The sequence below is a fragment of the Diadema setosum genome, chromosome 19, assembly GCF_964275005.1.
Source record: "Diadema setosum chromosome 19, eeDiaSeto1, whole genome shotgun sequence".
Taxonomy (NCBI): Eukaryota; Metazoa; Echinodermata; class Echinoidea; order Diadematoida; family Diadematidae; genus Diadema; species Diadema setosum.
The window spans coordinates 5,690,258-5,834,436 of NC_092703.1; the positions used below are offsets into that span (position 1 = coordinate 5,690,258).

A 144,179-nucleotide genomic window follows, 5' to 3' on the forward strand; every position below is an offset into this window, starting at 1 on the left:
TAAAAAGCTCCTTAACACTAGATGGATCAATCTATTTGTTATTGATTTATCGTATATAATTAGGGTACATTGTCAGCTACCAGTGGTCGCTGATTGTATGTAGCTTGCAGGCTGGTAGGCCGGCCACTCCAATGTGCTGTCAGTACAGGTATGGGCCCAAAAAGGAAACTTACATCCTGGGAGTGTAGTCGTAACCCCAAAACGCTTTACTTACAAACTAATGTTCTTGTTGTTCAGACGGTTATTTGGCACATTTATTATGCCATTTATTAGTTTGTTGAGCAAAAGAAACTTATGATAGTGGACCTTTTTGCCATGTATATATAAAACAATACACAGTCTGCAAGCAGCAAATGAGTGAGGGTGAAAATACCTGGAAAATGTGTCATTTTTGCGCGGCGTCAGATCGATGCTTCGGAAATTCTCCATTAAAAAAAAGAAACTTACCGAATCACACACAGTCGTATTGCACCTCAAGATACTTGTACGTGCGCCAGCACGGGTCACCAAACACGCCGTTTGTGGCAGGCACTGAGCAGGAGTTTCGCCCTTCGCACCTGTTCCTCACTTCAGACAACGATGAAGATGCTCTGCAGTTTTGCGATCTGATGTATCGATGAGGACAGACACTTCTACCAGCCTGCCGCCCGTAGAGGGCGTCCCCAATGATGAGCGCCTGCCCAGAGGGGCAGGACAGGCTGAGAGTAGAATGCTCGCAAACACGCCTCTGCGTCCATGAGGCGCAGGCGTACAAGACTTCCAAATACTTAAAGGTATAAAGGCAAGGGTCGCTAAAGTAAGAGTTGGATGCTCGAACGTTGCAAGAAGACCGTCCATCACAGGCATTTGAGACGACAGACATAGACCTCGTGCTGTGGCAGTTGGTGTTGGACATTCGTTCAGTCGTGCAAAGGCGATCGCTCCGACGACCGTAGCTTGCACTCTGTATGTATATCTCTCGTCCTGTGCCGCAGCTGAGATACATTGTCGTATGTTCGCAAACTAGTGCATCTGAAAGTCAGATGAAAATGAGAGAGCTTTGTCTATCGGTTGTGTAATGTAAACGTTCAAACACCACAGATCAACAAGATCAGGGCACATTACAATCAATGCAAATATATGGGGGGCTTGTTGGGTAAGTTTGGATGCCAGGTTTTCATCGGGGTTATCCTACGAGATCGACACCAATGAGGCATACAGCCCACGAGATCAACACTCGGCAAAAAGTCGGTCTTTTTTTCCGCCGAGTGTCGAGCTGGTGGACCGTATAGCCCGTGCTCCTATTTTCCTTGATGTCGAGCTCATGGACCGTAATAGTAGTAGGCAGTATGACTCGTGAACTGTATAACACGTAGGGTGTATGACCCGTGGCTGTCGAGCTCGTGACGTGCACCTATTTCATCTCATGTCGCGTCTTATCCAATGCATGGGTTTGTCAAATACCATATTCATTTTTTGGTTTTAAACAAATTTCCATACGCCTGCAAACCCCTTTTTTTCGCCAGAATGGACACATACGCATTAGAAAGTGTGTGATATCACGATTTCAGTTGGGTAATGACGAAAATGCCAAATACAAGTATTGGCCAAAATGGTACGCCGTCAGGATTGTATCTGCGAATATATCCGCTGATGGTTGCTACATAATATTCTATAATCGATTATCGATAATCCACAGATAAGGGGTGGGGCGAGGGCTTAAGATAGAGATGCAGCCCCCCCCCCCTCACACCTTTTTGGCTCGTCAAAAAAATAAAGTCGGAATAAAAATGGAAAACAAAATCACAGCACCCATGAACTTCCAAAGTTTCTGTCCTTTATACATTCTTCCGGTCTAAAGCGGAGGAGGGGGGGGGGGAGGTACCATTGACCGCCGTCCTGCAGCCCCCCCCCCCCCGAAAAATGTTCTGCGGCCCCTGCATTGTATACTGTCAAAAAGAACACTTTCCATTGCATGAAAGTATAAATCAATGTCAAAGAATGCGCCTAACAAAAAAAAAAAAAAAAAAAAAAACGCAACTGAGGTGACAGTCAAACATGAAAGACTATTGAATGATTGCAATAAGAAACTTCAAGAACAAACAACACCAAAATGGCAGCAGGTTTCGTTGTACTTGTCCAGCTTTGATCGAATTTCTGCTTTCACTACCTACTCCTGTTTGACTCGTTTCTATTGTAGCAATGCTAAAATAGTTAAGTGAATTCTCTGTGGACTTTGTCACAATATGGTATAACGATGATTATATTGCAGTGAACGTTCAACTTTTACCCTTAATAAAAACGAAATATGACCCCAACCGACTAACTTCACATCTGTAAAGTCATGACAGATTATCATTAAAATAATATACATAAAACATATAGAAAAAGGCAACCTTCTCAGGAGAATGTTGGAAAAATACATGTACTTACGTCATATTTTGTCGTTTTATTTGATGTGACCTAACTTTCGTGCTGATTTGTAACTTTTCGAATTCTTCCTAAGCTTTATACTACTGTATTCTTAAAAACAAGTCTGCAATCACTGGATTCGCGTATGTTTGGATTAGTAATTTCCCGCCGTAGCAGATGCATTGTGTAGGCCTAACAAATGCATTTCATGATTATAATCAAAGTTTTGACCTATACAGGGTATAACACTCAAAATTTCTCCTTTTTCTCTCTTCTAACCAAAACTTTGGCAGCATCTTACAATTCCCCCCCGAGTATTTTCGTCTTGCAGAAGATACACCAAAACAGTTTGTTATAATATTTTCCTTCTTTCTTGCCCTGCAGAGGGTTATCCATACCTCCTTCCCAACAACTGTCCGTAACGGTACCTTGTATATGATAGCCACTGTCCTGCCATTTACGTTCTAATGATAAACAAGAAATAAACCCATGTATACACATAGTGGGTGAGAATAGAGTAGCAATCCGCAAAACTCTATAATTCTGAAATGAAACAAGATTCGTCATTCGGCAGGTTCGTTAATCCCTTAACACACTGTAAATTAGTTCCTTCATACCTAGATGTTGGTACAAGCCAACCTTACTTCGTTTTCGAATTAACGAAGCTTGTTTCCCTTTAGACATTCGAATCAACGAAACTTTATTTCACGTAATTCGGAATATCAAACCTTCAAAAACACGAACTGTATACCGCACATGGCACCTGTGTATACATTTCTACATACCAGGTTACCCGTTGTAACTCAGTATTTTCGAACTCCATGAACTAGACGCGCGTGCATACGCACACACACACACACACACACACACACACACACACACACACATACACACACACACACATACAAAGTCAGAAATTGAAAGGAGCAGACTGACAGACAGACATGCAGACAAAGAAAATGGCAGTGTGGTTTCAGCATGGAACCGTTCACTCACGTCGTCGTAATGCAGACACACACACAGTCGCCAGAAAGAAGAACAAGGTAATTCCAGTCAGACCGTTCATTTTTAGACGATATCTGTAGCTAGACTGAGAAAGAGGGAGAAAAAAAAGAAAGTATGTAAATAAATGATAAAGGCATAATGTAAGAAACGTTGATAATATACGTTTATCTCGTCTTTTAGTTATAAATTGAACAATATAATTTATACTGAGCATTCATTCATTCATTTCATTTACATGTATTTCATTTGCTGCACTGAAAACTGAAATAAATACAATTGTACAGTATGCCCCATCCCCCTAAAAAAAAAAAAAAAAAAAAAAAAAAAAAAAAAAACAATCGGATTGCCCCGTTGAAAAATTTCCGCAGACTTCGGCAAGTGTGGCACTTGGATGCTCCTGGAACAACCTGGAACAGCATTACCCCCAAATACAATATGATCTTTGAGAACACTTTAATGAGAGATAACTTTGTCCCCAAAATGCTTCAAACAAGCAATTTTCGGAATTTATACCAAAATGACTGTGTGTGTGTGTGTGTGTGTGTGTGTGTGTGAACGTACGTTACTTAGACTGACATCTATGTAGTAACATGTGCAGGTCAAATAATTAATGTTCATTGAACATTTTGTTGTTTTACAACTGGATTACTTTATATTGAATAGAAAAGATAGTAACTGATCAGTGGGAATGCTAATGGGGGATGATTTTTCCAATCTTTGTGGGATTCATTTAAGAGTACATAATGTATCTGTTGTTGTGTGAATATTATTTACTTCAGAATGATCTCATATTCAAGTAATGTGCAGTTTAATATTTCCAGGTAAGCATGCCTGTACAGTGACGGGGCGATTCCCAGTGATTCTCACTGATTAGTTAATAGCCATCCCCTTTATTTTAGGCGAAGTCCAGTCCAAATATAAGTTAGTCTGATAAGAAAGAGTAGAATATTTTGAGTTCTGCGGTATAATTTTGAACAAAATCAGATGAAAAATAAGGAAGTTATGACATTTTCATAAAGAAAAGTGAGCACGACACTCCCTCACAGCTTGCCATATGTATAGTTTGTACATAAAATCTTGAAATTCCCAGTTTTTCATTCAAACGCAATTATGCCCGAGGCTCAGATCCTCGTATATCTAGCTGATCAGTATTCTGAAGTTATTCAACCAGAACTAACATCATGTTACAGACTTTAATGACAGAAACACTGAATTTTCGTCATATTTTTGTACACGAACACTAGAAAATGTGAGGTTATGACATGGTTAGCCCACTCATTTGCATGTTCATATCCACTGTACAAGTACTGTTTTGCAGAAATTAATAATACTTCAAAGTGTCATAACTTCCTTGTATTTCATCATTTCATTTTTTTTTTACCGTTGGTCTTGTAAAATTTTACTCTTTTTTTTTATCTGACTAACTGACTGAATTTTAACAAGTGAACGCAATGGACAAAACTTGGAGGGAAGGGATTCCTGGTTTGCTCTATAAAATCCTCTCATATGTCTTTGACCACTGAAGGAAAACAGATGGGGTTTTTTCTATCAAAGATGTGGGTATAACAAGTTATAGTTTCATACCCTGAAATTGTATTTGAATTGATTCACTATTTTAAGATTATCATTACAAAGGGTCCCGTTGTTGTTGTTGTTGTTGTTGCTGTTGTTGTTTTTGTTGTTGTTGTTTTTTTTTGGGGGGGGGGGAGGGGCATGCGGTAGTGTTTTATAACTTGGAGATTTAAAGCTCATTATCTATGAAATTCTGTGGTGTGATTGAAATGGTTTATTGGCGTGGCTCTGTGAATCTTTAAAGAAACTGCATATGTGTGTAGCGCGGGGACACCATGGGATGGGAAGGCTGGCCCGGCTCGGATATATTCGAGAGTCTCCGTAACAAATCTGTACAACTATATATATCACTGATCTCTATGTACGCACAAACAGCCGAAGAATCTCGACAGGAGTCGAACGTTACCGATGAGTGTACTCCACGCTTCGTTGAAGTGAAGATTTGACTTGATTAGATTTGATTTGATATGATATGATTTGATTTGATTTGATATTTGCATTTTTCACAAATACAATGCACATTATTTATTAATCATTTTCCAACGCCAGTCATATTACATCCAGCACAAAATGAATATAAATGTAGTTGTATATATTGTACAATGTACCAACAATGAAATATTATAAGTGAGTTATAATCATACAAAACAGTTGGTAAATCGTTGATTACTCAATCGAATTAATACCCCTCCCCCCCCCAAAAAAAACAAAAAAAAAAAAAACAAAAACAAAAACAAAAACAAAAACGTAATCTTAAGCTGAAGCTTGGATTTGACGACGGCCTCGGAAAAAGCATAATGATATAATGGCTTATACTTCGTAACAAAATTTTTAATACATGATAAATTGTATAACGGAGGAGGGTACGTACAAAATGCAAGAGTGCAAAGAAGAGTTAGGGGGCAAGCGCATTGTGCAATATGTTGTTTTATGAAATGTTAATGCTATTTAGAAAAAAAACATGTCTTTGTAGATTAATTTTCATTGGAAAAAATGATATACATAATGTATAGTATATGCATAATGTATGCACACGAGTCATTACATTATTGTAGTGTAACATTGCAGTGAACAGTGGTGAAAAAAAAATAAAGTGTATCTTGGAAAATATGAATTGTGTTCGCACTCTGCGTGTTTTACAAGACATAGGACCCTTCAGAACGTTTAAGATTTCAGTTCAAAACTAATTTATGAATAAATTTCAAATAAAAATGATATGACACATCAGAAAATAAAGACAATCCACAGAAAAAGAAACAGAAAACTGTAAGACTAGTTAACTGTCATGGAATAACAACGAGAATTGACACTCGACAGTACATTACAATAACGATAATAGATGTCGATTCATATTATATGTCTTGAGTGAGAATTGACTAGAATCTATCTTAATAAAATTAGGAAGACTATTCCACAAATCAGCCCATAATGCCGCATAGATTTGTGTGCTACTAACAATTTTCGGATTTGTAAGATGAAAATTACTGTCATCATGAGTCGGATATACATGATTTAATTTTGCTATTAAAGGCAATATATATATATATATATTTAAACATAAAAACTGCAACTGTAGAGAGCATCAATTTCAGCCACTTTTAACGTTTTCAATTTATGAAACAATGGATCCGCATTAGCAAAATAAGATTATCCTATATAAATGTGGACTGCTGTTCTGTGTAATAATAAAATAGGATTAACTTAAGTTTTACCACAATTAGCCCAAACAATATTACAATGAAATATATATGGTAATACTGAAGTATTAGGCCTAATTCTATAACACAAACATAGTGCTTAAACAATGTTAAAGGTGAAGTAAACTTCAATTTAAAGATAATTCCGACACCTCAAGATGTTGAACTTAAAATATAACATATATGAGCATATCAATCATATTTAATCAATAACTACTCCATCGATTCAATTGGACCACTCGGATTGAGTCGGGCCACCCATAAATCCCCACACTACCTTATCTTTAAGTGACGAATTCCATTCGCGTAATTTTTACTCTATCATTTGCGCTCGTGTGTTTCGTCTCATAGATCCTTTGATCTCCAATAAATCGGCAATGCGAGAGATTATGGAAAATCACGAACAATTTCGTCCTCTCTGGTATTGGTTTTTCTTTGCAGTTACACGCTATGTATATTTCTCAGCGAAAAAGAAAAAAAAAATGTTTTCATTTTCCATCCTCATTAATCACGCAGGAGTATACCCCTCCCCATTTTTAGAAGTTTAAACGTTTAAATGTAATTTTCAAGAATAAACTTTAACATTTGTGGGACTTTGTTGGGTCAGAATCATGATAGGTCTGCGCGTGTCTTGCCCGACAACCATGACAACCAGAAATCATGAAGTGTTATTTTACGCTCATGTGCAAACAATAAATGATGTCCAAGCAGTTTATGCGATGTCGTGAGTAAGATCTGTGTTTTAAAGGCATTGTTTCGTTAATATCTGTCATACAATACATTAACAATCAATTGCATTACATGCAATTCCAAGTTGCATTTAACAAAAAGAGTAAACTGGACGAAGAGAAAGATACAGAGATACTATGAAATTAGGTGTCATTTTATAAGGAAGTTATGGAATAGATGTATTATAAATATGACCCATGTTGCCAGGTTAGCAAAGGTGATGACGTAACCACTCATAATCAAGTCTCGCATTGAACTGTTGTATCGACTTTTGATGTCCTCACTAGTATCCTGTTCATCTATGGACACGAAATTGATAAGAATAAAGTATGTCCTTCCCATCAAATACATGTAACTGGCAGCCTTCAAACTCATATACAGTAACAATGACTTTCAGGGGAGAAAGAATGCAGATACAAAATGATTGACTGAAAATCATTCACTAAAATCATGTATTTTATTTTGTTTTGAACAGAACAATTTATAGTGATATGGTTACAGGACATAATTTACTCCTGCGACAATTGCTCCGGTCTTATTTCTCCAAGGTTAGGTTAAGATTGTGATAGGGTTTTAGGTTTAGGTTAATTTGGGGGTTAGGATTAGGGTCAGGGTTATTTTGTGGGTAGAATTCATATGTTAGACCTAGCGTACAATTAGGAACAATAATTCCCGCAGGTGAAAATGTCATCGAACCCAGTGATGTGCATGAATTTGGCGAAGACAAGGGTGACCTTAAATTTCCTTCCATATTCTATGTTCGATTCTGATGAAACTTTTGAATCATTCTTTTCGTTTGATTTAACTCTCAACTCTAACTTTCAGTAAATGTTAATCTTAACATGGAAACGCACACTCACAGTATATGTGTTTATGATCATATAAGGGCCTTATATAATCACACTTTCATGACTTGATGTGATATTGTAATTGATTGAAATGCACACGAAGTGCACAGAAAGTAGGAATTGCTTACCACTCCTGATTTGAATCACGATCAAAAGACAAGATACTGAGAAAATTAGATCTTCTGATAAGAAGAATGAAGTAGCATCATAATAGAGTATCGGAAATTAATGAATAAGGACAACACGGGAAATATTACGTGGATGAGCGCGGTAAGAAAATGTGTATTAGGGGAGTGAAACATCAGTGCTCGTGGTTGAGCTACCTACCGTTTTAAACCAAACTCTTCAGAGACAGAGAAAGAAGGAAGAGTAAGAGATTGGGCGAAAAGAGGGTTTAAAATAGTCGAATATAGACCTAAATTATGTCACCGCCAAGCTCAAACACACACACATAAAGGCGCAGATTTTCGGATCATCTGTAAAGGACCAGAATAGTCATTCATGTTAAAAACTCAAATCTATAAAGTCTGTCTTACCTGGGAGAGTAATCTCTCCATCTAAAACTGTCAAAATTTGGCGGCTTAAAGCAAAACTGAAAATGATGTATTAGCAGTTTCCTAGACTATATCTTTCTTTCTTTCTTTTTTTTTTTTTTTGATTGGCGCTGCTTTTACTTCGATTTTCATCTATACTATTTGTTTTTATTCGTCTTCTCATGCACTGCACGCCTGAGTAACGCTAATATTTAAATCATCTTTCTTTTTTTTCGGAGTGTATAAAACTGCACCTAAATCTCTCTTCTTTCAATTACCTTTGAATAGGCAAGGATGCCCAATTCTAACAAGTTATACATCATTTTAATGCTTATACAAAGTGTAGGCCTAGAGCTTACTCTTTTAAGCGATGTAGAAATGTAGAAATTCGTTTTGGCCTTCTTTTTGTGGGTTTGGAGCCGGGCGGTCGCATATTGAAGTTTGTAATGATTAAAGAACAGCTTCTTGAACTTACCAACCTATTTCGCCGTAAGCAAATATGGTGAGGGCTGGATCGACGGTCTGACAGTCGGGACCGTTCCAAAGCAGTACTGGGGAGCACTATGGGTAGATGTGTAGATAATGGTCTGATTTTATCAGCATGATCTATGATCTATCAAACCCTTGTAAGACGGATCTCTTTCTTTCTTTCTTTTCAATTTCGATAATCTTTTTGAGAGCATCAAGTTTCCATCATCATTTTCACCACCCATCTTCACCTCATTTTCAAGTAGCCCTTTTCAATTCTATGCAGGCAGTTTGTTAATTCTCGAAATAATGTGCATTATAAAGAAACATGATATACTGATGCGTCGAAGTATTTTGTTTGTCTACGAGTTTTGTAGATTGTTTGTTTTTATCATTGAAGTCTCCATTAAGGGAAGAACATGGTCTTGAAGCACATGAGGGAGCTCTGAGTTAAAAAGAGTTAAAGAAAGGCAGACATTGACCCTAAGAATAATGCTGGTGCATGTATCCCGAACTTCTACCCCCTCAAAAAAAAGAAGAAGAAAGATAACAAAAAAAAAAAAACAACACCGACTTATGCAAACTATAGACACGGCCGCATTGACTTGCATGCTGTATTCATGTGCTTCATAAATGATGATGAAGGTAAATCAAATTGATCACATTTTGACAACTTAAAGAAAGGCAACAAAACAAGTAAGATTAATTTTGACACACATTTTTTCCTACCGCTTTCTCGACATTTAGGGAGCTTCAGATTTTCGCGACGGGCTCCCTGTTAGTGAGCGAACGCTATAAGACGACGCATCTTCCCGTATTGAACAATGAAAACAGCTGCCTCTCGCCAGTTGCTCGCGCATATAATGCAGAACACCTTTTTTTCTTTCTTTTTTTTAGCCTAATAGCGTCGTCTTTACCGTTTGCGTCGCAGATCTAAAGCTCGCTGTTACCAAAGCCAAAGTCGCATACATGCACCAAAAATAACTTAATTTGAGCAAATATTAATGAAAGTGAAGAGCTTTCTCACTTAAAAAAAAAGAATGATTAGAAGCCTGACTATTCTGTGTGTCTCAGGGCATCCGTTTTGATATTTACTCGGAACTTCTATCCAAAGACTGAAAATCTGAAGCTTTTTTAATTCTAATGAAAAATATTACCTGCCTCCCTCTGATGGCGGAACGAATTTATTGCATAATTGAAACAGATTTTTTCAAGTTTATTCTAATTATTTTTTTTTCAAATGACGTTTATGGAAATTATGATATTACCAGGCATTGTCAGGAGTATGGAATATTGAGGGAAAATGTGTGTACTGAGGTGACTTGATGTAAGACATTGAAACATTATGTGTTAGTCATATGACAATGTGTCAATGTCATTCATATTTATGCAGGAGGGCAATATTTGGGCAAAAATGCTGGAAGGGCTCTTAGAGGATCAGCATTAACCCGACACTGTTTCTCCTATATAGCTATCGAAGAGGTATAATTGACTATGCAAGCCTGTATTGTGATTGTTAATATATGAAGAGTTTGTTTGCAAAAACCGATAAGTCCATTTTTGAAGATTTTGAAGTACGGTCTCTGTCATAAAGTACAATATAATACCTTTTAAATGACATATTGGTCACTACATAATAACACTGTATAAAGGTACATTTTTGAAGTTATGGTCAAAAGAAGCAAAAAATTTCTTATTATTCTCTTTATTTTTCTTGACCTTTAATCGCAAATATCTCCATTTGACAAATATGGACTTATCGGTTTTTGCAATCAAACTCTTCATATTATTGATATAATTACTATTATCATTATATACGTTATTACATTATTATCATCATCATTTGAAATAATTACATTAGGTCAAAGTAAAGAACGTATGGTACAGGTTGCTTTCACACACGCACACACACACACACACACACACACATATATATATATATATATATATATATATATATATATATATTGCGAATTCACGTATTGGCTCCAATGTAATGGCGAAACATTGCATTTCCGGTTTATTCCTCGTTACATATATAATATATATATATATATATATATATATATATATATATATATATATATATATATATATATAATTATATATCTATATATATATATATATATATATATATATATATATATATATATATGTACATATAAATATTGATTGATGGATTGATTTAGGATAGACATGGTTCGGGTAAACAGGATGTTTGTACCCGTTAACGTACACCGTAGACCACTTCTATTAGCGATCCTGCACTGCCGCCTCCACTTGATAGCTACTTGACACAGTAATTTGCGTGTCATAAGGTACTGTGACGCCAATTTAACTCCATCAACCCCTCAAATATGGTTGGGGCGACCAGAAACAGGGGCGGATGGAAATTAACTGGTCTGTAAGCTACTCCCTATCACCCTGGTCGAGTGGTAGTTAACACTTTACAACATACACCTTCCCACCAAGCTTACCGCTTGAGCAGGACAAATAAGACAATAGCAAACTGAATTGGAAACATTGGATCTTTAAATTCGAGCACTATAGAGCTACTAGGTGCAACCAAAAAAAATCCCACTTTTCAGTTCAATTCAGTTCAAATTTTATTTTCATATTTCCATTTTCTCAATAATGAGATTACAAAATTATTGACAACAAAACAAGAATACAAAATATATACAATCATGTCTTTTGATTGTAGAAGAAAAAGAAAAAGAAAATATACTTGACACAAATGTATATGGTCATATCGTGTGAAGATGTCACTAGTAAGTATAAGAAATATGATGGGCACTACATAAAAGCCTTAAAGCTTGTATAACTGTAGGTTCCCGAGTTCATAGGCATATAATTTTACACGGAGAACGGATATGTTTGTCTTGACCGACTAAAATTACACCAGTACAAAAAATCGATGAGTAATAAACTAATGAACCACATAGATATCGCACAAACCAGACTGCATAAATCTCGCAGTTTGAATAACAAAAATGCTATATTATTAAAAGATGTATCGGTACCATGAAATAACTTGAATAACTTGGTGCTGCGGACAAGGACAAAAGACTGGGAGCATAAAAAGGTTGCTTAAAGCTTGGTAGTGTGTATCCACTAAGTAATAACTGTTTTAATTTGCGTTTGAAGGTGAATAAAGATAAGGAAGAAGTGATTTCTAGAGGGAGATCATTCCAATATCTGGGTCCAGTAAATATAATTGTTTTCTTTGCAAAAATAGTGCGAGTACGGGGAAGGTGATAGGCGTCACTCTGGCGAGTGGGATAACAGTGGATAGAGCGATTCCTTTTGAACATGAGTGTGGATAAAAACAGATGGTAATTCATTAGTTGTTAGTTTATACATGAAAATTCCGAGATTGTAATAAAATAGGTCTGAAATTTTCAGAATTCTGTTTTGATGGAAAAAACAATTGGTATGAGCAAAATATCCGGCGTGGTTTATGATTCTTATTGCACGCTTTTGAATAAGGAGAAGGGAATCTAGTAATGAGTGAATTGCATTTCCCCACGCCAAAATTCCATAATTAAAGTGTGGAGATATTAAACAAGAATATATACTCTGCAAAATATGAACAGGAAAGAAATGTTTGAGCTTATTCAAAATTCCAATATTTCTAGACAAAATTTTACTTACAAAATTAACATGAGTTTTCCAGGATAATTCTTGGTCAATCCAAAGCCCTAAAAACTTTGTGTTATTAACCTGCTTTAAACATAAATCATTTATTTTGATATCATATGGAACAACATTCAAAGAATTACTGAATACCATATAATGAGTTTTTTCTATGTTCAAGGATAATTTGTTCGCATAAATCCAGGATTGCACGGACCTGAGCTCAGTATTCATCACATTTATTAATGCATCAAGGTCTCGATGTGAAAAAACAAGCTTGTATCATCGGCAAAACAAATGAATGACAAAATTTGCGATGATTTCGGAAGATCGTTTATGTATAAGATAAATAAAAAAGGGCCCAAGAGGGAGCCCTGCGGGACTCCACATGAAATAGGCTTTAATTGCGAATCATGGCTATTGATATTAACGAATTGCTTTCTTTCTGTTAAATAACTCTTAAACCATTCTAAGGGGGTCCCGCGGATTCCATAGTGACACAATTTATAAAACAAAATTTCGTGATCTATCGTGTCGAAAGCTTTAGAAAAACCAAGAAAAACTCCAATTGTATGTTCAAAACTATCTATAGCATGAGCTACCTTGTCTATAAAAGTAATTAAAGCATGGGTTGTGTTGTAATGTTTTCTAAAACCAAACTGAGAACTCGACAGAATGTTATGATTTGTGAGAAATTTTAATGATCGTGTGTAAACCACCCTTTCAAGAAGTTCAGAGATTGAAGTCAACAAAGAAATTGGTCGGTAATTATTCACCAAATCATTCTGTCCCTTCTTAAAGATAGGGACAACTTTTGCGACCTTCATCTTATTGGGGACTTTGCCATTAAATAAGGATTGATTGAAAATGTATGTAAGAGGAGTAATGATTTGGCGCAAAACATTTTTAAAAGAAAATTTGTAATTCCATGATATCCTGAACTTTTTTTATCGTTCAAATTCTTGATTATATCTATAATTTCTTCTTCAGCAATAGGTTCAAAAAATATTGATTGAGAATTCCTATTATTATGATCCTTAATAGTTCAAAAACTATATATCCGATGACAGTGACATTGATATGTCGAGCAATAGCTGAAGGGTGTACAATTTTGTTGGAAGTAATTTAAAAATGATAGCATAAATCAGTTTCATCAAATTCAAGATTTATTTTTACAAATTTTTTGTTAAGTTAGGTTTCAGATTTTGCTCTATTTTCAACCCTCGGTACATTTTTTTTTTTTTTTTTTTTTTTTTTTTTTTGCACAGGCGGTAATTGGTGTGTATGGGAGTGTGTGGTTAACACCCAGGGAATGGTCCTGAACAATGGCCAGGGTTTGAATGCTCTATTACATATTCATGATAGATCCCACTTTTACAGCTAGTCTTTATCCATCCTAAAATGTAGTGTATGCAAGCACATGAAAACAATGTGCTTTTTTTTTTCATGGGCATGCGTTTTACCCTTTACCATGAATTCAGACTAGCAGTGCCCTGGGAAATCCATCATGAATCATTAATGAGGCAGTCGTGTGCCTTGGAGCAGAAGTCTAGAAGCCTATAGTCAGCAGAGCTATGAAAAGGTATGTTTCGTTGTATTCGTGTCTATTGTTCAGGGTTATTGTAAGCACACATTCACATACACATCATTGGTATTTGTGCAAAATTCAATAATTTTGTACAGAGGGTTCAAATTTGACCAAAGATTTTAATCATGGATTTAACGAAACTCATTCGTACCCTCATATTGAAATCATCTCCAGCTAAATTGTTAACTATTCAGCTATACATTGTATGATAATTGTTTAGCTGAAATGTATTGATAATTGTTTGTAGGGGATCATTTCCAGCAAGCCTCGTGTGTGTTTTCTATGATCCCTCCATTCACAATGTATAAATGTACCAAGGCAATTGTGTTTTGATATTTGTAAATGTTATGTTTTGATATGGAAATGAATGAATGAATGAATGAATGAATGAATACATTGTTATCCGATGTATCTTTTTTGAACTATTCAGGATCAAAAGTGGGAAATGTTTTTTATAACACCTGCGGAGGTATTATATAGTGCAGTTGTGATAGGGCACGTTTATTCATCGGTTTGCCTTTCCGTAGCCTGAAAATTGGTTGACTTCCTCATAGGGTCATCTTTAATTTGACTCGACATAACACTGGTAAGAGATTACAAATTATTTTCATACATCGTTATACAGTCAATTACTCTTTCTTTTTTCAGTTCAACTTTAAACTCAGTATTCCTGCCCATGTAGTATATGTCATTTTCTCGTATGAACGTTACTAAAACGACTTTAGAGAGAGACCACATCATGCTTAACGCACTCCAGCATCTTGATTACCAGGAAGGGAGGGAAATTAATAGGTGAGGAGGAAGATGGAGTTAGTAGGGGTGGCCACCGAGCTATCTTTCGCGCGTCGTCATCGCGGATCTCGGCGAGTTGAGTGCACGTCTGGATTGCTCGACCACCGGACGACGAAAAGGTGCTCACTGCCACTTGGAAAAGGGCACTGCACAGGAAGAAGGACAGAGATTTTCCCCAGTGGGGAGGACAAAAATCTCTTTGAAGAAGGATTCTACGCCACACCAGAGGAAGGACCTACGCGTGCTTTGAAAGCAGGATTCGCTCCGCACTGAAAGACGGACTCACACTCGCTCTGAAAGAAGGGTTTACGCCGTACTGGAAGAAGGACCCACGCCCGCTCTGAAAGAAGAATTGACGCCGTACTGGAAGAAGGACTCACTCCAGCTCTGGAAGCAGGATTCACGCCGCACTGGAAGAAGAAGTTGAACGTCTCGAAGATTCAACGACCGAACGCGCACCATGGACTCCAATGATTTAAAGTTCCTATTTACCTTTGGGAGCTGCAGTGATTTAAAAATTGTCCAAGATATCACTTTTGATGCATATGCGTAGGTCATCTGTATCACAAAACTTCCTGCCATATAACATTTTTGCAAGAAAGATTAAGATATATTAAGAAGATCTCACTATTTTCTCATTAAACCATATCTGTAGACGGTTTAGTCTGGAAACATTTTTATCATAATTATTGTCCACATTTTGAGTATTTAACAATAGTTAAAAGCTATTATTCTGTTTCAATTTCTTACATTGGTTGTTTCTATCCCTATCTCGCATTTTAGAACTATTTCGAAGCACTAATGCTGGGTTTTTGCAAAGGCCTTTAAGGCCTTTAAGATATCGTTAACCTGAGGTCTGGTGCCCCTTACCTGATGACCTTAAACGGTGCAAATCTATTTATACATGTATGTTTAAAAAGTAGTTTAGGGATATAATGTTAAATCAATATCATGGTTAATGATTAGAGTATGTTGTTATCATTTGATTGCTTTTTTAATTCTTTCTCATAATTCAACAAAAGGTTTCGAGTGTTGCGTATATAGAACAATAAAAAAAAACTTACATTCTCTTGACACACACACACACGCACATACACACACACACACATATATATATATATATATTTATATATATATATATATATATATATATATATATGTGTGTGTGTGTGTGTGTGCGTGTGCACATACAGACCAATAATATACATAACTAGAAAAGCACTCTGAGAGCGCAGACCTCCGCCGAGCATGCAGCTTATTTCCACCACTGATCTTGTTCTTCCATAGAGATACATAATATCAGTGATTTCCACCCATACTTACTTTTAGCATTGTGTGCTGAAAGTCGCCCGATTTCCCAATATAGAAGCCTCAGCTGCACAGCGCGCCTCGCCCTAGCAGAAATTATATACCTCATTATATAGAATCCTCTCATCTGATTGGTTAAAAGCGGAGTCATGAAAATAGCTGTGCCCCATTTTTGATTTACTGTGCCCGGCAGCGAGTATTTTTTTCGTACATGGAAACGCTACAATGAATGGACTCGACTAGTGAGACGTAGACTCGCGCAGCCCTACTCTCTAGCTCTGTGTACACATGCAGCGAGCTACAGTACCTATAGTAGTAGTAGTAGTAGTAGTAGTAGTAGTAGTAGCAGTAGTAGTAGTAGTAGTAGTAGTAGTAGTACCTCTGAGTGTGTGTGTGTGTGTGTGTTGTGCATGTACATACGTTCTAGCGTAAACATGTCACTGCACTCACGACGAGGTTCGTCCGATCTCAACGAACAACATGCAGGAAAATAACTGTCGCTTGCGATAGCACTACAACACACATCACATTGCACACACATATCACCTTGTACGTCTGATACAATCACGCTGACATATCACGTACTTTTACTGATCAGTTTGAAAACACAGAACTAGACTCTAGTGAAGTTTGGTCTATTATACAACGTCCAAGTAGATCCTTGTAATTTGATTGGAGGATTGTTGGTGACGTGATATTAAATAAGTACTCCATTCAACGCGCCGTGCAATTTTGGTTCTATTTTTGCGTGCAACTTGGTTCGATTTTTTCGTTCTATTCCACGGTTCGAGAAATTGTACGGTACTGCGTGTACTGTGTGTTGCATATTGAGGATCGCATGCAGCTAGGGCAGGTACGTGTGCGGTACATGCATGCGCGTACGTAGGCCTACGTAGTGCTAGTGTACGTGTATGAGCGCTAGTATAGCTGTGACCTGTATCTATACACTGATTGCACAAGCCAGAGAGAGAATCGCAGTGGATCCACATGCAAGTATGGCTATATTTTTCATACATATATAGACTTCTAGGCCTACTTAGACCAAAAAGATCTACTTGGACGTTGTATAAATCAAATAGTGTATGGTCTTTACTCGTGCAATGGAACGAGATTTCGCACTCGGTGAAAGATGAGGCGCACTATTCAACTCGGCTTCGCCTCGTTGAATAGAGCGCCTCTATCATTCACCTCGTGCGAAATCTCGTACCATTGCACTCGTGACCATTCACTATTTGTATACTATTATCAGTTTACATGTGGATTTGTAATGATCTAATCAGAAGCGGATCTAGAGGGGGGGGGGGTTGGGGGGTTGCAACCCCCCCCCCAAAAAAAAAAAAAAAAAAAAAAAAATTGGGGACCATTTTTTTTTATCTTATCTTTTTCTTTTTTAAACTTGTAATCTTATTTTTTCTATTTATGGCAATGACCTCTATACCCAAAATAGTGGTGTTTTAGATGCAAGAAAAGGGGGGAAACCCCACTCCCACACCCTCCGCTCGCTCGGGCTCGGTCGCTACGCTCCCTCGCATATCGCCCCCAACCCCCTCCTTCATAAAAAGCTAGATCCGCCCCTGCTAATTATCGTTGTAATTCGAAAGTGCACTCGAGATGCTCGATCTCGAGTCACCATGTTCACTGGCAGCACTGAGAAGTCGATTGTGAATACACGTCCGCTTCATAAATCATAGCCAAGTACAGTAGTGCGTGGTACGGAGTAGGCCAACTGTGGTAGCGGTGTATTTACGAATACTAGTACCCGATCCACAAAAAAGGTCGTGCAAAAGATTTCGAAAGAGCTCTTATTTGGTCATTTATGCATGTACGAATAGTGGTAATGTGGCATCAATTCCCCAAGCCTATGGTTGTAGAAGTTGTGACTTGTAAAGTTGTACATTTCACGTGAACTACGCATGTACCTGCTCTCCATCCACGCTGCACTGCCCTGGCTGACAATGACGATGCTCTACTGTGCTCTAGCTCTCCGCTAGCTCCCCCCCATGGCCCCCCCTCCCCGCACATTTCCAGCGGGGTTACGTAGGGCGCTCATGAACTGCGAATCGAATGTAAACTGAATAGCGAGCACGTACGTACGCACGCAATGATCACATGTGACCATAGTCCGTTCATCCTGTACAAATTGGCCAAGCCATAGAAATTTAGGTCCACGCGCTTGCGCACTTCAAAATTTCAGCTAATTAAAAAACTATTGAATAATTCATGTTCTGTAGCGTTTCCATGTACGAAAAAAAAAATATTCGCGGGCGGGCAAGCTAACGTGTACGCGCGTGTACCAAGCTAGTAATCTAAGTGCTAGTGCTTAGCGGCGTCTGCTAACTGAGCACAACTCCGCGCTTATACGTCATCAGTCGGTTCAGGGGTGTTGGTCACGTGACGTATTTTTTTCGCAAAAACTGCAACGAGGTCATCCAAAAATGTGATATCTGGGGGAGTTTCTAGAAGCGATAAAAACCGGAACAACACTGAAAACATATTTACATTGAGAATCATGACATATGTTTTACTTTTTTTTTTGCATTTTAAAACATTCTGCACGCATTTTATTAGACAGGGCTCGACACTAACGGTGGCCCGGTGGCCCGGGGCCACCAAAAATGAAAGTCGGGCCACCAAATTTCAAAAAAGGGCAAATTTGGTGGTCCGCCTCGGGCCACCAAAATTTTTTGAAAAGTATGTCAATAAATTCGTAACTTTTTGCGCCGGAAATTAGCAATTAAATTTGTTCAAAGGATGGATGAAAAGGACTGAATGAATGCCTGAGAGTGAGTGTTGCAAGTTTGTTGAAGTTTATTTATGAGTAGATATGTCCAACTTCTAATTCTTACTATCATAAATCTTAAATATTTGACTCATTTAAAAAAAAAAAGGACTTTTAATGTTTTTTATTGTTTTTTTTTTTCGGGACACCAAATTTTTCTCTCGGGCCACGAAAAATTTGAAATTTAGGATTTTGGTGGCCCCATAGGGCCCATAGGGCCACCAAGCAAAAAAGTTAGTGTCGAGCCATGTATTAGGTCTTTAAAAAAATAATGGTTGTTCATGCATTCTATGCAAACAATGAAAAGGATACATGTACTTCCCCTTATTTGTGTTGACGGGCCATTCTGGTCATCATGGTTTATGCACGTTCTTTCTTTGTTTGAACATGAATTCTATATAAATTGTAAAGTCGGGCAAGCCATATACAATACAAATGTATATATATTATATCCAGCTACCAGAGGAACATACAAGAAGGACATTACCGCTTATGAGTCTCTCTTTTCTTTTCTTTTTTTCTTTTTTTTTTTGGGGGGGGGGGGAGGGTAACGATGTTTGTTTGTTTGTTTGTGTGTTTATTTGTGACCTTGGCATTATGTGGTTGGTATATTTAAGGCTGAAGAAAGTGTAATTTGATGACGAGTAAATCAAAAACTGTCATCAAACGCTAATGTGACAATCGAATTTATATTCACTGCAGGTGTTTGATGTACTCTTATTGTGTTGGTTACTGGCGCATACGCTGTACCACAGAATTATAGTTCTGACGATAGTTCGTATAGCAGGAATACCAATTTAAGGCTATTGAAAACAAAATTACTATAGATTTCTATACCCAGAACGTGTTAGGTAAAAATATTGTTATATACTTTATGTATACACATAAGTCCTATACGATATCGATTATCTTATAGTTTTGTTTTTCATAAGGGAACATAAAAAATGTAAATTTGGAATTAAGGTAAAGAAAGACACGTGTAGACCACAACGAACCAAAATAGAAAGCACAATTTCTATTTTAATCGCGGTCTCTTAGTCACCTACAGATACATAAGAAATGTGTGATGGTATTTCCCATATTCTTATTTATCTGTTGTGCTGTACATGTTGTTTTATGCTTATATCTTCTATCCTTCGAACTGTAATGACCATAATATAAGTTGCCACAACGATGCCTATCAAGTTCATAGACTGCCCTGAGTTTTATTTCATGCCTTGTGTTATGATCGTATAGCTTTGGTTGAGACCTAACTCCGGGTTTTTAACATTCTTCGGTGAGATAATGAGAAACCTCTTTTAAAATATGAAAGACCATGTAATTCGAGGGGATTATCATTTATTTGATGAAAATTCATATTAAAATGGCTGAGATATCCAAAACAGAGCAATCCTATAAAAGGTAGGACCCACGTTTCGTATCACGATACCTTTGTTTTGCTTTGTTTTCTGGAAGTCTCAGCCATTCCAAAACAGATTTTCATCGAATAAACTTTGAAGTTAAAAGCCCAATCCTCGCCTCAACCAATATTATCATTCCTTAAAGGGATCATATAGTTTTGGGTGAGACCTAATTTCTTTTTTGGTGAGATAAGGAGAACCTCTTATAAAATATGAAAGAACATGTAATTCCATGAGGAATTCAATATTTATTTGATGAAAATTGGTTTTGAAATGGCTGAGTTATCCAAAACAGTGCGATTCTAATAAAGTGTGGGACCCACATTTTATTACGATCGCTTTGTTTTACTTTATTTTTGGATGTTTCAGTCATTCCAAACCGGATTTTCATCAAATTTTCGGTATCTTGCAGAAAGTTAAAAGCCCAATTCTCATCTCCACCAATACTGTACCATCCCTTTAAAGTCATCAAAAATGAAAAATGTATCGCGGCTAGCTTTTGGTTGACGGAGAGAAAACAATGTAGGCTCTGACCGATCGATTTTGTAGACAAGTACGCATTGCGCCATATGAAAATGAATATGATTTCTTTGTGACTGATTGTAAGATGAAGAATACATAGTCATGTATAGTGTCAGTTCTAAAATGTGTTTGTGTGTGTGTGTGTGTGTGTGTTGAGGTGGGGATATGTTTGGTAGCTTCAGTGTTAATTAGGGATACCATTCAGTTACTTGGGGTCAGCCCACGGGTTCGACACCCACGAGCATACAACCTACGAGCTCTTTGTCCTTGAGTCCTTGAGTCACACTTTCCACGAGCTCAACACAAGACAAAAGACCCACCACAGTTCGGCACTAGAAAAAATAAGGCCCGTGAGCTCGACACTGTATAGGTAGAAAAAATCCATGAGTCGGACACATGACATAAAGCCTCGTGATGTAATGTCTGTCTCATGGACCTTTTTGCCTTGTGTCGGCCTCGTGGGCCTTGTTTCCCCAGAACTTTCGAGCTAATGGGCCCTTTTTTTTCCATTTGTCCAGATGATGGACCGTATAGCTCGTGGACTTATTTTTCTTGATGGCGAGCTCATGGGCCTTGTTCACTTGTAGTCTAGCTCGTAGGCTGTATGACTCGTAGATGTCGAGCTCTTGACATGCAAATCGGACTTGCACTTGTCAACCCCGGCCATTTCCAAAAGAGGCACTCACAATGTACAACAGATACAGAAAACACTCTTAAATTCTTTCCTCTTTACAGAAGAATTTCCTCTGTCCACTCCACTCAATGTCGTTATTTGTGACGTAAGGTACTATAAGAACCGCCCATACCTCCTTGCGTAATCCGAGCCTTAATGCATTGTGCATTTCCAGTGCTTCATGTTTATACAAGCGAGTGTATTTTCATATTTTCTCTGTCCTTCTAATGCTCTGTCTCTCGCGCTCTCTCTTTCTCTCTATCTCTCTCCCTCTCCTCTTTTTCTGTGTAATGATAAAGCAAAACTACATTTTCTTTTAAGAACCGACGTACACGTAACATGTATGCAAAATTAACCGGAAGAACACTGAAGGGTTATAATGTAATTGTAGCACGGCTCCATGTGCTGGGTGCACATGTAAGGACTACAGTTCAAGAAGCTGGCTGTAGACAAGACACAAAACTCGAACGCTTGATACAGACTGCCCCTGGGTTACTACCTGAAACACATAAGATTCAGTATGCTGATAGACTTGAAAGATTTATTGCTTCATGCACACATGAATGAGATATGACCGACAATGTACTGTAGGCGTGATGATTTCATTTTGTTCAGAGAACGAACACAAATCGAAGTATAACGAGGATGTCAGACATTTCGATATTTGTAATGTTCTTATTGGAGCCTAGTCTTGGCAACTGTTTCCATTTACGACTGTTTCATGACATGATAGTTAGTATATCATAAGTTTGAGAGTCACATGTACTAAAATGATCTTTTCTCGTTATCAGAAGTTGGATTAAGCGAAAAATAGTTTTACTTTCATTTTTCTGAAACAGATTTGATTCAACAAAGGAAACATGAAGTTTCATTTTACTGTAAGCCTGACTAAATCGAGAAAGAAGTCTCGAAGGATTTTCAGTTCTCATTGTAGATGTTATATTATAGATTTATAGATGATTTTTCATTAAAAATGTAAACATTCCTCACAGTAATTAATTAAAAGGTTAGAATAATTATGTGTAAACATATTGTGTTATGTGATGACAAATTGCAATACTCTTGGAATATTTCAAATACCACCATGTCTGCATAAAAAAAGAAACAAGAAACAAACAAACCATAAAATACTGTAATATTTTTGGCGTAAATGTGTGTGTGTGTGTGCTGCAACATTATTTTTGACGCAGGATGGAATTATTTACAATAATTGGTAATGATCATAAATTTACAACAGTGCAGAGGGAAGGATTTTGTGGATAAGTATACTTTGTCTATGCATCTTCTACTTTCTTGATCTTTTGATTTAAATCCATGTGAGAATCATTATACGGTTCGTGTTAAGGTCAGACCAAAACCGTAGCCAACAATGCACTGCGATCTCTAACTCTAATATCTGTAATAAGTTTGCCGATTCGTGCAGAAAGTGACATTTTTAAGAGACGTGTAAGAAAAAAAAAATCTAAAACCGTTTAACCATCAAGAAGATTCCATTCCTTCATCTCAGTGCGGCAAAGCATCGACTAGGAGCCTGCGGAAAGACAAAAACAAGACTCAAAGAATAGGTCGTGCAATTTTTCTTCGAATCATTCTCCAATCACTTTTCAAAGTGGAAATCCACACTAAGGTCATGACGCTATCGATAAGATAAAGGGAAATGATACATTTACGAAAGGTGAAAGATTTATATTCGTCTAATGACGTAATTGTGAAGAAAATTGAGGAATAATGACGTAATAAGAAAAAAAATGAAGAATTAGTCATTCCATGCACATTTATCTTTATTTAGCAATGAAGCCGTTGTCTGCTTAAGGGAAAAGTTGTTAAAGTTTGAACAAACAATTATTTTTATTAATTTATGATCAATCTAAGCGAACAAACTTCACTTATACATTGAACAAACCAAAGTGGGAGTTGAAGGCGATACCACAACCTCATCACACGTTCATATCTTTATATTATCATATTGATTTTAACAAATCACCAGTTGTGGAGACATGACAATGTAAAACCATAAGAGGTTCCTCATATATTCTCTTTTTGTGTGTGTGTGTGTGTGGGGGGGGGGGGTTAGATTGTGGTACAGACCGTATAATGTTGAGATAAATAATGTTGAATATGACATTTGTTGTGTGTGTGTGTAAGGCACAATATAATTATATTGTTGTGTAATTATTCCCCATGTTTTTTTTTTTCCTCCATTTTTATTATATAGAGTGAGGAAATAAGTGGGGTTAGATTTTGAAGTGAAGACTGGAAAATTGTTTTTTTTTTTATTTATCTCATGTATTTAATGTGATATTTACATTATTGGTCTATTTTGATGATAATAATAATGTATTCTTATTATTTTTTACAAGTCTATTGCATAATGTGTGCACTGGAAAGCATAACATGAGGACTAACATGCCTAAGGGCAACAGTAAAATAATTACTTTTGTGAGCCCTAGCCAACACTGGCCAATGTATTGCTTCCCTGTTCATATTTTGTATTATACCTCAACTGCGCGTGTCTCATCAACTGTGTCATTTCCATGTGATTGTATGTTACGTTAATGTTATTGTCATTTTTATTTGGCTGAATTAATAATGATAATAATAATAATGAATACTAAATAATAACAATAATAATAACAATAATAATAGTTTAAATAATAATAATAATAATAATGATAATAATAATAAACCAACAACAATAATAATAATAATAATAATAATAATAATAATAATAATAATAATAATAATAAACCAATAATAATAATAATAATAATAATAATAATAATAATAATAACAATAATATTTCTTTTTTTTTGGGTGGGGGGGGGGGAAGGACTTCTATATCGCAGTGGGCGTGGAATGGGATTAAGTTTCTCTTTGATGTCAAAATTACCAAACTGGAGGACGAGAAGGAAGGCTTTGACACGCTACAGCTATGGCATCATAGATGATAGAGACAATGATGATGGCCAAAGTTGTTGCTAAAGACAGAGGTATTTATGATACGCGGAGGAATTTGGGATTCTCCATTGAAGTGAAATAAACTTACCGACTCACACACAGTCGTATTGCACCTGTAGGTACTTGTACGTGCCTCTGCACGGGTCGCCAAACACGCCGTTTGTGGCACCTACTGAGCAGGACCTTCGCCCTTCGCACCTACTTCTCACTTTTGACAATGATGAGGATGCTCTGCAGTTCTGCGTTCGGATATTCTGATGAGGACAGACGCTTCTACCAGTCTGCCGCCCGTAGAGGGCGTCCTTAATGATAATCGTCTGCCCTGAGGGGCAGGACAGGCTGAGAGTGGAGTGCTCGCACACACGCCTCTGCCTCCACGAGGCACAAGTATATGTGACCGTGCACCTCAAAACGAACATAAAGTCGCACACACTGATTTTGCATGAGGACTGAAAATAAGTGAAATGGGTCAACCTAGCCAAACTTGACTTTTTCATATTTTCTGAAAGAGCGGGACTTCTTTTACATTATGCTAAAATTTGGTATCATAAAACGGGCAGGAAAGTGTGTTTTTTTAGCAGTTTATCTCGAAAATTTTTGGTAGAGTAGTGTGTTTAGGTGTGTCTTTAGAATCCCTTTTTCATTTCTGAAAAACCTTGTCCACACTCTTCACTTTCAACTCTGATAACTTTTGAAATGATAGTGCTACTGCTTTGAAAGTTGGCATTAATAATGGACAGAATGTGTTAATGAGGCATGCTTAATTTCAGTTTAATCTGATAATCCCTTCATTGTTGTTACTCTGGTAGTTTACTTCCTGTTTTTGTCCCATTCATCGCACAGCCAGCACGGTTTGGTAAAGATTAAACGCTTGAATAGACACTGTACTTCAGAGCCTCTTTTCTCAGTTCACACTTTTCCTGAGTGTGTGCTTTCTTTGCAATATTTAGATAGGTTAGGAGAGTCCATTTGATTTGAGTTATACATCATTTTAAAGCTTTAAGTCTGCTCTTTCAGAATATGGTCTTAACTAAAACTTCATGTCTGGCGACTTTTTGTTTGTTTTGAGGTGCAGGGTCACATATAAGACTTCCAAATACTTGAAGGTACCACGGCAGGGGTCGTTAAAGTAGGAGTTGGATGCTCGAACACTGCACGAAGACCGTCCACCACAGGCATTAGAGACGACAGCCATGGACCTCGTGCTGTGGCAGTTGGTATTGGATAGTGGTCCAGTAGTGCAAATGCGATCGCTACGACGACCGTAGCTTGCACTCTGTATGTAAACCTCTTGTCTTGCGCCGCAGTTGAGAGACATCGTGCTATGTTCACAAACTAGTGCATCTGAAATTCAGGATTAGAAAATGAGAGAGCTTTGTCAATCGGTTGTGCAGTGTAAACGTTAAAACTTCACAGATCAACATCCCCAACTGGAAAGAACACAGTGTCCCACAGTGTGTTCACAGTCGGTATGGTCACATACTAGTAGTCGATTATGTGAAAACGCTCGAATTTCACAGTGGGGAGATGATTTCACACTGTGGTTTGGTTTTCACAGAGTGTTCACAAGGTAATGTTCTGTGTCACACTGTTAACTGATGATTCACAATGTGTTCACACTGTTAAAACGCTGTGAAGAGATTTCACACTGTGTTTTTCTCACACTGTGAGACACTGTGTTCTTTCCAGCAGGGACAGCAGATCTCAATGACCTTTTTTCACGTAGTGTCTAGGTCGTCGGCAGTATAACTAGTGGGTGTATGACTCGTGGCCACGACTATTGGCTGTCAAGCTCGTGACCTGCACCCATTTCATCTCACGTCGCGTCCTATCCTATCCTATAATAGGATTTCTTGGTAAAAACAAGAACAACACCATACACCAAGATAAATTGTCTCTTTTTTGCCTTTAAACTAAACGCCTGAAAAAAAAAAAAAAAACCTTTTTTCGCTAAAATGGACACATACGCATTAAGGAGTGTGTGAAAGAACGTTGTGATGATATAATTTCAGTTGGGTAATGACGAAAGTTCGAAATATTAGCTAAAAAGGGACGCAATCAGTAGGCCTATTACAATCTGCGAACATACCCGATGCGATGGTGGTTGCTAAATAATATTCTATAATCGACTATCAATAATCGATAAATCGGGAAAGAGCAGTATCCTTGCAACTTGTAGAATAATACGATTGTTTAAAAAAAACAGCAACGATTACCAGGGTACAATCACGTAACGCTCTACCTATCCATACTGAACGGGGAGGGCTCTTCAGAAGCAAAAGTCGCGTACATCGACTTTCATTATTACACTTTTGATCTCAAAGTGCTTAAAAAAAAAAAAAAAGAAAGCTTATTGTCATGGCAAATAGCGCCAGCCTGACAAATATTTTGGCAGATTCTTTCGGTGAATTTCAAGCTACATGTATTTCCAAACGATGGAAGATGAATCATGAGCCCTTCTGAGAACCATGTTTTGGCTTTTATTTTCTAATTTCTAGTTTGACTGGCTTAGAGGATAAGAAGGTACATACATGAATGTGCAGAGCAGGGGACTCGGAACCGGGGGAGGGAGGAGGGCTGAGGGCTGCAGTCCCACCCCCCCCCCCCCACCTGTTCTGCTCGTAAAAAAAAGCAACAAACAAACAAACAAAAACAAGGCAAGTGCCGAAATGTGTCTCGCCTACAAAATATACCACAACACATTTGTATAAACACAGTCAAACATAACATTGGCCCCTGAAAGTTTGTTGACCCTTGTCTGTGACCTTTGACCTTGTGGTGATCTTCAACTCCCCAAGAGACACGGGCACCAAAGTTTTGTCGCAAACAGTCCTACCGAGCAAAAGTTATAAGCATAATCGAAACGCGCCGTAAAAACTTAACAGTGGCCCCTAAAAGTTCGTTGACCCCTGTTTGAAACCTTTGACCGTGTGGTGATCTTCAATCCCCCAAGAGACATCTACCACCAAAGTTTGGTCGCAAACAGTCCTACCGAGCAAAAGTTATAAGCCATAATCAATACGTGCCGTAAAAACTTAACATTGGCCCCTGAAAGTTCGTTGACCCATGTTTATGACCTTTGACCCTGAAGTGACCTTCAACTCCTTAAGGGACACTTACCATTTAAGTTTGGTCACAAACGGACATGTATACCAATCAAAACTTGAGCCATGATTGAAACACGCTGTAAAAACTTAACATTGGCCCGTAAAAGTTTGTTTACCCAAGACTGCGACCTTTGACCTTATGGTGACCTTTAAATCCTCAAGGAACATCAACCATCGAAGTTTGGTCACAAATGGGCATACCAGTCAAAAGTTATGAGCCATTTTCTAATCAAAACGCGCCGTAAACCCTTAACATTGGCCCCTCAAAGTTCGTTGGCCCCTGCCTATGACGTTTGTCCTTGTGGTGAGCGACCTTCAACTCCTCAAGGGACATCCACCATCGAAGTTTGATCACAAATTGGCATACCAATCAAAAGTTATGAGCCATAATCAAAACGCGCCGTAAAAAATTAACATTGGCCCCTCAAAGTTCGTTGACCCCTGCCTATGACCTTTGACCTTAAGGTGACCTTCCTATTTGGTAGCGTTGCACAAACACTCTTCACTCCAAGTTTGATTGACATTGAAGCAATCAATACAAAGTAATCTTAGTTTTTGTAGCGTAACGGACGGACGACGGACGGACGGACAGACGGCGCCAGGCGTTCCTTTACCTCCGGTGGATCGACAAAAATCGGAATAAAAATGGAAAAATCACAGCACCAATGATTCCCAAAGGTAATATCCTTAGATTCTTCCGGTCTAAAGCGGGGGGGGGGGGGGGGGAGTGGGGGAGGGGGGCCGGGACTCCATGAACCGCCGTCCTACGTACAGCCAACCCCAACCCCCCTTCCATTGCATGAAAGTTTCAATGTCAAAGAATGCGCTTAACAGCTGATTTAAAAAAGGTGACAGTCAAACATCAAAGACTATTGAAGATTGCAATAAGAAACTTCATGAGCAAACAACACCAAAATGGCGGCTGTTTTCGTTGTGCTTGTCCAGCTCTGCCCTAATTTCTACTTTCATTACTTCTGTTTGACTCGTTTCTGTTAATTGTACAAATGCTAAAAAACAATGAAGTGGATTCTCTGACAAAATCGTATAACTATATATTGTAATGAACGTTGAGCATTTACTCTTAATAAAAGCGAAATTTCACTCTATGTTAAAGCTGACCCCATCCAACAATCTTCACATCAGTAAATAAATCATGACAGATTCAATAAAAGCGGCCATGAAAATAGAATATATAAAAAATATATTCAACCTTCTCAGGATAATGTAGGAAAAATACTACTAAAACTACATTTTGTCGTTTTATTTGATCTGACTAAAACTTTAATTCATAACTTTATTTATCTATTTGATAACTTTATTGATTCATCACTTTATCTTCCTTACGCTTTATGCTGCTGTATTCTTAAAAAAAAGAGTAAAACCTGCAATCACTGGATTCGCGTATGTTTGGAGTAATTTCCCGTAGTATAGGAGACGCATTGTATAAGAACTGCATTCCATATGAACCGACTTTTGACCCAGGGTATGATACTCAAAATTTCTCCTTTTCTCTCCCTGCTACCCTAACCTTTGGCAGCATCTGACAATTTCCCCCTGGAGTATTTTGTTCTTACAGAAGATACATACATACAGCTTGTTACAGTATTTTTATTTCCTTTATCTTGTTCTAGGTTCCCCATCCGAGCTAACAATACTCCTTTCCCAACAACTGTCCGTAACCGCAACTTGTATATCTAGCCACTGCCCTGCCATTTACGTTCTAATGATAAAGAAGAAATAAAACCTTCCATGCACATATGGATGAAAATAGTAAATCCGCTAAAGGTGGGTTAATTCGGAATTGAAACAAAGATTCGTTATTCGGCTGGTTCGTTATTTCGAAACACACACGTTCCCCCCCCCCCCTCCATACCTAGATGTTGGTACAAACCAACCTTTGGAATTACAAACCTTATTTCATTTTATGAGTCGACGAACCTTCGGAATAGCGAACCTTCAGAAACACGAACTGTAACCACACATGACACCTGTTTACATTTCCACACAGAGCCCTGTTTTATGAGGAGTTGAGATTGATTTATAAAGTTGATTTCTATCATAAGTCTATGGCAGCCTGTGTGTTCAGGAAATTCGAAATATCGATTATATGGCAGTGTGGGTTCGGCATGGAAACTGTTCACTCACGTCGGAATGCAGACACAAACACAGTGCCTGAAGTCGCCAGAAAGAAGAACAAGGTAATTCCAGTCAGACCGTTCATATTTAGGCGAAAGCTGTACCCTAGAATGAGAGAGAACAAAAGAAAATATGTAAATGAATGATTAAGGTATAATGTAAGAAACTCTGATGATTTACGTTTGTCTCGTCTTTTAGTTATAAACTGTATATGATTTACTGAGCATTCATTCATTCATTCATTTCATTGACATGTATTTCATTTCTCACAACACATGATTTATATCATTGTCTACAATAATTACACAAAATCATCACTGTAGCAAAGGAAAATACTGTAAACTGAAGAACAGTAAAAGCTGTGATTTCTATAATTACACTGAATCAAAATTATTAGAAGTGGAGAGAATTGACCTCGGTTTCATTATCTTAATTCATATAGCTTCATGATTTCTCACACTCACTACTTTACATTGTTTATCAATGGAAGTGATTAAACTGTTGGTTGCTGCACTGAAAAACTGAAAGAAATACAGTATGCTTCCCCCCCCCCCGCCCCCAAAAAATACAATCGGATTTTCGCACTGATAACTTTTACTATGGTTAAACTATTTTATGGTTAAAGAATTTTACGTCTTGAGAAGAAAAATTATTACTCACGACGGTTGTCAAAATTTCAGTTTGATATTAAAAATAGATGGAAAGTTTTAAATCGGGCGATGAATATACAAAGCAAAAAAGTAGAGATTGATCAAATCAAATCGGATGATAATTTGATTAACAATTCTGTTGATATTGCCAATGTTTTTAACTCTTATTTTCCTCAAATAGTTGAATCGCTTGCTCAAGATATACCGGCCACTGAACAAAATTTTACTGAATTTTTAGGTCAATGTAACCCTAATTCTTTTTTTTTAAATTCCAACGAATAGGTAAGAAATTATTGATATTGTTTCTTCTGTTAAAAATAAGCGCAGTTCCGGTTATGATGGTATTGATAATTGTATTCTTAAAGGAGTTATATCTGCAATTGCAGACCCTTTGACTCATATCTTTGATTTATAAATTTCTCATGGTATATTTCCTGATAAAATGAAATTGGCGAAAGTAATACCAATATATAAGAAGGGTGACAAACTGGATGTCAGTAATTATCGCCCAATTTCTTTATTATCTTCATTGTCTAAAGTATTAGAAAAAATAATTTATATTAGAATTGTTAAATTTTTTAATTTGCATAAACTTTTTACAAAGTTTCAGTTTGGATTTCGAGAAAAACATAGCACTATTCATGCATCCTTCATTTCGTTGATAACGTGGTTAACGCAATTGACAACCACGCTCATTTAATTAGTATTTTTTGGACTTCTCCAAGGCCTTCGATACAATCAATCATAACATTTTACTTTATAAGTTATCGCATTATGGAATACGTGGGAAGGCCTTGGAGTGGTTTATGAGTTACTTAGGTAATCGGAAACAGTTTGTTACTATCAAAGATAATAATTCAGTTATAAGAGATGTCAAGTGTGGTGTTCCACAGGGAAGTCTTTTAGGACCGTTGTTATTCATAGTATATATCAATGATTTTTCTTCTGTTTCGGAAGTACTTTCTTTTATTCATTTTGCAGATGATACCACTGTTATCTTTGCTCACAATGATGTTGATATTTTAGTTCAAAAAGTTAACACGGAACTGTTAAAAGTTACTAATTGGGTCAGGGCTAATAAATTATCATTGAATGTTCAAAAAACAAAATATATGCTTTTCAGTAACACTGTCGAGGTATTAAATTTTACATAGTTTTAGATGATTTTAATTTAGAAAGTGTATCAGATTTTAAATTTCTTGGTATAATTGTTGATAATAAACTTTCTTGGAAAACACATATTGATCATATCTGTAAAATTATTTCACGTAATACAGGTGTTTTGAACAGATTGAAAGTTTATGTTCCTCAAAAGTCATTACTCATGTTATACTCCACTTTGATATTGCCTTATTTGAATTATGGAATTTTAGCTTGGGGCAATACTCATCAGACCCTCTTGAATAGAATGTTGTTACTGCAGAAAAAGGCCCTCCGTATTATTTGTCATTCTCCTACACGTGCACATACAAATTTACTGTTTGCGTCTAATAAGTTACTAAAAATAAATGAGTTGTTTTTATTCAACTTAGGTCAATTTATGTACATGTTTGACAACAGTTCACTTCCATCTATTTTTGATTAAATGTTCCTTAAAAACCAATCATTTCACTCCTACCCCACCCGACGTTTAAATGAATTTCATTTACCTTTTTTCCTAACAATTTTAGGGGAAAATTCATTTATCTACACTGGTCCAAACTATTGGAATTCTCTGAACCACGATATAAAAACAGCTCCCTCTTTCTATTCATTTAAACGGAAATTGAAAGCTTTTCTTTTGCAACTTTACAATAACATTTGTCATGAATTGGATTAGTTTTACACGTTATTCATTTTGATACCCCTTTTATGAAATCCGCATAGTTGTTTACACATTGTCGCTCGTACTGGCTGACCACCGCCAAGTTCGTGAATAAAGTTTTGGGTTAAGTTAGTCATGCAGTTGATGGATTTTTCTTCGGGATCTGCACTCTATACGCTTATATAATGAGGGAGTTTTTCCGTCTGGTCTTCTTTCTGTCTTGTTTTTGTTTTCCATCGTCCAACCCTCGTGTATCGTTATCTCCGTTGTGCTAGTCTTGCTTCCTGTCGTAGCCTGTCTTTTGCGTTTACCTATAGCCTCGTCGATGTCCCAGTGTCGCTTTATGTCCGTTTATATGTTAATGTTGCCATTATGTGTTTTTTCCTTTTCTGTCTGACTCTTTATGGGCTTCCATTTCTATTTCTATTTTGTCAATTTTTTAAACATTTTTTTCTCTCTATTTTTTTTTCTTTTTCTGCTGTTACAACTATTTTCGCTGTTGTTGCTTCAGACATTTTCGTTGCTGTTCTGATGCCGATAATTGTTACCAATATTTTCACTGATTCTTTCTCTCCCGAGGGGCCCACACTCTACAAGCTTCGTCTTTTCAGTGGGTCCCTCCGTTTTTCGCCTTGTGTACGTTGATATTCCACTTTATTTCAATTTACTTCAGGCATTGTAATGCATCTTTACTGCAAGTATACAAGTACTGTTTTACTCTGTTAAACTCACTTTGTTTGTTTTTTTTTTATACGATTTTTATCACTAAAGACAGAGTGATGTATGTTATGTTATTTTTTCATTGTCGAAAAACGGAATAAACTTGAATTTGATATTTGAAATTTGAAATTGAAATTTGAACTAGTTGAATGCTATTTCAGGCTCTAAAAATACTGTATAACATCTTGCCTTTTTTGCGGAAAACCCCTTTCAATTTGATTAAGTAGTCACAGAGGATTATTGATCGTTGTAAAGAATGTCATGGGTCTGTTTCTTTCAAGTTTTGGCACTTGGATGCTCTTGAACTGCGTGAACACAATAAATTATTGACAGAATTTGGAGGGAAGGGATTCCTGACATGCTCTACAAAGATTCTCATTTCTCTTTCACCAGTGAAGCAAATCAGATGAGGTTTTCTGTAAGATGTGGGTAACAAGTTATAGTTTCACACCCTGAAATTGTATTTGCATTGATTCACTATTTTAAAAATCATCGTTGCAAAGGGTCCCGCTGTTGTTGTTGTTGTTTTGTTGTTGTTGTTGTTTTTTTTTTGGGGGGGAGCATACGGCAGTGTTAAATAACTTGGGGATTTAAAACTTATTATCTATGAAACTTTTATGGTGTGATTGAAATCGTTTATTGGCGTGGCTTTTTGAATTTTTTAAAGACACTGCATAATATGTATGTGTGTAGCGCGGGGACACCATGGGATGGGAAGGCTGGCCCGGCTCGGATATATTCGAGAATCTCCGTAACAAATCTGTACAACGTTATCACTGATCTCTATGTACGCACACACAGCCGAAGAATCTCGACAGGAGTCGAACGTTACCGATGAGTGTATGCTTCGCTGAAGTGAAGATCGATTCAATCGGACCACCCATACCTGGAGTATGCCTATCTAGAGGAGGAAGTGTTGATGAGGTTATACGGGTGAGCGATGAAGGGGTAATGTTTTATAGGTATGGATTATGTACAGACACTGATCATGTAGATTTGTAAAGCTTTTGTATGTATGTGTGTGCATAGGTATGTAGGCTTTTTGTTGACCCCTGATACATAGGTATGCAGGCCTTTTGTTTGACCCCTCAACAATATTTGATTTTATTATCTAATAATTACTGCTGTGATGAGTATACAGGACGCAGTCAATGGATATACTTTGTAATGTGTATTGTACATACATATTGGTATTGCTGACCCATTAGGCATTATCAAAAATTGATTTTATAATTATTGCGGGGATGACTATATTTGTGAAGCAGTTGCTGTCTATTGTATAGTAGAATAATCAGAAATTGACACTATGACAGTCCTAAGAATTATTTTGTAATATTTTGATATACGTTTGAAATGTCACGCAGCAAGCAACACAACTAAATGTTGAATTGTAATCAACGATGGATGATGGAATCGAAATAAAATATTGTTTGAAACAAAAAAAAACAACAAACAAACCCATGAATACCCACGCTACCATTTTATGAAGTGACGAATTCCTTTGCGTAATATCAACCTATCTACCCTGCTGGAAAGAACACAGCGTCCCACAGTGTGAACACATTGTGAATACAGTGTGAAATCTCTTCACAATGTTAATTTCCAGCGTTTTAACAGTGTGAACACAATATGTTAGTCGTCATTTCACAATGTGGATCAAAGCATTACTATGTACACCACTCTGTGAAAACCACACAACAGTGTGAAATCATCCTCACACTGTTAAATTCGAGCGTTTTCACATAGTCGACTATACATGACACACTGTGAACACACTGTGGGACGCTGTGTTCTTTTCAGTAAGGAATTGTGCTCGTGTTTTTCGTCTCATTGATCCTTTGATCCCTAAAGGGGGTATCTCACTGAGCGGCGAACGTTTGCGAACGTAGCGAATTTGGGAATTCGCCAGGGTTCGTAAACGGTTGCAAAAGGTTCGTTAACATTCGCAAGAAAGTTCGCAAACGGTTTTTATTGTCGCAAACAGTTTTTCTTGTCGCAAAGAAATTTTGAACATGTTCAAAATTTCTTTGCGAACCTTCGCGAATTTGTATTTTCGCTAACAGTTGCAAACATTCGCAAACATTCGCAAAACACTCGTAAGAATTCGCAAACGGTCGTAATACGGTGTCGCTAACATTTTTATATGATTCGCCACTGCTAGCGAACAAGTAACCACATGGTTCCTATATAAAAGCTTCTGAAACAGACAAGGTTCCACTCTAAGAAAGTTCTTGAAGCTCTTGATATCTCCATCATGATTGTAATTGCTTCAAAAGCTTTTCATATTGACTAAAGTCTGTCCTCTGCAACAAGCACTCTCTGACTCTCTTTCTTTTCTTCTTCCTTTCTTGTTTTTCTTTATTTTATTTCTCTTATGCTGCACAATTATGTAGCAGCAGTCTGACAAAACAGCTCTTCAAGGATAGCAACACCTTGAGCCTCTTCTTGGCAGAAATTTATTTCCATATCCTGGAAATCCATCTTGAACGGTTGTCACAAGAGATCTGAATTCAGTGGAAGGTTTTATGCCGTTTTATGGGTCTTACTATACACAATCGCCTGGTACTTTTCTAGGTCCAAGAACATTCGCAAAATTGTCGCAAAGGATTTGCAAGCAGTTGCTAATATTTGCAAAACTGTCGCTAACATTTGCAAAATTGTCGCTAACATTCGCTAATAGTCGCCACCTGTGTTCGCAAACACTTTCGCAAACATTCGCTAAAGTGTTGCTAATTGTCGCTAAACATCGCTAAAAGTCGCTAACTGTCGCTAATGGCAGAAGCGAACTTTGATTTTTCGCAAACATTCGTCAGAAAAGTTGGCGAATCTCAAATTCGCTACGTTCGCAAACGTTCGCCGCTCAGTGAGATACCAGCTTAATAAATCGGCGATGCGAGAGATTGCGGAAAAGCACGAACAATAATTTCGTCCTCTCTGATATTGGTTATCCTTGGCAGTTACACGTTACTTATATCTCAACGAAAAATAAAAATGTTTTCAAATTCATGATTTTCTTCCGTCGAGATGTTTTCATTACAACTGATTGACAAATTGCCCTACATCGACGTAAATAGACACTGAATTGATCAGTGTTTTTTTTAGTAGTAGCCATGATAAAAAATCATGGGCGTACATACTCGAGCAGGATTTGAACCCACGACCTCCTGATCACCGGACAGGCGTCATCTCCACTAGACCACCGAGCTTTCGCCCGAAAGCAAGTGTTGGTTCTAATCCTTATAGCATGCAGCGGGTACTGCTTTGTTATTCAAATTCATGATTTTCTTCCGTCGAGATGTTTTCATTGCAACTGATTGACAAATTGCCCTACATCGACGTAAATAGACACTGAATTGATCAGTGTTTTTTTTTAGTAGTAGCCATGATAAAAAATCATGGGCGTACATACTCGAGCAGGATTTGAACCCACGACCTCCTGATCACCGGACAGGCGTCATCTCCACTAGACCACCGAGCTTTCGCCCGAAAGCAAGTGTTGGTTCTCATCCTTATAGCATGCAGCGGGCACTGCTTTGTTATTCAAATTCATGATTTTCTTCCGTCGAGATGTTTTCATTGCAACTGATTGACAAATTGCCCTACATCGACGTAAATAGACACTGAATTGATCAGTGTTTTTTTAGTAGTAGCCATGATAAAAAATCATGGGCGTACATACTCGAGCAGGATTTGAACCCACGACCTCCTGATCACCGGACAGGCGTCATCTCCACTAGACCACCGAGCTTTCGCCCGAAAGCAAGTGTTGGTTCTAATCCTTATAGCATGCAGCGGGTACTGCTTTGTTATTCAAATTCATGTTTTTCTTCTGTCGAGATGTTTTCATTGCAACTGATAGACAAATTGCCCTACATCGACGTAAATAGACACTGAATTGATCAGTGTTTTTTTAGTAGTAGCCATGATAAAAAATCATGGGCGTACATACTCGAGCAGGATTTGAACCCACGACCTCCTGATCACCGGACAGGCGTCATCTCCACTAGACCACCGAGCTTTCGCCCGAAAGCAAATGTTGGTGCTAATCCTTATAGCATGCAGCGGGTACTGCTTTGTTCTTCAAATTCATGATTTTCTTTTGTCAATCATGATTTTCTGTCCGGTGATCAGGAGGTCGTGGGTTCAAATCCTGCTCGAGTATGTACGCCCATGATTTTTTATCATGGCTACTACTAAAAAAACACTGATCAATTCAGTGTCTATTTACGTCGATGTAGGGCAATTTGTCAATCAGTTGCAATGAAAACATCTCGACGGAAGAAAATCATGAATTTGAATAACAAAGCAGTACCCGCTGCATGCTATAAGGATTAGAACCAACACTTGCTTTCGGGCGAAAGCTCGGTGGTCTAGTGGAGATGACGCCTGTCCGGTGATCAGGAGGTCGTGGGTTCAAATCCTGCTCGAGTATGTACGCCCATGATTTTTTATCATGGCTACTACTAAAAAAACACTGATCAATTCAGTGTCTATTTACGTCGATGTAGGGCAATTTGTCAATCAGTTGCAAAAAAAAAAATAATAATGTTTTCATTGTCCATTCTCGTTAATCACGCAGGAATATACCCTCAACACTCCCCACCTCTGAAAGCTTTAACTTTAAATGCAATTTTAAAAATAAGTTTCAACATTTATGGGACTTTGTGAATCTACCTTTTTGTGTGGTCAGAATCATGATATTATGCCTACGCGTGACCATTCTGCCCGACAACCATGACAACCGAAAATCATGAAATGTTATTTTACGCTCTGGACTGCTCATGTGCAAACACTAAATGATGTCCAAGCAGTTTATGCGATGCCTGTCGTAAAATTTGTGCTTTAAAAGCATTGTTTCGTAAATGTTTGTCATACAGTGTATCAGAAATTAATTCCATTCCAAGTTGCATTTAATAAAAAAGAGTAAAAATGGACGAAGAGAATAGTAAAAAGTTTTTTTATGATATTGGATGTGATTTAATAAGAAAGTTAATAAATAGTATATTCTGTCCCATGTTTCCCAAGTGAGTCTTATAATACTCAAGATGGCAAAGGGGATGATGTAACCACTCATAATCAAGTCTCGCATTGAACTGTCGTGTAGACTATAGATGTCCTCACTATTACACATGTTCATCATTTGACACGAAAAAAAAAAAAAATAAAGAAGGATGTCCTTCCCATCAAATATATGACTGCAGCCTTACAAACCTAAATAGCAACAATGACTTTCAGGGGAGAGAGAGTGCAGATAAAAAATGACTGACTAAAATCATTGACTAAAATCATGCATTTCATTTTGTTGTAAGAGACCAATTTAGTGATTTGGTGGCAGGACATATTTTACTCCTGCGACAAATTCTCCGGGCTTATTCTCTCCAAGGACTTAACTGCTTGAGTTAAGGTTGTGATAGGGTTCCAGGTTTAGGCTAGAGGGGGTTAGGATTAGGGTCATATCTTTTTTTGTTTGATTCTTATGAAACTGAATTATTTTTTATATTTTTTAATTCTTTCGGTAAATGTCATTCGTAAATGACTTGATGTGAATTATAATTGATTGAAATGCACACAGCACACGAAATGCATAGAAAGCGAGGATTGCTTGCCACTCAGTATTTTACATTCATGTTAAAGGTTAAATCATGATCACGATCAAAAGATAAAATAATGAGAAAATGAGATGTACTCATAAGAAGAATGAAGTATCATGATGGAGTACAAATGAATGAGGATAACACGGGCAATATTATGTGGATGTAAAAATGTAAAAGGGGAGTGAAACGTCAGTGGTCGTGGTTGAGCTCCCTCCCATTTTATACCAAACTCTTCCGCGACAGAGAAAGAAAGAAGGAAGAGAAAGAGATTGGACGAAATGCAAATCTGTGTGACTAGTTCGAAAGCTGGAGTAAAATAGTTGAAAATGTACACACATTATGTGACCGCCCGGCTCAAAACCTGCAAAATAGGTTTATACATGCACTATTTGTATTCTGCACAGCACGCCTGAATGACCCTAGTATTTAAATCATCTTTTTCCCTTTCTGAGTTTGTGAACCTTCACCTTCTAAATTTGTCTTCCCTCAATCACCTTTGAATTGGCAAGGATGGTCCAATTGTTAAAGTTTATCTATCATTCTAATGCTGAAAGAGTCTACTCTTTTAATATTATATGTATATAGAAAAGCAGAAATTCATCTTGGCCTACCTTTAGTGGGTTTTGAGCCGGGCGGTCGCATAATGAAGTTTGTAATGATTAAAGTACAGCTTCTTGAACTTACCAACCTATTTCGCTGTAATCTAAGTATGGTGAGGGCTGGATCAACAGTCGGGGCCGTTCCAAAGCACTACTGAGCAGCAGTATGGGTAGAAGTGTAGACAACGGTCTGATTTTATTAGCATGATCTATGATCTATCGAACCCTTGTATGATCTTTTTCTCTCTTTCTTTTCAATTTCAATACTTTTTCAGAGCTACAAGTTTCCATCATCATTTTCACGAGCCATCTTCATCTCATTTTCAAGTAGCCCCTGTCACTTCTATGCAGGCAGTTTGTTATTCTGGGAATAATATGCATTATAAAGAAACATGATTAGCTGGCGGGTCGAAGTACTTTCATGGAAATTTTCCATTGGGGGAAAAACATGGTATTGATGTACATGAGGGAGCAAAAAGATTAAAAGGAAGGGAGACACTGACCTTGAGAATAATGCTGGTGCATGTTGCCCTTACGTCGACTCCTCCCCTACAGAAAAAAAAAAAAAAATCCCCCCCCAAAAAAAGCCAACAACAAACAAACACAAAAACAAAAACACCTGACTAATATTAGCTGTATAGATAAGGTGACATTGACTATAGCATGCTGTATTTCATGCTTGATGAATGATGATGAAGGTCAATCAAATCGATCACAGTTTTGATAACATTAACAAAAGCAAAGAAACCATGTATATGATTGAGTTTGGCACACATTTTTCAAACGCCTTCTCGACAATATTCAGGACCTTTAGATCTGCGACGCTAACGCTAAGACTCATATTCAGATTCAGATTCAGATTCAGATTCAGATTTAGATTTAGATTCAGATTCAGATTCAGATTCAGATTCAGATTCAGATTTAGATTCAGACTCAGATTCAGATTCAGATTCAGATTCAGATTCAGACTCAGACTCAGATTCAGATTCAGATTTAGATTTATTCAGATTCAGACTCAGATTTAAATTCATATTCAGATTTAGATTCAGTTTCTCATTCAGATTTAGATTTAGATTCAGATTCAGATTCAGATTCAGATTCAGATTTAGATTCAGATTCAGATTCAGACTCAGATTCAGATTCAGATTCAGATTCCGACTCAGATTTAGATTCATATTCAGATTTAGATTTAGATTCAGTTTCTCATTCAGATTTAGATTTAGATTCAGATTCAGATTCAGACTCAGATTCTGATTCAGATTCAGACTCAGATTCAGATTCAGATTCAGATTCAGATTCAGATTCAGACTCAGATTCAGATTCAGGCTCAGATTCAGATTCAGATTCAGACTCAGATTCAGATTCAGATTCAGATTCAGACTCAGATTCAGATTCAGATTCAGATTTATTCAACACTTTCAGTAAAAACAAAACAAAACAGGAGAATACAGAAAATTGACAACACTATAATAACAAGAGAAGAATAATCACAATAAGCATCAGTACGAAAATACAATACAGAAAGTGTTCGGAGACAGACAGAAAGGCTATGTCTTATATAAAAGTCCTGTCCCCATACTATTCCATTCATATTGAATGAATACATTTCTTTATGAGGTAATACACACATACATACGCACATACACACACACACACACACACACACTGACATATTTTACAAGAAAAAATGTTATCACAGCATTTTGGCATACTGTATTAAAACATGCAATCTTAATTTTCTTTTAAACACATTCAGCGATGAACTCTGTCTTATTTCGACCGGAATAGCATTCCAAATTTTGGGTCCATTAAAAAATATAGAATTATATATATGATGGCATAGTTCTGGCATAAGGCAATTTAAATCTATCTTTGATTCTCATATCATATCTTCTATTATCACTCATTTGAAAATAGTTAATCAAACATTTTGGAAGCATCTTCGACGACACAGCTTTCCGGGTTGAACAATAAAAACAGCTGCAGAAGCAAAACAGAAGCAGAACACCATTTTTAGCCTAAAGCTTTAGACCTAAAGCTCGCTATTACAAAAGCCAACGACGCACATCATGGACACGCACACATGCACCAAAAAAAAAAGACTTAATTTGATCAAATATTAACGAAAGTGAAGAGCTTTCTGACTATTAAAAAAAACATGAGTAGAAGTCTGACTATTCTGTGAGTGTCTCAGAGCATCCGTTTTGATTTTTCTTAACATGTTACTTGGAACTTCTATCCAAAGACTGAACATTTGAAGATTTTTAATTCGCATGAAAAATATCAGCTGCCTCCCTCTCACTCTTTCTCATCGACAATATTTGACAGCCTAATGTTCTTGATCCCATCCAGATCTACACGCATCATGTTAAACTGTTTCTGCACAAACAAAAAAAGAGTCGCAGGGAGCTGCACAGTAAATAACGTCGACTAGAATCAAGCACTATCACAATCAAGTGAACGCGATTTCTTTCAAGGATTTTTGTTGATTCAACCCCCCCCCCCACCCACAATTAGGGTACCATACCCTATCACAAATCCCTTGCATTCAAGAAGATCTTGACAATTCAAAATGATAAAAGATAGATGACCGATTCTACTGCGCAATTAAAACAGTTTCTCACGTTTATTTTGATCATATTTTTCAAATGACATTTATGAAAAGTATGTTATTATCAGGCATTGTAAGGGGTTTATATGGAATACTGATGCCTTAACATGACACATTGTTTAATGATTCATATTTTGCCTGAGGGTAATATTGGGGCAATAAAACTGGAAGGGTTCGTTGGAGGATCAGCATTAACCCGAACAAGCCGAAAGTGTTTCACCTATAGTTAACGACGGGGTAATTGGCTATGCAAGCCTGCATTATTTTTGTTGTTATAGTATTGATATAATTACTATTATCATTACATTGTTACATTATTATCTTCATCATTGAAAATAATCACATTAGGTCAAAAGTAAAGACAATAATATGGTACAGGTCGCTTTCATGCATACATACACACACAACACACGCACATGTGTGTTTATACATATATAAAAACACTCAGCCCCCCCCCCCCCAAAAAAAAAAAAAAAAAAATAAATAAACACTTTTTCGAGTTCAAAATTTTCATAGAAGATTTGGATGAAAGTCAATGTATCATAATATACCATATTAAAGGTAATTTAATCGGGTATCAACATAGTGAGTCAATATAAAGGGAAATTTTATGCAATAGCGAACACATTTGTTTTTGTTCTCCAAGGCACAAAAGTACAAAATGAATTGCAAAAAATGACATTGTCTTTCGTTTGCAAATGCCCTTTAAGATAACAAAGATAATAAAAGACCACTTTAACACAATACGGACTGAATGACATAGAAAAAAGTTTGTGTTCTCTTTACCTCTCCCGTCAAAACTGAATGAAGCAAATAACCGGGCGAATTTGAATGAACGTAGATACCAGCCAATGTGAAAGCCGTTTTTACGAATTTGAAAGCAACATGTGCAAATTTCATTGATCGAAATGCCTAATATTGAAGTCCCAAGTTGCAATTTTGAAAGACAAAACGTCCGGTAACCAGGGGGTGTTGCTAAATTGAATGAACTTTCTGCAAATGGACTGATAAAAGTGCGAAATTGGCCGGGGAAACCTAAATTTAGCCAAAAATTCTATGACAAATATAAACTTGAACAATTGTTTGTGTTCTTCTTCTTTTTTTTTTTTTTTTTGTTCAGTGTATATTGATTGATGGATTGATTAAAAATAGACATGGTTCGGGTGAACAGGGTGTTTGTACCCGTTAACGTACACCGTAGACCACTTCTATTAGCGATCCTGCATTGCCGCCTCTACTTGATGGCTACTTGACACAGTGAAATTAGCGTGCCAAAGCTATTGTGACGCCAATCTAACTCGTTCAACCCCTTATATATGGGCGGGGCGACAAGAAACAGGGGCGGATGGAAATTAACTGGTCTGTAAGCTACTCCCTATCACCCTGGTCGAGGGGTAGTTAACACTTTACATACACCAGCCCATCAAGCTTACAGCTTGAGCAGGACAAATAAGATATAACAAACTAATTTGGAAACAGTGGGTCTTTAAATTCGAGCACTAGAGCTAAAAGGTTTTCCACAAAAAAAAAAAAAAATCTCACTTTTGATCTTTAATAATTAAAAAACTGATAATGACATTGATATGAGCAATAGCTTAAAAGTGAACAATATTGGTGCTGGTAACTAAGAAATGAAATCATAGATCAGTTTCATTAGATCAAGGATTTAACCCTCAGTACAAAATGTTTAATTTTGCACAGGGGGTAATTGGTGTGTATGGTCCTGTGTGGATAACACCCAGGCAATGGTCCTAACAATAGTCGGGGTTTGAATGCTCTACTAGTATTACAGATTCATGATAAATTCCACTATGACATCTATAGGCTTTATTCATCCTTTAAAAAAAAATGTATGCAAGCACATGAGAACGTGTGCTTTTTCCATGTGCATGCGTTTTACCCTTTACCATGAATTCAGGCTAGCAGTGCCCTGGGAAACCCATCATGAATCATTAATAAGGCATTCTTGTGCCTTGGAGCAAGAGTCCAGAAGCCTAGTCAGCAGAGCTCTGAGAAGGTGGAATTTGTGTATATTGTTCAGGGTTATTGTATTAAAAGCACACACATCGTTGGCATTTGTGCAAAGTTCAATTTTGTACAGAGGCTTCAAATATGACCAAAGTCTGGAATTTGGCTTTATTTCAATCATTGATTTTAATTGTTTAACGAAACTCATTCGCACTCTCATATTGAAATCACCTCCAGTTTAATTGCACACTATTCAGTTACACAGTGTTATCTGATGTATAGTTTTTGAAAAATTCAGGATCAAAAGTGGGAAATGTTTTTTATAACACCTGCGGCGGTATTATACAGTGCAGCTATGATAGGGCACGTTTATGCATCGGTTTGCCTTCCCGCAGCCCGTTTCCTCATACAATCATCTTTCCTTTGACTCGACAGAACACTGTTAAGAGATTACGAATTATTTTCATACATCGTTACTCAGCCTATATTACACATTCTTCTCTCAGCTCTGCTTTAAACTCAGTATTCCTGCCTAAGTAGTACATGTCATTTTCTCGTATAAATATTACTAAAACGACGTTAGAGAGAGACCACATCATGCTTAACGCACTCCAGTATCTTAATAACGAGGAAGGGAGGGAAAAAATAAGTTAGGAGAGAGATGAAGTTAGTAGGGGTGGCCACCTAGCTATCTTTCGCGGTCGTCATCGCGCATCTCGGCGAGTTGCGCACACGTCTGGATTGCTCGACCACGGGACAACGAAAAGGTGAGCATTGCCACTTGGAGGGGGGCTCTCGTTGGAGCTGAATGCTGGGAAGGAAGTTCGCGCACTGCGCTGGAAGAAGGATTTACGTCACACGAGAAGACGGACTCACGCCCGCTCTGAAAGAAGGGTTCACGCCGCACTGCTAGGACTCACGCTCGCTTTGGAAGCAGGATTCACGTCGCACTGGAAGAAGAAATTGAATGCCTCGAAGATTCAACAACCGGACGCGCGACATCGACTGTCATTTAGCAAATTCGACGAGTTAAGATATCGTTGACCTGACGTGTGGTGCTCCTTAACTGATGTCATTAAACGATGCAAATCTATTCATACACGTATGTTTAAAAAGCAGTTTAGGGATATAATGTCAAATCAATATTATGCTTTAATGATTAGAGTATGTTGTTATCTATTTGATTGCCTTTTTAATTCTTTCTCATAAATCAAGAAAGGGTTTCGAGTTTTGCCAATAAAGAATGAGTTTATTCGACTCAAATTTTCAGCGGCCTCCGCCTTCTTCAGCCTGCTGAAGATTTGAGTCGAATTAACTAATTCTTTATTGGAAAAAAAAAAAAGTGCCTTACCGGTTTATTTCTTCATTTCTTCGTGGAGCCCATACGTGTATTTTTAACGTGTTTGGATATGTATGTATATATATATATATATATATATATATATATATATATATATATATATATATTCTATACATATAATATATATATATGCAATATATAATATATATATATATATATATATATATATATATATATATACATAATATATGTATATATATATATACATATGCATATGTTTGTGTGTGTGTACACACACATATGCACATCAGTTACTCAAACTCTGTACACTTTCAGACTTTTGCACCATGCTTCACCATTCCGCATTTTATGTATGCTGACGATACTCAAATTGACATAATCCTACAACCAAATGCCCCAAGTCGAACCACTCTGCAAACTTAGTAGTTGTGTTGATGTAGGCAATGGTCTCGCAACAGTTATTCAAAATTGAATTGTGTCAAATCAATAATGTTAATACATTCATTGTCAGTTCAGGCGAGGTAGTTCTCTCACAGAATTTTCTCTAAAAGATAGTACTATCCCAATCTCTCAGTCCGTCAGAGATCCCTGAGATATTGTAGATAAGCAGTTGAACTGTCAATAACACATTAAGAATTCATGTCGTTTCGCTGTTTGGGGTATGATTTGTAAAATTGGTAAAATCCGCAAGTTATTGGATCAGTCTTCCACTGAACGTCTAATTCACGCATTTGGTTTTTTTTTCCTCATCTTGATTACTGCAATTCCCTTCTCGTTGGTCTCTCTGCTTCGAGTATTGCACCACTTCAAAGAATTCAAAATGCAGCTGCTAGGCTTGTGACCCTTACCAATAGTTCCGACAACATTACTCTAGTTTTCCAATCCCTCCACTGGTTCCGCTTTACATCAACGTTTCACCTTTAAACTCCTTATTATTGTTTACAAGATATGCAATAATCTTGCCCCATCTTACCTTACAGATTTGATTTCCTTCCGCATCTCCACTTCAACCCGTTCTCTCCGTTCTTCCTCCACTCTCCAATGTTATCATATAGTCCCCGCAACTGTACCCATTATGGTGATAGGGCTTTTTTCTGTTATTTCACCCATCTCTTTGGAATAAAATCCCTCTCTATATTCGTAATGTTGAAAGTGTTGATAAGTTCAAACCTTTGTCATGATTGTTATAAACAAATCTGTTTACTATATCATAATTTTGTTAATGTCGTTGTTGTTGTTGTTGTTGTTGTTGTTGTTGTTATATTATATGAACATAATGCTGTTACCTCAATATTTCTTTTCCCGGATTAATGCGCTTAGAAACATCAAGCGCTATATAAGTGTTATTCATTATCATTACCATAATCATTTTGTTTCCTAGCTCGGAATCTCCTTAATGAGTGGTGACTGGATTATCTTTGATTGTGCAGTGTACTCCCGTTAAAACGAACAGGGTTGTAATTTCGGTGAAAACGAAGTAAAAATGCAGGATGGGAAATTTCCGCTCTTTGTTCTTTATTGCTTATTTGTTCGGTTATAACGAAATTTTGAAACAAATAATTAAGAAAACTGCCGGTACCGAGGAATTCGTTATAACGGGAGTCCACTGTATTATATTACGTGTGAGGCTATTATCCTCATCACAAACCCGTGCTTCCGATAATGGTCTCCTGCATTTCTATTATACTCTTAGATTTGTTTGATATTTGTTTGGAAAAGCATGTAGGTGAACTCTTATTTTCATTTAGTGCGTAGAAGACACATGCTCGTAATTATTGTGTATCATTTTAGAAAAGGATTCATATATCGCATATAAGTATATTCCCGTTAATTTCTTAATTACAAAGACGGAAGATTTTCATTAAGATCCTACATCAGCACCACAATGTCGTTATTGGAAAAACAGATTCAGTCATCAAGACACAATGTAATTCCTATAAATCCTCTAAATCTGCAGTCTAAAAGAGTAAAATTGCAAAGTTTAAAAAAATTAAAAATCTGATAATTATTTTAAATGTCTCCTGTCAAATTCACAGTTTATGTAATTTCAGATATGAAGCAAAATCGGATGAACAGAATAGTATAAGAGAAACTCTAGCCTGGAATAGAAACATTAGGAATTTTAAAGTTTTGAATGATTTCGTTGCAACCACTCTCCACTCGACTGCATATCCTCACAATATTCTACCAATGACCTGAACATGTTGAACTCTTCATCTAAAATCGTCTTATGTCATGGAATGAAAAATGATAATAATAACACGTATTCTTGTCATCAAATCACTTGAGTTCGGAAGTAAAATTGTGAAGTTCATCTATAGGAGAAAGTGATTTGATTTGCTAACGATAACTCATAAACTAAAACCGTATGTCCAAAAAAAAAAATACAACGGGACCCTCCGTAATGATAGCTTTAAAAACAGTGAATCATTCCAAATACAACTTCAGGGTACGGAACTATTATAACTCTTTTCCCACATCTTACAGACAACCCCATTTGCTTCAGTGGTCAAAGAGAAATGAGGAATTTTGTAGAGCATGTCAGGAATCTCTTCCTTCCAAGTCCTGTCTATTGTGTTCACACACAAGAGCATCGAAGAACTAAACTTGAAAGAATCAGACTCATGACATACTTTACTACAATCCACATTTCTCTGTGACCGCTTATTAAAACTGAATCGGATTTTCTGCAAAATAGAGCTAAGATGTTACAGTTTAAGACCCTGAAGTAGCCTTTAGACAATTTAATCATATTGGGTGTTTTCAATGCGAAAATCTGATTGTATCTTTTTTTTTTTGGGGGGGGGGGCATACTATCCATTGAAACAAAGAAGTCACTCATATATAAAAATCAGAGCCGTTGTTAGCATATGCTGAGAGCCTTGAAAGTTTTATTATTTCATGCATGCTAAATAGAAGAGAAATCGCAGACAGTGCACACAATCATGATTTCATTTTGCTCGGAAAAGAAGTATACAATAATTGAAGTAACACCAGGATGTCGAACCCTTCGATATTTCTAGCTTTTTTATTTCTATGCTTGGCAACTGCTTTCATCATTCAATACTACTTCAAAAAGTCAAAGTTTGAATAACATGGATGAAAATGATCTGATCTCGTTTGTCAGAATTTGATAGGCCTGTACACTCAAACGATTTCGCCTTAATAAAAATACATCTGTACTACAAGCGATTTTTCATATCTTAATGAAGATGTTGTTATGTTGATGAAAGCATGTACACTTTCGTCAATTTTTTCTTGAATTCTTATAGCAAATGACGTCAGAGCAAGTGCCTGGATAGCTGTCAATTTACTGCGTCGCCAGCTTAAGAAAGTTCACCCATTCTTCTGGATAGAATTAAATGGCATATAAGATATCCCAGTAGAACCAGAAAAAAAAAAACCGTGTAGAGTAACAACCCTCCATAAAATCCAACATTTTTTGTTCAAGCCCATTGTCTCCATGTGGTATAGTCATCGACTGGAAACCTGCAGAAAAACAAAGGAGAAATGTGAATATTGTTTGTAAGGTCATGATTAAAATGTACCGCAGGGGAAAAGGACCTATTTTTTTTTCTATCTCTCTGGCAAAATACCTCTCTCATAAATATTATCACAGCGATTTTTCATGGAACTTCTACCGACTACACAAAAGGACACCATTATCTTACCTAGATGGCGTTATGATGAAACGATATACATCACACGATGCAATTGAAGTAATGTACAGCAATACATATAGCTGGCTCCTGGCAGCCTGGATGCACTCAGTCGAAACTACCACACGACGGTCGCGCATGCACGAGAGTATAAAGATATTCAGTCAGTCCGCAGCACGTATGCTAATGAGCCGATCCGGCAAGATTTATTCAGCACTCTCGTTGACGATCTTTGCGTTCGAAAGGTGTCTCGTCGTGCGAGATTTTGCGAGACTTTGATAGGGCTATGGTTTTCACAGTGTAGCGACTTGTACATACATTCGTCATGGCTACAAGTCACGTTAAATTGTTCTCCAGACTTTGATCTTTATTTTGATACTAAATTTCCGTATAACAGCGGATCTTATCATGACTATATAATCAGTTGAATTTGCGTAAATTGTACCTGCTTTTCACGGAAGATTTTGTCGTCTAAAGTTCATATTTGGTTCCTGACCGGATTAAGAAACTGTTGTTTCTGATTTCGGCTTTTTCGTAGAGAGGAAACTTAGATGCTCATCATATATTGGAGTCAAGGAGACGCAAGCATGATTTATACTAGTTTTTCCGTTTTGAAATGTCTGTAAAGTTCACTCCTAAGCCGGAAGTATGCTCCACACAAAGTGTACAGTGGCGCGAAAGAGCTCTCTCATTGGACAGTGCTTGCATTCAGCGCTTGAACTACACGCGTGCCAAGAAACCGCAAGTGGCATGAAACCGTTATGAAGCAGCGTAATGACGTAATGCAAGCGCTGAATGCAAGCGCTGTCCAATGAGAGAGCTTACTCTTGAGATTGCACGGTTTCAAGCTGATCAGCACTGACATCGATGTATATTTTACTGGTTCCTGACCGGATTAAGCAACAAACTGTCAAGATAATTACATGGATACAAAGATTAGGAGATGGACTACCAAATAAAACATTTTCATTGAGACGCAAGGTGAATTTGGTATTTTTTTGATGTCTTGATTGTGTACTGCACGAATTACTTTTTTCATCATTTTTCAAGCTCAAATTACGCTATGATATTTTTCCTTTACAATAATTTGAGTAACATGTGACGATAGTTTACATATTTTCCTTGAATTTGATACCAAATTTGTGAATATGAAGTGCATTTTTGTTGCCGAAAGTCAAAGGACAAAATCCCCTTACGCAGCTCATTACGTATGCGAGCATCGAGCGGGCTTGCATACGAGTTGAATAAATACGAGCGAATTATCGGGTGCTGCGGTCTGACTGTATTGCTTTATATTGACATCCCCTCCGAGTTATATTTGCCCCGCTCGTAAGTCAACGGAGAGTTTGCTTGCAAAACAGGTTAAGCACCATTTCCATCATCAGATAGAGCAAAATAAAACCTTTCCAGTGGGAGCTCGCCTGTTACATCACAAGGACTATTCTTGATGTTATGATTTAAATATATACCATTTGCTTTGTTTGTTAGAAGCTTTAATCTAAAATAATTCAATTGAAAATGATGGGAGTTAACTCGCTTTGATATCAGACTCTTCAAATATTGCCTCGAGGGAATAATACTATTCCAATCGGATTCATATATGCTTTGTAACAAAAAAAAAAAAATGACGGTGCATATGCAGTACAAATCTTGCATACACTTGCAGACACAACAATTGAGTAGGGCCTATGTCATTTATGACGTAAGGTATTTGTATAACACTCACCTGTGCTCACAATGTCAGAATGGCTAGTACATATACTCTACAATGTCTTCTTTCATCCCTTCTGCATGCTATATTATTTTGATAATTTACACGACCTGTCACAGCAAGAAAATATCCACACTCCTACAGTACCTCGTTATATAACGGGGTTTTAGTAATCCCAACCAACTGGTTTAATTTCTTGGGCAGATTTTTGTAGATGATGGTTCTGGCAATGTTTTTTTTTTTTTGCGGTGAGTCGTGTAAACCTGAAGCGTTGCTTGGAATCAGTATCAGATCTTCTTTTTTCTTAAAGCTCAGGGAGAGGGTAAATAACCCTCTGCAATGCTTACAAAAATCAACATACCAAGATTTTGTAATGATGCTCTTCTTCTCTCAATAGGCAAATTATATAGACCTACACTTTAATACCGAAATTGAGGATAAATTCAAATAGGACGAACAATACAGTGTATTGATGGAGTTAACTTACCGAATGCTTTGATCACACACAGTCGTATTGCACTTCAAGGTACTTGTAAGTACCTACGCACGGGTCGCCAAACACGCCGTTTGTGGCAGCCACTGAGCAGGAGTTTCGCCCTTCGCAGCTGCTCTTCACGCGAGACAATGATGAGGCTGCTCTGCAGTTTTGCGTTCGGATGCTTGAGTGAGGACAGACGCTTGCTCCTGTAGTCCTACCGTACAGGGCGTCCCCGATGATGATCGTCTGTCCAGAGGGGCAGGAAAGGCTGAGAGTGGAATGCTCGCACACACGCCTCTGCGTCCATGAGGCGCAGACGTACACGACCTCCAAATACTTGAAGGTACCATAGCAGGGGTCGCCGAAGACCGAGTTGGATGCAGTAACGTTGCACGATGACTGCCGATCGCAGGAACTCGAGACCCTAGACAGGGAACTCCCGCTGTGGCAGTTGGTGGTTTGTATCGGTCCAGTTGTACACAAGCGGTTGCTACGACGACCGTAACTTGCACTCATGGTGTAAACCTGTTCCCCAGCGGGGCAGCTGAGAGACATAGTGCGATGCTCGCACACCATTTCATCTGAAATGATTATGCAACATGAGAGAGCGTAATGGTCAACAAGTCAATGAGCCTAATGGTCAATCGGTCACAATCAACTATTTAGAGCACAAGCACTCTCTTTAATTGGTCACTCACTTGACGGGTATGGATGCCAGCCATTCATCTCACTCATTCATCTACAGAGTCGTTTAGGGACCCAAAGTCATAAGTAGTCAAGAGTACACCTGTTCGGTCAATATTCATGGACTCCGTTTTGTTATATATTCACCTAAAAAGTTACCCAAGTTTGTCTGTCTTGGAGGGTGAGTAAGAAAAAATATAGGTCTATTGTTATTACAGGGGACAAGGGGGAAAAAAAAACGTCTCCACCAGTCAGTGGAAGTCACCTCCCTGGTGGAAGGGGCCAAAGCAAATACGAGCACTGTTAATGGTTAGTGTTGACTTTCTAATGCTGATGGTGTTTTCATAATACAATCTTAGATGATCATGTCTGTACAATATAATCAAAGAGGGTTTTTTGTTTTCTTTTCGTCTGTTATCATACATATGGTTACTTTATTTGTTATGCATTTTACAAATGTTACTACTGTCGATTTTATGTGTGTGTGTGTTTATTTGTTAATGTTTGTTTTGCATGATAAAGGGATAGGATTATAAAATAATTCGTCACAGACAGTAAATTATGTCCATCCGTTGGACAAGGCCTTGTAAGGGTTATTCCATCGGTATGGGGGGCGGGGCTTTTGAAAAGTTTTTGTATCGACACCAATTAAGGTACTTTGATTATCATTTATGGATATTAAATGACTGTCCAAATTCCCAACAAAACGAACAGGTTTTTTAATTGCATAGCAAATCGTGCGAAGAAACTGTAGTCGGAACGGGTAAAAGTATATTTTCGCAACTGCAGGCCCTACCCACATTTTGTCTTTTGAACATTACAATTTGACCCAGCCCAAAATGAAATTACTCAGACATAATATTGCGGGGGTAATGAAACAATTGTCATTTTTTCCATGTATTTTTTTTTTTTTGTCACTGTGTTGGAGTTTCAGTCTATCATTCATACTTCTGTATACTATTGGACTTTAAGAACAACGACAACAACTAAAGAGGTATGAGCTTTTGTCTCCCCCTGTGGGCAGAAATCGTGAGAGAAAGTTGTGTTGTGTTTTAAAGAAAGAAGAGAGAGGCAAAAATGGGGCCCTATACAACAAATAATTTGACCCAGACAATACTGACATAAATTAGATATAATAAATCTTAAAAGAGTATCAACAAGAATATACCACAATGAAGTTTTTGATCCACGAGGGAGCTCATAACGTCTCCACGAGGGAGCTCATATTGAAAGTTTCCGCAAGCGAGCTTATAAAGTCTCCACGAGGGAGCTCATAAGGGAACTCTCCGCAGTGGAGCTCATACAAAATAACTCCACAAAGGAGCTTAAGCAAATATTTATTATTAGAGTGATATTATTAGGTACCATACTTGCCAAAAGAGAAAAAGAGAGATATAAAAAGTGAGAGTTGTTTTTTTCCTGGTACATGTGTACTAGTATCTTTTCAGGATATTCCTCTTGGAAGAAGAAAATTTGAAATCCGCGACAGATAGTTATACACCATAGCTCACCACACGCCACACATTGTTATAGTTGATGAATTTTCCAACTCCATAATATTCTACCAAATGATCACGTGTCTCCTACATTTGGGTCAACACATTTATAGACAGACAACGGTCACATCCAGAAAAGAAAAGCATAATCTGAATAAAGACATCGACATTTTCCTTATAGTGTGGTTAAAAGAGCATATAGTCCAGTCAAAATACAACAAAAAGTGGGTTAACCCACAACTAATTGCAACAGAAACGATTCCACTTGCAAATGAACCGGAGGAGCTACTGAAATAACATATTAAAAGTTCCCTAAAATTCGAGTGGTGGATCAGTGTCTAAGTTGCATAAATTCAAAATGGCCACCATACAACCTATTTATGCCTATATCTTGGGATATATAACCCACAGAAAGTAAATTCCGGTGTCTAGACCTATGTTTTATAGGTCAAGGAATACAGATATGTTATCTTTATCAACTTTCAAGCATCCCTTTATATAGTTTTTGCATATATTTGCATATAATTACATACAAAATGGCCGCCATATTGCCTGTACAAGCAGGTATCTTAGTAATGTAGTGCACTCAGGAATAAGTCGCTATATATCTGGACATAAAACCCACAGGAAATAGATTCTTGTGTCTAAACCTCTGTTTTTTATGTCAAGTAATACAATTATCATATAAGCAGTAACTTTCAAGCTTCCCTTTATACATTTTCTGCATATATTTGCATTTAATTAAATGTAAAAAAGCCGCCACAATGCCTCTACAGGCTTATATCTCCATTTGTAAAAGGTACCCAGTGTTGGTGTCTGTGGTCTTAATTTTACTGCTGAGAATCACTGATGTAGAATACCTTCCACTCAGGAATAATTACCTATATTTCACTAAAAATTAGCGTATATTCATACATAAATCTATTCAAATTAAGAGTAGCTTATATCCATAAGCTACTCTACAAAAGTTTCATGAGTTTGGACATTAGATGACGATCTTGTCATATCAGGGTACCATGTCACTCACTCACTTTCTGAATAAAAGACCCAGGGGTCCAGCCCTCATCCGAGCATCTCAAGTTCCCCTTCCTTGCATGTTTACAGACTATTACTTGGGAGAAAGGAAATTGGAAGATGTTGGGAAACTGTAGGGCCATATCTGGAAGCCTTTAGGGACCTCCAGGGCCCAGGGAGGCATGATGTCCATATATGCATGACACTAGCGATAAATGCACTTACAGTACTAAGTTTGTTGTAAATTTGACCATATGTTTTCAAAAGGAGGATCAAAAATCAAAAGTGGCCTCCAATAATTTGGTCCCAGCCAAAAGGTGGCCGCACCTAGATCAGATTTGAGGTGCCTTTGGGCATTCATGTGGCCGGGGGATGGTTCCCATTTTATATACCAATATTCTACCAGCCAAGTTTGATAAAAAAATTGAACAGTTTGTTGTTTTGTTTTGTTTTTGTTTTTTTTTTTGAAGATGAAAGAGTGAAAATTGGTACCTATTTGGCACTAGCCCCAAGGAGGTCACCCCTGCATCTGCCATAATAATCTTGAAAGTATGCTAACACACTCACTATTTACATTAGTACCCACACGTTAAAAAAAATGTATATATATATATATATATATATATATATATATATATATGATGACGAAGTAGACTGGTGATGCATTTCAGTCCAACAGTGCTAGTTATTCAGACCAAATTTTCGACGAATATATTTGTCTTCCTGAAGGTCGACAATGGCAATTTTGAAGAAAGACGAATGTATTCGTCGAAAATTTGGTGTGACTAAATAGCACTGCTGGACTGAAATGCATTACCACCCTACTTCGTCATATTTTCTGTACTGGTACCATATATATATATATATATATATATATATATATATATATATATATATATATATATATATATATATATATATATATATATATATATATATATATATATATATATATACATACATATATATATATATATACATATATAATGTGTAAAATTTTGAAAAGAAGGAAGATAAAACTGCGAAACTATGCAGTCTCCAAGATATTCATCTTTGTACTTTTTACCTAGCTCTGTTATAACTGGTTCTACTTGTGTGGGTGTGTGTGTGTGTGTGTGTGTGTGTGTGTGAGGTTTTTTTTTTATATGATAAATTCCTTAATTTGGTTGTCCTGGGACCTTTTGGACATGGCGTCTATTTGAACAACTTGATAGTCTGTCATCCTTGGGATGCTACTTGCCTAGTTTGTTGAAGATCTGTCATTACATGGGGTCTTAAAAGAGAATCTGAAAATGGTTTTTGAAAATGCATGCATGACTGTCGACGGACACCAGAAGATAAATGATGGCTATTTGCAATATTAGCTTGAACCTTTTTTGCTGTCTTGAACCTTTGGCTAAGATGAATTTAAAATCTAATGAATCAAAGTCATTGGATTTCAAGAAAACTTTCTTCCTTTTCAAGTACATCATTTTCATTTTCTGTCTTGCGATAATGCAGATACTTAAGGTATGTAATGTGATCTCTGAAAATATAGATCAATGATAAAAGTGTAAAACATGAAAACTCGCTTACACTCAAAGTGTTCTATACCACAAACTCTGGACTAGGATAGTGTGAAATTGCAGTCGATTAATGTAAAGCAAACAGGATCCCGGCTTCATTTCATACTGACGAAAAGAAGAGTGGTAAGTCTCACATTTGTTGTAAACTGTGTTGATGTCTTTCAAGAATGTTATTCATTCCTAGTCACCAATTAGAACAGCATCATCTGACTTCTCAGATATTTTAGAAATACAACATTACAAGTGTCTGATCTATAATGGCCCGCATCTGCCACTGATATGGGTTGTGTGCAGTCAAATCTGTTTGCCCTGCAACTATGCACTACCAGTTTGCTAACAGCCTGATGTAACAGATACAACACGAAAAATGGTAAAAGTAACATTTATCAGAATTTATAAGCGTTTTATGAGCTTGAAGCCAATGAGAAGGATGCTGTTTGTATTGATCGACTGATGAATCCAGAGTACTAGGAATAGAAATGTTAAGGCATTTCCTTTTTCTTTTCTTTCTTTTTTTTTTTGTATCTGGCTTTTTTTCTGTAAGTCACTGGGTGAAACCACGCAAAAATATGACAAAATCCACTTCCATTAAATTATCACGGTCATATGTTGCTCATTGATAAACATGCCTTTGCCAAAAGTTTTGCAACAAAAGACACAAGTATCGACTAAACATGGCTGCAAATCATCGCAGGTAAGGAAAAAGATGTTTGAAAAAAATCTGCTGAATGATTTAAGACCAATTTTGTTGTACCGTAAGCACACTTTGAAAGCTATATGAGATAATATGACAAGAACATCATCTAAACAAATGTCCAAACTCATGAAACTTTTGTAGAGTAGCTTATGGATAATCATGATCTTGATGACTTTCCCCTCCCCCCCCCCCTTTGGCCTAAAAAAAAAAAAAAAAAAGTATTGCAACATAGACACAAGTATAAGCAGTAAACATGAGGGTAAAATTACACGATATAATACATTAAATATCATGCAATCATAAAAATCTTTTTAACGATTCCTACTACATAATTTGAGACTTTACTGTTATGTACCTATTGAGCACACTTTGGAAGCTAAGTTGAGATTATAGTTGAATAAAGATATGTTCTGTTTGATGCTACTTACAGTTGTTTTCTGTTCTGAGGCTTTATCTCAAGAAAATGTGAATTTAATGTAGTACAATACTTTTAATCAATGCAAGAATATAAAACTGGGTGTAAGGATAATCGTTAAGGTCGTGAATGGAATTCTAACAATTTTGCCCTTGAAATATTGGATGCATTGATTACAGTACAATTAACGTTCTGTAGCTCGTAGTCGTATATCAGAAATTATATTCACGATAAAAATTTGAATAGATTTATGCTTAAACATAGCTATGCAAATTTTTAGTGAGATATAGGTAATTATTCCTGAGTGGAACGTATTCTACATCAGTGATTCTCAGCAGTGAAATTAAGACCACAGACACCATCACTGGGTACCTTTTACAGATAGAGATATAAGCCTGTGGAGTTATAATGGCGGCCAATTTGCATTTAATTAAATGCAAATATATGCAGAAAATGTATAAAGGGAAGCTTGAAAGTTACTGCTTGTATCATAATTGTATTTCCTGACCTAAAAACCATAGGTTTAGACACCAGAATCTATTTTCTACAGGTTTTATGTCCAGATATATAGCAACTTAATTCTGAGTGTATACTACATTAATGATATACGAAGATACGGGCTTGCACAGGCAATATGGCGGTCATTTTGTATGTAATTATATGCAAATATATGCAAAAACTATATGAAGGAATGCTTGAAAGTTGATAAAGATAACATATTTGTATTCCTTGACCTAAAAAACATGATCTGAGCGTGCGCAGAAGCGTGCGTCAACTTGACCCGCGCTACTGCGCACGTTCAGATCATGTTTGTTTGTTGTTGTTTTTTTTTCCATTGAACGTCCGCGCGTCTAATATCTAAAGCTCCCTAGCCGGTCCGGGCTACTAAAATCTTCGAATGTCATCATTTGGAAGGCCAAAACAGAAATGAAGATGGCTTGTATTGTCTCTTTTGGCAATAAAAGAAACTTTCACTAACATTGCAGTTCTCCGTCGGCACACACAGCGACGGTGACTGCCACAAAGCAGAGCAGAGAAATCCCTGTCAAACCGGACATGTTGAGATGCTGCTTTCACTCTGGAACAAGAGAGAACATTTTGAAAATATGTGAACACTATGCTTAGGTGTTATAAGGCACTGTGCTACAGTTGGCTTCTGCACATTGTAATACGAAGCTATAGAATTTACTGCTCCAAAAATTTAACCTCCGTGAGTGATCTTTATTATTCTCCGTTAGACAGTAATTATAGAATAACCCCCTTGCTAAACGGTTTATAACTGTTCATAGAACATTGTAGAACACCGTAGATATACTGACAGCATATTCTTTAAAATGCATATTCAAACATGATAATATCATACTTGGCATCTGCAAATTTCGTCAACTTTTATATAGAATCACCTCTATGTCCAACGATTTCTTAACATCTTACAATTGATAATGCCCAGAATTCAGGAAAACTGAACTATTATTATTGAGTGAATATCACTGTGAATCAGCCTGTTCCAGGCATTGTGAGGGCTTCATCACCGTTTAGATATAACCATCTTAGGAGTTTTATCCCAAAGAAAATACCTTATGTTTTCTTTTTTTCACAAAATCTTAATTACTAAGGGCTTCTTAATCATTATGCTTTCGATTCCAGAATTAATTCAGCTGTATACATTGTACTTATATATTTTATATATAAAGGGCACTAATAGTATACAAAGTCTATGGTGTTAAGGCCCTTTTGGCATGATTACGTTGAGCGGTTGAGTACCATGTTATACTATTGATATATCATATAGATACAATATTAGTTTAAGATATATTCTTTCGATAAATATTATTGTTTCGATATTTGCCATACAGTATTCACGTGACGTACAAAAACACACACACATACACACACACACACACACACAAAGACAAAAAATATATACATTTATGTCATAAATGCTACGATCGTTGTGAACTTTGAGCATCTGCTTTTTTGTTTGCTCAGAATCATGATAGGCCTACGCGTGATCTTTCTGCCTGACAACCAGGACATAATCATGAAGTGTTATTTTACGCTCATGTGCAAACATGATATCCAAGCAGTTAATGCGATGCCTGGCGTAAAATCTGTGCTTTAAAAGCATTGTTTCGTTAATGTTTGTCATACAATACATTAGAAACTAATTCCATTCCAAGTTGCATTTAATGCAAAGAGTAAAATTGGACGAAGAGAATGGATGTGATTTTATAAGGAAGTTATGGAATAGGACATTATGTCCCATGTTTCGAGTCTTATAATACTCAAGTTTGCAAAGGAGATGATGTAACCACTCATAATCAAGTCTCGCATTGAACTGTCGTGTAGACTGTAAATGTCCTCACTATTACACATGTTCATCATTGACACGAAAAGAATGAAGAATAATGTCTTTCCCATCAAATATAACATGACTGAGCCTTACAAACCTAAATAGCAACAATGACTTTCAAGGGAGAGAGAGAGAGAGAGAGTGCAGATACAAAATGATTTCATTTTGTTTTAAACAGACCAATTTAGTGATTTGGTGACAGGACATATTTTACTCCTGCGACAAATGCTCCGGTCTTCTTAAGGACTTAACTACTTAGGTTAAGGTTGTAATAAGATTTCAGGTTTAGGTTAATGAGGGCGTTAGGAATAGGGTCATAGAATCCAGTGATTTGCATTTATTCAGAGAAGACATGTGAGACCTTAAAATTCCTTGAATATCTTAAGTTTGAGTCTAATGAAACTTTAAATCATTTCTTTATTTAATTCTTTCGGTAAATGTCAATTTTAAATGACTTGATGTGAATTGTAACAGATTAAAATGCACATGAAGTGCACAGAAAGCAGGGATTGCTTGCCACTCCTGATTTGAATCATGATCAAAAGACAAAATAATGAGAAAATAGATCTCGTCATTAGAAGAATGATGTATCATCATAATAGCGTACAAAATTAATGAATGAGGACAACCGGGGCAATATTATGTGGATGAGCACGGTAAAAAGAAAAAGAAAACAAAAAAGACGTATAAGGGGAGTGAAACGTCAGTGCTCGTGGTTGAGCTCCCTCCCGTTTTAAACCAAACTCTTCAGCGACAGAGAAAGAAAGAAGGAAGAGAAAGAGATTGGACGCAGTGCAGATCTGTGTGGCTAGTTCTATAGGGTAAAATAGTCGAATATATTATACAGAATGTGACCGCACGGCTCAAAACCCACAAAAAGTCGCACATTAGGAATCCCTGTAATGGACCAAAATAGTCATACGAGTTGACCAACTCCAGTTTATAAAGTTTGTCTAACCTGGGAGAGTAATCTCTCCTCTACATCTACTGTCAAATTAAAACAAACCCGAAACTGAGATATTGGCAGTATTTCTGGACTAATATATATATATATATATATATATATATATATATATATATATATATATATATATATATATAGGCGCTGCTTTTTCTTTGATTTTCACTGATACGATTTGTATTCTGCACAGCACGCCTGAGTGACCCTAGTGTTTAATTCATTTTTTTTTTCGTAGTCTATGAACCTGCATCTTCTAAATCTCTCTTCCCTCAATCACCTTTGAATAGGCAAGGATGGTCCAATTGTTACAAGTTATGTATCTTTTCAATGCTTAGAGCTTACTCTTTCCAAATACATATATATATATATATATAGAGAGAGAGAGAGAGAGAGAAGAGTAAAACTGATTTTTGCCTACTTTCTATGCGGTTTGAACCAGGTGGTCACATATTGAAGTTTGTAATGATTGACGAACAGCTTCTTGAACTTACCAACCTACTTCAAGGTATTACAGCAAAGTATGGTGAGGGCTGGATCAACAGTAGTCTGACAGTCGGGACCGTTCCAAAGCACTATTGAGGAGTACTAGGAGTGGGTAGATGTGTATAGAGAACAGTCTGATTTTATTAGCATGATGATCTATGATCTCTCAAACCCTTGTATGACGGAATACTTTTTTTTTTTCAATTTCGATACTTTTTAAGGGCATCAATTTTCCATCATTTTTACCACCGATCTTCACCTCAACTTCAAGTAGCCCCTGTCGCTTCTATGCAGGCAGTTTGTTATTCTGGGAATAATATGCATTATAAAGAAACATGATCAGCTGGCGCGTCGAAGCACTTTCATGGAAAGTTTCCATTGCGGGAAAGACATGGTATTGATGTACATGAGGGAGAGCCGAGTAAAAAGAGTAAAAGGAAGAGAGACATTGACCTTGAGAATAATGCTGGTGCATGTTGCCCTGTAACGTCGACTCCTCTCCTAAAGAAAAACAAATAGCCCCCCCCCCAAGAAAAAACACAAAACAAAACAAAACAAAACAAAACAAAGCAAAACAAAAAACACCCGACTAATACTAACTGTATGGATACGGCGGCATTGTCTATAGCATGCTGTATTTCATGCTTGATGAATGATGATGAAGGTCAATCAAATTGATCACGATTTTGATAACATTAACAAAAGCAAAGAAACCATGTATGATTAAGTTTGGCACACATTTTTCCAAACGCCTTCTCGACAATATTCATGAGCTTTAGATCTGCGAGGTGAACGCTAAGACTCAGATTCAGATTCAGATTCAGATTCAGATTCAGATTCGGATTCAGATTCAGATTCAGATTTAGATTTAGATTTAGATTTAGATTCAGATTCAGATTCGGATTCGGATTCAGATTTAGATTTAGATTCAGATTCAGATTCAGATTCAGATTCAGATTCAGATTCAGATTCAGACTCAGATTTATTCAACACTTTCAGTAAAAAGAAAAACCCAGGAGAATACAGAAAATTGACAACACCATAATAACAAGAAAAGAATAATCACAATAAGCATCAGTACAAAAATACAATACATTTGAAAGTGTTCGGAGACAGACAGAAAAGGCTATGCCTTATATTAAAGTCCTGTCCCCATACTATTTCATTCATAAAATATTAAAATATTGAATGAATACATTTCTTTATGAGTTAATACACACATACATACGCGCACACACACACACAAACACACGCACTGACATATTTTACAAAAAAAAAGTTTATCACACCATTAACATACTGATTTAAAACATGCAATCTTAATTTTCTTTTAAACACATTCAGCGATGAACTCTGCCTTATTTCGACCGGAATAGCATTCCAAATTTTGGGTCCATTAAAAAATATAGAATTATATGATGGCATAGTTCTGGCATAAGGCAATATAAATCTATCTTTGATTCTCATATCATATCTTCTATTATCACTCATTTGAAAATAGTTAATCAAACATTTTGGAAGCATCTTCGACGACGCTGCTTTCCGGGTTAAACAATGAAAACAGCTGCAGAAGCAGAACAGAAACAGAAGACCATTTTTAGCCTAAAGCTTTAGACCTAAAGCTCGCTATTACCAAAGCCAACGACGCACATCACGCGCACGCACACATGCACCAAAAAAAAAAAAAAGACTCAATTTGATCAAATATTAAAGGTAGGGGATACCTTTTACAGACCTCCCAAAATGCAGCAAAACATTAAATATGAACCTCGGGGGACTTGTTTAGGCCACTGCTGAGAAATTTGGAAGTCAACAGTTATCTACAATTTGAATAATGCACAAAACTCAACTACTCAGTAGTTCTGTGTGTCAGCCACACTTAAGCCTTTTTGTTGCAGTCTTCTGTATTTTCTTTTTATCTATAAACACAAATCTAAAAGTATAAGAGCTGATGTAATAACATATAGAGCGTGTGACAAGAATGTATATAGAAATGTTTGTAAGTTTTGATGAACTTTCTTCACAAAATATACATGATGGACACACATGCAGTGCATGGGTCTGCAAAGGTAGCCTATAGTAATGTACTGGAATTTAGGGTGAGCCCCGAAAAAAATTCAATTCAAAATCTAACGGTCAATAAAAATGTACTAAATGTTACCTTCCACTTTCAATACTTTATGGGAGTTTCTAAAATGATACTCTCTTCAACATACCACTGTATTTATACAACTCTTCATTTAAGGCATGCAAATGGGATTCCCTACCTTAAACGAAAGTGAAGAACTTTCTGACTATAAAAGAAATGAGTAGAAATCTGACTATTCTGTGAGTGTCTCAGGGCATCCGTTTTGATTTTTCTTAATATGTTACTTGGAACTTCTATCCAAAGACTGAACATTTGAAGATTTTTAACTCGCATGAAAAATATTAGCTGCCTTCCTCTCAATCTTTCTCACCGATAATATTTGACAGCCGAATGTTCTTGATCCCATCCAGATCTACACGCATCATGTTAAACTGTTTCTTTACAGAAAAGAGTCATACAGGAAGCTGCACAGTAAATAACGTCGACTAGAGTCAAGCACTATCACAATGAAGTGAATGCGATTTCTTTGTGGGATTTTTGTTGATTCAACCCTCCCCCCCCCCCCACACACACAATTAGGATATCATACCTTATTACAAAACCCATGCATTAAAGAAAATCTTGAAAATACAAAATGATAAAATATGGAGGAACGAATCTACTGCGCAATTAAAACAGTTTCTCACGTTTATTTTAATCATATTTTTCAAATGGCATTTATGAAAAGTATGACATTATCGGGCATTGTGAGAGGTTTATATGGAATACTGAGAAAAAAGAATGTATTTACTGAGGTGCCTTAACATAACACGTTGACACATTATTTAATGATTCATATTTTGCCCGAGGGTAATATTGGGGCAATAAAACTGGAAGGGTTCGTTGGAGGATCAGCCTTAACACGACAGTGTTTCACCTAGTTAACGACGGGGTAATTGGCTATACAAGTCTGCATTATTTTTGTTGTTATATTATTGATATAATTACTATTATCATTACATTATTACATTTTTATCATCATCATTGAGAATAATCACATTAGGTCAAAAGTAAAGACAATATGGCACAGGTCGCTTTCATGCATACATACACACATAACACACGCACATGTGTTATGCATACATTCACACATAACACATGCACATGTGTATTTATATATATATAAACACTCAGCCCCCCCCCCCAAAAAAAAAATAATAATAAATAAATAAAATAAACACTTTTTCGAGTTCAGAATTTTCATAGAAGATTTGGATGAAAGTAAATGTATCATAATATACCATATTAAAGGTAATTTAATCGGGTATCAATATATAGTGAGTCAATACAAAGGGAAACTTTACCCAATAGCGGACACATTTGTTTTTGTCCTGCAAGGCACAAAAGTACAAATTGCAAAAAATGACATTGTCTTTCGTCTGCAAATGCGCTTTAAGATAACAAAGATGATAAAAGACCACTTTAACACAATAAGGACCATGAATGAAATAGAAAAAAGTTTATGTTCTATTTACCTCTCCCGTCAAAATTGAATGAAGTAAATAACCGAGCGAATTTGAATGAACGTAGATACCAGCCAATTTGAAAGCCTTTTTTTTTACGAATTTGAAAGCAACATGTGCAAATTTCATTTACCGAAATGCTAGATATTGAAGGCCCATGTTGCAATTTTGAAAGACAAAACGTCCGATAACCAGGGGGTGTTGCTAAATTGAATGAACCTTCTGTCAAATGGACTGATAAAAGTGCGAAATTGGCCGGGAAACCTGATTTAGCCAAAAATTCTATGAGAAATGTAAACTTGAAAAAGTGTAGACTTTCTTTTTTGTTGAGTGCATATTGATTGATGGATTGATTGAAAATAGACATGGTTCGGGTAAACAGGATGTTTGTACCCGTTAATGTACAGGGTAGACCACTTCTATTAGCGACCCTGCATTGCCGCCTCTACTTGATGGCTACTTGAGACAATGAAATTGGCGTGCCAAAGCTTTTGTGGCGCCAATCTAACTTCTGCAACCCTTCAAATATGGGTGGGGTGACCAGAAACAGGGGCGGAAGGAAAGTAACTGATCTGTAAGCTACTCCCTGCCCTGATGGATTGTTAGTTAACACTTTACATACACCAGCCCATCAAGCTTACAGCTTGAGCAGGACAAATAATAAGACAATAACAAACTAATTTGGAAACTTGGATCTTTAAATTCGAGCACTAGAGCTACTAGGTGTTACCAAAAAAAAAAAATCTCACTTTTGATCCTTAATAATTCAAAAACTATATATCCGATGACAGTGACATTGAAATGAGTAATAGCTTAAAAGTGTACAATTTTGTTGGAGGTAATTAGAAGTGAAAACATAAATCAGTTTCATTAAAATCAGGATATCACCCTCAGTACCAGTGGAAATTTTTAATTTTGCACAGGGGGTATTTGATATGTATGGGAGTGTGTGGTTAACACCCAGGCAATGGTCCTAACAATGGCCAGGGTTTGAATGTTCTATTACATATTCATGATAAATTCCACTATCACAGCTATCATCCTAAAATGTAGTGTATGCAAGCACATGAGAACGTATGCTTTTTTTTCATGTGCATGCGTTATACCATTTACCATGCATTCAGAGCAGCAGTGCCCTGGGAAATCCATCATGAATTATTAATGAGGCATTCGTGTGCCTTGGAGCAAGACTCCAGAAGCCCAGTTAGCAGAGCTCTGAAAAGGTGGTATTCGTGTCTATTGTTCAGGGTTATTATAATCACACACATCATTGGCATTTGTGCAAAGTTCAATTTTGTACAGAGGGTTCAAATTTGACCAAAGTCTGGATCTTAAAGGGATTGTATAGTATTGGTGGAGATGAGAATTGGGCTTTTAATATTTTTGTGAGATATGAAGAAACCACTTATGAAATAGTACAGAGCATACAATTTTAAGAGGAATTCAAAGTTAATTACATGAAAATCAGTTTGGGAATTGCTGAGACATCCAAAATCAAAGTAAAACAAAGCGATCCTAATAAAAGGTGGGTCCCGCTTTTTATCAGGAATGCTCTTTTTTTTTTTTGCTATCTCAGCATTTTTAAAACTTATTTTCATCAAATAAACAGTGAATCCCTCTTGGAATTACATGCTCTTTCATATTTCATTAGAGGTTTCTCATTATCTCACCAAAAAAATATTAGAAATCTGAAGTTAGGTCTCAACCAAAACTATACGCTCCCTTTACTTTTTTTTTAAATCATGGATTTACGAAACTCATTCGTACTCTCGTATTGAAATCACCTCCAGCTAAATTGTATACTATATTCAGCTATACAGTGTTATCTGATGTATAGTTTTTGAACTATTCAGGATCAAAAGTGGGAAATGTTTTTATAAAACCTGCGGCGGTATTATAATAGTACAGCTGATAGGACACGTTTATTCATCGGTTTGCCTTCCCGTAGCTTGTTTCCTCATACACTCATCTTTCCTCTGACTCGACAGAACACTGTTAAGAAGTTATGAATTATTTTCATACATCGTTACTCAGTCTATTGCACACTCTTCTCTCAGCTCAGCTTTAAATTCAGTATTCCTGCCTATGTCATCTTCTCGTATGAATATTACTAAAACGACTTTAGAGAAAGACCACATCATGATTAACGCACTCCAGCATCTTAGAGTATCAATATACGAGCAAGGGAGGTAAAAAAATAAGTAAGGAGGGAGATGAAGTTAGTAGGGGTGGCCACCTAGCTATCTTTCGCGGATCTCGGCGAGTTGCGTGCACATCTGGATTGCTCGACCACGAGACGACGAAAAGGTGAGCACTGCCACTTGGAAGGGGGCTCTCGTTGGAGATGCATCCTGGAAAGGAAATCCGCGCACTGCGCTGGAAGAAGGATTCACGTCACACGAGAAGACGGACTCACCCCCGCTCGGAAAGAAGAATTCACGCCGTACTGGAAGAAGGACTCACGTTCGCTCTAGAAGCAGGATTCACGCCGCACTGGTGGAAGAAGGACTCACGTTCGCTCTGGAAGCAGGATTCACGCCGCACTTGAAGAAGGACTCACGTTCGCTCTGGAAGCAGGATTCACGCCGCACTGGAAGAAGGACTCACGGTCGCTCTAGAAGCAGGATTCACGCCGCACTGGAAGAAGGACGCATGTTCGCTCTGGAATTAGGATTCACGCCGCACTGGAAGAAGAACTTGCACGCCTCGAAGATTCAACGTCCGTACGCGCGACATCGACTGTCATATAGCAAATCCAATGATTTAAGATATCGTTGTCCTGACGCGTGGTGCTCCTTTCCCGATGACATTAAACGATTCAAATCTATTCATAAAAGCAGTTTAGGGATATAATGTTAAATCAATATTATGGTTAATGATTACAGTATGTTGTTATTTGATTTTTATTGCTTTTTTTAATTCGTTCTCATAATTCAAGAAAGATTTTCGACTTTTGTGCATATAGAACAATCATATAAGACTCACATTTTCTTTACACACACACACACACACACGTAATATATATATATATATATATATATATATATATATATATATATATATACATAATTCTATATATAAATAGTGGCTACTTGTATAGCGCACAGGTCCACTTTACAGTGCTCATGGCGCTTCAAAAATGAATATATATATATATATATATATATGTATATATATATATATGTGTGTGTGTGTGTGTGTGTGTGTGTGCGTGTACATATAGGCCTATATATATGTATACATAAATATACAAACACACACATATGCACACACACCACACACACACACACACACACACATATATATATATATATAGTTACACAAGCTCTCTACACTTTCAGACTTTTGTACCATGCTGCACCATTCCGCATTTTATTATAACAAAATTAAAATTCACTCATTTGTTTCTTCTCATCTTGATTACTGCAATTCCCTTCTTGCTGGTCTCTCTGCTTTGAGTATTGCACCACTTTAAGAAAATTCAAAATGCAGCTGCTAGGCCTGTGATTCGTAAAAAAAAAGATCTGACAGCATTACTCCAGTTCTTCAATACCTCCACTGGTTCCCCTTACATCATCGTATCACCTTTAAAATCCTTCCTATTGTTTACAAGACATGCAAGATATGTAATAATCTTGCCCCATCTTATCTTACAGACTTGATTTCCTTCCGCACCTCCACTTCAACCCGTTCTCTTCGTTCTTCCTCCACTCTCCAATTATCACATGGTCCCCGCAACTGTACCCGTTTTGGTGATAGGGCTTTTTTTCTGTTATTTCCCCAATCTCTTTGGAATAAACACCCACTCTATATTCGTAATGCTGAAAGTGTTGATAAGTTCAAATCATTGTCATGATTGTTGCAAACTTATCTATTTACTTTATCCTAATTTTATTATTGTTGTTGTTGTTGTTGTTATATCAATTCAATTCAATTCAATTCAATTTATTTTCATATTTCTCAATGAAGGTATGTACATCAAATGAAATAAACTGAAGTGAATCATGAATCATAATATCCGGCTTGGATGCACAGTAAATTAATGTAAACATAATTATGTACATCATATCATATGTACATAATGCTGTTACCTCAACATTTTTTTCCGGATTAATGCGCTTAGAAACATCAAGCGCAGGCTATATAAATAATATTCAATATTACCATAATCATTTTGTTTCCCGGCTCAGAATCTCCTCGATGAGGGGTGACTGGATTATCTTTGATTGTGCAGCGCACTCCCGTTATAACGAACACGGTTGTAATTCCGGTGAAAACGAAGTAAAAATTCAGACCGGGAAATTTTCCACTCTTTGTTCTTTATTGTTTATTTGTTCGGTTTTAACGAAATTTCGAAATAACGAAAGAAAACTGCCTGTACCCAGGACTTCGTTAGAACGGAAGTCCACTGTATAATATTATGTGTGACTCTGAGTCCCTTATTCTCGTCAGACATGTGCTTCCGATAATGGTTTCCTATTTAATTTGTCTTTTGAAAAGCAGGTAGGTGAAATCTTATTTTCATTTAGTGCGTAAAACACACCTACTCGTAATTATTTTGCATCATTAAAGAAAAGCAATGTTGTTTATTGATGCTAACCATGAACCTGTATCCATTCATTCATTGTTGAATATTACTCAATAACTTTGTTTAATTGATTTTCTGTTATATTATTAGGGGAAAAATGCAGAAATAAAATAAAATCAACCAAATAAAAATACAATGGACTTTCTTTATAATGAATTACATGATTCCACACCCATTCCAGTGGCCTTTACAGCATTGTATTATTTGTTTATATTGTATAATGATCATCATTATACGCACATGCCGATGTGAGCGCTTCATTTTTGAAAGATGATATACCCAAATATCCGAGTTTCAGATATTATGGAGAGCGCTTTAAATTTCATAATCAGTGAAAATGAGTGTGTTTCTTCTGGATGAGAAGCAAATAGGGCCTATGGTCAAAGGGTACACTGCAAAAAGTCCGGTGTTAAATAGTGAACACCGAGCTGGTGTCATTTCCAAATATAAAACTGTTTTTTGAAGAATTTCTTAGTAACTGCACTTCTTGTTGACTTTTAATTTAAACAAGACGATCAAGAATTCTACATTAAAATACTAGATTTTTGAAAAAATGTGAAAATAAATTTACATCAAAGTAACACCAGCTGGTGTGGTCTCTTATTGAAGCTGTACGGGTGTTAAACCATTGATATTAACACCAACAAATATCAAATCAACACCATGTGGTGTCATTTTTTAATGAACACCAGTACAGCGTCAAAATAACACCAGGTACAGTGTCAAATTAACACCACGAAGTGTCAGGTGAACACTTTTCAACACCATCACAGTGCATTTTCTACACCTGTGGGTGTGGTCCTCTATTGAAGTTTGATCGGTGTTAGATTTAACACCCAAGGTGTTAAATCTAACACCGATGTTTTTACAGTGTATAATAGTGAGACAATGCCTCCTTAAAAAGTTCGCCTTGTTTTTCACTCAGTGAGAGGGGATTCGAGTTTCCCTTTAATTTGTGACATTCTGTAATACAAGAACTATTTCTGAGGCCATTACTTCTGTCAAGCATTTGCAGATATTATGATGATGGCCTCCTTCGTTCCTCTTTAGAAAGTCAGTTTCATGCAATTCTTATATTTGAATACGCGTAAAGTAGCATATGTCTGTCATCATTTTATACTATCATGGGAAATGACATGCATTTTAATTAATCATTTACACATAGGCCTAGGCCTACCTGTTTTACCTGCCTGTTTAAACGGTCACCGAAAATGTTGCTCCGACGTCGTCGCGCTAATTTTCGCCAAATTCTATCTCAGCCGACTGTATAATTACCCCGACAGTACCATGACATTCCTTATCAGAGGTGGATCCATAAATTCCACAAGGGGTGGGGGGGGGGGGGTCGCAAACAATATTTCTGGTGCTGCTTCCGGTTTTCATCTCATTTTTTTTTTTCATTTCATGTTTATCTTTTATTTTAATAAGTTTTATTGTTGCACTTGTACATAACAGAAAATAAGTATAACAATAATCAAACATGACATTTTTCACAAGTCATATATATATATATACACTTGGTGATTCTATCCTTCTATGAAGAGTGCTGGATATCCTCAGTCAATAGACACAACACCTCACCTTAGCAAGCCTAACTCCAACCACCACCACAAATGTTTCGGTTCCCCACAACCGGCTGCAAATTGACTACCGGCATGACCAGTAACCGGGCCAAATGTGAAGTGTGCATCTCACACCTCTTGACAAAGGGCAAAAAGCCCGAAAGCTTGAAGTGAAATCACTTGTGAGGATTGAATGCACCGTCTACCGCCTCCTTACTCTCGTTATAATATAGACATATATATATATATATATATATATATATATATATAATAGATATATATGAATATTTCTTATATGAATATATATATATATATATATATATATATATATATATATATATATATGAAGAGTTTGTTTGCAAAAACCGATAAGTCCATATTTGCCAAATGGAGATATTTGCGATTAAAGGTCAAGAAAAACAAAGAAAATAATAAGAAAATTTTTGCTTCTTTTGACAATAACTTCAAAAATATGCCTTTATATGTAGTGACCAATATATCATTTAAAAGGTATCATTTTGTACTTTATGACAGATATCGTACTTCAAAATCTTCAAAAATGGACTTATCGGTTTTTGCAAACAAACCCTTCATATATATATATATATATGATTAATTTTACTTACGTATGGACTCAAAGTGTCAGTCGAAGAAAAAAAAATAAAGAAACTTAATGTTTGACTCTGTACACGTATTCGAATACATTGATGTTAAGAAAACACCAAAAGCACAACTTATTGCATTTATTGCATTTATACGTCACATAATGAATGTTATCCTGTGAAAGTTTGAATTACAAAGATGGAAGATTTTCGTTAAGATCCTACACCACAATCTGACAATGTCGTTTATACTCTTCATCTATAATCTCGTTTTATGACATGAAATGAAAAATACTACAATGTGATATAATACCTACCGTTGACATCTTATCACTTCAAGTCCAAAGTGAGATTCTAAAGATCATCTACAGGGGAACACACGGGAAGGTGATTTGATGTACTAACCACTGTACTCATATAACCTAAACCATTGACAGAACGAATTGACTCATACATGACAATCAGAGCCGTTTTCAGTATAATGCTGACAGATTTGAAAGTTTTATTACTTCATGCATGTTATATCGAAGAGAAATCGCAGACAATACACACAACCATGATGATGTCATTTTGTTCAGAAAAGAAGTACAATACTTGAAATAAAACCAGGATGTCAAACTCTTAGATATTTCTAGCTTCTTCTTTTTTATAATCTATGCTTGGCAACTGCTTTCATCATTCAATGATATTTCATACGATAATAAGTCAAAGTTTGAATAACATGGATGAAAATTATCTGATCTCGTTTGTCGGAATTTTGATAAGCCTGCGTTCTGGTCAATTTTGCTCAAAAGATTTCGTTTAAAAAATACATCTGTACTACAAGTGCTTGCGTTTGATTTTTCAAATCTGAATGTAGATGGTGTTATGCTGTTGTACATGTTGATGAAAGACTGATGTAAATTCTTCTCATTCATCCAGTCGAAGTACAAGATCAAAGATTAGTTGAATCAAGAAACTGGAAATAAACTCACTGTTGCGACGTTTCGCCAATTATCAATTGGCTTCTTCGGGCGAATGAAGCTCCCGATGATGGAATGGCCCTTAAATAGTGCGAGATTGTGCAGAGCGCACTGGACCTTGTCCAGCGCGCGAAAGACGGCTTGGGAAGAAGAACGCCGAGAGGAAATTACTCAACGAAAGGGTCAGACAAATCAATCACAAGTTAGATAATTTGAAAGCACATCAAAATTGCTTGGAAAAGAAGATAGGAGAGCAGTTTCCAGCCGAGGTTGTCCGACAAATCAAGGATTACACTACACATGCGCAGTTGGCACAACACGAGCTCACCAAACGGCGCCATATTGGAAAATTCGCGAAGCTCCGTGATACATGTGAATCACGAGCGGATTTGGATCATAACTGGAGACGTAGCAAGCCTACATGTGTGTCATCCACTGTCCCATCGAGTTGGGTGAGAAATCTGTCATCTAGGGAATTATCACTTGAGGAAAAATCTCTCTTAGGAAAAGGTCTAAATTTTGCGACATCACCTACACAACTACCCGTATCGGAACTGATTACCGCTACTGAGTCTGCCATCCGACTAGGTAACATCAAACCTGATGCTGCAGAGGAGTTACGGCATGACGTGAGTACCCTATTATGTCACTCTGAATTACCGAAACCGAACATCACAGAAAAAGAACGACGTGCTTTGGAAGAGTTAGCAGGGGATAAGAACATTGTAATTGTACCAGCAGATAAAGGGAGGTGTGTAGTTGTGCTTGACAAAGACAAGTACACTGACAAATGTCTAGATTTGTTGGACGATAAGAAGACCTATAAGACCATAGGTTACAACCCTACCAATGGATATAGGAAGACAGTAACTGGTGTCATTAATAAGATCCACAAGGAAGGTGGTTTCAGCGATAGACAAAAACAGTTCTTGACTCCACCTACAGAACCTACAGTACCAGGATTTTATGGCCTGCCAAAGGTACATAAATCTGATCCCATTCCAGTGAGACCTATTGTAAGCTGCATTGGCTCTGTGACTTACAGCCTTGCCAAACACCTTGCCAACCTTCTAAGTCCCTTAGTAGGAAAGTCTCCTCACCACGTGAAAAACAGCCAAGACTTCGTTGAGAAGATTTCACACATCAAACTAGCGGATAATGAAACATTAGTATCATATGATGTAAGTGCCTTATTTACATCGATTCCCTCATCTGAAGCAGTTAATGCGGTTAGGACATGTCTTAGTCGGGATGACAGCTGGAAGGATCGTACTTCACTTTCCATAGATCAGATTGTTGAAGCGCTAGGGGTTTGTTTGAGTACAACCTATTTTTCTTTCAACGGCAAGCACTACATACAACAACATGGATGTGCTATGGGTTCACCAGTTTCTCCCATAGTGGCCAACATCTACATGCAAGAGTTTGAGGCCACAGCACTGAGTACCTACTCTGGACACAAACCATGTATCTGGCTCCGCTACGTGGATGACACTTTTGTCATCCTCCATGACGAAGAGAGTGCGTCTTTCTTTGGTCATATCAACTCTTTGGACACGCACATTTCCTTTACACAAGAAACATGCAAGGATGGACAGCTGGCATTCCTAGATGTTGAGGTCCACGTCGATTCAAATGGTACCATCTCCACTTCAGTGTACAGGAAACCGACCCATACGGACCAGTATCTTAATTTCCAGTCACATCACCCCTTGGTTCACAAACTTGCAGTCATCAGGACCCTCTTCCACAGAGCAGACACCATAGTTCACAGTCCACCTGAGGTTGAAAAAGAAAAGACCAACATCAAAAACGCCCTGGCTAGATGTGGATACCCAGACTGGGCATTCTCTAAAGCAGACACCCCGAAACGACAAAGCAAGAACACACAGAGAACCCACGGAACACAGGGACGGAAAGTCACCATCACTATCCCGTACGTGCATGATTTGTCGGACAAGATCAAAAGGCTGTTTCAGAAACAGGGCATCACTACTGCCTTCAAGCCCCACAACACATTAAGGCAGAGATTAGTTCACGTCAAGGACCGAGCCGCCAAAGAAAAACAGAGAAACGTAGTCTATGGCATCCGATGTTCCCAGGAGGATTGCCATGATTTCTACATAGGGGAAACACAACAATCACCAAAAGCTCGCATGAACCAAAACAGAAGACCCAGCAACTCAGAAAGCATCCCGGATTCAGCAGTATACACACACATCAATGCCAGCAAACATTCGTTTAACACCAATCAAGTGATTATTCTGGATAGAGAATCCAAGTGGTTCGAGAGGGGCGTCAAGGAAGCCATCTGGGAACGTGTGGAGAGACCTACACTTAACAAGAGAGGAGGTCTCCGCTTCAATTTATCGCACGCGTGGGACCGGGCCGTTCGCAAAATCCCAAGCCGTCTTTCGCGCGCTGGACAAGGTCCAGTGCGCTCTGCACAATCTCGCACTATTTAAGGGCCATTCCATCATCGGGAGCTTCATTCGCCCGAAGAAGCCAATTGATAATTGGCGAAACGTCGCAACAGTGAGTTTATTTCCAGTTTCTTGATTCAACTAATCTTTGATCTTGTTGATGAAAGCATGTACACTTTCGTCAATTTTTTCTTGAATTCTTGTGACATCCGAGCAAGTGCCTGTATAGCTGTCAATTTACTGTGTCGCCAGCTTTAGCAAGCTCACCCATTCATCTGGATAGAATTAAATAGCATTAGAAGATATCCAATTAGAACCAGAACAGCGTATACAAGTCCACCATTAATTGTTATTCAGGTCCATTGTCTCCATGAGAGTGGTATAGACATCGACTGGAAGCCTGCAGAAGGACAAAGGAGAAATATGAATATTGTTTGTAAGGTCATGAGTAAAATGTACCGCAGGAGAAAAGGATATTTTTTTTTGTTGTTGCTATCTGGCAAAATACCTCTCTCATATAAAAACAAAACCCCCAAAAACCATTATAACAACCATTTTCATGGAACTTTTACCGAACTCCACGAAAGGACACCATGTCTTACCTATAGATGACGTTATGATCATCTAACGATATACATCACTCGATGCAATTGAAGTAATGTACAGCGATATATATAGCTGGCTCCTGGATGCACCCAGTCGAAACTACCACACGACGGTAGCGCATGCACGAGAGCGTAAAGATATTACTTTATATTGACATCCCCTCCGAGATATATTCCCCGCTCATAATTGAATGAAGAGTTTTCCCGCTAAACGGGTCAAACGCCATTTTTTACAGCATTTCAAAATCCATCTTCAGATAGAGCAAATAATTCCAATTCGAGCTCGCCTGTTACAAAATAAGGAATATTCGTGACGTTATGATTTAAATATAAACCATTTGCTTGTTTATTAGAAGCTTAAATCTCACATACTTAAATGAAAACGATTGGAGTTGAATCGCTTTGAGATCAGACCTTTAAAATATTTTCTCGAGGAAAAAAATAATATTCCAAACGAATCCACACATGCGGGCCTATGTCACTTTGAATTATGACGTAAGGCATTTGTATAACATTCACCGGAGCTCACAATGTCAAAATGCCAAGTACATGTACTCTAATGTGTCTGATTTCATCCCTCCTGCATAGGACCTACCATATTATTTTGATATTTTTTACTTCCAATTACAGCAAGAAAATATCCACTCTCCTATATACCTCGTTATAAAGGGGTTTTAGCAAACCCAACCAACTGGTGTAATTCCTCGGGCAGATTTTCTACATGATGGTTCTGGCAATATTTTTTGCGGTGAGTCGTGTAAACCTGGCGCGTTGCTTGGAACCAGTATCAGATCTTCTTTTTTTTTTTCCTTAAAGCGCAGGGAGAGAGTGAATAACCCGTTTCAGTGCTTACAAGAATCAACATATTAAAGAAGATTTTGTAATAATGCTCTTCTTTTCTCAGTAAGAACATTATATAGAAATACACTTTAATACAAATAATGACGCGAATGTGTTACAAATTCAAATGGGATGAACAATACAGTCACTGACAGTGTTCTAATGGAGTTAACTTACCAAATGCTTTGATCACTCACAGTCGTACTGCACTTCCAGGTACTTGTAAGTACCTACGCACGGGTCGCCAAACACGCCGTTTGTGGCAGCCACTGAGCAGGAGTTTCGCCCTTCGCAGCTGCTCTTCACGCGAGACAATGATGAGGCTGCTCTGCAGTTTTCCGTTCGGATGCTTGAGTGAGGACAGACGCTTGCTCCTGTAGTCCTGCCGTAGAGGGCGTCTCCGATGATGATCGTCTGTCCAGAGGGGCAGGAAAGGCTGAGAGTGGAATGCTCGCACACACGCCTCTGCGTCCATGAGGTGCAGACGTACACGACCTCCAAATACTTGAAGGTACCAACGCAGGGGTCACCGAAGACCGAGTTGGATGCAGTAACGTTGCACGATGACTGCCGATCGCAGGAACTCGAGACCCTAGACAGGGAACTCCCGCTGTGGCAGTTGGTGGTTTGTATCGGTCCAGTTGTACACAAGCGGTTGCTACGACGACCGTAACTTGCACTCATGGTGTAAACCTGTTCCCCAGCGGGGCAACTGAGAGATATAGTGCGATGCTCGCACACCATTTCATCTGAAATGATTATGCAACATGAGAGAGCGTAATGGTCAATGAGCGTAATGGTCACTCGGTCTCGATCAACTATTTAGAGCACAAGCACTCTCTTTAATTGGTCACTCACTTGACGGGTATGGATGCCAGCCATTCATCTCACTCATTCATCTGCAGAGTCGTTTAGGGACCCAAAGTCATAAGTAGTCAAGAGTACACCTGTTCGGTCAATATTCATGGACTCCGTTTTGTCATATATTCATCTAAAAAGTTACCCAAGTTTGTCTGTCTTTCAGGATGAGTAAGAAAAAATATAGGTCTATTGTTATTACAGGGGACAAGGTGAAAAAAAAAAAAACGTCTCCACCAGTCAGTGGAAGGGGCCAAAGCAAATACGAGCACTGTTAATGATTAGTGTTGACTTTCTAATGCTGATGGTGTTTTCATAATACAATCTTAGATAATCATGTCTGTACAATATAATCAAAGAGGTTTTTTTTTTTCTTTTCTTTTCGTCTGTTATCATATATATGGCTTACTTTATTTGTTATGCATTTTACAAATGTTACTACTGTCAATTTTGTGTGTGTGTGTTTATTTGTTAATGTTTGTTTGCATGATAAAGGGATAGGATTAAGAAATAATTCGTCATAGACAATAAATAGTATGTCCATCCGTTGGACAAGGCCTTGTAAGGGTTATTCCATCGGTATGGGGGGCGGGGCTTTTGAAAAGTTTTTGTATCGACACCAATTAAGGTACTTTGATTATCATTTATGGATATTAAATGACTGTCCAAATTCCCAACAAAACGAACAGGTGTTTTAATTGCATAGCAAACCGTGCGAAGAAACTGTAGTCGGAACGGGTAAAAGTATATTTTCGCAACTGCAGGCCCTACCCACATTTTGTCTTTTGAACATTACAATTTGACCCAGCCCAAAATGAAATTACTCAGACATAATATTGCGGGTTAATGAAACAATTGTCATTTTTTCCATGTAATTTTTTTTTTGTCACTGTGTTGGAGTTTCAGTCTATCATTCATACTTCTGTATACTATTGGACATTAAAGAACAACGACAACAACTAAAGAGGTATGAGCTTTAGTCTCCCCCTGTGGGAAGAAATCGTGAGAGAAAGTTGTGTTGTGTTTTAAAGAAAGAAGAGAGAGGCAAAAATGGGGCCCTATACAACAAATAATTTGCCCCAGACAATACTGACATAAATTAGATATAATAAATCTTAAAAGAGTATCAAACAAGAATATGCCACAATGAAGTTTTTGATCCACGAGGGAGCTCATAACGTCTCCACGAGGGAGCTAATATTGTAAGTTTCCGCAAGCGAGCTTATAAAGTCTCCACGAGGGAGCTCATAAGGGAACTCTCCGCAGTGGAGCTCATACAAAATAACTCCACAAAGGAGCTTAAGCAAATATTTATTATTAGAGTGATATTATTAGGTACCAAACTTGCCAAAAGAGAGAAAGAGAGATATAAAAAGTGAGAGTTTTTTTTTTTTTCCTGGTACATGTATACTAGTATCTTTTCAGGAAATTCCTCTTGGAAGAAGAAAATTTGAAATACACCATAGCTCACCACACGCCACACATTGTTATAGTTGATGAATTTTCCAACTCCATAATATTCTACCAAATGATCACATGTCTCATACATTTGGGTCAACACATTTATAGACAGACAACGGTCACATCCAGAAAAGAAAAGCATAATCTGAAAAAAGACATCGACATTTTCCTTATAGTGTGGTTAAAAGAGCATAGGGGCCTACATCACACATTAGCCAATCATACATTTGATTTTAAGAAAGGAGCACTCAGGAATGATGGAAATCTGTTTGTTTTTTTAAAGACTGTAAACGTACTGTAGGGTCTACATAAAAATAAGGAGCTTTAGATTTTAGACGCGCGGACGTTCAAAGGGAAAAAACATGATCTGAGCGTGCGCAGAAGCGTGCGTCAACTTGACCCGCGCCACTGCGCACGTTCAGATCATGTTTGTTTGTTTTTTTCCCATTGAACGTCCGCGCGTCTAATATCTAAAGCTCCCTAGCCGGTCCGGGCTACTAAAATCTTCGAATGTCATCATTTGGAAGGCCAAAACAGAAATGAAGATGGCTTGTATTGTCTCTTTTGGCAATAAAAGAAACTTTCACTAACATTGCAGTTCTCCGTCGGCACACACAGCGACGGTGACTGCCACAAAGCAGAGCAGAGAAATCCCTGTCAAACCGGACATGTTGAGATGCTGCTTTCACTCTGGAACAAGAGAGAACATTTTGAAAATATGTGAACACTATGCTTAGGTGTTATAAGGCACTGTGCTACAGTTGGCTTCTGCACATTGTAATACGAAGCTATAGAATTTACTGCTCCAAAAATTTAACCTCCGTGAGTGATCTTTATTATTCAAAGTTCAAATTTATTTCATATTTCCATTTCTCAATGATGACATTACAAAATTATTGACAACAAAACAAGAATACAAAATATATACAATCATGTCTTTTGATCGTAGAAGAAAAGAAAGAGAAAATATACTTGACACAAATGTACAAGGTCATATTGTGTGAAAATGTCACTAGTAAGTATAAGAAATATGATGGGGCCTACATAAAAGCTTTAAAGCTTGTAAAACTGTAGGTTCCCGAGTTCATAGGCATATAATTTTACACGGAGAACGGATATGTTTGTCTTGACCAACTAAAATTACACAAGTACAAAAAATCGATGAGTAATAAACTAATGAACCACATAGATATCGCACAAACGAGACTGCATACAAATCTCGCAGTGTTTGAATAACAAAAATGCTATATTATTAAAAGATGTATCGGTACCATGAAATAACTTGAATGACTTGGTGCTGCGGACAAGGACAAAAGACTGGGAGCATAAAAGGGTTGCTAAAAACTTGGTAGTGTGTATCCACTAAGTAATAACTGTTTTAATTTGCGTTTGAAGGTGAATAAAGATAAGGAAGAAGTGATATCTAGAGGGAGATCATTCCAATATCTGGGTCCAGTAAATATAATTGTTTTCTTTGCAAAAATAGTGCGAGTACGGGGAAGGTGATAGGCGTCACTCTGGCGAGTGGGATTATTCTCCGTTAGACAGTATTATAGAATAACCCCCTTGCTAAACGGTTTATAACTGTTCATAGAACATTGTAGAACACCGTAGATATACTGACAGCATATTCTTTAAAATGCATATTCAAACATGATAATATCATACTTGGCATCTGCAAATTTCGTCAACTTTTATATAGAATCACCTCTATGTCCAACGATTTCTTAACATCTTACAATTGATAATGTCCAGAATTCAGGAAAACTGAACTATTATTATTGAGTGAATATCACTGTGAATCAGCCTGTTCCAGGCATTGTGAGGGCTTCATCACCGTTTAGATATAACCATCTTAGGAGTTTTATCCCAAAGAAAATACCTTATGTTTTCTTTTTTTCACAAAATCTTAATTACTAAGGGCTTCTTAATCATTATGCTTTCGATTCCAGAATTAATTCAGCTGTATACCTTGTACTTATATATTTTGCTTGATGATACCGTCGGCCTCATGCCAAAAGGGCACTAATAGTGTACAAAGTCTATGGTGTTAAGGCCCTTTTGGCATGATTACGTTAAGCGGTTGAGTACCATGTTATATTATTGATATATCATATAGATACAATATCAGTTTACGATGATATTCTTTCGATATTTGCCATACAGTATTCACGTGACGTACACAAACACACACACACACACACACACACACACACAGACAAAAACATATACATTTATGTCACAAATTCTACGATCGTTGTGAACTTTGTGCATCTGCTTTTTTGTTTGCTCAGAATCATGATAGGCCTACGCGTGATCTTTCTGCCTGACAACCAGGACATAATCATGAAGTGTTATTTTACGCTCATGTGCAAACATGATATCCAAGCAGTTAATGCGATGCCTGGCGTAAAATCTGTGCTTTAAAAGCATTGTTTCGTTAATGTTTGTCATACAATACATTAGAAACTAATTCCATTCCAAGTTGCATTTAATGCAAAGAGTAAAATTGGACGAAGAGAATGGATGTGATTTTATAAGGAAGTTATGGAATAGGACATTATGTCCCATGTTTCGAGTCTTATAATACTCAAGTTTGCAAAGGAGATGATGTAACCACTCATAATCAAGTCTCGCATTGAACTGTCGTGTAGACTGTAAATGTCCTCACTATTACACATGTTCATCATTGACACGAAAAGAATGAAGAATAATGTCTTTCCCATCAAATATAACATGACTGAGCCTTACAAACCTAAATAGCAACAATGACTTTCAAGGGAGAGAGAGAGAGAGAGAGTGCAGATACAAAATGATTTCATTTTGTTTTAAACAGACCAATTTAGTGATTTGGTGACAGGACATATTTTACTCCTGCGACAAATGCTCCGGTCTTCTTAAGGACTTAACTACTTAGGTTAAGGTTGTAATAAGATTTCAGGTTTAGGTTAATGAGGGCGTTAGGAATAGGGTCATAGAATCCAGTGATTTGCATTTATTCAGAGAAGACATGTGAGACCTTAAAATTCCTTGAATATCTTAAGTTTGAGTCTAATGAAACTTTAAATCATTTCTTTATTTAATTCTTTCGGTAAATGTCAATTTTAAATGACTTGATGTGAATTGTAACAGATTAAAATGCACATGAAGTGCACAGAAAGCAGGGATTGCTTGCCACTCCTGATTTGAATCATGATCAAAAGACAAAATAATGAGAAAATAGATCTCGTCATTAGAAGAATGATGTATCATCATAATAGCGTACAAAATTAATGAATGAGGACAACCGGGGCAATATTATGTGGATGAGCACGGTAAAAAGAAAAAGAAAACAAAAAAGACGTATAAGGGGAGTGAAACGTCAGTGCTCGTGGTTGAGCTCCCTCCCGTTTTAAACCAAACTCTTCAGCGACAGAGAAAGAAAGAAGGAAGAGAAAGAGATTGGACGCAGTGCAGATCTGTGTGGCTAGTTCTATAGGGTAAAATAGTCGAATATATTATACAGAATGTGACCGCACGGCTCAAAACCCACAAAAAGTCGCACATTAGGAATCCCTGTAATGGACCAAAATAGTCATACGAGTTGACCAACTCCAGTTTATAAAGTTTGTCTAACCTGGGAGAGTAATCTCTCCTCTACATCTACTGTCAAATTAAAACAAACCCGAAACTGAGATATTGGCAGTATTTCTGGACTAAATATATATATATATATATATATATATATATATATATATATATATATATATATATATATATAGGCGCTGCTTTTTCTTTGATTTTCACTGATACGATTTGTATTCTGCACAGCACGCCTGAGTGACCCTAGTGTTTAATTCATTTTTTTTTTCGTAGTCTATGAACCTGCATCTTCTAAATCTCTCTTCCCTCAATCACCTTTGAATAGGCAAGGATGGTCCAATTGTTACAAGTTATGTATCTTTTCAATGCTTAGAGCTTACTCTTTCCAAATACATATATATATATATATATAGAGAGAGAGAGAGAGAGAGAAGAGTAAAACTGATTTTTGCCTACTTTCTATGCGGTTTGAACCAGGTGGTCACATATTGAAGTTTGTAATGATTGACGAACAGCTTCTTGAACTTACCAACCTACTTCAAGGTATTACAGCAAAGTATGGTGAGGGCTGGATCAACAGTAGTCTGACAGTCGGGACCGTTCCAAAGCACTATTGAGGAGTACTAGGAGTGGGTAGATGTGTATAGAGAACAGTCTGATTTTATTAGCATGATGATCTATGATCTCTCAAACCCTTGTATGACGGAATACTTTTTTTTTTTCAATTTCGATACTTTTTAAGGGCATCAATTTTCCATCATTTTTACCACCGATCTTCACCTCAACTTCAAGTAGCCCCTGTCGCTTCTATGCAGGCAGTTTGTTATTCTGGGAATAATATGCATTATAAAGAAACATGATCAGCTGGCGCGTCGAAGCACTTTCATGGAAAGTTTCCATTGCGGGAAAGACATGGTATTGATGTACATGAGGGAGAGCCGAGTAAAAAGAGTAAAAGGAAGAGAGACATTGACCTTGAGAATAATGCTGGTGCATGTTGCCCTGTAACGTCGACTCCTCTCCTAAAGAAAAACAAATAGCCCCCCCCCCAAGAAAAAACACAAAACAAAACAAAACAAAACAAAACAAAGCAAAACAAAAAACACCCGACTAATACTAACTGTATGGATACGGCGGCATTGTCTATAGCATGCTGTATTTCATGCTTGATGAATGATGATGAAGGTCAATCAAATTGATCACGATTTTGATAACATTAACAAAAGCAAAGAAACCATGTATGATTAAGTTTGGCACACATTTTTCCAAACGCCTTCTCGACAATATTCATGAGCTTTAGATCTGCGAGGTGAACGCTAAGACTCAGATTCAGATTCAGATTCAGATTCAGATTCAGATTCGGATTCAGATTCAGATTCAGATTTAGATTTAGATTTAGATTTAGATTCAGATTCAGATTCGGATTCGGATTCAGATTTAGATTTAGATTCAGATTCAGATTCAGATTCAGATTCAGATTCAGATTCAGATTCAGACTCAGATTTATTCAACACTTTCAGTAAAAAGAAAAACCCAGGAGAATACAGAAAATTGACAACACCATAATAACAAGAAAAGAATAATCACAATAAGCATCAGTACAAAAATACAATACATTTGAAAGTGTTCGGAGACAGACAGAAAAGGCTATGCCTTATATTAAAGTCCTGTCCCCATACTATTTCATTCATAAAATATTAAAATATTGAATGAATACATTTCTTTATGAGTTAATACACACATACATACGCGCACACACACACACAAACACACGCACTGACATATTTTACAAAAAAAAAGTTTATCACACCATTAACATACTGATTTAAAACATGCAATCTTAATTTTCTTTTAAACACATTCAGCGATGAACTCTGCCTTATTTCGACCGGAATAGCATTCCAAATTTTGGGTCCATTAAAAAATATAGAATTATATGATGGCATAGTTCTGGCATAAGGCAATATAAATCTATCTTTGATTCTCATATCATATCTTCTATTATCACTCATTTGAAAATAGTTAATCAAACATTTTGGAAGCATCTTCGACGACGCTGCTTTCCGGGTTAAACAATGAAAACAGCTGCAGAAGCAGAACAGAAACAGAAGACCATTTTTAGCCTAAAGCTTTAGACCTAAAGCTCGCTATTACCAAAGCCAACGACGCACATCACGCGCACGCACACATGCACCAAAAAAAAAAAAAAAGACTCAATTTGATCAAATATTAAAGGTAGGGGATACCTTTTACAGACCTCCCAAAATGCAGCAAAACATTAAATATGAACCTCGGGGGACTTGTTTAGGCCACTGCTGAGAAATTTGGAAGTCAACAGTTATCTACAATTTGAATAATGCACAAAACTCAACTACTCAGTAGTTCTGTGTGTCAGCCACACTTAAGCCTTTTTGTTGCAGTCTTCTGTATTTTCTTTTTATCTATAAACACAAATCTAAAAGTATAAGAGCTGATGTAATAACATATAGAGCGTGTGACAAGAATGTATATAGAAATGTTTGTAAGTTTTGATGAACTTTCTTCACAAAATATACATGATGGACACACATGCAGTGCATGGGTCTGCAAAGGTAGCCTATAGTAATGTACTGGAATTTAGGGTGAGCCCCGAAAAAAATTCAATTCAAAATCTAACGGTCAATAAAAATGTACTAAATGTTACCTTCCACTTTCAATACTTTATGGGAGTTTCTAAAATGATACTCTCTTCAACATACCACTGTATTTATACAACTCTTCATTTAAGGCATGCAAATGGGATTCCCTACCTTAAACGAAAGTGAAGAACTTTCTGACTATAAAAGAAATGAGTAGAAATCTGACTATTCTGTGAGTGTCTCAGGGCATCCGTTTTGATTTTTCTTAATATGTTACTTGGAACTTCTATCCAAAGACTGAACATTTGAAGATTTTTAACTCGCATGAAAAATATTAGCTGCCTTCCTCTCAATCTTTCTCACCGATAATATTTGACAGCCGAATGTTCTTGATCCCATCCAGATCTACACGCATCATGTTAAACTGTTTCTTTACAGAAAAGAGTCATACAGGAAGCTGCACAGTAAATAACGTCGACTAGAGTCAAGCACTATCACAATGAAGTGAATGCGATTTCTTTGTGGGATTTTTGTTGATTCAACCCTCCCCCCCCCCCACACACACAATTAGGATATCATACCTTATTACAAAACCCATGCATTAAAGAAAATCTTGAAAATACAAAATGATAAAATATGGAGGAACGAATCTACTGCGCAATTAAAACAGTTTCTCACGTTTATTTTAATCATATTTTTCAAATGGCATTTATGAAAAGTATGACATTATCGGGCATTGTGAGAGGTTTATATGGAATACTGAGAAAAAAGAATGTATTTACTGAGGTGCCTTAACATAACACGTTGACACATTATTTAATGATTCATATTTTGCCCGAGGGTAATATTGGGGCAATAAAACTGGAAGGGTTCGTTGGAGGATCAGCCTTAACACGACAGTGTTTCACCTAGTTAACGACGGGGTAATTGGCTATACAAGTCTGCATTATTTTTGTTGTTATATTATTGATATAATTACTATTATCATTACATTATTACATTTTTATCATCATCATTGAGAATAATCACATTAGGTCAAAAGTAAAGACAATATGGCACAGGTCGCTTTCATGCATACATACACACATAACACACGCACATGTGTTATGCATACATTCACACATAACACATGCACATGTGTATTTATATATATATAAACACTCAGCCCCCCCCCCCAAAAAAAAAATAATAATAAATAAATAAAATAAACACTTTTTCGAGTTCAGAATTTTCATAGAAGATTTGGATGAAAGTAAATGTATCATAATATACCATATTAAAGGTAATTTAATCGGGTATCAATATATAGTGAGTCAATACAAAGGGAAACTTTACCCAATAGCGGACACATTTGTTTTTGTCCTGCAAGGCACAAAAGTACAAATTGCAAAAAATGACATTGTCTTTCGTCTGCAAATGCGCTTTAAGATAACAAAGATGATAAAAGACCACTTTAACACAATAAGGACCATGAATGAAATAGAAAAAAGTTTATGTTCTATTTACCTCTCCCGTCAAAATTGAATGAAGTAAATAACCGAGCGAATTTGAATGAACGTAGATACCAGCCAATTTGAAAGCCTTTTTTTTTACGAATTTGAAAGCAACATGTGCAAATTTCATTTACCGAAATGCTAGATATTGAAGGCCCATGTTGCAATTTTGAAAGACAAAACGTCCGATAACCAGGGGGTGTTGCTAAATTGAATGAACCTTCTGTCAAATGGACTGATAAAAGTGCGAAATTGGCCGGGAAACCTGATTTAGCCAAAAATTCTATGAGAAATGTAAACTTGAAAAAGTGTAGACTTTCTTTTTTGTTGAGTGCATATTGATTGATGGATTGATTGAAAATAGACATGGTTCGGGTAAACAGGATGTTTGTACCCGTTAATGTACAGGGTAGACCACTTCTATTAGCGACCCTGCATTGCCGCCTCTACTTGATGGCTACTTGAGACAATGAAATTGGCGTGCCAAAGCTTTTGTGGCGCCAATCTAACTTCTGCAACCCTTCAAATATGGGTGGGGTGACCAGAAACAGGGGCGGAAGGAAAGTAACTGATCTGTAAGCTACTCCCTGCCCTGATGGATTGTTAGTTAACACTTTACATACACCAGCCCATCAAGCTTACAGCTTGAGCAGGACAAATAATAAGACAATAACAAACTAATTTGGAAACTTGGATCTTTAAATTCGAGCACTAGAGCTACTAGGTGTTACCAAAAAAAAAAAATCTCACTTTTGATCCTTAATAATTCAAAAACTATATATCCGATGACAGTGACATTGAAATGAGTAATAGCTTAAAAGTGTACAATTTTGTTGGAGGTAATTAGAAGTGAAAACATAAATCAGTTTCATTAAAATCAGGATATCACCCTCAGTACCAGTGGAAATTTTTAATTTTGCACAGGGGGTATTTGATATGTATGGGAGTGTGTGGTTAACACCCAGGCAATGGTCCTAACAATGGCCAGGGTTTGAATGTTCTATTACATATTCATGATAAATTCCACTATCACAGCTATCATCCTAAAATGTAGTGTATGCAAGCACATGAGAACGTATGCTTTTTTTTCATGTGCATGCGTTATACCATTTACCATGCATTCAGAGCAGCAGTGCCCTGGGAAATCCATCATGAATTATTAATGAGGCATTCGTGTGCCTTGGAGCAAGACTCCAGAAGCCCAGTTAGCAGAGCTCTGAAAAGGTGGTATTCGTGTCTATTGTTCAGGGTTATTATAATCACACACATCATTGGCATTTGTGCAAAGTTCAATTTTGTACAGAGGGTTCAAATTTGACCAAAGTCTGGATCTTAAAGGGATTGTATAGTATTGGTGGAGATGAGAATTGGGCTTTTAATATTTTTGTGAGATATGAAGAAACCACTTATGAAATAGTACAGAGCATACAATTTTAAGAGGAATTCAAAGTTAATTACATGAAAATCAGTTTGGGAATTGCTGAGACATCCAAAATCAAAGTAAAACAAAGCGATCCTAATAAAAGGTGGGTCCCGCTTTTTATCAGGAATGCTCTTTTTTTTTTTTGCTATCTCAGCATTTTTAAAACTTATTTTCATCAAATAAACAGTGAATCCCTCTTGGAATTACATGCTCTTTCATATTTCATTAGAGGTTTCTCATTATCTCACCAAAAAAATATTAGAAATCTGAAGTTAGGTCTCAACCAAAACTATACGCTCCCTTTACTTTTTTTTTAAATCATGGATTTACGAAACTCATTCGTACTCTCGTATTGAAATCACCTCCAGCTAAATTGTATACTATATTCAGCTATACAGTGTTATCTGATGTATAGTTTTTGAACTATTCAGGATCAAAAGTGGGAAATGTTTTTATAAAACCTGCGGCGGTATTATAATAGTACAGCTGATAGGACACGTTTATTCATCGGTTTGCCTTCCCGTAGCTTGTTTCCTCATACACTCATCTTTCCTCTGACTCGACAGAACACTGTTAAGAAGTTATGAATTATTTTCATACATCGTTACTCAGTCTATTGCACACTCTTCTCTCAGCTCAGCTTTAAATTCAGTATTCCTGCCTATGTCATCTTCTCGTATGAATATTACTAAAACGACTTTAGAGAAAGACCACATCATGATTAACGCACTCCAGCATCTTAGAGTATCAATATACGAGCAAGGGAGGTAAAAAAATAAGTAAGGAGGGAGATGAAGTTAGTAGGGGTGGCCACCTAGCTATCTTTCGCGGATCTCGGCGAGTTGCGTGCACATCTGGATTGCTCGACCACGAGACGACGAAAAGGTGAGCACTGCCACTTGGAAGGGGGCTCTCGTTGGAGATGCATCCTGGAAAGGAAATCCGCGCACTGCGCTGGAAGAAGGATTCACGTCACACGAGAAGACGGACTCACCCCCGCTCGGAAAGAAGAATTCACGCCGTACTGGAAGAAGGACTCACGTTCGCTCTAGAAGCAGGATTCACGCCGCACTGGTGGAAGAAGGACTCACGTTCGCTCTGGAAGCAGGATTCACGCCGCACTTGAAGAAGGACTCACGTTCGCTCTGGAAGCAGGATTCACGCCGCACTGGAAGAAGGACTCACGGTCGCTCTAGAAGCAGGATTCACGCCGCACTGGAAGAAGGACGCATGTTCGCTCTGGAATTAGGATTCACGCCGCACTGGAAGAAGAACTTGCACGCCTCGAAGATTCAACGTCCGTACGCGCGACATCGACTGTCATATAGCAAATCCAATGATTTAAGATATCGTTGTCCTGACGCGTGGTGCTCCTTTCCCGATGACATTAAACGATTCAAATCTATTCATAAAAGCAGTTTAGGGATATAATGTTAAATCAATATTATGGTTAATGATTACAGTATGTTGTTATTTGATTTTTATTGCTTTTTTTAATTCGTTCTCATAATTCAAGAAAGATTTTCGACTTTTGTGCATATAGAACAATCATATAAGACTCACATTTTCTTTACACACACACACACACACACGTAATATATATATATATATATATATATATATATATATATATATATATATACATAATTCTATATATAAATAGTGGCTACTTGTATAGCGCACAGGTCCACTTTACAGTGCTCATGGCGCTTCAAAAATGAATATATATATATATATATATATATGTATATATATATATATGTGTGTGTGTGTGTGTGTGTGTGTGTGCGTGTACATATAGGCCTATATATATGTATACATAAATATACAAACACACACATATGCACACACACCACACACACACACACACACACACATATATATATATATATAGTTACACAAGCTCTCTACACTTTCAGACTTTTGTACCATGCTGCACCATTCCGCATTTTATTATAACAAAATTAAAATTCACTCATTTGTTTCTTCTCATCTTGATTACTGCAATTCCCTTCTTGCTGGTCTCTCTGCTTTGAGTATTGCACCACTTTAAGAAAATTCAAAATGCAGCTGCTAGGCCTGTGATTCGTAAAAAAAAAGATCTGACAGCATTACTCCAGTTCTTCAATACCTCCACTGGTTCCCCTTACATCATCGTATCACCTTTAAAATCCTTCCTATTGTTTACAAGACATGCAAGATATGTAATAATCTTGCCCCATCTTATCTTACAGACTTGATTTCCTTCCGCACCTCCACTTCAACCCGTTCTCTTCGTTCTTCCTCCACTCTCCAATTATCACATGGTCCCCGCAACTGTACCCGTTTTGGTGATAGGGCTTTTTTTCTGTTATTTCCCCAATCTCTTTGGAATAAACACCCACTCTATATTCGTAATGCTGAAAGTGTTGATAAGTTCAAATCATTGTCATGATTGTTGCAAACTTATCTATTTACTTTATCCTAATTTTATTATTGTTGTTGTTGTTGTTGTTATATCAATTCAATTCAATTCAATTCAATTTATTTTCATATTTCTCAATGAAGGTATGTACATCAAATGAAATAAACTGAAGTGAATCATGAATCATAATATCCGGCTTGGATGCACAGTAAATTAATGTAAACATAATTATGTACATCATATCATATGTACATAATGCTGTTACCTCAACATTTTTTTCCGGATTAATGCGCTTAGAAACATCAAGCGCAGGCTATATAAATAATATTCAATATTACCATAATCATTTTGTTTCCCGGCTCAGAATCTCCTCGATGAGGGGTGACTGGATTATCTTTGATTGTGCAGCGCACTCCCGTTATAACGAACACGGTTGTAATTCCGGTGAAAACGAAGTAAAAATTCAGACCGGGAAATTTTCCACTCTTTGTTCTTTATTGTTTATTTGTTCGGTTTTAACGAAATTTCGAAATAACGAAAGAAAACTGCCTGTACCCAGGACTTCGTTAGAACGGAAGTCCACTGTATAATATTATGTGTGACTCTGAGTCCCTTATTCTCGTCAGACATGTGCTTCCGATAATGGTTTCCTATTTAATTTGTCTTTTGAAAAGCAGGTAGGTGAAATCTTATTTTCATTTAGTGCGTAAAACACACCTACTCGTAATTATTTTGCATCATTAAAGAAAAGCAATGTTGTTTATTGATGCTAACCATGAACCTGTATCCATTCATTCATTGTTGAATATTACTCAATAACTTTGTTTAATTGATTTTCTGTTATATTATTAGGGGAAAAATGCAGAAATAAAATAAAATCAACCAAATAAAAATACAATGGACTTTCTTTATAATGAATTACATGATTCCACACCCATTCCAGTGGCCTTTACAGCATTGTATTATTTGTTTATATTGTATAATGATCATCATTATACGCACATGCCGATGTGAGCGCTTCATTTTTGAAAGATGATATACCCAAATATCCGAGTTTCAGATATTATGGAGAGCGCTTTAAATTTCATAATCAGTGAAAATGAGTGTGTTTCTTCTGGATGAGAAGCAAATAGGGCCTATGGTCAAAGGGTACACTGCAAAAAGTCCGGTGTTAAATAGTGAACACCGAGCTGGTGTCATTTCCAAATATAAAACTGTTTTTTGAAGAATTTCTTAGTAACTGCACTTCTTGTTGACTTTTAATTTAAACAAGACGATCAAGAATTCTACATTAAAATACTAGATTTTTGAAAAAATGTGAAAATAAATTTACATCAAAGTAACACCAGCTGGTGTGGTCTCTTATTGAAGCTGTACGGGTGTTAAACCATTGATATTAACACCAACAAATATCAAATCAACACCATGTGGTGTCATTTTTTAATGAACACCAGTACAGCGTCAAAATAACACCAGGTACAGTGTCAAATTAACACCACGAAGTGTCAGGTGAACACTTTTCAACACCATCACAGTGCATTTTCTACACCTGTGGGTGTGGTCCTCTATTGAAGTTTGATCGGTGTTAGATTTAACACCCAAGGTGTTAAATCTAACACCGATGTTTTTACAGTGTATAATAGTGAGACAATGCCTCCTTAAAAAGTTCGCCTTGTTTTTCACTCAGTGAGAGGGGATTCGAGTTTCCCTTTAATTTGTGACATTCTGTAATACAAGAACTATTTCTGAGGCCATTACTTCTGTCAAGCATTTGCAGATATTATGATGATGGCCTCCTTCGTTCCTCTTTAGAAAGTCAGTTTCATGCAATTCTTATATTTGAATACGCGTAAAGTAGCATATGTCTGTCATCATTTTATACTATCATGGGAAATGACATGCATTTTAATTAATCATTTACACATAGGCCTAGGCCTACCTGTTTTACCTGCCTGTTTAAACGGTCACCGAAAATGTTGCTCCGACGTCGTCGCGCTAATTTTCGCCAAATTCTATCTCAGCCGACTGTATAATTACCCCGACAGTACCATGACATTCCTTATCAGAGGTGGATCCATAAATTCCACAAGGGGTGGGGGGGGGGGTCGCAAACAATATTTCTGGTGCTGCTTCCGGTTTTCATCTCATTTTTTTTTTTCATTTCATGTTTATCTTTTATTTTAATAAGTTTTATTGTTGCACTTGTACATAACAGAAAATAAGTATAACAATAATCAAACATGACATTTTTCACAAGTCATATATATATATATACACTTGGTGATTCTATCCTTCTATGAAGAGTGCTGGATATCCTCAGTCAATAGACACAACACCTCACCTTAGCAAGCCTAACTCCAACCACCACCACAAATGTTTCGGTTCCCCACAACCGGCTGCAAATTGACTACCGGCATGACCAGTAACCGGGCCAAATGTGAAGTGTGCATCTCACACCTCTTGACAAAGGGCAAAAAGCCCGAAAGCTTGAAGTGAAATCACTTGTGAGGATTGAATGCACCGTCTACCGCCTCCTTACTCTCGTTATAATATAGACATATATATATATATATATATATATATATATAATAGATATATATGAATATTTCTTATATGAATATATATATATATATATATATATATATATATAGACGATGAAGACAAACAAGTTGACATAATGCATTAGAATCCAACTTCATTTATTTGTAAACCAAATTTTCGACCCTTGCACGGATCTTCCTCAGGGTAACAGTGATATTTGTATTTGAAGCTCAGCACAGATAAATGATAATAATAACAAAGAAACGCGCCTGGTTGTCAGCTTAGAGTTTGAGCTAGGTTAGCAACCAACACGCACGGTTGTTAGCTTAAAATTTGCGCTATCTTCATGAGTGCAAAATCCTTAAACTCAATTATGACGTAACAATGCATCATAAAATGCATAAGAAGTAAGACATAGACATTTTCAAATCAAACTGATCGTTTACCAGCCGCGCAAAATACATACCAACACGCACGGTTGTTAGCTCATAATTTGCGCTATCTTCATAAGTGCAAAATCCTTAAACTCAATTATGACGTAACAATGTATCATAAAATGCATCATAAAATGCATAAGAAGTAAGACATAGACATTTTCAAATCAAACTGATCGTTTACCAGCCGCGCAAAATACATACCAACACGCACGGTTGTTAGCTCAAAATTTGCGCTATCTTCATGAGTGCAAAATCCTTAAACTCAATTATGACGTAACAATGTATCATAAAATGCATAAGAAGTAAGACATAGACATTTTAAAATCAAACTGATCGTTTACCAGCCGCGCAAAATACATACCAACACGCACGGTTGTTAGCTTAAAATTTGCGCTATCTTCATGAGTGCAAAATCCTTAAACTCAATTATGACGTAACAATGCATCATAAAATGCATAAGAAGTAAGACATAGACATTTTCAAATCAAACTGATCGTTTACCAGCCGCGCAAAATACATACCAACACGCACGGTTGTTAGCTCAAAATTTGCGCTATCTTCATGAGTGCAAAATCCTTAAACTCAATTATGACGTAACAATGTATCATAAAATGCATAAGAAGTAAGACATAGACATTTTAAAATCAAACTGATCGTTTACCATGATGCAGCCGCGCAAAATACATACCAACACGCACGGTTGTTAGCTCAAAATTTGCGTTTTCTTCATGAGTGCAAAATCTTTAAATTCAATTATGACGTAACAATGTATCATAAAATGCATAAGAAGTATAGTAAGACATAGACATTTTCAAATCAAACTGATCGTTTACCAGCCGCGCAAAACATATAGCAACCCGAAGAGAGCATAACGATTAAAATATGCAGATAAAACATTCTAAAGGCATGTTTGAGTAATAGCCGGTAAACTTTATCGAATTGGGCCTAAATTGAGGCGCAGAGACAAAGAGATATACTACTTATAGAAACTATATTTGCCTAGCCATGACAGGTCTCTGTTCAGCCCAGTCTGAAAACTCTTGCTACGAATTATAGCGCGCAGTTCAGCCAATTTTCTCTCATCCGCGGATTTATACCCGCCTCCGAAGAGGCAGATCTTAAGATCACTTAAGGAATGGTCGGTTTGGCTGAAATGCTCGGCTACTGGGAAACCGGTTCGGCGTTGCCTGATTGTACATCTGTGGTTATTGAATCGCATTCTGAAACTTGTACTTGTTTCACCAATATAGGCTACTCCAGGGCATTTGTTACAAAGAAAACAATACAAAACGTTACTTGAATCACAGTTGTGAGCAGGAGGATAGATGGTATAATCAGATGAGAGCTGTACGGAGTTATCCGTTATTATGTGAGTGCATATCTGACAGCGCGTTTTGCCACATTGTTTGTTACCTCTAGGTTGAGGTGGGCCGGGTAGCTGATTCCTCACCAGTAATCTTTTCAGACTGGGCGGCTGCCTCTGTGCATGTAGGGGGGCCCTAGGCATGATTTTAGCAAGTTTTTCGTCGACCGTGATTGTGGGCCACTCTTTCTTGATTGTAAGGGCAAGTTGGCGACCTTTCGGGTGATACGTGGAGACAAAGGGGACTGCTTCTTCCCCTTTGTTTTTTCTTTTTTGTACGAGAAGAGCCTCTCTACTTTTTCGGCTCACCCTTTCCATAGTCCACTTCCTTGACGTCACGGTCACTCTTTCCCCAAATGGGCAGAAACTCCAAACATCGGTGTACACTAAGCCGACTGACTCCTTCACCTATCTTAATTATAACTCATTCCATCCTACGCACATCAAGGAGTCAATAGTGTACAGCCAACTATTGAGGTACAAAAGAATAACATCCGACCCTCATACCTACGAATCGGATGCACTGCAACTAGGCAGGCATTTCATTGAGCGCGGTTATCCGATCAACTTGATCAAGAAATCCATGGAAAGGGTGAGCCGAAAAAGTAGAGAGGCTCTTCTCGTACAAAAAAGAAAAAACAAAGGGGAAGAAGCAGTCCCCTTTGTCTCCACGTATCACCCGAAAGGTCGCCAACTTGCCCTTACAATCAAGAAAGAGTGGCCCACAATCACGGTCGACGAAAAACTTGCTAAAATCATGCCTAGGGCCCCCCTACATGCACAGAGGCAGCCGCCCAGTCTGAAAAGATTACTGGTGAGGAATCAGCTACCCGGCCCACCTCAACCTAGAGGTAACAAACAATGTGGCAAAACGCGCTGTCAGATATGCACTCACATAATAACGGATAACTCCGTACAGCTCTCATCTGATTATACCATCTATCCTCCTGCTCACAACTGTGATTCAAGTAACGTTTTGTATTGTTTTCTTTGTAACAAATGCCCTGGAGTAGCCTATATTGGTGAAACAAGTACAAGTTTCAGAATGCGATTCAATAACCACAGATGTACAATCAGGCAACGCCGAACCGGTTTCCCAGTAGCCGAGCATTTCAGCCAAACCGACCATTCCTTAAGTGATCTTAAGATCTGCCTCTTCGGAGGCGGGTATAAATCCGCGGATGAGAGAAAATTGGCTGAACTGCGCGCTATAATTCGTAGCAAGAGTTTTCAGACTGGGCTGAACAGAGACCTGTCATGGCTAGGCAAATATAGTTTCTATAAGTAGTATATCTCTTTGTCTCTGCGCCTCAATTTAGGCCCAATTCGATAAAGTTTACCGGCTATTACTCAAACATGCCTTTAGAATGTTTTATCTGCATATTTTAATCGTTATGCTCTCTTCGGGTTGCTATATGTTTTGCGCGGCTGGTAAACGATCAGTTTGATTTGAAAATGTCTATGTCTTACTATACTTCTTATGCATTTTATGATACATTGTTACGTCATAATTGAATTTAAAGATTTTGCACTCATGAAGAAAACGCAAATTTTGAGCTAACAACCGTGCGTGTTGGTATGTATTTTGCGCGGCTGCATCATGGTAAACGATCAGTTTGATTTTAAAATGTCTATGTCTTACTTCTTATGCATTTTATGATACATTGTTACGTCATAATTGAGTTTAAGGATTTTGCACTCATGAAGATAGCGCAAATTTTGAGCTAACAACCGTGCGTGTTGGTATGTATTTTGCGCGGCTGGTAAACGATCAGTTTGATTTGAAAATGTCTATGTCTTACTTCTTATGCATTTTATGATGCATTGTTACGTCATAATTGAGTTTAAGGATTTTGCACTCATGAAGATAGCGCAAATTTTAAGCTAACAACCGTGCGTGTTGGTATGTATTTTGCGCGGCTGGTAAACGATCAGTTTGATTTTAAAATGTCTATGTCTTACTTCTTATGCATTTTATGATACATTGTTACGTCATAATTGAGTTTAAGGATTTTGCACTCATGAAGATAGCGCAAATTTTGAGCTAACAACCGTGCGTGTTGGTATGTATTTTGCGCGGCTGGTAAACGATCAGTTTGATTTGAAAATGTCTATGTCTTACTTCTTATGCATTTTATGATGCATTTTATGATACATTGTTACGTCATAATTGAGTTTAAGGATTTTGCACTTATGAAGATAGCGCAAATTATGAGCTAACAACCGTGCGTGTTGGTATGTATTTTGCGCGGCTGGTAAACGATCAGTTTGATTTGAAAATGTCTATGTCTTACTTCTTATGCATTTTATGATGCATTGTTACGTCATAATTGAGTTTAAGGATTTTGCACTCATGAAGATAGCGCAAATTTTAAGCTAACAACCGTGCGTGTTGGTTGCTAACCTAGCTCAAACTCTAAGCTGACAACCAGGCGCGTTTCTTTGTTATTATTATCATTTATCTGTGCTGAGCTTCAAATACAAATATCACTGTTACCCTGAGGAAGATCCGTGCAAGGGTCGAAAATTTGGTTTACAAATAAATGAAGTTGGATTCTAATGCATTATGTCAACTTGTTTGTCTTCATCGTCTTCATGCTCTTATTCCAACACGCGGATAATAATACCACTATATATATATATATATATATATGAAGAGTTTGTTTGCAAAAACCGATAAGTCCATATTTGCCAAATGGAGATATTTGCGATTAAAGGTCAAGAAAAACAAAGAAAATAATAAGAAAATTTTTGCTTCTTTTGACAATAACTTCAAAAATATGCCTTTATATGTAGTGACCAATATATCATTTAAAAGGTATCATTTTGTACTTTATGACAGATATCGTACTTCAAAATCTTCAAAAATGGACTTATCGGTTTTTGCAAACAAACCCTTCATATATATATATATATATGATTAATTTTACTTACGTATGGACTCAAAGTGTCAGTCGAAGAAAAAAAAATAAAGAAACTTAATGTTTGACTCTGTACACGTATTCGAATACATTGATGTTAAGAAAACACCAAAAGCACAACTTATTGCATTTATTGCATTTATACGTCACATAATGAATGTTATCCTGTGAAAGTTTGAATTACAAAGATGGAAGATTTTCGTTAAGATCCTACACCACAATCTGACAATGTCGTTTATACTCTTCATCTATAATCTCGTTTTATGACATGAAATGAAAAATACTACAATGTGATATAATACCTACCGTTGACATCTTATCACTTCAAGTCCAAAGTGAGATTCTAAAGATCATCTACAGGGGAACACACGGGAAGGTGATTTGATGTACTAACCACTGTACTCATATAACCTAAACCATTGACAGAACGAATTGACTCATACATGACAATCAGAGCCGTTTTCAGTATAATGCTGACAGATTTGAAAGTTTTATTACTTCATGCATGTTATATCGAAGAGAAATCGCAGACAATACACACAACCATGATGATGTCATTTTGTTCAGAAAAGAAGTACAATACTTGAAATAAAACCAGGATGTCAAACTCTTAGATATTTCTAGCTTCTTCTTTTTTATAATCTATGCTTGGCAACTGCTTTCATCATTCAATGATATTTCATACGATAATAAGTCAAAGTTTGAATAACATGGATGAAAATTATCTGATCTCGTTTGTCGGAATTTTGATAAGCCTGCGTTCTGGTCAATTTTGCTCAAAAGATTTCGTTTAAAAAATACATCTGTACTACAAGTGCTTGCGTTTGATTTTTCAAATCTGAATGTAGATGGTGTTATGCTGTTGTACATGTTGATGAAAGACTGATGTAAATTCTTCTCATTCATCCAGTCGAAGTACAAGATCAAAGATTAGTTGAATCAAGAAACTGGAAATAAACTCACTGTTGCGACGTTTCGCCAATTATCAATTGGCTTCTTCGGGCGAATGAAGCTCCCGATGATGGAATGGCCCTTAAATAGTGCGAGATTGTGCAGAGCGCACTGGACCTTGTCCAGCGCGCGAAAGACGGCTTGGGAAGAAGAACGCCGAGAGGAAATTACTCAACGAAAGGGTCAGACAAATCAATCACAAGTTAGATAATTTGAAAGCACATCAAAATTGCTTGGAAAAGAAGATAGGAGAGCAGTTTCCAGCCGAGGTTGTCCGACAAATCAAGGATTACACTACACATGCGCAGTTGGCACAACACGAGCTCACCAAACGGCGCCATATTGGAAAATTCGCGAAGCTCCGTGATACATGTGAATCACGAGCGGATTTGGATCATAACTGGAGACGTAGCAAGCCTACATGTGTGTCATCCACTGTCCCATCGAGTTGGGTGAGAAATCTGTCATCTAGGGAATTATCACTTGAGGAAAAATCTCTCTTAGGAAAAGGTCTAAATTTTGCGACATCACCTACACAACTACCCGTATCGGAACTGATTACCGCTACTGAGTCTGCCATCCGACTAGGTAACATCAAACCTGATGCTGCAGAGGAGTTACGGCATGACGTGAGTACCCTATTATGTCACTCTGAATTACCGAAACCGAACATCACAGAAAAAGAACGACGTGCTTTGGAAGAGTTAGCAGGGGATAAGAACATTGTAATTGTACCAGCAGATAAAGGGAGGTGTGTAGTTGTGCTTGACAAAGACAAGTACACTGACAAATGTCTAGATTTGTTGGACGATAAGAAGACCTATAAGACCATAGGTTACAACCCTACCAATGGATATAGGAAGACAGTAACTGGTGTCATTAATAAGATCCACAAGGAAGGTGGTTTCAGCGATAGACAAAAACAGTTCTTGACTCCACCTACAGAACCTACAGTACCAGGATTTTATGGCCTGCCAAAGGTACATAAATCTGATCCCATTCCAGTGAGACCTATTGTAAGCTGCATTGGCTCTGTGACTTACAGCCTTGCCAAACACCTTGCCAACCTTCTAAGTCCCTTAGTAGGAAAGTCTCCTCACCACGTGAAAAACAGCCAAGACTTCGTTGAGAAGATTTCACACATCAAACTAGCGGATAATGAAACATTAGTATCATATGATGTAAGTGCCTTATTTACATCGATTCCCTCATCTGAAGCAGTTAATGCGGTTAGGACATGTCTTAGTCGGGATGACAGCTGGAAGGATCGTACTTCACTTTCCATAGATCAGATTGTTGAAGCGCTAGGGGTTTGTTTGAGTACAACCTATTTTTCTTTCAACGGCAAGCACTACATACAACAACATGGATGTGCTATGGGTTCACCAGTTTCTCCCATAGTGGCCAACATCTACATGCAAGAGTTTGAGGCCACAGCACTGAGTACCTACTCTGGACACAAACCATGTATCTGGCTCCGCTACGTGGATGACACTTTTGTCATCCTCCATGACGAAGAGAGTGCGTCTTTCTTTGGTCATATCAACTCTTTGGACACGCACATTTCCTTTACACAAGAAACATGCAAGGATGGACAGCTGGCATTCCTAGATGTTGAGGTCCACGTCGATTCAAATGGTACCATCTCCACTTCAGTGTACAGGAAACCGACCCATACGGACCAGTATCTTAATTTCCAGTCACATCACCCCTTGGTTCACAAACTTGCAGTCATCAGGACCCTCTTCCACAGAGCAGACACCATAGTTCACAGTCCACCTGAGGTTGAAAAAGAAAAGACCAACATCAAAAACGCCCTGGCTAGATGTGGATACCCAGACTGGGCATTCTCTAAAGCAGACACCCCGAAACGACAAAGCAAGAACACACAGAGAACCCACGGAACACAGGGACGGAAAGTCACCATCACTATCCCGTACGTGCATGATTTGTCGGACAAGATCAAAAGGCTGTTTCAGAAACAGGGCATCACTACTGCCTTCAAGCCCCACAACACATTAAGGCAGAGATTAGTTCACGTCAAGGACCGAGCCGCCAAAGAAAAACAGAGAAACGTAGTCTATGGCATCCGATGTTCCCAGGAGGATTGCCATGATTTCTACATAGGGGAAACACAACAATCACCAAAAGCTCGCATGAACCAAAACAGAAGACCCAGCAACTCAGAAAGCATCCCGGATTCAGCAGTATACACACACATCAATGCCAGCAAACATTCGTTTAACACCAATCAAGTGATTATTCTGGATAGAGAATCCAAGTGGTTCGAGAGGGGCGTCAAGGAAGCCATCTGGGAACGTGTGGAGAGACCTACACTTAACAAGAGAGGAGGTCTCCGCTTCAATTTATCGCACGCGTGGGACCGGGCCGTTCGCAAAATCCCAAGCCGTCTTTCGCGCGCTGGACAAGGTCCAGTGCGCTCTGCACAATCTCGCACTATTTAAGGGCCATTCCATCATCGGGAGCTTCATTCGCCCGAAGAAGCCAATTGATAATTGGCGAAACGTCGCAACAGTGAGTTTATTTCCAGTTTCTTGATTCAACTAATCTTTGATCTTGTTGATGAAAGCATGTACACTTTCGTCAATTTTTTCTTGAATTCTTGTGACATCCGAGCAAGTGCCTGTATAGCTGTCAATTTACTGTGTCGCCAGCTTTAGCAAGCTCACCCATTCATCTGGATAGAATTAAATAGCATTAGAAGATATCCAATTAGAACCAGAACAGCGTATACAAGTCCACCATTAATTGTTATTCAGGTCCATTGTCTCCATGAGAGTGGTATAGACATCGACTGGAAGCCTGCAGAAGGACAAAGGAGAAATATGAATATTGTTTGTAAGGTCATGAGTAAAATGTACCGCAGGAGAAAAGGATATTTTTTTTGTTGTTGCTATCTGGCAAAATACCTCTCTCATATAAAAACAAAACCCCCAAAAACCATTATAACAACCATTTTCATGGAACTTTTACCGAACTCCACGAAAGGACACCATGTCTTACCTATAGATGACGTTATGATCATCTAACGATATACATCACTCGATGCAATTGAAGTAATGTACAGCGATATATATAGCTGGCTCCTGGATGCACCCAGTCGAAACTACCACACGACGGTAGCGCATGCACGAGAGCGTAAAGATATTACTTTATATTGACATCCCCTCCGAGATATATTCCCCGCTCATAATTGAATGAAGAGTTTTCCCGCTAAACGGGTCAAACGCCATTTTTTACAGCATTTCAAAATCCATCTTCAGATAGAGCAAATAATTCCAATTCGAGCTCGCCTGTTACAAAATAAGGAATATTCGTGACGTTATGATTTAAATATAAACCATTTGCTTGTTTATTAGAAGCTTAAATCTCACATACTTAAATGAAAACGATTGGAGTTGAATCGCTTTGAGATCAGACCTTTAAAATATTTTCTCGAGGAAAAAAATAATATTCCAAACGAATCCACACATGCGGGCCTATGTCACTTTGAATTATGACGTAAGGCATTTGTATAACATTCACCGGAGCTCACAATGTCAAAATGCCAAGTACATGTACTCTAATGTGTCTGATTTCATCCCTCCTGCATAGGACCTACCATATTATTTTGATATTTTTTACTTCCAATTACAGCAAGAAAATATCCACTCTCCTATATACCTCGTTATAAAGGGGTTTTAGCAAACCCAACCAACTGGTGTAATTCCTCGGGCAGATTTTCTACATGATGGTTCTGGCAATATTTTTTGCGGTGAGTCGTGTAAACCTGGCGCGTTGCTTGGAACCAGTATCAGATCTTCTTTTTTTTTTTCCTTAAAGCGCAGGGAGAGAGTGAATAACCCGTTTCAGTGCTTACAAGAATCAACATATTAAAGAAGATTTTGTAATAATGCTCTTCTTTTCTCAGTAAGAACATTATATAGAAATACACTTTAATACAAATAATGACGCGAATGTGTTACAAATTCAAATGGGATGAACAATACAGTCACTGACAGTGTTCTAATGGAGTTAACTTACCAAATGCTTTGATCACTCACAGTCGTACTGCACTTCCAGGTACTTGTAAGTACCTACGCACGGGTCGCCAAACACGCCGTTTGTGGCAGCCACTGAGCAGGAGTTTCGCCCTTCGCAGCTGCTCTTCACGCGAGACAATGATGAGGCTGCTCTGCAGTTTTCCGTTCGGATGCTTGAGTGAGGACAGACGCTTGCTCCTGTAGTCCTGCCGTAGAGGGCGTCTCCGATGATGATCGTCTGTCCAGAGGGGCAGGAAAGGCTGAGAGTGGAATGCTCGCACACACGCCTCTGCGTCCATGAGGTGCAGACGTACACGACCTCCAAATACTTGAAGGTACCAACGCAGGGGTCACCGAAGACCGAGTTGGATGCAGTAACGTTGCACGATGACTGCCGATCGCAGGAACTCGAGACCCTAGACAGGGAACTCCCGCTGTGGCAGTTGGTGGTTTGTATCGGTCCAGTTGTACACAAGCGGTTGCTACGACGACCGTAACTTGCACTCATGGTGTAAACCTGTTCCCCAGCGGGGCAACTGAGAGATATAGTGCGATGCTCGCACACCATTTCATCTGAAATGATTATGCAACATGAGAGAGCGTAATGGTCAATGAGCGTAATGGTCACTCGGTCTCGATCAACTATTTAGAGCACAAGCACTCTCTTTAATTGGTCACTCACTTGACGGGTATGGATGCCAGCCATTCATCTCACTCATTCATCTGCAGAGTCGTTTAGGGACCCAAAGTCATAAGTAGTCAAGAGTACACCTGTTCGGTCAATATTCATGGACTCCGTTTTGTCATATATTCATCTAAAAAGTTACCCAAGTTTGTCTGTCTTTCAGGATGAGTAAGAAAAAATATAGGTCTATTGTTATTACAGGGGACAAGGTGAAAAAAAAAAAAACGTCTCCACCAGTCAGTGGAAGGGGCCAAAGCAAATACGAGCACTGTTAATGATTAGTGTTGACTTTCTAATGCTGATGGTGTTTTCATAATACAATCTTAGATAATCATGTCTGTACAATATAATCAAAGAGGTTTTTTTTTTTCTTTTCTTTTCGTCTGTTATCATATATATGGCTTACTTTATTTGTTATGCATTTTACAAATGTTACTACTGTCAATTTTGTGTGTGTGTGTTTATTTGTTAATGTTTGTTTGCATGATAAAGGGATAGGATTAAGAAATAATTCGTCATAGACAATAAATAGTATGTCCATCCGTTGGACAAGGCCTTGTAAGGGTTATTCCATCGGTATGGGGGGCGGGGCTTTTGAAAAGTTTTTGTATCGACACCAATTAAGGTACTTTGATTATCATTTATGGATATTAAATGACTGTCCAAATTCCCAACAAAACGAACAGGTGTTTTAATTGCATAGCAAACCGTGCGAAGAAACTGTAGTCGGAACGGGTAAAAGTATATTTTCGCAACTGCAGGCCCTACCCACATTTTGTCTTTTGAACATTACAATTTGACCCAGCCCAAAATGAAATTACTCAGACATAATATTGCGGGTTAATGAAACAATTGTCATTTTTTCCATGTAATTTTTTTTTTGTCACTGTGTTGGAGTTTCAGTCTATCATTCATACTTCTGTATACTATTGGACATTAAAGAACAACGACAACAACTAAAGAGGTATGAGCTTTAGTCTCCCCCTGTGGGAAGAAATCGTGAGAGAAAGTTGTGTTGTGTTTTAAAGAAAGAAGAGAGAGGCAAAAATGGGGCCCTATACAACAAATAATTTGCCCCAGACAATACTGACATAAATTAGATATAATAAATCTTAAAAGAGTATCAAACAAGAATATGCCACAATGAAGTTTTTGATCCACGAGGGAGCTCATAACGTCTCCACGAGGGAGCTAATATTGTAAGTTTCCGCAAGCGAGCTTATAAAGTCTCCACGAGGGAGCTCATAAGGGAACTCTCCGCAGTGGAGCTCATACAAAATAACTCCACAAAGGAGCTTAAGCAAATATTTATTATTAGAGTGATATTATTAGGTACCAAACTTGCCAAAAGAGAGAAAGAGAGATATAAAAAGTGAGAGTTTTTTTTTTTTTCCTGGTACATGTATACTAGTATCTTTTCAGGAAATTCCTCTTGGAAGAAGAAAATTTGAAATACACCATAGCTCACCACACGCCACACATTGTTATAGTTGATGAATTTTCCAACTCCATAATATTCTACCAAATGATCACATGTCTCATACATTTGGGTCAACACATTTATAGACAGACAACGGTCACATCCAGAAAAGAAAAGCATAATCTGAAAAAAGACATCGACATTTTCCTTATAGTGTGGTTAAAAGAGCATAGGGGCCTACATCACACATTAGCCAATCATACATTTGATTTTAAGAAAGGAGCACTCAGGAATGATGGAAATCTGTTTGTTTTTTTAAAGACTGTAAACGTACTGTAGGGTCTACATAAAAATAAGGAGCTTTAGATTTTAGACGCGCGGACGTTCAAAGGGAAAAAACATGATCTGAGCGTGCGCAGAAGCGTGCGTCAACTTGACCCGCGCCACTGCGCACGTTCAGATCATGTTTGTTTGTTTTTTTCCCATTGAACGTCCGCGCGTCTAATATCTAAAGCTCCCTAGCCGGTCCGGGCTACTAAAATCTTCGAATGTCATCATTTGGAAGGCCAAAACAGAAATGAAGATGGCTTGTATTGTCTCTTTTGGCAATAAAAGAAACTTTCACTAACATTGCAGTTCTCCGTCGGCACACACAGCGACGGTGACTGCCACAAAGCAGAGCAGAGAAATCCCTGTCAAACCGGACATGTTGAGATGCTGCTTTCACTCTGGAACAAGAGAGAACATTTTGAAAATATGTGAACACTATGCTTAGGTGTTATAAGGCACTGTGCTACAGTTGGCTTCTGCACATTGTAATACGAAGCTATAGAATTTACTGCTCCAAAAATTTAACCTCCGTGAGTGATCTTTATTATTCAAAGTTCAAATTTATTTCATATTTCCATTTCTCAATGATGACATTACAAAATTATTGACAACAAAACAAGAATACAAAATATATACAATCATGTCTTTTGATCGTAGAAGAAAAGAAAGAGAAAATATACTTGACACAAATGTACAAGGTCATATTGTGTGAAAATGTCACTAGTAAGTATAAGAAATATGATGGGGCCTACATAAAAGCTTTAAAGCTTGTAAAACTGTAGGTTCCCGAGTTCATAGGCATATAATTTTACACGGAGAACGGATATGTTTGTCTTGACCAACTAAAATTACACAAGTACAAAAAATCGATGAGTAATAAACTAATGAACCACATAGATATCGCACAAACGAGACTGCATACAAATCTCGCAGTGTTTGAATAACAAAAATGCTATATTATTAAAAGATGTATCGGTACCATGAAATAACTTGAATGACTTGGTGCTGCGGACAAGGACAAAAGACTGGGAGCATAAAAGGGTTGCTAAAAACTTGGTAGTGTGTATCCACTAAGTAATAACTGTTTTAATTTGCGTTTGAAGGTGAATAAAGATAAGGAAGAAGTGATATCTAGAGGGAGATCATTCCAATATCTGGGTCCAGTAAATATAATTGTTTTCTTTGCAAAAATAGTGCGAGTACGGGGAAGGTGATAGGCGTCACTCTGGCGAGTGGGATTATTCTCCGTTAGACAGTATTATAGAATAACCCCCTTGCTAAACGGTTTATAACTGTTCATAGAACATTGTAGAACACCGTAGATATACTGACAGCATATTCTTTAAAATGCATATTCAAACATGATAATATCATACTTGGCATCTGCAAATTTCGTCAACTTTTATATAGAATCACCTCTATGTCCAACGATTTCTTAACATCTTACAATTGATAATGTCCAGAATTCAGGAAAACTGAACTATTATTATTGAGTGAATATCACTGTGAATCAGCCTGTTCCAGGCATTGTGAGGGCTTCATCACCGTTTAGATATAACCATCTTAGGAGTTTTATCCCAAAGAAAATACCTTATGTTTTCTTTTTTTCACAAAATCTTAATTACTAAGGGCTTCTTAATCATTATGCTTTCGATTCCAGAATTAATTCAGCTGTATACCTTGTACTTATATATTTTGCTTGATGATACCGTCGGCCTCATGCCAAAAGGGCACTAATAGTGTACAAAGTCTATGGTGTTAAGGCCCTTTTGGCATGATTACGTTAAGCGGTTGAGTACCATGTTATATTATTGATATATCATATAGATACAATATCAGTTTACGATGATATTCTTTCGATATTTGCCATACAGTATTCACGTGACGTACACAAACACACACACACACACACACACACACACACAGACAAAAACATATACATTTATGTCACAAATTCTACGATCGTTGTGAACTTTGTGCATCTGCTTTTTTGTTTGCTCAGAATCATGATAGGCCTACGCGTGATCTTTCTGCCTGACAACCAGGACATAATCATGAAGTGTTATTTTACGCTCATGTGCAAACATGATATCCAAGCAGTTAATGCGATGCCTGGCGTAAAATCTGTGCTTTAAAAGCATTGTTTCGTTAATGTTTGTCATACAATACATTAGAAACTAATTCCATTCCAAGTTGCATTTAATGCAAAGAGTAAAATTGGACGAAGAGAATGGATGTGATTTTATAAGGAAGTTATGGAATAGGACATTATGTCCCATGTTTCACAAATGAGTCTTATAATACTCAAGTTTGCAAAGGAGATGATGTAACCACTCATAATCAAGTCTCGCATTGAACTGTCGTGTAGACTCTAAATGTCCTCACTATTACACATGTTCATCATTTGACACGAAAAGAATGAAGAATAATGTCTTTCCCATCAAATATAACATGACTGAGCCTTACAAACCTAAATAGCAACAATGACTTTCAAGGGAGAGAGAGAGAGAGAGTGCAGATACAAAATGATTTCATTTTGTTTTAAACAGACCAATTTAGTGATTTGGTGACAGGACATATTTTACTCCTGCGACAAATGCTCCGGTCTTCTTAAGGACTTAACTACTTAGGTTAAGGTTGTAATAGGGTTTCAGGTTTAGGTTAATGAGGGGGTTAGGATTAGGGTCATAGAATCCAGTGATTTGCATTTATTCAGCGAAGACATGTGAGACCTTAAAATTCCTTGAATATCTTAAGTTTGATTCTAATGAAACTTTAAATAATTTCTTTATTTAATTCTTTCGGTAAATGTCAATTTTAAATGACTTGATGTGAATTGTAACGGATTAAAATGCACATGAAGTGCACAGAAAGCAGGGATTGCTTGCCACTCCTGATTTGAATCATGATCAAAAGACAAAATAATGAGAAAATAGATCTCGTCTTCAGAAGAATGATGTATCATCATAATAGCGTACAAAATTAATAAATGAGGACAACAGGGGCAATATTATGTGGATGAGCATGGTAAAAAAAAAGAAAAAAAAAGATGTATAAGGGGAGTGAAACGTCAGTGCTCGTGGTTGATCTCCCTCCTTCTCAAACTCTTCCGTGACAGAGAAAGAAAGAAGGAAGAGAAAGAGATTGGACGAAATGCAGATCCGTGTGACTAGTTCTAGAAGGGAAGATCGTCGAGCACAGTATGTGATTGCCAGGCTCAAAACCCACAAAAAGATGCCGATTAGGAATCTCTGTAATGGACCAAAATAGTCATACGAGTTGACCAACTCAAATTTATAAAGTTTGTCTTACCTGGGAGAGTAATATCTCCTCTACATCTACTGTCAAAATTTGGCGTCTTAAAACAAAACCGAAACTGAGATATTGGCATTATTTCTGGACTACACACATAAGTATGTATATTATGTATGAATATATATATATATATATATATATATATATATATATATATATATATATATATATATATATATATAACATTTCAGACAGGCGCTGATTTTTCTTTGATTTTCATTGATACTATTTGTATTCTGCACAGCACGCTTGAGTGACCCTAGTGTTTTTAAATCATCATTTTTTCCCTTACGGAGTCTATGAACCTGCACCATCCAAATTTCTCTTCCCTCAATCACCTTTGAATAGGCAAGGATGGTCCGATTGTTACAAGTTATGTATCATTTTAATGCTTAGAGCTTACTCTGTCAATATATATGTATATAGAAGAATACAACTGATCGTCTATTTCTTATGTTGTTTGAGCCAGGTGGTCACAAATTGAAGTTTGTAATGATTGAAGAACAGCTTCTTGAACTTACCAACCTACTTCAAGGTATTACAGCAAAGTATGGTGAGGGCTGGAACAACAGTCTGACAGTCGGGACCGTTCCAAAGCACTATACTGAGGAGTACTAGGAGTGGGTAGATATATATAGGCAACGGTCTGATTTTATTAGCATGATGATCTATGATCTCTCAAACCCTTGTACTGTTGTATGACGGATTACTTTTTTCAATTTCGATACTTTTTAAGAGCATCAATTTTCCATCATTTTCACCACCGATCTTCACCTCAGTTTCAAGTACCGCATTTCACTTCTATGCAGGTAGTTTGTTATTCTTGGATTAATGTGCATTATAAAGAAACATGATCAACTGACGCGTCAAAGTACTTTGTTTGTCTACGAGTTTTATAGTTTGCTTGTTTTTTATCATTGAAGTTTCCATGGCGGGAAGAACATGGTCTTGAAGCACTTGAGGGAGCGCCGAGTAAAAAAAAAAAAAAAAAAAAAAAAAAAAGAATAAAAGGAAGAGAGACATTGACCCTGAGAACAATGCTGGTGCATGTAGCTCGAACGTCGACTCCTCCCCCCACAGAAAAGCAAACAAACAAAAAACTAATACTAACTCTATAGTTACGGCGACATTGACTATAGCATCCTGTATTTCATGCTTGATGAATGATGATGAAGGTCAATCAAATTGATCACAATTTCGATAACTCAAACAAAAGCAAACAAAACATGTATGATTAAGTTTGGCACACATTTTTCCAAACGCCTTCTCGACATATTCACGAACTTTAGATCTGCGACGTGAACGCTAAGACGACGCAGCTTTCCGGGTTGAACAATGAAAACAGCTCCCTCGAACAGAACAGAAGCAGAACACCATTTTTAGCCTAAACCTTTAAACCTACATCTCACTATTACCAAAGCCAACAACGCACATCATGCACACGCACACATGCACCCCCCCCCCAAAAAAAAGACTTAATTTGAGCAAATATTAACGAAAGTGAAGAGCTTTCCTACTAGAAAAAAAAAATGAGTAGAAGTCTGAATATTCTGAGAGTGTCTCAGGGCATCCGTTTTGATTTTTCTTAACATGTTACTTGGAACTTCTATCCAAAGACTGAACATTTGAAGATTTTTAATTCGCATGAAAAATATTAGCTGCCTCCCTCTCACTCTTTCTCACCGATGATATTTGACAGCCGAATTGTCTTGATCTCATCCAGACCTACATATATGATGTTAAACTGTTTCTGCACAGAAGAGTCACAGGGAGCTGCACAGTATATAACGTCGACTCTAATCAAGCACTATCATAATCATATGAACGCGATTTCTCTGTTGGATTTCTATTGATTCCCCTCCCCCCCCCCCCCCACACACACACGCGCGCGCGCGCAATTAGGGTATCATACCTTATTAAAAATCCCTTGCATTAAAGAGTATCTTGAAAATACAAAATGATAAAAGATGGATAAACAAATCTACTGCGCAATTCAAACAGATTTTCACGTTTATTTCAATCATATTTTTCAAATGGCATTTATGGAAAGTATGATATTATTATCAGGCATTGTCAGGGGCTTATGTGGCATATTGAGAAAAAAGAATGTATTTACTGAGGTACCTTAACATAACACATTGACACATTGTTTTATGATTCACATTTTGCATGAGGGTAATATTGGGGCAATAAAACTGGAAGGATTCGTTAAAGGATCAGCCTTAACACGACAGTGTTTCACCTAGTTAACGTTGGTAATTGACTATGCAAGTCTGCATTGTTATTGTTATTATATTATTGATATAATTTCTATTATCATTACATTATTACATTTTTATCATCATCATTGAGAATAATCACATTTCATTTCATTTTATTTCATTCTCCTTTTTCCAACAAAACACAACACATTAGGTCACATTAGGTCAAAAGTAAAGAAAATATGCGGGTACAGGTCGCTTTCATTCATACATACACACACAACACACGTACAAGGTGTTACAAAAAAACATTTCCCACTTTTGATCCTTTGATTAATCCATTGATGTGAGTTATAACTGAATAGTGTACAATTTAGTTGGAGGTGTTTTGAATATGAAAGCCTATGTCAGTTTCATGACATCCATGACTGATTTCAAAGTTAGGTTCCAGATTTTGGTCAAAATTTGAACTTTAAAACACAGGAACTAATGATGTGTATGTGAGTGTGTACTTACAATGGCAGTGAACAATGGACATGGAAACTCACCTGTTACTGATAGTCTGAATCCATGGCAAAGGGTGAAATGTATGCACATGAAAAAGGTAAGCACATGTTCCCATGTGCTTGCTTACACCACATTTCAGAATGAATAAAGACTAGCTGTGATAGTGTAATTCTCCATAGATAAATAATAGAGCATTCCAATCCTGCTCATTGTCCACGACCATTGTCTGGGTGTCAACCACAAACTCCCATACACTTCAATTGACTCCTGTGCAAAGTTAAGTTTTGTACAGAGGGTTAAAATAGAGCAAAATCTGAAACCTAACTGAGAAATTAATGTTGAATCTAATGAAACCAAATTATGCTTTCATTTTAAAATTACTTCCAACAAAATTGTACACTATTCAGCTATTGCTCATAATTATCAATGTCAGTGTTATATGATATATAGTTTTTGAACTAATAAGGATCAAAAGTGGGAAATATTTTTTCTTTTGTAACACCTAGTACATGTGTATGATTATATGAATACACTCAACAACAAAAAAGTAAACAGTTTTTCGAGTTCAAAATTTTCATAGAAGATTTTAATGAAAATCAATGTATTAGATACCATATTAAAGATAATTTAACTGGCTATCGCCATAGTAGGTCAATATAAAGGGAAACTTTACGTATTAGTGAACACATTTGTTTTTGTCCTCCAAGGCACAAAACTAAAATTGCAAAAATTGACGTTGTCTTTCGTTTGCAATTGCCCTTTAAGATAACAATGATAACAAAAGCCCAGTTTAACACAATGAGAACTCTGAATGAAATAGAAAAAAAAAGTTTACGTTCTCTTTATCTCTTTATAACCTGAAACAAAATCAAAAGGGGACACTTTAGGGCGGAAAATAAGAAATTCCTCTAAACTCACACTTTGAAATGACATAGGGAATAAGGGTACGAAGATGATTAGTGGACAGAATATATCTATTTCATAATTCGATTGAGTAATTCAAGAATTCATGATAGAAATTCAAGAACCAAATATAATTTACAATTTTTCTTATTTGAGAAATCAATTCAAAATTCTACCTTTTTTCTTAATGCTGCTTCTCTCCTTTCATTTGAATTTGGACTTGACAGAATAATCTTCATTTTCCTCCATTATTTTTAACCTTCATTGATTTTTGGGCTTCAAAGATATTATAAAGACCACAGGTATGTTATTACAACTGAATCCATGTTCTTTATTGTGTTAAATTTGTCTTTTGTTCTTATTGTTACATTGAAGAGCATTTAAGCATGAATGGCAACTTGTCCTGGAACAGAAAAACAAAGTTGTGCACTCATGTGTAAAGTTTTCCTTTTTATTTACTTACAATGTTGATAACCAATTAAATTAGATTTAAAAATATGGTATACAATGCTTAATATAGATTTCCTGACTAATTTCATTTATGTTATAATTGTCGGTCCAATTTCTTATTGCTCCATTCAATTTAGCAAAATTTAGCGTTGATGACACGTTCGGTATTTCAATTTTATGATCGCTTCATTCAAGTTCATTTTGGAGCATTCAAACTACCTTTAACCTCATTTTAATTGACACTTTTTCAATTGAAATTCGTAAAACAAGCACCATTTCGTCATTCGTTCATTCAATTTAGAATGATATGGTCACGTGATAACGCATATGCTGCGCTCGTTCATTCAAATTCATTTTTGGGCATACAATTTAACGTTTTTTCAATTTAGCACACAGGTTTATGCTTTGGTTCTTTCTATATTTTTTTTTCAACATAGCTATTGCTTTTTAGGCATCGTCACATTCATATTTTCGTATTCATTGTAGAGATTTTGGCAACAGCTTTTTTTTTTCTTTTTTTTATGTGCTTTAGATTGAGTCTCCCAGTCCGAAGTGCATGCGACCAACAGCTTATTTGGCCATTGACCGCTTTATACCCAGTGTATGTGTCGGCCAATTCTAGAAAGTCGAGGTTATGATCATTGAATTAATGTTCCTATTATTCTTTCTCTGTCTTCTTGAGATATAAGTCTGTATCTAACTTGTGCTGTCATGACTGTAAGAAGATGAAGTTAATCTGTAGTATTGGTACATGTAGGCCTATAATGACATTGTGTGAATTAAAAGGGGCATTACAGAACAACAAACTCGAGTTGTAAAGGGTCAAAAATAGGATACTTTTACTGTGTGTGGATGAAACAAAAAGTCACATAGAAATACACGTTTAAATGTTCTCACCTTTTCAACAACAAAAAAAAAAAGAAATTGCGCGACGTTATTTTGAATGCAAATGTTTGGAATTTGACTCCCTATGAATGACACAAATACCCTTTTCGGCGAGTGGTGGCGAATTTGAATGAACGTAGGATACCAGCCAATTTGAATGCCCTTTTTACGAATTCGAAAGCAACATGTGCAAATTTCATTGATCAAAATGCTAAATTGAACGCCCAAGTTGCAATTTTGAAAGATAATAATAATAAATAACCAGGGGGTTTTGCTAAATTGAATGAACCTTCTGTCAAATGGACTGACAAAAGTGCGAAATTGGCCGGGAAAACCTACATTTCGCCAAAAATTCTATGTGAAATATGAACTTGAAGAAGTGTTTACTTTCTTCTTTTTTTGTTGAGTGTATATCGATTGATGGATTGGTTGAAAATAGACATGTTTTGGGTGAACAGGATATAACCCTCAGTACCAGTGCAAATTCTTAATTTTGCACAGGGGGTATTTGATATGTATAGTCAAGTAAACTAAAATATAGTGTATGCAAGCACATGAGCACGTATGCTTTTATTTTTTTCATGTGCATGCGTTATACCATTTACCTTGAATTCAGAGTAGCAGTGCCCTGGGAAATCCATCATGAATTATTAATGAGGCATTCGTGTGCCTTGGAGCAAGACTCCAGAAGCCCAGTTAGCAGAGCTCTGAAAAGGTGGTAATCGTGTCTATTGTTCAGGGTTATTATAAGCACACACATCATTGGCATTTGTGCAAAGTTCAATTTTGTACAGAGGGTTCAAATTTGACCAAAGTCTGGATCTTAAAGGGATTGTAAAGTATTGGTGGAGATGACTTGGGCTTTTAACTTTTTGTGAGATATGAAGAAACCACTTATGGAATAGTACAGAGCATACAATTTTAAGAGGAATTCAAAGTTTATTCGATGAAAATCAGTTTGGGAATATTGCTGAGACATCCAAAAACAAAGTAAAACAAAGCGATCCTAATAAAAGGTGGGTCCCGCTTTTTATCCGGAATGCTCTTTTTTTTTGCTATCTCAGCCATTTTAAAACTGATTTTCGTCAAATAAACAGTGAATCCCTCTTGGAATTACATGTTCTTTCATATTTCATTAGAGGTTTCTCATTATCTCACCAAAAAAATATTAGAAATCTGAAGTTAGGTCTCAACCAAAACTAAACGCTCCCTTTACTTTTTTTTTAATCATGGATTTACGAAACTCACAAGTACTCTCGTATTGAAATCACCTCCAGCTAAATTGTATACTATTCAGCTATACAGTGTTATCTGATGTATAGTTTTTGAGCTATTCAGGATCAAAAGTGGGAAATGTTTTTATAACACCTGCGGCGGTATTATAATAGTACAGCTGATAGGACACGTTTATTCATCGGTTTGCCTTCCCGTAGCCTGTTTCCTCATACACTCATCTTTCCTTTGACTCGACAGAACACTGTTAAGAAGTTATGAATTATTTTCATACATCGTTACTCAGTCTATTGCACACTCTTCTCTCAGCTCAGCTTTAAATTCAGTATTCCTGCCTATGTCATCTTCTCGTATGAATATTACTAAAACGACTTTAGAGAGATACCACATCATGCTTAACGCACTCCAGCATCTTAGAATATCAATATACGAGCAAGGGAGGTAAAAAAATAAGTTAGGAGGGAGATGAAGTTAGTAGGGGTGGCCACCTAGCTATCTTTCGCGGATCTCGGCGAGTTGCGTGCACATCTGGATTGCTCGACCACGGGACGACGAAAAAGTGAGCACTGCCACTTGGAAGGGGGCTCTCGTTGGAGATGCATGCTGGAAAGGAAATCCGCGCACTGCGCTGGAAGAAGGATTCACGTCACACGAGAAGACGGACTCACGCCCGCTCTGAAAGAAGGATTCACGCCGCACTGGAAGAAGGACTCACCCCCGTTCTGAAAGAAGGGCTCACGCCGCACTGGTAGGACTCACGCCCGCTCTGAAAGAAGAATTCACGCCGCACTGGAAGAAGGACGCACGCTCTGTCTGAAAGCAGGATTCCCGCCGCACTGGAAGAAGAAGTTGAAGGCCTCGATGATATAACGACATCGACTGTCATTTAGCAAATCCAATGATTTAAGATATCGTTGACCTGACGTCTGGTGCTCCTTACCTGATGACCTTAAACGATGTAAATCTGTTCATACATGTATGTAAAGAATATAAATGTTATAATGTTAAATCAATATTATGGTTAATAATTAGAGTATTGATTGACTTTTTAATTCTTTCTAATTCAAGAAAGGGTTTCGAGTTTTACGTATTTAGAACAATCATAAAACTTACATTCTCTTTACACACACACACACACACACACACACACACATATATATATATATATTTATATAAATGAAGAAATAAACTTGTAATGCATTTTTTTTTTGCCAATTAAAGAATGAGTTTACTCAACTCAAATTCTTTCTTGGCAAAAAAAAAATGCATTTCCAGTTTATTTCTTCATTTCTTCTTGGAGCCAATAAGTGAATTCTCAACGTGTTTGAATATGTATGTATGTATATATATATATATATATATATATATATATATATATATACATATATATAAATGTGTGTGTGTGTGTGTGTGTGTACAGTATTATAGGCCTATATACATAATCATACAAACACACACACACACACATGCACATAACACTTAGCCAGTTACCAAACTCTGTACACTTTCAGACTTTTGCACCACGCTGCACCATTCCGCATTCTATGATAACAAAAATAATGTATGCTGACGACACTCTAATTTACATAATCCTACAACCAAAATACACAAGTCGAACCACTCTTCAAACTTAGTAGTTGTGTTGATGATATTAAGCAATGGTCCGGCAATAGTTATTTAAAATTGAATTGTGTCAAATCAGAATTTGTATATGTTCATTCTCAGTTCAGGTGAGGTAGTTCTCTCACAGAATTCTCTCTTAAAGATAGTTCTAACGCCATCTCTAAGTCCGTCAGCGATCTTTGAGATATTGTAGATAAGCAGTTGAACTGTCAACAACACATTAAGAAGTCATGTCGTTTTGCTGCTTGGGGTATGATTTGTAAAATTGGTAAAATCAGCAAGTTATTGGATCAGTCTTCCACTGAAGGTCTAATTCACGCATTTGTTTCTTCTCATCTTGATTACTGCAATTCCCTTCTCGTTGGTCTCTCTGCTTCGAGTATTGCACCACTTCAAAGAATACAAAATACAACTGCTAGGCTTGTGACCCTTACAAAAAGATCTGACAACATTACTCCAGTTCTCCAATCCCTCCACTGGCTCCCCTTGCATCAACGTATCACCTTTAAAATCCTTCTTATTGTTTACGAGATATGTAATAATCTTGCCCCATCTTATTTATAGACTTGATTTCCTTCTGCATCTCCACTTCAACCCGCTCTCTCCGTTCTTCCTCCACTCTCCAATTATCACATGGTCCCTGCAACTGTACCCGTTATGGTGATAGGGCTTTTTCTGTTATTTCCCCGTCTCTTTGAAATAAACTCCCTCTCTATATTCGTAATGCTGAAAGTTTTGATAAGTTCAAATCATTGGGTCGAATGCATAAAACAAGCAATTGCTTGTAAGCAATTGCTTCAAGCAAAAGCACAAGCTTGTCTAGCAAAAGTTCTAGCTCAAGCAATTGCTTAAATCCATATGCATAACCTTTTACTAGTGCTTATACCTTTTGCTTGTCCCGCACAAGCAATTGCTTGCGTTTTCAACAAAAGGGACGTCACGCCTGTGCGAACACAAGAACAAAGGCGAGTGTGGCAGCATGCATTTGAAAGGGAATGTGTGTGCAGAAACATTTCCTGACATGGCAGAAGAGCAGCTATGAAATGACACTCATAAATGCACACACAGACGCACACACACACAACTATACACACACTCGTATTACTGGCCGATTCCCATCACTGCTTACAGTAGCCCGCATCTGCCAGATCGCACGTGGAGAGACGTCTCCTTGCTCTTCACCGAAGTGAGACATCCTACCTGTTTTTCATCAAATTTTGCGTGCTAACCACTGGACATTCCCGTTGTTGAAATGAAAAATTTCTTACTCTACTTAAGAGTAATTTCTTGTAGATTTATACCACTCCTTCACAATTGTTGTCTTTCTTCCATGAATATGAAAATGATACTTAAAAGGGAACGTCCAAGATAAGCAAAAGCTCAAGCTCATTTTACAGAGCTTGGAAAATCGTAAGCAATTGATAGCACGAACTAGCAAAAGGTATGTTTTATGCATACGTTTTTAAGCAAATGCTTGGTCTCTTTGAAGCAATTGCTTGCGGACAGCAAGCAATTGCTTGTACTCGCTAGCAAGAGCTTCTGCTCGCAAGCAATTGCTTGTTTTTATGCATAAGGATTCGAGTAAAAGGCTAGCACAAGCAATTGCTAGCGTTTATGCATCCGGCCCATTGTCATGATTTTTGTAAACGTATCTGTTTACGATATCCTAATTTTCTTAATGTTGTTGTCGTTGTTCTGTTGTTATGTCATATGTACATAATGTTGTTACCTCAATATTTTTCCCGGATTAATGCGCTTAGAAACATCAAGCGCTATGTGTTATTCATTATCATTACCATTATCATTTTGTTTCCCCACTCGGAATCAGCTAGTGGTAACTGGATTATCTTTGATTGTGCAGTGCATTCCCATTATAACGAACACGGTTATAATTCAGGTGAAAAGGAAGAAAGAATTCAGGCATGGAAATTATCCACTCTTTGTTCTTTATTATCTATTTGTTCGGTTGTGGTGAAATTTCGACATAACGAAAGAAAGCTGCAGACAATCATGCCGGCACCGAGAACTTCATTATGACGGGAGTCCACTGTGTTATAAATTATTACGTGAGGCCATTATCCTCATCACACATGTGTTTCCGATAATGGTCTCCTGCATTTCTATTACTCTTAGATAAGCATGTAGGTGAAATCTTATTTTCATTTAATGCGTCCAAAAGACACATCCTCGTAATTATTTTGTATCATTTAAGGAAAGGATTTATATATCGCATATAAATATTTTCCTGTTAAATTTTGAATTACAAAGACTGAAGATTTTCGTTAAGATCCTACATCAGCACCACAATGTCGTTAATGTAAAAACAGATTCAGTCATCAAGGCACAATGTAATTCTTATAAATCCTCTAAATCTGCAGTCGAAAAGAGTAAAGTTGCAAAATTTTACAAAATTTGATATTTTAACCTGTCTCCTGTCAAATTCACAGCTTATCTAATTTCAGATATGAAGCAAAATCGGATGAACAGAATGGTAGAGAAACTGTATCCTGGAATAGAAACATTAGGACTTTTAAAGTTCTACATGATTACGTTGCAACCACTCTGTACTCGACTGCATATGAAGAGTTTGTTTGCAAAAACCGATAAGTCCATATTTGCCAAATAGAGATAGTTGCGTTTAAAGGTCAAGAAAAATAAAGAGAATAATAAGAAAATTTTATGCTTCTTTTAACCATAACTTCAAAAATGTACCTTTATATGTAGTGACCAATATATCATTTAAAAGGTGTTATTTTGTACTTTATGACAGTGACCGTACTTTAAAATCTTTTAGAAATGGACTTATCGGTTTTTGCGAACAAACTCTTCATATCCTCACAATATTCTATGACCTGAACATGTAGAACTCTTCATCTAATATCGTCTTATGTCATGAAATGAAAAATGATAATAATAACACGTATTCTTGGCATCAAATCACTTGAGTTCCGAAGTGAAATTGTGAAGATCATCTATAGGGGAAAGTGATTTGATGTGCTAACAATTACTCATAACCTAGTACCGTATGTCCCTCAAAAAATAACAATGGGACCCTCCGCAATGATAACTTTAAAAACAGTGAATCAATCCAAATACAACTTCAGGGTACGAAACTATAACTCATTGCCCACATCTGACAGAAAACCCCCATTCGATTTGCTTCAGTGGTCAAAGAGAACTGAGGAATTTTGAAGAGCATGTAAGGAATCTCTTCCCTCCAAGTTCTGTCTATTGTGTTCACACACAAGAGCATCTAAGTGCTAAACTTGAAAGAATCAGACTCATGACATGCTTTATAACAATCCACATTTCTCTGTGACCGCTTAACCAAATTGAATGGGGTTTTCTGCAAAATAGAGCTAAGATGTTATATTTTAGGACCCTGAAGTAACATTCAGACAATTTAATCATGTTGGGTGTTATCAATGCGAAAATCTGATTGTAATTTTTTGGGTAGACATACTGTACATTGAAACAAAGAAGTCACTCATACATAGCAATCAGAGCCGTTTTATTATGCTGACAGACTTGAAATCTTTTATTTTTTCATGCATTCCCATGTTATATGGAAGAGAAATCGCAGACAATGCACACAATCATGTTGATTTCATTTTGCTCAGATAAGAAGTATACAATTATTGAAATTGTTCCTATGTCCTAATTGGTCTATGTTGCTCAAACGTTTAAAAAAGGAAAAAAATACAAAAAATACGATTTTTTTTCAGATCTGAATGTACTTGTTGTAATGTTGATGAAAGCATGTACACTCAAATTTTTGTTGAGTTCTTGTCATGCTTGTAGCAAATGACGTCAGAGCAAGAGCCTGGCTAACTCTCACTTTTATGTGTCTCCAACTTTAGAAAGTTCACCCATTCATCTGGATAGAATTAAATAGCATTAGAAGATATCCCAGTAGAACCAGAAAAACAGCGTCAAGTAACAACCCTCCACAAAGTCCAACATTTGTTGTTCAAGTCCATTGTCTCCATGTGGTATAGACATCGACGGCAAGCCTGCAGAAGCACAAAGGAGAAATGTGAATATTGTTTGTAAGGTCATGATTAAAATGAACCGCAGGGGGAAAGGACATACTATTTTAGTAGGCTTGCTAAGGGCCAAAAAAGGGGTGATCGCTGCATTTTATAGTACAAATGTCCTATTTGGCACACATGTCCCTCGGTACAATTTGATTTTTTTCATCTAAAGAGACAATCTCTATCTATGCAAATAAGCCTTAATCTGCATAATTTATGCAGAAATACATATAAAATATTATCAAAAAATATATGTGCATCCAGCAGAAATACCTAATTTGGTAGAATTATTCGATAGAGTATGTGAAAACAATTCCTGCAAAAATTGATGTCACACCTATGTAAATAAACATAAAATTTACATAATTATGCGAGTCATGCAAATTGACTTTTAAACAACGAAACCCCCCTTAAATCTCATCCTAGATAGATATGACCCGTTAGAAACACTCTATGAAACAAAATGAGAAAAGAATTTGAATAATTAAACCATCTTTACCAGCTAATTTGCATAATTACTAAAGAAAGTAAAGTAAAAACATTATTTTTAGAGTTTTCCCTACAGTCTAAGAACTTCATTTTATGATAAAAACTACCAAAGTAGTATGCATATCCCTTTTTAGTCAAAAGGAAATGGTTTGTAATATCAAAACACTATTTATCTATGCAAATACCATCTAATTAGTATTATTTTGCATACTAATATCCAAATGTACCAGAAGTAAATGGTCAAGGTCAAGAAAGTTGCATCAGTTTACGCGATAACTCAAGACTGGATTAAGCAAATTTCACCAAACTTGGTCCAAGGATGACGTATGAATTCGGCAAGAGGTCAAAGGTCCAAAAGTTCAAGGTCAAGGCAAAATTTCATTATTTCTCCCATATCTATACAATGCCTGAAGGTATTTTCTTGAAACTTAGTGACTGCATACATGTACAACCAAAATAAGATTCACCAGAGAGTTTGAGGTCATTAGGTCAAAGGTCAGGTGAAAATGTTAAAATTTCACTTTTTCTTCACTGTATCTCGCAAATGGTTCAAGGTGTCTTCATGGAACTTGGTGCTGGCAGAGATTTTCTAGGGAATATAGGGGTCATTTGTCAAAGGTCAGTGGTCAAAGATCAAGGTCAATTGGGCCCTCAAAATTTCACTATTTCCCTACTATTTTGCGATGCTTGTAGGATTTTTCTTGAAACTTAATATATTCATGTATTACCTAATGGAGATTCTCTGGGAAATTTCCTTCCAAAAGGTCAAAGCTCTGATGAAAGTGCAATATTTCACTTTTTCTTCCATATCTTAAATGTGAATCAAGGTATCATGAAACTTAGTACATGTTTGTGCATGTTCTGCCTGACAGTGATACCCTTGTTGATTATCGAAAATTTTTTTTGTTTCCTCTTGATAAGTAGGAAAGGACATGGAATTCAGTGACATGGTATAGTCATCACCGTCACTGCATTTTATATATGGGTCGCATGAAAGTTAATTTTGATACACACAACCTCTGACATTTTTACCTTTTACATTTTTACCTGTGTATTCCTTTTTTTTTTTATTTTAACCTCTGACATCTCTACACAAAACCAGTTAACATAATTATCTTTTGGAAAAAGCTTCAAGATCATGTAGATCATGATCATCTATACAGGTATTAGCTGGTATGTGGTGGAATATAGCATTCTTTGGACCGCCAGGGAGTTACATTATCCCAAGGGAAAACAATGACAACCAGGAAGAATATGACATTTACGATCCTCGTAAATAACAGTAGCATGTGACGATGTGTTGACAAATCACATCCTGGTAATTGTAAAGGCCATCTATTATACTCTTGTATGGCTATGAACATATTATTTCTGCTTTGATTTATTGTTGAAATTGACTGACTTTAAGTCAGAGACTAAGATTATTTGACTTAAAGTATAACATCTCCTATATTGTTCACATGACAATTTTTGCATAAATTATTGCCTTTTCAAAATGTTATTGTGTATAAATTTCCTAGCATAGTTTCCATGCCATAGCAGTTCATAGTATACTGAGGGAACGTTTTTTTTTTTTGTTTTTTTTTTCAGAAACAGACTTTGTTTCTAACTCAAGCTTGTAAGTTCTTAATATGTGCAAATACCCTTACATCCACATAATTTGCACAAGTTTATAATCAGTTTGATGTAAACAAAAAAAAACCCTCTTATTCGCTTGGTTGCCTACAAAATACAATGACAATCAGAATTCACACTTTCACTACGGTAGTGTTTTTTGTAATGATTTTCTAACCATGATCTCAGTTGTGTACAGTAACTGTTTGTAAGGGAAAAACAATCCTTTTGTAAGCAATATAGTTCCGATCTTGCATCTGTTGGGATGTAGGCCCTACTGGTATATTTGCATAATCATATTCAAAGAGTGTCACTATCGATTGCTATTTTTCCCACCCTGCAAAGCATTTATGCAATGAGGGAAAATTGATAGTAAAAATTATTTCAAAGATCAATATGTTTCGAAATTTCACGTCTTGTATACTTATTTACATAACTTCTGCATAAAATGCCTAAGTTAATTAAATAATATGGAAACAATTTAAGCAACTGAAAAGTGTTGTTGTGAGAATATTGTCTTATTCTATTAGCTTTTTGGATATTGAGATCAAAGTCATTTATCAAGACATTTTGTCACATAATTGCATTTTGTTTGTTCTGATTACTATCTATGCGTAGGTATTGATATGCATGCATATTATGCAAGTAACAGGTTGTTTGCATAGAGACAGTTTGTCTCTTTAGATGACTCATTTGCTTTTGACCCAAGGGACATCCATCCCAGGTTCAAACTTTGTACTACAAGATCCAGTGCTTAATCGATTAGAAATTCTTTCAAAACTGCAGATTTTTGCACAATAACTTGCATAATTATGCAAATTCTATGTTTATTTACATAGGTATGAAATGATTTTTTGCAGGAGTTGTTTTCACTTACTCTATATAATACTTCTACCAAATTAGGCATTTCTGCTGGATGCACATATATTTTGTAATAATTTTTATAAGTATTTCTGCATAAATTATGCAAATTAAGGCTTATTTGCATAGATATAGAGTGTCTCTTTAGATGAAAATTTTTCAATTGCCCTAGGGAACATCTGTGCCAATTAGGACATTGTACTATAAAATGCAGCGTTTACCCCCTTAGCAAGTCTACTATTTGCTATCTGGCAAAATACCTCTCTCATTAAAAACATTATCAGCCATTTTCATGGAACTTCTACCGACTCCGGAAAAGGACAGCATTGTCTTACCTACATGGCGTTATCATCATTAACGATATATATATATATACACATATATACATCAATCGATGCAATTTAAGTAATTAAGCGATATATATAGGTGGCTCCTGGGTGCACCCAGTTGAAACTACCACACGACGCTCGCGCATACAAGTATAAAGATATTGCCTTAGATTGACATCCCCTCCGAGTTATATTTGCCCCGCTCGAAAGTAAATGAAGAGTTTGCTCGCAAAATGGGTTAACGTCATTTTTCAGCATCATCAGACCATCATCAGATAGAGCAAAATAAAATCTTTCCAGTGGGAGCTCGCCTGATCGTTATTTAACAAGGAATATCCGTGACGTTGTGATCTGAATACATTCCATTTGCTTTGTTTATTAGAAGCTTAAATCTCAAATATCTCAAATGAAAGTGACAGGAGTTAACTCGCTTTGGGATCAGACCCTTCAAATATTGTCTCGAGGGAAGAAAGAATTATTCCAAACGGATCCATACATGCTTTGTAAAAATCTATGATGGTGCATATGCAGTACAATTCTTGCATACACTTTCAGACAAAACAACTGAGTAGGGCCTATGTCATTTATAACATAAGGGCCTTGTTGCATAAAACCCTTACCGCTGGACTTACCGCTCCTTTCTAGCGGTAAGTCTTCAAATTAGCGGTAAATTTTATAATCCTTGCTGCTGATTGGCTGTGACGCCTAATTTTGACGGTAGCTACCATTGAAATTCAACGGTAAGTTTTATGCAACGGGCCCAAGGCATTTGTATAAAACTCACCAGTGCTCACAATGTCAAAATGGCAAGTACATTGTATACCGTGCATCACAAAATGAACAAAAAGTCACACCCCTTGATTTCACGTGAGGACTCAAAAAAAAAAAAAAAAAAAGGTGAAATTGGTCAACCGAGTCAATCTTGAGTTTTTCATATTTTCGAAAAGAGCTATCCTTCTTCTACATTATTCTTTTTTTTTTTTTTTTTGGATCATAACATGAATGGGAAAGTGTGTTTTCAGCAGTTTTTCTACAACCAATTTTTGGAGGAGAAAAGAATGATCAGGTATGTCTTATCGTCCCCTTTTCATTTCTTGAAATCCTTTACACACTCTTCACTTTCAAGTCTAATAACTTTTGAAAGAATAACTCTACTGCTTTGAAAGTTGGTATTGATAATAGGTAGAATGTGTTAATAAGACATGCTCAATTTCAGCTTAATCTGATAATCCCTTCATTGTTGTTGCTCCGGTGGTTCACATCCTGTGTGTTGTCCCTTTCATTGCACAGCTAGCACGGCTCGGTAAAGATTAAGCGCTTGAATAGATCCTGTACTTCAGAGCCTCTTTTCTCAGTTCGCACTTTCCCAGAGTGTGCACTTTCTTTCTAGTATTTAGATAGGTTAAGGGAGTCCATTTGATATGAGTTACACATCATTTCAAAGCTTAGACTCTGCTCTTTAAGAATCTGTCCTCAACGAAAAATCCATCTCTAGCGACTTTTTGTTTTGTGATGCAGGCTCAAATGTCCGCTTTCATCCCTCCTGCATGCTATATCAATTTGATAATTTCACTACCAGTCACAGCAAGAAAATATCCACACTCCTATATACCTCGTTATAAAGGTGTTTTAGTAATCCCCACCAACTTGTTTAATTCCTTGGGCAGATTTTCTACATGATGGTTCTGGCAATATTTTTCGGTGAGTCGTGTAAACCTGACGCGTTGCTTGTAATCAGTATCAGATCTTCTTTTTTCTTAAAGCGCAGTGACAGGATGAATAACCCTCTGCAATGCTTACAAGAATCAACATAAGAAGATTTAGTAATATTATGCTCTTCTTTTCTCAGTTAGGCAAATTATATAGACCTACACTTTAATACCCAAATTGACGCTAATGTGTTACAGATTCAAATAGGACGAACAATACAGTGTATTAATGGAGTTAACTTACCGAATGCTTCGATCACACACAGTCGTACTGCACTTCCAGGTACTTGTAAGTACCTACGCACGGGTCGCCAAACACGCCGTTTGTGGCAGCCACTGAGCAGGAGTTTCGCCCTTCGCAGCTGTTCTTCACGCGAGACAATGATGAGGATGCTCTGCAGTTTTCCGTTCGAATGCTTGAGTGAGGACAGACGCTTGCTCCTGTAGTCCTGCCGTAGAGGGCGTCCCCGATGATGATCGTCTGTCCAGAGGGACAGGACAGATTGAGAGTGGAATGCTCGCACGCACGCCTCTGCTTCCATGAGGCGCAGACGTACACGACCTCCAAATACTTGAAGGTACCAACGCAGGGGTCGCCAAAGACAGAGTTGGATGCAGCAATGCTGCACGATGACTGCCGATCGCAGGTACTCGAGACCCTAGACAGGGAACTCCCGCTGTGGCAGTTGGTGGTATGTATCGGTCCAGTCGTACACAAGCGGTTGCTACGACGACCGTAGCTTGCACTCATGGTGTAAACCTGTTCTCCGGAGGGACAGCCGAGAGACATAGTACGATGCTCGCACACCATTTCATCTGAAATGACATATGATGAGAGAGCGTAATGGTCACTCGGTCTCGATTAACGATTCAGAACACAAGCACTATCTTTATTGGTCACTCACTCTGCGGGTATGGATGTCAGCTATTCATCTCGCTCATTCATCTACAGAGTCGTTTAGAGACCCACGGTCATAAGTGGTCAAGAGTATACCTGTTCGGTCAATATTCATGTACTCCGTTTTGTTATATATTCATCTAAAAAGCTACCCAAGTTTGTCTGTCTTGGAGAGTGAGTAAGAAAAAATATAGGTCTATTGTTATTACAGGAGACAAGGGGAAAAACACGTCTCCACCAGTCAGTGGGAGGGGCCAAAGCAAATACGAGCACTGTTAAAGGGGAATTCCAGACGATTTTCATAATTTCACATCATGTAGTACATAAATCGACAACTCCATGTATAGATTTGTGGAATTTATTTTGGTTCTTGAGCAGAGAAACAGTATTTTGAAAAACGTTTTCATAAACAAATACACTGAACAAGGATGATGACATAGGAGGTTCACATATTTCAGAAATGTAGCAGTGTATAATTCCATTACAATACTGCTTCCTTGCGAGTTCACCTGTGTATAATTTATGCATGCCTTCTATTGTTCTGATTCCTTGAGCCCCAACCCATGCATTCTTATTGTGACTCTGCCATGTCATCATCCTTGTTCATTGCCATTTGTTCTAAATTTTGAAAATATTCTCATTCTTCATCCCAATTATCATAAATTTTGAAACTCTGCCCTCAGTTTAACTAATTTATAGTTGTTCAAATGTAAAAATCATCCGGAGGTCTCCTTTAATGACTAGTGTTGGCTTTCTAATGCTATGGTGTTTTCATAATACAATCTTAGATAATCACGTCTGTACCAATAATCAAAGAGGGGTTTTTGTTTTCTTTTCGTCTGTTATATCATATATATGGCTTACTTTATTTGTTATGCATTTTACAAATGTTACTACTGTCAATTTTTTTATTTGTGTGTTTGTTTGTTAATGTTTGTTTTGCATGATAAAGGGATAGGATTAAAAAATAATTCGTCACAGACAATAAATATTATGTCCATCCGTTGGACAAGGCCTTGTAAGGGTTATTCCATCGGTATGGGGGCGGAGTTTTTGAAAAGTTTTTTGTATCGACACCAATTAAGGTACTTTGATTATGATTTATGGATATTAAATGACTGTTCAAATTCCCAACAAAACAAACAGGTTTTTTCAATTGCATAGCAAACCGTGCGAAGAAACTGTAGTCGGAACGGGTATACAGTGGTGTAAGTATATTTTCGCAACTGCAGGCCCTACCCATATTTCGTCTTTTGAACATAAAATATAATATCTTACAATTTGACCCAAACCAAAAGGAAATTATTCAGACATAATATTGCGGGTGTAATGAAACAATTGTCTCTTTTTTTTTTTACTGTGTTGGAGTTTCAGTCTATCATTCATACTTTTGTATACTATTGGACTTTAACAACAACAACAACTAAAGAGGTATGAGCTTTTGTCTCCCCCTGTGGGAAGAAATCGTGAGAGAAAGTTGTGTTGTGTTTTAAAGAAAGAAGAGAGAGGCAAAAATGGGGCCCTATACAACAAATAATTTGCCCCAGACAATACTGACATAAATGAAATATAATAGATCTCTCAAGAGTATCAAACAAGAATATACCATAATGAAGTCTCCACGAAGGAGCTCATAACGTCTCCACGAGGGAGCTCATATTGAAAGTTTCCGCAATGGAGCTCATAATCGAACTCTCCGCAGTGGAGCTCATACAAAGCTCCATAAAGGAGCTTAAGCATTGTATTAGAGTGATATTATTCAGTACCAAAAGAGAGAAAGAGAGACATAAAAAATGAGAGGTTTGGTGTTGTTTTTTTCTGGTACATGTGTACTAGTATCTTTTCAGGATATTCCTCTTGGAAGAAGAAAATTTGAAATCCACGACACATAGTTATAGCTCACCACACGCCACACATTGTTATAGTTGAAGAATTTTCCAACTCCATAATATTCTACCAATTAATCACATGTCTCATACGTTTGGGTCAACACATTTATAGACAGACAACGGTCACATCCAGAGAAAAAGCATAATCTGAATAAAGACATCGACATTTTCCTCATAGTGTGGTTAAAAGAGCATAGGGGCCTACATCACACATTAGCCAATCATACATTTGATTTTAACAAAGGAGCACTCAGGAGTGATGGAAATTTGTTTGTTTGTTTTTTTAAGACAGTAAACGTAGGGTCTACATATTACAATATCGGGTCTCGACACGACCTTTTTTTTTTTCTCTCTCTCTCTCTCTCTGGCAGCAGGTTCGGGCTACTAAAATCTTCGAATGTCATCATTTGGAAGGCCAAAACAGAAATGAAAATGGCTTGTCTTGTCTCTTTTGGCAATAAAGAAAATTTTTACTTACATTGCAGCTCTGCGTTGGCACATACAACGACCATGAGAAGAGAAATGAGCAGAGAAATTCCTGCCAAACCGGACATGTTGAGATGATGCTTTCACTCTGGAACAAGAGAGAACATTAAAAGTTATGAAAATACGAACACTACACCAAGGTGACAGTTGTGAGGCACTGTTCTACAGTGGGTTTCTGAACGCAGTTCATCTTTTCCCCTTTTATGTATCACTTGTCTATTAATTCAGCGTGATATGATCTTATATCGACGGAATATATTGGACAGCGTCAACATGGCCAAAGCGCCGCAATGGACGCAAGGTCTGCTTCCCAGGCGCGTTAAATGTACTTTTTACCATCGGGGGCAGTGATTAAAAAAAAAAATGTTCAAAATATGCACATTTGATGCATAATGTACAGGTCAGTTGTATCACAAAGCATCCCACCATACAAAAAAAAAATGCAATTTTAAGTCACAAAACTAAGGAGATGTCACTAATTTTCTCACTAAACCATGCTGTATACGGTTTAGTCTAGAAACAATGTTGTGTTATAGCCATTGTTCACATTCGGTATATATATTTCACAAGACTAAACATTGACTATACTAATTCAAATTTTTACATTGGTTGTTTCTATTCCTAACTCGCATTTTAGAACTGTTTTAAAGCACTGAAGCTTGGTTTTTGTTTCATCTGCAAATGGTAAATACTGTCTTTAAATGACTGCGTTTAAGCGGAGACACTCGCGCCTGGCAGACCATCAACATGCAAGCTTATTGGTCAACAAGAAGACAAACAGCTTGCAAAGTAAGCGCTATATAACCAGGGTAAAGCGCTTCTCTACTCTTTGCTACCTACTCCTAATGGGGAGTCGGTGGTTTGATGACGAAACCTCCGCTGAAGACCCCCCCCCCCCCGCCATTGGTACGGATATTACGTGATACAAATATTCTTTTTATATGTATTATGAACTTTAGAGTAATTTGAAAACTTTGTGTGATGCACTGCAGCACCCGAATGATGTTAATACTCTTTGACTTGTGCTTCGATCCATACTACTGATGGAATTATAGCCACACTTCATGAGAATTATTACAATTTGTACAGAGTACTTCTGTGCACACTGTCAACAAAATGAAAATTCATATTAAACAAAAGTTAAAGAGAAATTTCGAAGAAAAATCATTTTGCTCAGAATGAGACCCATGGTTTATGTAAATAACCGCCAGATGAATGGAGCACCACGGTGCAAAAAGTCAACAAAGAAAACCCTGAAGAATAATATTCTGCACTTACCTATCGTTACACAAGGTGCGCAAACACGAACACACAAGTACACACCCAACAACAGTATAATTAGAGATGGTGGAAATGTTAGCTAAGAAAAAGAAAAATGAGAGGTCGAATATCCAACTTTGCTCGCCTTTGTCGAATTAAATTACATTTCCTTAATGATGACACCCCGTGCGCAGTATTTCTATCTCTTTCTGATGCAAAAAACGCCAGCAATAGGTTGTGAAAAGAACAAACAAACAACAACACGAAATGTTTTACTGACCTAAGATAACTTCCCGATCACAGAAAGAATGCTCCCCCAAACCAAAAAAAAAAAAGAAGAAGCAGCGTAAAAACAGAGAGAGAGAGAGAGAGAGAGGGAGAGATAAAGAAAGAGCGAGAGAGAGAATGATAAAACATGTATCAATAATGACTAGTTATAATCGGGCATGAAAATTTGTAAATATATGTATAATGAAATAAGTTCTTTAACTTACCAATCTTTTTCACGGGAAGCACATTAAGGGGGATTCTCAATCGACACTCTTGCAGCTGTATACTGACGAGAACAGTGAGTTCAAGTTTCACCAGCAGCCTGAATTTATAATGTCGCAAGCGGTCGCAAACTTATTGGCTTTTCCGACTTTTTGTTTCAGGAGTATTAATTTCAATATAGTTGATATCGATATTTTCACTTCTCGCGCCAATTTTGAGTCGACCTTTGCACAATTGCTGGCGGTTTGTTATCATCGGAATAAGGGATCATTATGGAAACACGACCCCCTGACGCGTTGGAGTAGTTTGTTTATTTGTTTGCCAGTTTAGTTAATTGTTTGTTTGTATGTTTGTTTATTTGTTCGTCTTTTTCACAGCTGTTTTCGAGTGGGGGAAAGGGAGAGAGAAGAGATTGGGGATTGAAGAAAAGGGATCTTTGTTACCTTGCGAAAAACTGATGTAGGCAGCAAAGTCGTTGAAAGAATTTTGCCCCTCCCTAAAATATGGAACAAAGAAAAAAAAAGAAACAAATAAACTGAAAAAAAGCCTGATACTCAAACTGTATAAATCTATTTTGTGACGGCATTAGCACGGAACATGTATAGATTAATTTTTTGATAAATTATATGTGCTTTTTGCATATTATTGTTATCTTTTTCGAGCGATCTACATTTTACAAGCAGCTGCTTTGCTTTATAATACATCGCTCTTGTATTTTCCCAACATACATTGACAAATGCATATTTTGTATCGTGCAATAATTCTTGTTGATGGAAATATGAAATGAATTGAAAAAAAAAAAGAATGTTCGGAAATAATTTCTGAGTGTGCAGTTGGTGTGCAGACCTGATTATTGTAAACAACAACAAATGTAGAGTACAGAAAATATTTCTTGCTGTTGAATATCAAGACACTGTCCTATTAATGTTGTTTGGCCTATATCTTTCTCCTTTGTCTTTGTATTTTTTTTTTTTTTTTTACCGTGAGCGTCTTGTGCCTTTGTGTGTGTTTTCATTTTTTTATTATTCTTTCTGTATTGCAAGTTTGATTTATTGCGTATCTCACATTTTCTACAAGCTTGCCTTTTATGTGGGCCTCTTTTTTTTTTCAAAAAACGAAATTATTTTGAAGAATAATATAGTTTCACATGTATATAACTATATATCATATTGTTGTAATACATTGTAATTTTTTATCCTTGGTTTTGTATCAACGAAAATGAGCTATTTGAAATAAGATTTCATTTGAATTTGATTTCTTTTAACAGAATTTCATCTACTGATCTTAGGTGTCTGGAAGAATGCTGTTAGTGATTGGAAATCATGCTTGTAAGATATGGCAATGATAAGTGGGCTGAAAGTGGAAAACCTATCAATGCCAACCTTGATGCGGCTAGCCTGGCATATTATGATGCTCTAGTTGATAACGGTCTAGCATCGTTGTTATTACCATTATCATTAGGCCTAATCATTGTCATTTTCACAGTTATCATATACTTCAGTTACTTATTATTGCTATACTCTATATCATTATTCATCATCGTTGTTGTTATCAGCATATTTTTACCGTACTATAATCACACAAGGTCAAAGGGAAACCAGCAGAATATAGAATCGATGCAATACGCTTTCCTTTTTCCAAAGAGCATATGATACCCACTATTCCACTTCATCATAGATAGAAATTAAGACGAGTAGGATGTGGGACCCGTTACTATACGGCAAAATAGCCCTTGTGTCGTGAGACCCTATACGACACTCTCGCCTTGATGGGTATACTTCAGGATAAAATGATTGGCGTGTCAGGGTCACTCTGACTTGGCCAGACAAAGATATGTCATTTAAAGCATCTTGTCTGGGATTAGAGCTCTTAGTATAAAACAAAAAGAACAAAAACAAAACCCCCAAAAACAAAACAGTACCGGCTGACCGAGTACTTAACAAGGCTCCTCACGCGATAGTGCAAGTTCGTTGCTCTTTAGTATCAAGGCCGTTTTCTATACCTCCGCCACGAAGTGGTGCCGGAGGCATTATGTTTTCGGGTTGTCCGTCCGTCCGTCCTTCCGTCCGTCCGTTCGTAATGAATTTTGTGGCAAGCGTAACTAAAAAACCTTTTGAGGTATCCTCATGAAACTTGGCATGCATGTGTATTAGGGAGTGAAATTGTGCCTATCAACTTTTGGGTGCACATGCTCGAGGTCAAAGGTCAAGGTCAAATACGTAAAATTTCACTATTTCCTCCATATCTATGCATTGCCTGAAGATATTTTCTTGAAACTTAGTGTACACATGTATTACCCAATTAAGATTCTCTGGTGAAAGTTTGGGGTCATGAGGTCAAAGGTCAAAGGTCAAAAGGTCAAGTAGAAATATTAAAATTTCACTTTTTTCTCTGTACCTTGGAAATTATTCAAGGTATCTTCATGGAACATAGTATATATACATGTACTGACTGGCAGTGATTATCTAGAGAATTTAGGGTTCATGGGGTCAAAGGTAAGGGGTCAAAGGTCAAGGGCAACACTTCAAAATTTTACTATTTCCCTCATATGCAATGCCAGCAGGATTATTTTTTCTTACACTTGGTGTACGCATGTATAACCCAATAGAGATTCTCTGTTAAGTTTTTGTCCCTTTTTTTTGCCTCAAAGGTCAAAAGGTCAAAGATCAAGTGAATGTGCTGAACTAACTGTTTCCTCCTTATCTAGGAAATGGTTCAAGTTATTTTGAAACTTATTACATATTTTTGCATGTTCTGCCTGATGGTGATTATCTTCATATGAATTCTAGGGTCAAAGGCCAGATGAAAATGGCAACAATTTACTATTCAATACAGAAATTACACTTTTTCGCCATACCTTGAAAATTGCTCAGTGCATAAACTTATGAATGGATCAAAGTCAAGTTAAAGTTCTTAAATCTCCAAATACATGCTCTCCTATTCATCCGATTAAACCTAGGTCAAGGAAGGTGAACATTCAACACATTTGTGACAAACTTGTCATTTTAATATTTTACCAATTTTGTGAAAATGTAATCACACGTTGTCCACATGTACTATAGACCTATTAAGAGAACCATGCATTATGGCGGAGGCATACCAGTCGCCATAGCGACATTTCTAGTTTTTTATTGCAATTCAACATCATGGCAGAAAGGAATTATATTTCAGGCGAGCAGACTGGCTGGGTGAAAGTTTTTTTTAACGGTATTACACGAGAAGATTATGATAATCTTGAGTTTGAAATAATTTTTCAACTAACAACGAAATTTTTGTTTCAAGAATGCACAACCGCATGGAAAATTAATATTGAGATGAATTGTTAAGATACCATCCTTTCACACCTTTCCCATCTGTAGAAACTAATAAAACTTGGGGGATATTGAATCCAACATCAACAACCTCCCCACTTCTCATTCAAAGTTTCAAAGGAATGAAAAATATATTGCTTCAAAAGATGCAGCTTTTCTCTTTTCATTTTGAATGTAGTGGAAGTATAGTGTGTTGGTCAGTTTGCGAATGCATATTACTTAGTGTACGCCATTACATTATGCTCTTATCAAATTGACATTTTATTTACCTGTATTGTTTTAAATTCTACTAAAATACTTCACGTCGCGAAAGATATTTAAAAACTCTCCAACACCATAGGCCCTATACTGGCGTTTTTCACTTTCAGACCGATTCTGTTAAAGACTCTCATACAATTCCCTTGACAAGATGCTGTTGATCTAGATGTAATTGCTGTTGTTGTTGTTGCTGCTGCTGTTTTTTTTTTGTTGTTGTTGTTGTTGTTGTTTAAGCTGCTCACTTATAATTGCCTTGTATGGAGGTGACCCTACTAATCAGGGCGCCGCAGTATACCCCATTCAAAATTAGTCTGCGCTGGTTCCTGTAAGCAATATGACGTAAATGTAGACCAAACTAATCCCTTCGCTCTGTAGTGAGGAAATTAAACATCGGACTTTGAGGAAGTCACCCTGACAAAGCCTTTGTCTCTCATAATGTGACTCATCTCGTATTGACATTTAACTAATAATGCTCAATCCATAGGGATGGTGAAATTGAGTTACGATTTTTTGATCAAATCTATCTGTTTATGCTCGGAAATTGTTGTGGATGAAGAATATCCTGCCTGAAATCACATTTCGTTTTTCCAAAATCCTACATAATTCTTAATTTTTAATTCTTAATTATTGATTGTTGATTTATTAAATATTGATTACTTTGATTGGTCGGGTGTGAATAAGAAAAATGTAATGATGAATTCTGTGAGAAGGTATGGATTTTTTGCATAGTCGATGACAGTTATCTTTTATTTGAAAGTATGTAGGCAAAACACAAAACTGTGATTATGATAATGACTGGATTTGACGTGGAGGTTGCACGGAAGGTTTTGAATCAGTGTAGCTGATGATGTTTATCTATTTTATGATTAGTACAATATGTTGAGAAGTTGGAGGAGATTGAATTTGATCAGAGTAATATCTTATTTCATTTTATCCGGTGAATACAGATGAATAAGTTGCTGGATTTTATTATATTGTATACCCCAAGACACGGAAGTAAATCACCCATATCATTTTTTGTTGTATTAACAATTAAACATAAAGATTTTATATATTGATAGGTTGAATGTTTGAAAATTGATGTTGATACCAGATATGTCATATGATTTTTTAATGTCTTATAATGTCTGCAAAAAGATGCCTCTCTTATGTCTTATATATCATTTGAATGCTGTTTATGTAATTGTATATTGTAATTTTTTGTTTTGTAAAAATCATGGGAACAAAACAAATATACAGATATCAATAATACCAGACTAAAATGAAATAAATGAAATAAAATCAAATGTCAGTCTTTTGCTCCGCCATACTCTCCCCCCCCCCCCCACCTCACTGCTTCCATCTCTCTCTCTCTCTCTCTCTCTCTCTCTCTCTCTCATGCACAAACACACACACACATACACACACAATATGCATGATATGACGCACAACACACAACACATGCCAATACATATACCTTGTATAGACGTACGTAGTCAACGCTTTAACCATCATGCAGAAAACACAAACTATACCATATCTGTAATTAAAGTATAGGCATATCTGTAATGTACATGTTTGATTTACTTTTTATTTGTCAATTTCTGTGGGCTACTTATCACCACAAGAATCGCATACAACAAACTCCTCACAGGTGAGATATCCTATCGTAACCAAAAGCGGAAGTGCAGTTGCAGGTTCCAAATTAGCAGTCGCTATTATAGTCAAAAGTGGAGAGATCTATTCATTTTTGTGAAAAAGTTTTGCATTAAAAGTCATGCATGTCACATTTTAGAGCATCTACTCGGTGATATCAAAGATCCACTTAAGGATTTTAAAGAAAAACAAAATTATTTCACTTAACAAAAATGCAGGTGGGTGTCACAAAAAAAAACACAAAAAAAAGGGCGAGAGAGAGAAATAAGAACGCTAAAAGATAAAACAAATCTCTAGAAAAGCACTCTGACAGCGCAGACCTCTGCCAAGCAGCTTATTTCCACCTCTTGATCTTCCATAGAGATCAGTAATTTTCACCCGTGCAAAATGTAGAAGCCATTTGTTACGTCATGGGCTCCCAGGTACGCGGCAATAACAATGACAATGACAATTTTTTTTTACTTCTGTCACCAAAAGTCAGGGTATTGAAGAAAATTTGAACAAACATCGTAAAAGATAAAATCAGTTAATACATTGTAAATCATTTACAGAAAATTGTATGTTATTTACAGGATATACAGATTATACAGAATGGTGCAGAATCTTTGCCTGAGGAGAGTCCGCATAGTGCGGGCATGCCATAGAGATTTTTCTCCTCCCCTATCTTCAAATACGCGCAGCGTGAACTCCCAAGTTCATTGACCCTATCTAAAAAAATATAAAAAGTCTTCAAAATTCATAAAGATTCCGGGATTACTATCAAATTTGAATCATCAGTTCCTTGTGTTATTATCAACTTTGCCTGCAAATTTCATTTATATGCATTAACTACTTTTTTGAGTTATAAAAAACAGATAAACAAATGTCGATAATCGCTTCACCTAGTTCCTCCTTCCTTGTGGGACGTAGAAGCAGACCTCCGCCGAGCCGCTCGTTTCCACGCCACTAATTTTGTTCTCCATGCAAATGAGATCATGTGTCGTTCCATGATCGAATGCTGAAGTCGCCCGATTCTGTTACGTCCTCAGCTTCCAACTACGCGGCGCGGCTCATCGCCAAGACAGAAACTATAGCACGCATTTTGGTGGGAAAAATGCGTAGCATGAACTCCTACATTCATTGGCCCTTGCCTGCCAAATTATCGAAAAACCTTCATAAACTCCATAAATTTCTGGATATCTACCAAAGATAATAATAATAATAATAATAATGTTCATTGTGCCATTCTCCACATTTTCTGTACATCCAGATCCGTTCACAACTTTTTGGGATATTTTGCACCAAGAGAGACAGAGAGACTGACAGACAAACAAATAAACAAACTAAAACCGATGAAAACAAGACAAAACATAAAACCTACCCAAAACGGACAAAACAGCCCAGCCATTTCCAAGAAGCACCCGAAATATTCACTGCAAATATTTAATTTAATATGAAGGACTATACGTGGTACATTAATTATGTGTGAAGTCCTCGGCGAGGGAGCGAAGCGACCAAGCGGGTGAGGGTGTGGGAGGGAATACCCCCTCCCACGGTAAGGACTTTTTGTAAAAACAAGAGTGTAAAAGTCGCGTTTATAGAGCATTTAAAATCAAATTTCTAGGGAATTAACCATAGTAAAAACAAATCGCTTTGAGGACTATATAATTATAATAATAACATACGGGGTACATTATATGACGGTGTGACGGAGGGAGATTCCCCCTCCCACGGTGGGGAATTTTTTTTTTTGTAAAATCAAGAGTGTAAAAGTCGCGTTTAAAGAGCATTTTAAATGAAATTTATAGGGAATAAAACATAGTAAAAGTGAGCTTATTTTACTTTGCCATTCGTCTGAAATGCATTCATTAAAAGCTTAAACTTGATCGCATTGTTCGAGCAATACAATTTGTTCCTTTGTGAGCATAGAAACATGGACGAAAAAGTAAAAATGTAAGGTTTACCAAAGGTATGTTTCAGGGGGCACACTCGAGGACGCGAGACTACCATCTATACACTCAATTAAATATTAGTGTATAGATGTAATAATGTATTATTGTTAGTGTATTATTCGCCCTGTAATGTGCGAAAAAATTCGCATTTTTTCAGCTATGACATTTCTGTAAGTACATTTATTGTTCATTTTGGTCTTTAGTAATAAATCAATTATTTGTTACAGCTTGGGGGCACAAAGAGTATTGGGGAGGGGCAAGTGCCCCTTTTGCCCCCCCCCCCCGCCCTTCCAAACACACCCACACACACACAAACTGGAGGGAGATTTAAGGAAATTTGACTTTTGAACGAACATACACAACGAATAAACAAAACAAAACACATCAATATTATTTTTTTTAACCGTACAGGTTCTGGTAACAAGGTATAGAATACGCTATTGCGTCTCTTATTCTTCTTAACGAACTGCAATGGACAACACTATCAAATTTACCGTTCTGATTTGTTTTTCCTCAGAAATACTTTATTTATTCATATTCATATTCATTTTTAGGGGGATTATTGATAGATTGTGGTCATCAGATATGTATATATAACACATAATCCTATATTGACATGATTAATCAGGACTTCACATTTTCATTAGAAAAATTATGTAAAATATTGCGGTCGATCATGCACAAGAAGCCGTTTAGAAATGAGTCAATTCAAGCAAGTCTCAATGAACTTTAGCTGGTATGTTTCCAGACACAGAGTATAAGTGGCTGCTAATTGGTATCGTGACTTTTAGTGAATAGGGATCGCTCTTTAAAAGTTATTTCTCCTAATGATAATTATTGTCACAATTTTAGCACATGACTTTCTCTGCATAATCCACTCCAGCGGCGTCGATCCGTTTTCATGCTGGGGGGGGGGGGGGGGTCCCCAATTTGAAGGGGGAATACAGCATGTTATGTTCGAGAGAGCGGATGTAGCCAGAGGGGAGGGTGTTTTCAGACCTGACATTCTGGTGAAATTTGTTTGTTTTTTTCTATTAAAAAAAGACAGGAAAAAGATAACTGATCGACTAACTTGCGGCATCTCAGCCCTTGTTTCCACTTGTGCAACATCACTGTGTTATAGGCATAGTAATACATGGAAATTGACACGGGGAGGGTGTTGAAGGGGTAACCCCTTCCCAGATGGCGGGGCTTTTGCATTTTTAGAATTGAAATAGAACAATCTGATGCACACTTCTTTGAAATCCCCCGAAAAATTGTCAGTCACCAAATGTGTCGAGTCTTGTTAATCTGTGGGTAGGAGCTGAGCGGGGGGAAACATAAATCAAAGAGAATGAGGGAACTTTTGAATATGTTTGAATTCAAGTGACAGATATCAAACATGAGGAGGAGTACCCCCCCCCCCCCTTCTCTCTCTCTCTCTCTCTCTCTCTCTCTCGCGACGGAGCTTTTTTTTTTCAGAATTGAAATTCAACAATCCGTTGCACAATGAGTGAAATACCGTACGGATACAGTACGGTCGATAGATAGTAAGCACTGTAAGGGACATTAGTGCTGCCATAAGAGCCCGGGTGAGATTTTTTATATTGGTCCCTGGCGCAAAAAAAAATAAATAATAATAGTAGTAATAATAATGATAAAAAAAAAGAACAATTGTATCTAGCGTCCGGCGTTGAGGTCGCTCGCAGAAGGAAGTGTTTTGTGTTTTGTGTTTTGTTTTGTTTTTGTTTTTTGAAGGGTCTGAAAGGGTGAACGCACCCTTTTCACCCCCCCCCCCCCGTGACGCCCATGGTCATTACTGAATTAACACTAGCGCAGTGTCAACAATATTACCAGCTACAGTGTCAAATTAGCACCACGATCTTGAAGTCCCAGGTGAACACTTTCCAACACCATCACAATATAATTGTTCATTTTCTACACCTGTGGGTGTGGTCCTGTATCGACACTGGTCTTGATCGATTTTAGATTTAACGCCCATGGTGTTAAATCTATATAACACCGATGTTTTTACAGTGTACCGCAAAACAAATTAAAGAAGGCACTATTAATTTCTTTCCTCTTTAGACAAGATTTTCCTCAGTCCCCGGCTCTACTTAATGTACTGTATAGTTATTTCACACGTACGGTAGGCGAATCACCCATACCTCCTGGCGTAAACCGAGCCTAATAATGCACTGTGAATTTCCTGAGCTTTTCGTTTACACAAGCGAGTGTATATTCATTTTTTTTCTGTCCTTCTATTGCTGTGTTTCTCGTGCTCTCTCTCTCTCTCTCTCTGTGTCTCTTTCCCTCTCCTCTTTTTCTGTGTAATTCAATAGCAGAGCTTATCAATGTTTTCAATGTTCCATGTTCCAATATTTTCGTATACTTACAATTTTTCTGTAAACTTATCCTTTATTTTGCAAAATGATGAAATCTATGTAGTTGTATTCATTTTCTGTAATATGTGTATATGTTTCTGTTGGAAATGAAAAATAAATGAATGAATGAATGAATGAATGAATGAAATGAATGAATGAAATGAATGTCTTTGACAAACATGTATACCACGTGCGTCACGGGGGAAGGAGAGGTGTGCGTTGGTACTAACGCCCTCCCCCCACCCCCACCCCACCTCAGGCCCTTAAAAAAGAGGTATGCTTATTATCTGCATGGTTGCGAGTATGAGGCCCTCCCCCCCCTTTTTTTTTTCTTTCCTTGTTAGCTGATGAAACACAGAATTGGAACCAGAAATATAAACGCACCCCCTTTGAAAAAGCTGGTGACGTCCCTGTGTACCAAATTAATCGGAAGAATACTGAAGGGTTCAGATGTAAATTGTAGCATGCCTCCATGTGGTGGGTGCACAGTTAAGTCCAGAGTTCAAGAAGCTGGCTTACAAACAAAACACATCTTCACTCGATAACTACCTGAAACACATATGATTCTGTTTGCTGATAGACTCGAACGATTTACTGCTTCTTGGCAGAACTCTTCATCTAATTTCGTCTTATGACATTAAATGAAAAATGATAATAATAGCATGTAATTTTGGTATCGAATCACTTGAGTTCCGAAGTGAAATTGTGAAGATCATCTATCTGGAAAAGTGATTTAATGTACTAAGAATTATTCATAATCTAATAAATTTGATTTGATTTGATATGATATGATTTGATTTGATTTGATTTGATTTGGATTTTATTTCTGAATTTCTTTTTCATACATGAATGAAATACAAAGTCAATTGAACAAACTACAGTGTAATTGAGCACAGTAGAATTTGTATCTGACAGTTAAAACAAATTATTAATTTGTAACTTTTTTCCCTAACACAAAATAAAATGAAAATAAACTATTTTATGCATACACTTACGCAAACATATTAAAGTTAAAGTATAGTTTTATTCTATTGCTCAAAGTCAAATTAGGCAATTCTTAATGCACAGAGTTCAGGAGACCACCATCATAAGCAAACGCTTGACGAGGGCAATGGCCTCAGATTGTCTAAACAATACAACATTTTAAGAATATAACATAATAAGTCACCACTCACTGAGTGGCGATAAAGAGAAAGGGAGTTAAGAATGAGGGGAAAACGTGCAGTGGTGCATTGTGCAAGATGTGAGTTGTGCAGGTGTGAAGTACATTGAAACAACAAACACAAAGCCGTTTCTTAGTATGTGTTGACAGACTTGAAAGTTGTATTATTTCATCCATAGAAGATAAATCGCAGACAGTGAACACAATCATGATGATTTCATTTTGCTCGGAAAAGAAGTACAATAATTAAAGTAAAACCAGGATGTCAAACCCTTCAATATTTCTACCTTTTTTATTGGATCCTATACTGGCAACCGCTTCCATCATTCAATACTATTTCACACAGTAATAAGTCAAAGTTTGAATAGCATGGATAAAAATCATCTGATCTCGTTTGTCAGCATTTGCTAAGCCGGTGTTCTGGTCTATGTTGCTCAAACGATTTCGCTTAAAGAAAAACCACACACATATCTGTACTACAAGCGCTTGCGTTTGATTTTTCATATGTTAATGTAGTTGTTATGTTGATGAAAGCAAATAGACTATTTTTTGTTGAGTACTTGTAGCAAATGACGTCAGAGCAAGAGCCTGGATAAAACTGTCAATTTTATGTGTCGCCAACTTTAGAAAGTTCACCCATTCATCTGGATAGAATTAAATTGCATTAGAAGATATCCCAAAAGAACCAGAAAAAAAAGTGTACAGTAACAACCCTCCATAAAGTCCAGCATTTGTTGTTCAAGTCCATTGTCTCCATGTGGTATAGACATCGACTGGAAACCTGCAGAAGGACAAAGGAGAATTGCGAATATTGTTTGTAAGGTCATGATTAAAATGTACCGCCGGCGGGCAAAAGACATAATTTGCGCTCTCTGGCAAAATACCTCTGTCACAAACATTATCACAACCATTTTCATGGAACTTCTACCGACTCTGGAAAACGACAGTATTATCTTACCTATAGATAGCGTTATCATAAATGTAACGATATACATCACTTGATGCAAATGAAGTTATGTACAGCAATACATAGCTGGCTCCTGGATGCACCCACCCGAAACTACCACACGACGGTCGCGCATGCACGAGAGTATATTGCTTTATAATCAATAATGACATCCCCTCCGAGTTATATCTGCCGCGCTCGTATAATGTATATGAGGAGTTTGCTCACAAAACGGGTTAACGCCATTTTTCGAACACTTTAATGTAAATCCATCATCAGATAGAGCAAAATAAAACCTTTCCAATTGGAGGTCGCCTGTTACATAACACGGAATATTCGTGACGTCATGATTTAAATATATACATTTTGCTTAGTTTTAATTAGAAGCTTACATCTCAAATATCAAATATGGAAATGATAGGAGTTAACTCGCTTTGAGATCAGACCCTTCAAATATTGTCTCGAGCGAAAAATACTATTCAAAACGGATTATGTTTTGCAATAATTTATGATGGCGCATATGCAGCACAAAGTTGTTCTTGCTTACACTTACAGACACAACAATTGAGTAGGGCCTATGTCATTTATGACGTAAGACATTTGTATAACACTCACTGGAGCTCACAATGTCAAAATGGCAAGTACATTCTCTATAATGTCTGTTTTCATCCCTCCTGCATAATCTTATTTTGATATATGTAGTTATGTACATTAGCAGTCACAGCAAGAAAATACGCACACTCCTATATACCTCGTTATATAAAGGGGTTCAAACGTTATCCCAACAAACTGGTTCAATTATTTCTTGGGTAGATTTTGTAGATGATGGTTCTGGCAACATTTTTGCGGTGAGTAGTTTAAAAGTGACGCGTTGCTTGGAATCAGCCTCAACATCTCAACCCTAACCCCACCGGGGTTTTTGACAGACTTGAAACCACGGGGAAGGGGTCCCCCCCCCCCCCACTCACCCTCTTCACATCTCTGTCGTGGTTCGCGCGATCATCGCGAAAATTTGCACTAAGGTAGAGGCTAATGTAATCTACAACATGACTGTATACTTTTCATTTATGTACATGTATGTTATATAAGTTGTTTGATTCTAATCTATGAAAGAATATTTTGTGCCTGTAAATAAGAAAAATAAAACTCCAAGACTTCAAATTTTTGTTGAACATGTTCTTTTCAATATCCTCAACGATGATATTGAAGAAAAAAAGTCGGCTTCATTATCCTTTCTCATGCATGTTACTGTTCATTACATTTCTTATGTATTTCTTTGTGTTTTTTTTTTTAATTAGTGCTTTTGTTGTTTGTGTCAAAATTTGTCGCAAAATTTTTGTAAAGCATGATCAGGCTAAGATAAATCTTTATCAGCCATTGAAAGTGAAAATATTCATTTTTATATGAATTAATAGCAAAAACACAGTTTACATTGGATTTGTAAATAAAATCATCTTTTCGAGCAATCTTTGGGTCAACGAATCTTTTTAGAGGGGAGTGGCTTCAAAACGGTATACCCAGGAGCAACAAATTTGTCTCAAAAATTGCGCGATACTTGAAAGGAAAAATTCATAAAATGTCGCGGTGAGAGCATCACGCGTTGCGGAATAATCATGCGTGGGGGGGGGGGATGCCTCCCCCCCCCCCCCCCCGTGGAAATAGGGTTAAAGCGCAGGAAGAGGGTAGTTAACCCTCTGCAGTTCTTACAAGAATCAACATACCAAGATTTTGTAATGATGCTGTGCTTTTCTCAGTAGGCAAATTATATAAACCTACACTTTAATATTGAAATTGAGACTGTTACAAAGTCGAAAAAGACGAACAATACAGTGTTCTAAAGGATTTAACTTACCAAATACTATTACACACAGTCGTATTGCACTTCCAAGTACTTGTAAGTACCTACGCACGGGTCGCCGAATACGTCGTTTGTGGCAGCCACTGAGCAGGAGTTTCGCCCTTCGCAGCTGATCTTCACGTGGAACAATGATGAGGATGCTGTGCAGTTTTCCGTTCGGATGCTAGAGTGAGGACAGACGCTAGCTCCAGTAGTCCTGCCGTAGAGGGCGTCCCCGATGATGATCGTCTCTCCAGAGGGGCAGGAAAGGTTGAGAGTGGAATTCTCGCACACATGCTCCTGCGTCCATGAGGCGCAGGTGTACACGACTTGCAAATACTTGTAGGTACCATAGCAGGGGTCGCCGAAGAACGAGCTGGATGCAGTAACGCTGCACGATGACTTCCGATCGCAGGCACTCGAAACCCTAGGCAGGGAACTCCAGCTGTGGCAGTTGATGCTTTGTATCGTTCCAGTTGTACACAAGCGGGTGCTGCGACGACCGTAACTTGCACTCATGATGTAAACCTGTTCTCCGGAGGGGCAGCTGAGAGACATGGTGTCACGCTCGCACACCATTTCATCTGAAATGACATAATGATTATACAACATGAGATCGCGTAATTGTCAATCGGACCGCGGTCTCGATCAACTATTCAGAGCACAATTAAGCAATCTCTTTAATTGGTCACTCACTTGACGGGTATGGATGTCAGCTATTCATCTCATTTATTCATCTACATGGTCGTTGAAAAATCCAAGGTCATAAATGGTCAAGGGTGTACACATTGTAGGTTCCTACTTGTCGGTACCACACAATGTAGGACCTACCACATTATGTTCCCACAGGAACTGTGTGGTACTGTATTAAAGGCTCATGTGTGGTACTCCCTGTGGTACTTGTCGGTATCACACAATGCACCACACAAA

At 37.1% G+C, this 144,179-nt stretch overlaps 9 protein-coding genes across 9 annotated transcripts in view; 2 read left to right on the forward strand and 7 right to left on the reverse strand.

Annotated features, from left to right (window-relative positions):
- Nucleotides 1-451: 451 nt before the first annotated feature.
- Nucleotides 452-9,310, reverse strand: LOC140242712 (L-rhamnose-binding lectin CSL3-like). Its single transcript, XM_072322472.1, has 3 exons — nucleotides 9,251-9,310; nucleotides 3,388-3,481; nucleotides 452-1,011 (listed from the first exon to the last, which is right to left on the reverse strand). The coding sequence occupies exons 2-3, from the start codon at nucleotides 3,455-3,457 to the stop codon at nucleotides 452-454; spliced, it is 630 nt and encodes a 209-aa protein (XP_072178573.1). The 5' UTR covers nucleotides 3,458-3,481; nucleotides 9,251-9,310.
- Nucleotides 9,311-24,991: 15,681 nt separating this feature from the next.
- LOC140242713 (L-rhamnose-binding lectin CSL3-like) lies at nucleotides 24,992-30,227 on the reverse strand. The gene is made up of 3 exons (XM_072322474.1): nucleotides 30,152-30,227; nucleotides 25,985-26,243; nucleotides 24,992-25,292 (listed from the first exon to the last, which is right to left on the reverse strand). The coding sequence occupies exons 1-3, from the start codon at nucleotides 30,225-30,227 to the stop codon at nucleotides 24,992-24,994; spliced, it is 636 nt and encodes a 211-aa protein (XP_072178575.1).
- An 18,588-nt stretch (nucleotides 30,228-48,815) lies between these two features.
- Nucleotides 48,816-72,284, reverse strand: LOC140242711 (L-rhamnose-binding lectin CSL3-like). Its single transcript, XM_072322471.1, has 5 exons — nucleotides 72,243-72,284; nucleotides 60,934-61,027; nucleotides 58,108-58,206; nucleotides 51,267-51,838; nucleotides 48,816-48,898 (listed from the first exon to the last, which is right to left on the reverse strand). Exons 3-4 carry the CDS (start codon nucleotides 58,184-58,186, stop codon nucleotides 51,279-51,281), a joined length of 639 nt encoding a protein of 212 aa, XP_072178572.1. The 5' UTR covers nucleotides 58,187-58,206; nucleotides 60,934-61,027; nucleotides 72,243-72,284; the 3' UTR covers nucleotides 48,816-48,898; nucleotides 51,267-51,278.
- A 1,322-nt stretch (nucleotides 72,285-73,606) lies between these two features.
- Nucleotides 73,607-74,695, forward strand: LOC140242933 (uncharacterized). Its single transcript, XM_072322679.1, has one exon. It carries the CDS (start codon nucleotides 73,607-73,609, stop codon nucleotides 74,693-74,695), a length of 1,089 nt encoding a protein of 362 aa, XP_072178780.1.
- Nucleotides 74,696-76,287: 1,592 nt separating this feature from the next.
- Nucleotides 76,288-79,087, reverse strand: LOC140242935 (L-rhamnose-binding lectin CSL3-like). Its single transcript, XM_072322680.1, has 2 exons — nucleotides 79,009-79,087; nucleotides 76,288-76,847 (listed from the first exon to the last, which is right to left on the reverse strand). The coding sequence occupies exons 1-2, from the start codon at nucleotides 79,085-79,087 to the stop codon at nucleotides 76,288-76,290; spliced, it is 639 nt and encodes a 212-aa protein (XP_072178781.1).
- A 20,439-nt stretch (nucleotides 79,088-99,526) lies between these two features.
- On the forward strand, nucleotides 99,527-100,615 carry LOC140242937 (uncharacterized). Its single transcript, XM_072322681.1, has one exon. It carries the CDS (start codon nucleotides 99,527-99,529, stop codon nucleotides 100,613-100,615), a length of 1,089 nt encoding a protein of 362 aa, XP_072178782.1.
- Nucleotides 100,616-102,206: 1,591 nt separating this feature from the next.
- LOC140242938 (L-rhamnose-binding lectin CSL3-like) lies at nucleotides 102,207-102,761 on the reverse strand. Its single transcript, XM_072322683.1, has one exon. The coding sequence runs from the start codon at nucleotides 102,759-102,761 to the stop codon at nucleotides 102,207-102,209; it is 555 nt and encodes a 184-aa protein (XP_072178784.1).
- A 16,714-nt stretch (nucleotides 102,762-119,475) lies between these two features.
- LOC140242267 (L-rhamnose-binding lectin CSL3-like) lies at nucleotides 119,476-125,592 on the reverse strand. The gene is made up of 2 exons (XM_072322011.1): nucleotides 125,026-125,592; nucleotides 119,476-119,758 (listed from the first exon to the last, which is right to left on the reverse strand). The coding sequence occupies exon 1, from the start codon at nucleotides 125,590-125,592 to the stop codon at nucleotides 125,038-125,040; it is 555 nt and encodes a 184-aa protein (XP_072178112.1). The 3' UTR covers nucleotides 119,476-119,758; nucleotides 125,026-125,037.
- A 17,681-nt stretch (nucleotides 125,593-143,273) lies between these two features.
- LOC140242266 (L-rhamnose-binding lectin CSL3-like) overlaps nucleotides 143,274-144,179 on the reverse strand; it is an 8,963-nt gene continuing 8,057 nt past the window's right edge. The window contains exon 4 of the mRNA XM_072322010.1: nucleotides 143,274-143,833. Within this exon, the coding sequence (XP_072178111.1) occupies nucleotides 143,274-143,833 (560 nt within the window). The remainder of the gene's footprint in view (nucleotides 143,834-144,179) is intronic.

Excerpts from the sequence above, each read along its gene's own strand:
- LOC140242712 (XM_072322472.1), bottom strand. The coding sequence starts at position 3,457 with ATGAACGGTCTGACTGGAATTACCTTGTTCTTCTTTCTGGCGACTGTG. Across the intron at positions 1,012-3,387 it reads TGTGTCTGCATTACGACGAC|ATGCACTAGTTTGCGAACAT; the intron begins GTGAGTGAACGG and ends TCTGACTTTCAG.
- LOC140242713 (XM_072322474.1), bottom strand. The coding sequence starts at position 30,227 with ATGAACGGTCTGACTGGAATTACCTTGTTCTTCTTTCTGGCGACTTCA. Across the intron at positions 26,244-30,151 it reads GTTTGTGTCTGCATTCCGAC|ATGCACTAGTTTGTGAACAT; the intron begins GTGAGTGAACAG and ends CCTGAATTTCAG. Across the intron at positions 25,293-25,984 it reads TTCAAGTATTTGGAAGTCTT|ATATACTTGTGCCTCGTGGA; the intron begins ATATGTGACCCT and ends GTGCACGGTCAC.
- LOC140242711 (XM_072322471.1), bottom strand. The coding sequence starts at position 58,186 with ATGTCCGGTTTGACAGGGATTTCTCTGCTCTGCTTTGTGGCAGTCACC. Across the intron at positions 51,839-58,107 it reads TGCCGACGGAGAACTGCAAT|ATGAAATGGTGTGCGAGCAT; the intron begins GTTAGTGAAAGT and ends TAATCATTTCAG.
- LOC140242933 (XM_072322679.1), top strand. The coding sequence starts at position 73,607 with ATGGGTTCACCAGTTTCTCCCATAGTGGCCAACATCTACATGCAAGAG.
- LOC140242935 (XM_072322680.1), bottom strand. The coding sequence starts at position 79,087 with ATGTCCGGTTTGACAGGGATTTCTCTGCTCTGCTTTGTGGCAGTCACC. Across the intron at positions 76,848-79,008 it reads TGCCGACGGAGAACTGCAAT|ATGAAATGGTGTGCGAGCAT; the intron begins GTTAGTGAAAGT and ends TAATCATTTCAG.
- LOC140242937 (XM_072322681.1), top strand. The coding sequence starts at position 99,527 with ATGGGTTCACCAGTTTCTCCCATAGTGGCCAACATCTACATGCAAGAG.
- LOC140242938 (XM_072322683.1), bottom strand. The coding sequence starts at position 102,761 with ATGGTGTGCGAGCATCGCACTATATCTCTCAGTTGCCCCGCTGGGGAA.
- LOC140242267 (XM_072322011.1), bottom strand. The coding sequence starts at position 125,592 with ATGGTGTGCGAGCATCGTACTATGTCTCTCGGCTGTCCCTCCGGAGAA.